The 144179-nt window shown below is 41.5% G+C and overlaps 2 protein-coding genes across 4 annotated transcripts; one reads left to right on the top strand and one right to left on the bottom strand.

Annotated features, from left to right (window-relative positions):
* Positions 1 to 21459: 21459 nt before the first annotated feature.
* Positions 21460 to 33854, bottom strand: GDAP1 (ganglioside induced differentiation associated protein 1). Its single transcript, XM_082233948.1, has 9 exons — positions 33766 to 33854; positions 30861 to 30898; positions 28521 to 28609; positions 26990 to 27260; positions 26016 to 26208; positions 24796 to 24969; positions 24334 to 24428; positions 23606 to 23720; positions 21460 to 23223 (listed from the first exon to the last, which is right to left on the bottom strand). The coding sequence occupies exons 4-9, from the start codon at positions 27104 to 27106 to the stop codon at positions 22841 to 22843; spliced, it is 1077 nt and encodes a 358-aa protein (XP_082090074.1). The 5' UTR covers positions 27107 to 27260; positions 28521 to 28609; positions 30861 to 30898; positions 33766 to 33854; the 3' UTR covers positions 21460 to 22840.
* Positions 33855 to 40988: 7134 nt separating this feature from the next.
* Positions 40989 to 102491, top strand: JPH1 (junctophilin 1). 3 transcript variants are annotated; one of them, XR_014222180.1, is made up of 7 exons: positions 40989 to 41513; positions 47430 to 48186; positions 86239 to 86357; positions 92208 to 92848; positions 96804 to 96885; positions 99912 to 100007; positions 100195 to 102491. XR_014222180.1 is itself a non-coding variant. In XM_082233833.1 (6 exons), the coding sequence occupies exons 1-5, from the start codon at positions 41135 to 41137 to the stop codon at positions 99990 to 99992; spliced, it is 1977 nt and encodes a 658-aa protein (XP_082089959.1). In that variant the 5' UTR covers positions 40990 to 41134; the 3' UTR covers positions 99993 to 100007; positions 101825 to 102491. The 3 variants fall into 3 exon arrangements, 2 of the variants coding, with proteins under 2 accessions (XP_082089959.1, XP_082089958.1); XM_082233833.1 differs by lacking the exon at positions 96804 to 96885 and having other exon boundaries at positions 40990 to 41513; positions 101825 to 102491; XM_082233832.1 differs by lacking the exon at positions 96804 to 96885 and having other exon boundaries at positions 40991 to 41513.
* Positions 102492 to 144179: the final 41688 nt, after the last annotated feature.

Raw genomic sequence — 144179 nt, 5'->3', positions numbered from 1 at the left:
TGTTTTGGAAGAAACCCTGCAGCTTAAAGTATATGTTGGAGAGATGGGATTTTAAAAATATACACTCCATAGTTTATGCATAATCACTGAAATCAAAATAGCCCAGCATATTTCTTTGGTTCACAACCTAGTTGTACAACATTGCTATTTACTGTGATTTACTGTTGCTTATGTAACCTTTATTGCCAGAGGTCAGCGATTTTCAGATGTTCTATGAAGAGGAGGCAGTCATTTCTCTTTGCCCAGGACACATGTGCCAGCTCCAACTCTTTAACATAGAAATCGCTGATATACGGCCCCAATCAATGGAACTCTTGTCTGTCTGCTGCAGATGGCATCATGGTTCCAAAGCAATTGAGGGGCCAGAAGAGTCTCCCCACCTTCCCTTGCCAGTGACATATTATTCTGCCACCTTCAATACAGTCTATTCTGCCCAATCGCTCTAACCCTAAATGAGATGTGTGTGTCATTGTCAAAATATGGGCTACTGGAGACAGTAAGAAATCATCCTTGGCCTGAGAAAATTGAGCACACACCAGTCAGCCATGTATCCCGCTATTGGAAACATCAGGTGAGTGATTAAATAGATGTGGACATATATCATGCTTTGCCAAAGGCATTCCTGCTTGGTTTCTGAGAAGGTGAGATGCATATTTTCTGCAATGCCTAGTGTGGAAGGAAAAAAATAATATGTTCAGCTGTTTTACAGATCAAAGAGCAAGACATATTTCTGGGTCAATCCCAGAAATATCTGCAAAACAGTTAACTCCAAGAATCAGTCACCCAACTACGGATTTCAAGCTATAGTGACTTCTCTCTCTCTCTCTCTCTCTCTCTCACACACACACACACACACACACACACACACACCCCTCACTGTCTCTTTCTTCTTAATATTTTGTAGGTGCAATCCAAATATAAAATAACACTTTCAAAGGCCACAGTCCAGATGGTCAAGGCAAGTGCCCTTCATTCTTGTTGAAAGTCAAGTAAGGTCAAAATAATCCCACTCCAACATCATGACCGGAGTATCAGTAGTACGAGGCTTCCCAAAAGACAATAAATTGAATGCCAAGAAGATGAGAAGCATCTTTTTTCCAGGCTTTACTAATATTTCCTCAGAATATTAGAAGAAAGGGGATTTATTGGGTCAGATTCCTGGATGACAATTAACCTCTCTAGATGTTATTGGACTTGGAAGCAGTTCTTAAATTTTCCACCTGAAACAGTGAAATTCTGGGCAGTTTTCTGCTGTTAGTCCTTAGTCCTAGTCCGCCATTCTTCTCAGGCATTCTTCTGAGGGCAGAGTGGGGTCATGTTTTCTGGACCTGCCTCCAATGTCAAATCCTTATTTTCCACCCCACCCACCCCTACACCAACCATGTATGGGGGATGTTCTAAAGGGGGGAGGCTGCTGTACATACTTAGGAACCCTGCACTATTCAGAGTAGCGCAGGGTTTTAAATTGTACAGGACTGTCTTTAGGATTTAAAACACAAATCTTTCCCAGTCCTACTTGGAGATGTTGGGGATTGAACTTGGGAATTTCTGCATGCAAAACCACTCAGCTGCAGCCCTTCCTCTTTGGAGATGAATTACCTCATAAGCAATTTCCCTTGAAATGAAGAATTGTGCAAAATAACCAATGTGACCTCCAAGTTCAGTGTTTTGATGTGTTGTATATGTTGCTTAGTAGTTTAAAGAACTTGGCAACTTACACGGCAATTTATCTATTTTATTTTATTTTGGTATGTTTTCAAAGTTGTAAATAATGTAATGGTGCTTGCTATTATCTCAGTACGGTAATTCCAAACATCATTATTATTATTATTATTATTATTATTATTATTATTATTATTATTATTTCCCCCACAATCAGGACTCAAGGTGGTTCACACACACACACAAAAGATAATAACATTACCTCTTTTATGCAACTCTCAAAACTAATACAGTTGATTTTATGAGAAACCACTCTGTTTCTCCATGATACAAGCAGGATTGTTCTAAAATGAATTCCTATACTGTATTAAAGTTGGATATTGCAGTAAGGTATATGCAACCTTACTTAGCAACAGCCGCCGCCAGAGGGAGCCCAAAGATAGAGTGACAGCAAACATTCATTCAAACAAAATCCAGCAAGGGTTAGAGTTGGTGATGAATTATGGAGCTACATAGAATTCCGCCCCATATTTGAGCTTCATTCCTGCCAATTTGGAGAAGGGTTTAAGGAGCTTGTGGTTGTCGGAAGAGTCGAGAAAGAGAATCTCAGGACTGTATTGCAGCATATCTATTATTTAGTTGAGGTTCATCCATCAAAGTGAACAGGACACTACCCCGGCAACGCCATCCAGCATGCCTGCCTTCTTCTTATAACCACTCCTCAGCTATCAGCTTTCTCCTCCTTCCTTTGTGTCCCCCTTGTAGAATTCAACAGAGGAGAGGATGGGGGCAAACCTAGTATGAGTTGGCTGTGCCTGGCTATGGCTCTACCTTCTTTTGGCCTGCCAGTTCCAGTTAGCACTAGTCACCACTACTATTATGTACATATTTCTGATATTTATATCCTGCCCTTTCTCCAATAAGGCTTTCTCCCACCATTGTTGTTGTTGTTGTTGTTTCAATTTAGATCCTGCCCTTCATCCCAAAGGAGCCCAGGACAGCAGACACAGCAACACCAAAATTTATCTTTACCCTGTGAGTTGGCTTGGACGTTAGCGCTACCTAGGGATTTGTATCCAGGTCTTTCAACACATTCAACCACTATACAGTGGTACCTCAGGTTAAGTACTTAATTCGTTCCAGAGGTCCGTTCTTAACCTGAAACTGTTCTTAACCTGAAGCACCACTTTAGCTAATGGGGCTTCCCGCTACTGCTGCTGCTGCTGTGCCACCACACAATTTCCGTTCTCATCCTGAAGCAAAGTTCTTAACCCGAGGTACTATTTCTGAGTTAGCGGAGTCTGTAACCTGAAGCATCTGTAACCCAAGATATCACTGTAGCAGGAATGGACAATCTCCCCCTAACCCGCCCCCATCAAGGAAAATCTGTCAGGGGTTGCATGTTGATTGTGAGCCTGGCTAAAAGCCAGAGCCCAAAATTTTTTTATTCCCTCTCCCTACTCACCTCTCTTTCCCCCCCACTCTTCTTCTTCCAGGAGGCTGTCAGAGAGGGGACAGTTCACTCTTAACAGAACTGACTACTTGCAGAGAACTTTTGGAATTATGCTGCAGGCCACAAAAATCCCTAGGGCTACAAACTACCTATCCTTGCACTATGCCACCAGACTGCTGTTCTTTGTGCAAAATTGCAGCTTTTAGTCAGTATGTTCCCAAGCAACAATCCATTTGTTGAAAGATATGCACATCTAAGAAAACGTACAACCCAATTCAAAGTGGTATGTGTGCACTGATGTATATGTAAACTGCTGTATGTTCAGCAAGCATCCCATTTAATCCCGGTGGATGGAACCAAACTGCCATTGCAAAGAAATAATATGTGAATGGATTGCTCTTCCAGCTGAAATGAATGGCAAAGCTATTCTGAGCAACACAGGTGTGTTTGAACTTATGGATCAGGAACAGATCACTTGACTGAATTGGAAACTTTCTGGATATCAACCATGTTTTCTACAAAATGCAACTGAGATGATTGCTACTTCAGTATCTTGAAAATGACATGCCTACTTGTCAACAGTGAGAAGGAGCTATTTAGCTATTCATCTGAGCTAGTATTGCACAGGAGTGGGAAGGCATGAGTTAAGTTAGTTTCACCCTTTGTCAGAGGCTCACTCGGAAAACAATAGTCTGTTCTTAAAGCTAATTTTGAGGCCTTGAGCCAGGAGCCACACAATAAATTTGTAAACTCCCCAAAGAGGAGATGTTGCCATTGAAATATGCTATTTTTAAACGATTTGGTCATTTTAATTTCTGCAGTGACTAAGTACCTAGATAGACAAGGAAAAACAATGTTTTCAATAGCTATCCTCATTGGCACCATATGGTTCATTTATTAGGAAAGAAAGAAACCCTCAAGTTTCAGGGTTCTAGGCCAAAATGGGTAAGAGCCCATTGGCACAGAAATCAATCCTAACTCTTTTTTATTATTACTGCCCCAGAGCATCAGGTTATAAACTGCTGTCAGCAGAAGGTTTTGGGTTGGTTACAACATTCTTCAGGGAACTGTTATAGGCCTCAAAGTCAGAGACCATCAGCCAACCAAGAGCAGCAACAATTACCTCAATAGTTCTTCCTGTTGAACCACAGCACGATTGTGATTAAACAATAATTGCAACAGTGACAGCTCAACGGGACTGCTTAGTATTCTAAAAGGTTTCCATAAATGCAGATTAATTGGATAAGGTTGTGAATTAGGAGGCCAGTAATTCAGCCTGTGTATCTTTGGTGCCTGACAGGTTCATGGAATTATTTGCAATGTTTTCAGAAAGCCCCAGGGTCAGCCCAAAGTAGTGTCTTGATTCCCAGCCTTCCAGTACCAAATACGATGCTTATTTGGGCTGATCAAATATGTTAGATATGTAGGAGTCCTATAAATATGTAGTATCAGATCCTCTGGGCATTTTGGTTTATTTATTTATTTTGTATCCCCCATAATTTTCCTCTATGGAGCTGAAGGTGGTCACATGGTTCTCCTCATTTAATCCCCACAACAGTCCTGTGAGGTGGGTTAGGCTGAGAGGAGTGACTGGCCCAAGGTCACCCAGTGTCAGGCGTCAGGGAATCTGATCCCTTCCACGGTGGCAGCCAAGGAGCAGATAAACAAGAAGAGAAGAGTTCTTACCAAGTAATTTATTCCATAATTCACAGAGAGACATGAAGGAATGCAGTCTCCCTAAGATAGTGGCATTGCTCCAAGTAAAGTCCCACCCCCTCCATCTCTCCTATTCTGTGTCACCCCTGTGTTGAGCTTTCTGCCTCTGAGCTTTCTATTCTACTACCCTCAATGCCCGCCTAGTCCTGGAAGCACTGGTGGAGGAACGGGGGGGGAGAGCCCACTGCCCCCGGCACCGTCAGGGAGGGGGGTACCATCGCGACTGCCCCCCCAGACATGCGCCGCGCACCCCACCACCATGCCGGGCACTACACCCCCACCTGCCCTCCGCCCCCAGTGCCAGAGCATGCAGCTTCGACACTGCCTGGAAGGGGGGGTCAGGAATGCTCTCCAAAGACACTGAGTCTATCCACTGTCTCTCCCCTGGTATTTCTTCTTCCTGCTGTTCCTCTCCCAATATTTCCCAGCTTCTCCCCTATGCAGCCTCTGAACCTTCTGCAAACCACTGTTTTAAATTTATACTGTCCTCCTGTTCTCAGGAAGGCTCAGGAGAAGGGGGGCAGCCCCCACCATTCCTCCTCAGTCCAGCCCCTGACACCCAGTGAGCTTTATGTTGAGTGGGGATTTGAACCCTGGTCTCCCAGTTCCTAGTCCAACACTTCAACCACTACACCACAATGACTCTCAATCTGAGCCCCAGGTTGTTGTTTTTTATCTCTTGCCTTGATCCATGAAACAAACATCTGAAGGTTTGGTGCTTTCTGCCGGCGCAAAATTAGCCCACATGTGTGTCTTTGCTCACTCAGTTGGGCCAAATTCATACATTTCTCACCTGGGGACATCCTAGTAAATTAAAGATCTGTACAGCACAATGAATCTCTCTCCCAAGGAAAAGACTTTTAAAATTAATAATATGCGGTGCTTTTTTCTTTAAAAAAATGTTTAGGGGTATTCTCATTTTCCTACTCATATTGAAATACTGCCTCTCAATGAGGCCAAACTTAGATTCACAAAATGTTTAGGGGTTTGTGTACCCCTGCGTCCCCCCAGAAAAAAAGCACTGATAATATGCAAAACACATATGTGCATTCTTCCGTAAAATATATTATAATGAGTTTGGAATTGGGCTGGACATCTTCTTGGGTTCCCTTCCAGCCTTTTTGGTTTTATAGCTGTAAGACTCTAGCCTGCAGGAAAGGGGGACTGCTAAAATAATCAAACCAGTCTGTTTGCTATGTGAATAGCCTGGCCAGGTCCATTAACTATCTGCTTTGTAATGTAAGCTAGGGCAATGAATTGCCATAGAACCAAGCCAGAGATCCTTCTAGAAATTGAGCAGAGGTGAGAGCATGTGTTCCTTCTTCCCGTCCCTGGTTGGAGACAATGCCATTGAGGTATTTCTGTGTGAAGTAGAGCACAATAAACAGCAGTATGCTGATGACACTCAGCTCTATTTCTCCTTTAGATCTGCAGGTGAGGCACTGGAAGTGCTGGACCAGTGTCTTGCCTCAGTAATGGACTGGATGAGAGCCTACAAACTGAAGCTCAATCCAGAGAAGACTGAGGCACTGTTAGTGGGTGGTTCCTCAGACAGATGGCTGGATGGTCGCCTGCTCTGGATGGGGTTACACTGCCCCTGAAGGAGCAGGTTCACAGCTTGGGGGTCCTCCTGGATCCTTTGCTGTCGCTTGAGGCTCAGGTGGCCTCAGTGGCCCAGAGTGCTTTCCATCAGCTTCGGCTGGTGGCCCAGCTACACCCCTCTCTGGACAGGGATGGCCTAACTACTGTTGTCTATGCTCTGGTAACCTCAAGGTTAGATTACTGCAATGCGGTATACAAAGGGCTGCCTCTGAAGACGGTTCAGAAATTGCAGTCAGTTATTTAAATTGACTGCAATAGCATGGTCTGTATACAGGTTGTTTAAAGTGCAGCTGGTGCAGTTTGACTCAAGGGGAGTCAGAATAATCACTACCTTGCCTTTGGACCTTTTCACCAAGATATGGTAGAGTACTATTGTTCTATATTCAGTAAAATGCCACTGGGCTATTCTACTGTGGATTTAATATCAGTGTGAGACACTTAGGTAAATTGCCCAGATAAACTGCTAACCTGGGCAAACCAGTTCTTCGTTTAATGAATAACTCAGTCAAGGTATAAATTAAGTATATGCTTTGTAACGTAAGCTAGGGAAATTGGTTGCCCCACGGAAATTAAATAGGTAGGGATCCTTCTAGAAAGTGAGCAGAAGAAAGCGTGCCTCCCACCCCCATCAACAGTGGGTTTTTCCTGAGGGTACTCATGGGTACATAGTACTGGCACCTGTTTTTTCTAGAAGAAAAGCACTGCCCACACCCTTAGCTGTAAGTGATGTCAGCAGGGTGTTTTTGTATGAATGAAAATAAAAGACCATTCCATCTCAAAACTGGGCCTGGCTTCCTTTCTGTGCATAAGAACCTAAGAGCTGAATGAAGCCAGTGGCCCATCTAATACAACAGCCTGTTCTCACAATGGCCAGGCAGATGCCCAGGACTTGAATGCAACAGCAGTCTGCTATATGAATCCAGTTCTATGGCATTAGGGAGAGGAATTCCCCTAGAATCCTAATAGGAATCTGTTGGACTATTCATGTTGTGAGCCTTCCATCTCATGCACAGCCTGTCTATATGTTGTAAGCAATGGCATCGGTTTCTCCAGAGATTCCAAGGAACCTGGGACCCCTGAAGTTTCCCACTACTTGGTGATTGGGGTGTGCAATATAAATAGAGTCATACACACACACACAGCATGCAAACATCTCACAGCATTCTAATATCTGGCTGAAGAATGGGTTGACTTGTCTCCTTTGTAGCTCTGATGAGCAGACTGGGAAGCTGCCCTCATTCAACTCACAGTGGATTGAGCCCATTGCTTTGCTCTGGAACAGTATTTACTTTTACTTAATATTGCACATGATCCTGTTGCTTTATCACATATTTCTGAGCTACAGGTCCATTGCATTCTTTTTTGGGGGGAAATGTACACACGTTTCAAGTGTGTTCTCAAAATGTCAAGTGTGTGCACTCCTAAGATAAGGACTGACTCAAGACAACTGTCAAGTGTTTGTTGATGTGTGAATGCCCCTCAACTAACCACTTCCATAGGATTACAGAGTTTGCATGACTTCAGGGTTTGCCAATGCATTTAGAATTCTGATTTGCCTACAGAGCTTGGCATTGCCTTCCAACGAGTCTGTTTAATCCTTCCCCTGTTAACTAGCCCCAGCTGTTCTTGCTGGCTCACGGAGTTATTCTTTCTGAACTTGGGGTCCTCCTACAAAGAGCTGGACCATCCCTGGAAGACAATTTGCAAATTATCATTTATCATCTCTCTGTCCAAGAAAGTGTAACTGTTGATAAGTATCAGACTGCATTTCAAATGGCACATGTTCTTGCTCTCTGCTCTGAAAGAGGGTGGGTGGTGAAACAAACATTATTTTATAAGAGTATCCTAATCAACAGGCATAGTAAAGTGCAGTGGTTAGACCTAAACCCTGGCACTTCAAGAGATCCATCACAGCAATTATTATGCGGATAGGTTTGGTGCTAGGGGAAACCCTGTGAGAAAGAGACCTCTAGTAAGTTTAGAGGTTTAAAATGTAGAACTTTCTTTTAGGTTTTAGTAGAACTTTCCTTTAGAAAGAAATCTACCCCTCTTCCGACAAATTTTTAGGTGTTGGTTATTCATTTTTATGGCATTTCTTACCGGCCCTTCACTGTAAGGTCCCAATGCAGATTAAAAAATATATAATATACTAATAGAAAAGCAGATCAATCCAAAACAAGGAAAGCCATTCCAGACAGAGGAGAACAAATTGTATTCAATAGAAGAGTTGAGTCCCATAAGGCAAAATACCTTGGTCAAAGGCCAGGGTAAAGAGGTGTGTCTTCAGCATTTTGTGAAAGCTGTACAGTGAAGATGCTGGTCACACCTCTGTGGGGAGAGAATTCCACAGTTTAGGGTCTGCCACAGAGTAAGCCCTCTCCCGGACTGCCATTCCCTGCACTTCAGAACATATAGCTTATATGGATGCAGATATGCAGCCTAATTCACCCCCTGCGTAACTGTCCAAGGGCAGGGTCTAAAGCTCTTGGATAGCTCTGCATGACTAGTGCTGGACTGGAGCCCTAAACTTTGCACAGATGTACTTCATAAACCAAAGTTTGCAAAATTTGAGTTCTAAGACATATGCACAACACATGCAAATGACCTATTTCCAGAAGCAAGCAGGCATATAAACTGTTACTGTGCTCCACACAAGCCCTTGTATGTGTTATGGAAAGCACTGTGCATATTAAAAGCTGCAGACTTTCTGTAATACCATGTTCACATGCAAACGTTTGCCTTTGGAGATAATCTACAGTTCAAAGATGAAAAATGAGCACAGAAAATATTCGCTTCCATGCTTCTGAATAGGACTTTTCTGACTGTAAAACTGGGGTTGGAAACCTGTAGTCTCCAGATGTAGTTGGACTCCAACTCCTATGAGCCCCAGCCAGCACAGCTAATGGTGAGGGATGGTGGGCGTTGGGACTCCAGCAACATCTGGAGCCCACGGATTGCCCACCCTTCCTGTAAAACAACTCAAGTAGTTGCCTTGGGGGGCAATATTGAGGGGGGGACATAAGAATATAAGAAGAGCTTGCTGGATCACGACAGTGGCCCGTCTAGTCAAGCACCCTATTCTCACAGTGAACAACCAGATGCCTGTGGGATGCCCACAAGCAAAACCTAGGGATCGTTCACACTTCTGCTTATCCCGCCATTTCCCCCCAGGGAAACCCACTCTTTCACACTGAATCGGAACAAACATCAGATAGGTTTTCCATGACATTTGTTCCAATTCAGCAGTGAAGAGAGGGTTTTCCCAATGAAAGGAGTGAGGCAAATAGAAAGCCGCTTGGACCTCTGCCTAGAAAGCATGGGACAAGTGGAAAGCCAATCAGATCCATGCCTTCTAGGCACAGGACAAGTGAATTTTGGACAACCCCCTAAAGCACAACAGCATGCTCCCGTACAGCAGTTTCCAGCAACTGATATTTAAAAGTATACTGCTTATAACAGTGGAAGTACAACATAACTATTAGGATTAGCAATCATTGATGGCCTTATCATCCATGGATTGGGCCACTGTGAGCAATGTTTATCAGAAGGACACATACCTTGAAATGTTCCAGATGGTGCCAAGAAGCAACGCTCAGCAGCAAATGTTGTGTTTCCTCATCTGCTGTGGTGCTGAGAAAGGTTCTGGGGTACACCAAATGACCCATGTGGTGTATTTCCTCGAGGTGACAAAAATTGTTGAGGTACCCCCATTTTTGAAACTGACAGTGAAAATGCTTTAGAAAGAAAAGTTCCATCTTCTCAAGATGTGGGACTATTTTTGAAGTAGGGGAAATACTTTGTCATTCAGCAAATTGCAAAATCCAGCTGATCTAATTGGTTCCGAAAATGGTGAACAACCAAGGCAAAAACTTTGCACTACAGAGATTTCTGATAGATCTGTGTTTGAAAAGGCTCCATACTGTAATCAGGCTCAGAAAAGTTGCCTAATTACCACATTTAATCATTTACAATTAATTATACCTTGTATAGTGAATTAAAGAATGGTGGAAGCTGTTGTGTGGCTTCTATCATTATGCTCCATCAGGGTCAGTGTGAGAACTGAGCTCATTTTTGGCATCCTTTCAAAAAGCCCTCCAAAATGACAGTTTGTGCGTGCAGACTTTATATCTACAAATGTATACAGTATAGAATTGTCTTCTTTAGGAAAATTCACTTTACTTTTTAGCACCCTTTTACTTTTTGATGTTAATTCTGTGCTTTTCTGAAGAGCAGTCCTATTCCCAGAGCAAACCATTTTCTGCACATGGCGTGAGCTTTTCCGGCAATGCAAATCGCTTGTGACTTGCACTCAATTTAGTTTCCTGGCTGGATCTTGCTCAATATCTAAGGGAATTATAATTTTAGATGAGGATCGTTGGAGCTGTCTGTGCGTTTATATAGAAGCGTCCAAAATAAATACTCAGGAATAGTAAATAAACAATGTCACAGAATCCCTGTTTTTCAATTGCCACTAATATAGACTCCATTTGGCAACTTGAAACAGGACTCCTCAGGTTGAGTTTCATTTGTAAGCATTTTGTCTCTGTTGTATTCATAAAAATCCATTGCCCTTCTATTTTTCTATGCCTTTTCCCATAACGATAAACAAATAATTAACAAATCTGTTTTATTAGCAGAAAAGAAGTAATCTGAGCTGATGATTTACTGGACATCCTTCCCATCTGGGGAGAGTCTAAATAAATGGATTATAAGCCATCCTATGTTGTGGAGGGAAATGTTCTCAATAATCATTGTAGTTGATGGGATTTTTTTCCACAAAACAATAACTTCATCCTGGTGGCCCAGTCCTCAAGAGTGCCATTTAGTTGGGATGTTGCTCTGCCATGCAAATTTGCTTCAGAAATGCCAGCATCACTGGCCATTACCCTCCACCCCACAAACAAACAAAAAAAAACACCTTACACAATGTTCTGGATTAGTGCTGTGCTCAACATTTCTCCTGCTTTTTTTAAAAAACAAAACCATTATCCATCAATTTATGAGAAAGGAACTTACATTTGAAGATGTAAATTTCTGCAAAAATCTTGCCCACGGGATGAAGGATTTCTGTAGCGCTCACCTTAGTTTCAAGATGGCTAAGGGGTGTTTATGAGTGCATTTCCTTTCATTCTGCATTCTGGAATTGGTAGGGAAGATCTGCCATAACCTCTACATTCAATGAAGGGATAGTATTTGAGAAAACTCATAAATACATGAATTTAGCAAGGGCTGGAAATAATACCAGCTAGCTTTCTCATGAGGCCAGCCTGGCAACATCTCACTTGAAGAAACCAAAACTTGATATGTCCTGGTTTGTTTGATAATGACAGTGCTTTTTTTCTTGGGGTACTTGAGTGTACACAGTACGGGCATCTTTCTATCTAGAAGAAAAGCACTCGATCAAAGTGCATCACTTACTATAACAACTTCATGGTGAGTACCAGCACCTTTTTGTCTAGAAGAGAAGCACTGGATAATGGTAAGCCACTGGAAAGACATCAGACTCTCTGCCCAGTAGATTTTGGAGTAGGATTACCATTGGCAACAAGGGGGGGGATGCCTTTGGCAATGGGTTAGAGACAATGGGCCAAAGAGACTGACAGGGTACTGGAAGTGGAAGGGGAGGAGTTGTTTTCTGCAACTGTTGTTGGGAAGGAGGAAGTGGGCAGAACTCCATGTGGGAACTGAAGGGCAGCAGCCATGCTGGCTGGCTGGAGCAGGCTGTTACAGAGAGACACAGGGGTGGCACTCAGGATGCCCCTGAATCCAATGCTATACTGCTGGGTAGAACATGCAACTCTTCAGTTGCAAATGCTGTGAAGTCTCTCTCCATAAAAACTCAGGTTAAATATGTGTGAACAAAGCAATATTTCAATATTTCAGCTAGTGTCCATTGTGCCTCATTTTCCCCCAAGGAAGCACAAACACCAGTTAAGTACCAAGCTCCCTTGAATCTTGCTACTGCTCAGCAGAGATTGAGGGGTGGGTGGGCAGAAACACTATATTCTCTAAAGTGGTCTGCACTCTGCAGACTTCCTGTGTGCCTGTGTTGCCAGGAAAAAAGTCGTGGCATCTCCAGCTGGGCTTTCCTGTAAGCCCAGTAACGGAAACTGACTACTATGTGTTCATTGTTTTTGTTTTTAGGTGGTATTTTTATTGACCATCTTTGCTAAGGCGGATGGGAAACATGTTTTAGCAACATCTGGAGGGCCAAAGGTTCTACATTCCTGAACTCTTATCTTCCTCTATACATAAAAATGTAAGGCTGTCATCATGCAGCCCCCATTAGATTTGTAGCGCCACATCACAATCCTGGATTTGCATGGAGAAAAACCCAAGAGGCCAAGAAAAATAAGCATCATGGTTACATGGAGTGGGAAGGGTATAAATGTAGGGTTTGTGGAGGCAAGGGCTATCAATTGCTATTAGCCATTATGGCTATTCTCGGCTTCCACAGTTGGAGGCAGAAATGCTTCCAAAATCCAGAAGCTGGAAACCACAAGAGGGGAGAGTGCTTTTGTGCTTGAATTCCCTGCTTGCAGTTTCCCCACAGGCTTCTAGTTGGCAACTGTGAAACCAAGATGGTGGACCATGGGCCACTGGCTTGATCTCACAAGCCCTTCTTGTGTTTTTATGGTCTTAATGTTGGGGAAATGGCAGCGGGGTTGGCAAGCAAATGAGCTGGGACACCACCTAGTATATCTATTTAAAAAAAAACAAACACTGGTGGCAATTGGGTAATAAAGCCTCTCATGTACAAAGAATACTCTCCGGCATTGCATGAAGTGAATTCAAAACAGGGGGTGCAAACCAGATGTATTGCTAAATGTATCCCTTGGGATTGTGTCAGGTTTTTGTTTTTTTTTAAGTCTTTTGTTTGTTTTGTTAGCTGTTAAGTACTCCATGCTGAAACTTTTGCCGAAACTTTAGCAATGTGCCATTATTTATTTTGATATTCTTCTCACAAGCATTTCCTGGAAGTTTTGAGTGGATCTCTCTACAAAGAAATCAAGGCCCTTCTCCCTGTGCATGACTACTGCTAGTACAAATTTTAAAAAAAGCTATAAACTACAGGATTTTTCTTGACAGCTGAAATCTCCCATTTATAGAGATTAGAGGTCTAGGGAAAAAAGCTAAAGTAAACTGTAGTGTTCTGCTGTCTTAAAACACACAAAACACAAAATTTATGATGCTGTTCTGGAGACAATCCTAAACATACTCCACAAACTCTTTATAAAAGGAGTCATTTTCCCAAAGAAATAACTCTGTGTTCCAAAAGTTTGGTTCAGTACATGATGCCCATGTTCAAAGCTTAAATGAGTTAAAAGCATCACAGTTCTATGCTTACCATGCAATCCCCATTTTTAAAAGAGACTATTATGTGGCTCTTGATGAATTACAAACAACTGGGCTGTTTTTAAAGGATGCTTTTTTCATGTGATGCTGTACTTTATGGTATAAATACCATCACCAGTCACATTCAGGCTTGTTGTAAGCAAATTCAGAAGGGGGGGGAAGGAAACGAAGTTGCGTGAACATGCTCCAGATCTGATTATGAAAGCAGGAGATGTTCTGTGTCTCGCTGAATGTTTTACCATCACTGAAAATTGATTAATTAGGGATGTTGGTGGCTTTGACAATTCCCCCAAAGACAGCATTCTGTCTTTCTTTTTGTCTGTTTCTGTCTGTCTGTCTGTCTGTCTGTCTGTCTGTCTCTCTCTCTCTCTCTCTCACACACACACACACACACAAAACTATATATTGTGTCCTTTTTCTTTAACTTTTAACAAAAAGGAAGAAATGTTATGGCTTTGTCCTTAAATGTTAACCTACAAGAGGGGTGAAAGTGACATGAAACAGCCCAGAACAATATTCTGACATGGCACAGGCAGGTAGAAAGTTTTGGTTCTTTAATATCTCTTTTCATTTTAGTTGTTACACTCCAATGATGCTGCGGGGGGAGGGGGAATTTGTAGAAACCACTTGAATTCAGCATGGCTGGATAAGAGTCACATCCATTACTTTGCCCACTTTTGCACCTAACCCCACACCTATCACTGGAAAGTTTCCCACATCAGGATGTTGCCCTCCAGCTCAAAACAATTCCTCACACCTGGATTAAGTGATTGATTTGTGGACTGACATCATCCCCACATAGCTTTCAAGTGACAGGCACACCTGACACCCGCAAAACTTGCCTGATGTGATATGAGCCTCATGGAGAACAGTGGGAGGACCTCCAAGAGTTGGAGCTGGATGCCCTGGGGGAGAGCCCTAGAAGGTTGGGGGAGCCAAGAGTGGGACCCCAATACTGTGGTACCTCAGTTTAAGAACAGTTTAAGCCCTATTTAAAAACTATTCGGTTTACGAACTCCACAAAACCAGACCTTTACCTCGGTCTAAGAACAGAATCTGAACAGTGGAAGGGCACCAGCAGCAGAAGGCCTCATTAGGGAAAGTGTGCCTCGATTTAAGAATGGTTTCGGTTTAAGAACAGACTTCCAGAACAGAATAAATTTGTAAACCGAGGTACATGTCTGAGCCCAAGGAGGGGAACAGTTTAACTAGAGAGTAAGGAGCTAAATACAGAGGAGGTTTGACAGTGAAGCAGTACCAGATTTATGTATAAGCTAAACAAACTATAGCTTAGGGCCCCACTTTCTTGGGGGCCCCCAAAAAATTTAAAGGGGGGAAAAACTTGGATAAAATACCTATTTTGTTATGTGCAAAAGGCTTTAGATACCTATTAGGTCCATAAATTACCATATAGCATATAGGTAAAGGGACTCCTGACCACGAGGTCCAGTCGTGGCCGACTCTGGGGTTGCAGCGCTCATCTCGCTTTACTGGCCAAAGAAGCCAATGTACAGCTTCCAGGTCATGTGGCCAGCATGACTAAGCTACTTCTGGCAAACCAGAGCAGCGCACAGAAGCACCGTTTACCTTCCCACCAGAGCGGTACCTATTTATCTACTTACACTTTGACATGCTTTCAAACTGCTAGGTTGGCAAGAGCAGGGACTGAGCAACGGGAGCTCACCCCGTCACAGGGATTTGAACCGCCAACCTTCTGATCGGCAAGCCCTAGGCTCCGTGGTTTAGATCACAGTGCCACCCACATCCCATATAGCATATATTAAACACAAAAAGCAGTAACAATTTGTTGTTGACAAAGGACAGCTGGACATATAAAGGGCCCTATTAGCTTCAGTAGCTTAGGGCCTCATCAAACCTAAATCCAGCCCTGCAGTGAAGGGTACTGCTCCTGCAATATCAGATGCCTCTAGCCAGGCACCTACTAGAGTGGAGACACTACTGCTTCCCCTGGCATTGAGGAGCCTTCCCCTTTGGGGGAGGCAACAAAGTAAGTTGGATACTGAGTCACTGCCAACCCCACCTCCATCACCCAAGGCATGAAAATGCCAACACCAGTGCGAACAAACCTCAGAGATTCAACCCACTCCAAAGAGTGCCTGTTTGCTTGCCTAGTCTGGAGACTCTACCCACTTGCCATATTAAGAGCTGTCTCCTGCCCACTCTTCAAAAGGAAGCAGGGCAAGGGAGCATGTTGGTGTTGGATCAATGTCTTAGCTTGCACTTAGCCATGAAATTCACTTGCTGTCCCCACCTTTATGCTTCCAAACGATACTGCCCTGTTATTGTTAATATGATTTTGCAGCCCTGCAGCTAAGATGGGAAGTGACTAGCCCACAAGAATTTTTAAAATGACCTTCATTTGTGGAACAAAAATGGCCGTAGGAGCAGGGAAAGAAACTTTATGGCTAGCTGGAGAGGTAGTAGCCAAAGGCAAGAAGCCCATTGCTGTTGAGATTAAGGACACAAGTTACTCTTATTTCCTCTCTTTTTTCCTATTGCTTGTTATTCTTTGTGACTGGAAGATGGCTCAGGCCTGACCAACCTGTATATATGTTCTTGATAAATTAATGTACTCTTTTAATGAATTGCCTTGATTTGACCTGCCACAAGCAAGCACTTCTATATGCCTTTATGAAGATGTGCTATATTGCTTTGGTGATTCCCTAGCCACTTCCCTGTATCTATTTTCAAAACACAAGGAGAAAGTAACATCAGCAGCTGCTTTTAAAAAGGTCCCAAAATTCTGCTAAGCTTTCCGGCAAATGTAGGCTTGGAAAACACTGCCATCTGGTGGTATTTTGTTTTTCTTCAGAGAAGACCGTAACGGTCACGATAAGTGAAATGACATTGTACACCCAAGGAATTAACTTTCACCGTTCAGAAGAGTGAACACCTTAACACAGAAGGAAATTGACTCTGGACAGATTTAGAAAGCATGAGAGAGGGCGCATGAAGTGTCCACTTTCACTACTGATAGTCAAATAGTAGATTTGCCATAGCAGATAATATTTGAATGTTGCATTTCAGAATCACATCAATATGATGTGTCATTGTGGCTGTCCAGTTCCAGAGTTTCTGCTATGCATATGTATAGCAGAATGTTACAATACAGTAAGTGCTGATTCACTGCAGTATATTAGCAAGAATGTTAAAGCAAAATTTCAGTCATTCATAAGGGCTTTTCTCCGGAAGTTAGGTCCATTGAAAATAACTAAGGTTACTTCCAACTAAAGCCAGTTAGCACTGGAGGGGAAAGATGCTACATATAAACAGTGTTGTGTGGTCAAATTAAACTATGTTTCTGCAAACAGAGCATATCCAGTTCATCAGTTTTGCCAAAATAACTGGGTCATGGAGTTAAATTATATTCATCTGTTTCTTACTGCCTCCAAATGTTTCCCAAATAAAAAAAGAAAAGAGTGTTTCTCATTATTGCGACTGAGCAGAGACTCAGAATATATTGTTAAATCATTATTTCTATGAAATAGTAACCAGAAATTTCAGCAAGTGAATTGCCATTTCGGTGTTGACAGTAATTTTAAATTGGCAGGGTGGTACCTCCCTGATTACATCTGGTACCTTGTGAGTTGATCATCAGGTTCCATAACAACTGTTACAGAGACAATGGCCCATTCAAATTAATGGGTATAGGCACTCAAGAATTTAACACTCCAATCCTATTGAATTTTAGGCAACAAATGTTTACTTAAGAAACAAGAGTTTCTCTGTGTTTGATATTTGGCTGGAATTTAGTTCCATCTGGGATTTAGTCCTGTCAAAACTAATTTCTTAATATATTTAGATGAGGTTAGGAGGGTTCAAAAAGTTCTGAGGAAAGGGATGATGCCAATAAATTTGGCATTTGAAAGAAAGAGGAAAATGCTAGATTATTGGTGAGTTCCTTTAGAACGGTTTGGAGATGTGATTGGTGAAGGGACTCCTCATGTAAAACGAAGTCCTGCTCTTTTGCAGGCATTGAAGAGTATCAGTAATATTTGTTATTGTTTTGGCCCATTTTCATACACAGTGGTACCTCGGGTTAAGTACTTAATTCATTCTTGAGGTCCGTTCTTAACCTGAAACTGTTCTTAACCTGAAGCACCACTTTAGCTAATGGGGCCTCCTGCTGCCGCCGCACCGCCGGAGCACGATTTCTGTTCTCATCCTGAAGCAAAGTTCTTAACCCGAGGTAATATTTCTGGGTTAGCGGAGTCTGTAACCTGAAGCGTATGTAACCTGAAGGGTATGTAACCCGGGGTACCACTGTATGACTATTAGAAATGCTTGCCAGTTATTGGTACAATATGAAGCAATAGGCATTGTTGTGCCTTGAACCACTGTCCACAACACAAAACTTCATTTGAGACTTCATTTGAAACTTCCGTCATTTGGTAAGGAAGATGGTGGAGATGGATTCTTCATAGAATTGTAGAGTTGGAAAGGGCCATGAGGGGTATCTGGTCCAGTTCCTTACAATGCAGGAGTCCTCTGCCCAATGAGGGGCTCAAACCCACAACCCTCAAATTAAGAGTCTTGTGCTCTACTGACTGAGCTATCATCTAGATAAGTATGTAACCTAGCATGTGGTGCCTATGTGCCCCTCCACACTGAGATTACATTGGAAAGAAGCCTCCCATTGTAACCAATAGAAGGCTTTTCTCAAGCCTAATTGCAGGACAGTGGTGGGTTGGGGGACTCACAGATGAGAATGATTAACTCTCCCCTTTGCAGCTGTGACTGCTACTCCCACTGCCAAAAATAATCCTTCGGTCGCTGCATTAGGCTTCCAAAAAGCCTTTTACTGTAGCCAAAAGAATGCTACCTCATGCCTAATTGCAATGGGGAAGAGGCTATTTTGGAGGTACTAATGGCTGCAGTGTTTGTGCAGTACCCATGACAGTTTCTCCAGATTGTAAATGGGCTCCAAAAAGGTTGGCAACTCTTGCATTATATGCTGACTTGGCTGAAAACCAGTATGGTCTTGTGTGTCAGCTCGTGTATCCATGGCCAACACTGGCAGTTTCCCACAGCTGTTGCATGATAATGGCGATGTTGATGATGATGATGATGTCAGGTCCCAGAGAAGGTTACAACAATTTAAAATACTGTATTAAATGTTTAAAAGTTTGCAAAGAATACAATCACCAAAAAAGTAGGGAAGGTCCTAAAACTACACAAGTAAACCTCAAGCACTCACAGAACAGGCTGCCCAGTTGAAAAGGCTGGGGTGCTCTCTCCTAAGTAAACCGGATCAGAAGCCCTGGTATATAGAGGGCCAAGAAATACAGGACCTTGAACAGCTCTAAGTGAGCCCTGCTGGCTGAAACTCTATCCTACTAAGGTAGTTACAGATAGGTAGCCGTGTTGGTCTGCCATAGTCAAAATAAAAAAATTCCTTCCACTAGCACCTTAAGAATCACAAAACAGAGAAACCAGTAGGAGAACACTTCAATCTCCCAGGACATTCTATACAAGATCTCAACGTAGCTGTTTTACTACAAAGGAATTTCAGAAATAGACTGGAAAGAGAAGCTGCTGAATTGCAACTCATTACCAAACTTAAAACCATGGAGAGACCTGGTCTGAACAAAGACATTGGATTCTTATCTCATTATACATGACTAAGCCATTTTTCACCTTCTCACCCCTTCCCTTTTCCTGTAAGACCTATTGCAGTCGTTAAGAGTCGTCAACAGGCTCATCTCAGCTATCTGCCAATCTCCCATTCCCACCACCCTTCTGAGTAATACCCCTCCCCACCTTCTCACTATATAGAAGGATCTGGCAACTTCTGTTTCAGTGTATCTGAAGAAGTGTGCATGCACACGAAAGCTCATACCAAGAACTAACTTAGTTGGTCTTTAAGGTGCTACTGGAAGGAATTTTTTTTATTTTGACTACTAAGGTAGATGTAGAAAGGTGTCACAGCAGTGAGATGAAGCCAATTGGAGCCTTATGTGGACTGACAAAATGTGTGGCATGGTTGCCTCTGCCCTTCTAGAGGAACCACATGGGTTGTTAAAGGATGTATAGTACTAGAATTTGTGCTTCAGTACTGTACGTGTGTGTGTGTGTGTGTGTGTGTGTGTGTGTGCCATATTGCTTTAGAACTGTGTATTAATAAAGCATTAAAAATATGTCCTGAGTCTTTCTTGGGTCAAAAATAAGAGGGCTTCGTGCTCTTGGGCTGCCTAAAAAGAAGAAGACACTGCTGGGTAACACACACTGCAAGGTCCCAGGATCATGAGCCATGACACTGCTCATCGATGGAAAGAGAACGCTATACCCAGCCTATCTCAAGCCTTTGTTTCTGCTGCTTCAGTTTCTGTGTGCCTGCAGTACAAGAAGACAAACAGTGGTCTGCCAGCAAGGACTCTTTCAGAACCCCCAAAGGATGTCACTTGACAGTGACAATCCAGCCAAACTGCAGCCCGCCCACCTAGAATGGAATAGGATATATGCCCAGCTAGCCCAAAATGAAATAAACAGCTGTCAGGATTGGGATTTTTAAAATACAGTAGCTAAATCCTATCTCCTTTTCTTATTCTAATCATTAGTGTATTCAATTGGAAAATGTTGGGATGGGATCCAAAGTTTTCTCTGTAAACTTAGTCAGACATTTCCTTGCCTGCACTACGACTTCTCAGATTTCCCTTTCCAATTGCAGCTCCCTCGGCAGCTCTTTGTCAGTCATGTGCTTATGTCCTGCTTGCAGGTTTACCAAAGGCATCTAGCTGGCCATTGTGAGACCAGCACGCTGGACAACATGGGCCATTGGCATGATCAGCAGGTTTGTCTAGGATGAGGAGCTCCAAAAAGCAGCGCATATGTAGGAAAGTCAGGTTTGATGAGTTGAAGAAACAGTTGACTAAAGTGCACGGGTTGGGTGTGTGAAACCTAAGTTAGGGTTACCAGACGTCCCCAGTTCCCGGAAACAGTCCCCGGATTTGCAAATCTGTCCCCGGACAAATTCCATCCCTGGAATGTCCCCAGATTTGCAAATCTGTCCCTGGAAAACGTGGCAGCCTCAGCAGCCTGGAGCTAGCTTGGTAGTGCAGTTGGCTCTGGCTGGCTTCAGGAGCTGCTTGCTGCTCGCTGCCATGGCACCCGCCATTTTTCCTCACCGGAGGAAGGAAAATAAGCTGGAAAAGGGAGTAGATAGCAAGGACAGGGCAAACCAAGGGACACTAAGAAACCCCAGAGCAATGATCCAGCTGATGGTTTCACAATCCAACAATCCAACTCCTCAAGTACCAGGAACCTGTGCTTATGATCCAAACTACCAGTGGATATTTCCTGACCAGCAGGGCAAGTGTGAACACTTTCCCCCTCCGGGGGAAAAGGTTGGGTATTACAAGTGGCTTCTTCTGATGTCCTTTGGAGATAAGGGCTCCTTCCTTCCTTATATTGGGAAGACCTGTGCCACAGAACAGAAGATCCTATCCCAGGGTTGGATTCAACTGAGTCCTACTCAGAGAAGACCCATTGAAATTAATCAGCTGAAGTTAGCTGTTTCCATTAACTTCAGTGGGTCTACTCTGAGTAGGATTAGCATGGGATATCAAGTCCCAATGCCAGATAGCCTTCACACTGTTTCCAGATCTAAAATATAATTACCCCACACTACTAAGACTTCATAACCAAACTGCTGGTTGGTAAACCAATTTTAATCAGAAAGCAAAATACAGTTCATTGGACACAAATCTGTTTATAAATGCATGTGTGTGTGTTTTCTGAAGATATTATATTTGTGGAGAGGACATTTTCTGAGGCACATTATGGGCTACATTCATATACAGGCACAAAAAATATGCTTACATTAAAAGAAAAGCAACACCCCTATTAATTTACACTCACAATATCCAATGCATGATGCACAGTGCTTCAGAACAGACTGATGATGCATGACACTCCTGTGCGAAGAATAATCAAGGCACAAATTCCATCAAGGTGTCTCCTCCTAATGGACAATCCACAGAGGTCCAGTGCCTAACCGTTATTTGTGCCTTGGAAACCGGTCTGCTATGTTCCCAATAACAATCTACTTTTCATGTGCTTCCCTATTGTGATTTAAATGTGTGTTGCTCTGACAAAGTACATTCAACTAACTGGTGTTTTAGGAAAATGTGTTTTAATCCAGCCATGGTGCAACATATAATTGATGTAAAGCTCTTCATTTTTAGAAGGCCCAAATTTACATAATATATAAGTGGTGGATTAGCAGAGGGCTAATCACACTGAATGATGACAAATATTGAATTGCCAAAAGACCACATAAAGTAAAATATCAAGGAATGGCTTTTAAGAGAGAGAGAGAGAGAGAGAGATGGGAGAGGGGGGTTGTGTATTATTTCCAACTGCATATTGCCATATGAGCCACAATTTGAAAAGGAAGTTATATCGGCTAGAATCTTGAGTACTGGAAGCAGAAAGAAGTCTGGAGATTATCCCATTATTTTACCCCCCTGCAGCTCCAAATGCCCTCCTGAACAGCATGAGCTGAGAGGATGAGAAGTTGACCCAAATCATGTGGAAGTTAACCCAAGTCATTACATGAGCAGAGCACCATTTGTGCAATGTGTATGGTCCTTTCCCCTCCCACAACTTTGGGTAATCCAACCTTCTTCCGGCACTATGCCCCATCCTGTGCTGCTCAGAAGAGTCCCTCAACCATTCAGAGATATTTTTTTAGCAGTAGAAAGGGAAGTCCCATTCCATAGTTTTCTGCTCCCAGTACTCCAGATCCAAGCTATTCTTTCATTTTTCTTCAAGATTTCATTTCTATAAGTACCTGTGGGACAGCAGAAATCTACTCATATGGGATAGCCAATATGGTGACCGCTGATGTGGCTGGACTACAACTCTCATCATCCCTTACTAATGGCCATGAGAGTTGACTGATGAGGGTTGTAGTCCAAACACACCCGGAGGGTACCATGTTGGCAACCCCTGTACTAATATATAACAATGTTGTGGCCCATTACATCCTTGGTGTAATTGGTGGTCCTTTCACAGTTTGGCAAGAAACATCTACAGATAACTTTGCCTTGCTCTAATGGATGACAGCACATTGGGAAACCTCCTCCGGAGACACACCAAAGCAAAATACCCGATTCCGGCTAAGAAGCCAACCAAAAGAGTGGTGCCAAAAATCCTTGGTGCCCTCTTCTTGGCCACTCGAAATGCAGTTGGAAGAACTGCAGAGATTAATATGTTGTTGACATGTCCTAAAACCTTGTGGAATGCTTTTCTCTTCAAGACACGCTCATAATAGGCTTCCAAGTTAGGCCGCTTTCCGTTCCCCCAGTTTCTCCTTGCCAATCCAATGAACTTCAGTCGATGCAATGTAACAGCAAGGGATACATCGGCCAAGCTGAAAAACTGACCGCAGAGCCAAGGCTGGTGTCCATTTTCTAATCAGAATGAAGGTTAAAAAAAAAAGTTAGGGCCTAATAAAAAGTAATAGGATGAGAAGGACCTCAGGCCTTATGTTTCTGTCACTGTTTTCTCTATTATGCTCAAATAGCCATCAGTCCCAGATTGTTCCTGGAAAAGGCATTAAATTGTTTGTTTATTTGCATTTCTAAATTTTCAGTCTTAAAGCAACAAAAGTGCTTAAACAAGAAAACACTGGGAACCTTTGACTTAACCAATTGCAGTGCTTGGAATTAAAAAGTTTCTTTTTAAAATGTGCTGATCAAATGTCTGATGTGCAGTGCCAATATATCGAATAATATGCTGCTTTAACTGAGACAGCTACACATTGACCAAGAACTAAATATGAAAATTTCCCACCTGGAGTCTCTTCATTCCTTCTTTGCAGCTCAGTCTCAACTTGATCCAAAACTTTTTCCAGCTCATCCAATATTTTCTGTAAATACTTTATGTTATCATGATCCATCAGTTTAGACTAAGGAAAATAAGTAGATTATATATTTAATCTGCAGTCCCATTTCCTGGGAATAAGCCCATTGAACATATTGAGATTTACTTCTGAGGAAGCATGCATAGTATAGTGTCATAAGCCAGGCATCTATGCATCCAGAAGTGATCAGTGGAGTGTCGTAGCTAGAATGGCACTGCTCACCTGACTTTTAAACACAGAGTGTTCTTGCTGGTTCCTGAGAGGTGGAGGGGCAAGATATGGGGAGTGCAGTGTAGGTGCAGCAACAAGAGTGTTCGTTTGGCATGATCACCAGGCAACACTCTCCTGAACTCTCCAGGCCTTGCCCCTCTCAGGAACAAGCAGCAATGCTCAGTATTTGGAAAGAAAGTGAGCAAAACTGGAACCCACTACTGGTTGCATAACAAAACCAAAACAAGTATAGAACAAACAAGCAACAGTAATAGCAAGTAGTGTGGCCACAAAAGCAGAGTTATTACAAAAAAATTCCCCTTAACCTTGACTTCTTCTGAAGATGCATACATGGTATGACAAGAAACATATCACATTAATATCACATCCAAAGAAACAGCAGCATTCTAAGTTGGGTTTTTGACTGTCAGATATTGTCCATTCTTACTTTAAGACGTTTCTGCTTCGCTATATAGGCATCTTGAAGATCTGGGTTTTCTTCTGCAAGTTTCTTTAATTCAGACTCAGTATTGCCTATTTGGCCTGAAGAAACAACAATGAGCTCATTAAAAACTAATAAACCACGTCCCTCAAAATACTTCTGTACAGCTATCTATATTAGAACATATCAGTTAGAAACTCTTTGATTTAAGAACTTGCCAAATGAGCGTTGTCTGCCTGCTCCAATATCTGACTTTAGTATATACTTTAGTATAAACACCTCTCTGTCACTGATGCAGATTTAACCCCTAAATGCACTAAAATTAATTTGATGGGAAACAGTATTTTTTAAAAAAATGGTGTTGTTATTGTCAACGGAAATAGTTTTATGATAAACACACAAAAATAGAGTTAAAGCATTCTATCTAACACTGCACAAGCAGAGTTCTCATCAGACAATGGTACATACTACGAATTCTAGTTGTGGCGTAAGCTGGGATCATAGAATCTACTGCTAATTCAGGATGTAGAATGCAGCCATGTGTATAGGCATCCATTGGCAAGGAATCCAGGAGCTCTCTGTAGTGCTGAACCCTGGGATAGTACATGCTCCCTTCTTCTGGAATCAGCCTTGGAATTTTTTCTGGGGTGAAAAATTAGATAGATAGATAGATGATAGATAGATAGATGATAGATAGATAGATAGATAGATAGATAGATATACAAAGATGATGGTGAGAACAAAATTGAAGGATCAAAGTTTAAAGTCTTAGTCACTGCAATACTGTGATTAGAGAAGGTTCAGTTGCAAACCTTCATGCTTTCAGACAACAGTAGGAGAGCACTATTGCCTCATTCAGTGGTACTGCACAAGCTTTCTTTGCAGGAGATCCCAGGTTCAATCCCTGTTGCTTCTAGTTAAAAGGATCAGGAAACAGCTGATAGGGAAATCTCCTGCCAAAGTCCCTAGGTAAAGGTAAAGGGACCCCTGACCATTAGGTCCAGTCGTGACCGACTCTGGGGTTGCAGTGCTCATCTTGCTTTATTGGCCGAGGGAGCCGGCGTATAGCTTCCAGGTCATGTGGCCAGCATGACGAAGCCGCTTCTGGCGAACCAGAGCAGCACACAGAAACACCATTTACCTTCCCACCGGAGCAGTACCTATTTATCTACTTGCACTTGGCGTGCTTTCGAACTGCTAGGTTGGCAGGAGCAGGGACCAAGCAATGGGAGCTCACCCCGTCGTGGAGATTCGAACCACCGACCTTCTGATTGGCAAGTCCTAGGCTCTGTGATTTAACCCACAGCGCTACCCACATCCATTTTGCCAAAGTCCCTAGAGAGTAGCTCTCGCCAAAGTCCCTAGAGAGCTACTATTAGTCACAGTAGACAATAATGGGCAAATGGACTATGAGAGAGATGGGAGTAATAAAATCATAACCCATGTCAAAGAGTGGCTATAATTTTTATCCCAAACCCATCCCACAAAGTTTCCTAATCCCATTTTTCAGTGTGCCACAAGGACTAAACTGCACATTATGTGACCCTCCTGGAAGCATTTGGGCATCTGTAGACAATCGGTAACATTTGGGCAATCGATTGGGCACCTGTAAACAAATCCTCATGCGGCAAGGTGTAACACACACCCAACATTTACATTACGAAAAATCACCAAAGGACTCTTCTTACCGTTCACAAAAGTTTCTTCAAGATAGTCGACAATCTGAGTTGCATCACAAATTATGTTTTCTCTGTGGACGAGTACAGGGACTTCTCCGGATGCATTTAAACGCATAAACCAAGGCTCGTTGTGTTCACTCAGTGGAAGGCTTACATCATGCTCTTCACATTTCAGTCCCTTTTCAGCAATCACCAAACGCACCTGAAAAATATATATGAACATTCTTGTTGAAGATTTACAGCTGTCTTATTAAAAATACACATTTCCTATTAATAGAGTTTGGAAATACACATGAAGAATCTGAAACTAACAGCATTATTAAAACATTATACATATAACATTAATTAATTAATTTGTTGCTGCTGCTGCTGCTGCTGCTGCTGTTTTGAAAATGAGTAACATACTATTTAATTTGGTTCAACATTGCAGGTGGATTCTGGTAGGGACATTCTCACAACATGATACCCATTAATTTCCTAAGTGCACTCTGTGGTCTCTGTAAAGAAAACCATGTATGAAGGAGCAAGCAAATATTGTTTCTCCCTTTTGCTGCTCAAATTATTTATCCTTGGAAACAGCTAACTGTTTTAAATTGAATAAAATTCTATGACAGGTAGTCAGTGTGGTCCATTCTAGATGTTGTTGGGACTACAGCTCCCATCATCCCTGACCCTTGGCCATGCTGGCTTGGGCTGGTGGGAATTGAAGTCTAATAACATCTGAAGGGCACCACATTGGCTATCCCTAGACTATGACAATTGTAAGGGCTCTGAGGCCTGTTTATGAAGCACACTGGGCTCCCCTTTCCCTACTCTCCCCTCTCCCTCCTTTTTTCTCCAAATGCATTCTTGCAGCTGCATTTAGATAAACAGAGTGTCCATCCACACCCAGCAACCACCTTTTAGGTGGGCAAAACATACCGAGGGAGCTGTCCGGGTTCTGAAATCTGACATTCTTAGAAACAGCCACACTAGCTACTCACCTTCTGGGAACTGAAGGACTGAGTCCAATGATAGAGGATCAGTTTGTCATCTGTCTTCAAATATACTTCAGCTGGAGGCATTTCCCCTGAAGCCTGGTCCTCCTTCTCTTCTGCCATTTCACCTTTTCTCTCGGCTCAACTCACCACTCCGAGATTCTACCTATGAGATTTTGCTCTCTCGTCGTTACTGAGTCTGCTCCATGGACTGAGCATGCTCACTGCTGACAGATGAAGCTGCTGTTCTGACGATGCCCTTAGACTCCCTTGGACCCTGAAATGGGAGAAATGTTGAAATTGCCATCAGTTTGAACCTAGGGAGATTTAAAAGAGGCACAGAGGGAGAACAACAACAACAGAGGGAACCTATATAAATGCAGAACACAAAGAATTGGAAGAGGGTTCTCTTGTATGTATCCTATTTTCTAATTTGCAAAAAATAAAAAATAAAAATGAAGGCAAGACATTGTGATTCCAGTCAAGAATTTAAATTTGAGGCAGCAAAAACCTGATTGCCAGACAGCCCTCCAAGAATTATTTTATTTGATTTTCACAAGTTGAGAAAGGAGGTAAGTTCCACAAAGAGAAGATTTTTAAAGAGAGCACAGGAGGCTACGCTAATCCCTTGCAATCTCAGCCTTCCATTCCTCTACTTCTACAATTTGATTAAACTCTTTCCTTGAATTTTAATGGTTCCTCATTACACTCCATGTTGATTAATTTACCTTGCTTTTGTCAAAGATGGTTGCATATAAATTTTTTCATATTTCAGCATTAGCATGCATTTAATGATGTCAAATAAAATGCTGACAGCAGGGTGGAAATTACAAATAAAAATAAATATGTTTTAGAACCTAGGGAGCATGAATTATATGTTTTATTTTCTGTCGGCTACCATAGCCAGCTTATAAAGAAAGGTGGGGAGCCCTTCAAGAATATATATAAAAAAAGAAAAAGCAATGTTAAGTAATGTTAAATAGACTATATGCAAATACAATAGGGGATGTATTGTGAGACATTGTCTACATCTGGCTACTACCAATGTTCTGAACAAGGGCAACATTCAGAAAGTGAAAATTGGTGATGTAAAATCTATAAATACAAGACCAAAATTTGATGATGGAACTCCAGATTAGCCAACTTCCTTAATAAGAGTGTCAAACTGCAATCCTGTACTGAATTAATTTGGGAGTAAGTCCTATTGAAGTCAATGAAGCTTTCTTCTGAGTAGATATGAACAGGATTGCATTGTCAGAAACAGAATTTATATTTATATGCAAGGGTATCACTAATCAGACACATTAAATCTAGATGAATAAATTATAGAAACATAGCCAGAAAAAGGAAGAGTTCTACAACAATTTAAAACAGGGATTGGGAACCCTTGTTCCTCTGGATGTTCTTGTACTACAAGTCCCATCATTCTTGACCACTGGCCATGCTAGCTGGAGCTGATGTCCAACAACCCCTGGAGAGACATAGGTTCTCCATCCCTGCCTTAAAGACAAATACATATACTGTGGCACTAACTTACTTTGAGAGGAAACAACTTCTGATGAGGTACACTCTTGTCTATTATCAAGATTCCTCGAGATTTCTTGCTGTTTCTAGAAATCGCACAGCCTGTAGGAGTGATGAACATGCATCCAGTAAACAACATGTCTCTGAATGACCACAAGAGGTCTCCATATTTCGAGAAATGGTTGAGGAAATGGAAGGGGGGGGTATCTGTGTCCTACAGAGAAGTTCAAAATGAATGAGTTTTCATTTTTCTTAACCAATTATATGCATTTTGAATCCATATATCTTTTTATCTATCTCTAACTCAGGGTGGCTTACAACAATGTAAAAAATCATAATACAATAATACATATATTAAAATGCAAGGCATACACATAGTGGCGTAGCGTGGGTTGCCAGCACCCGGGGCAAGGCAAGTAATTTGCGCCCCCTAACCCGTGGATTTGCGCCCCCTAACCCTAACCCCCAGATGTTGCGCCCGGTGCGGCCGGCCCCCCCTGCACCCCCCACGCTATGCCACTGCATACACACAAAGAGGAAAGTTTTACTTGAAACCCCCAATGTGCATATAAACTATATTACGTGAGATAATTATGAATCATGTGTATATGTGTAAAGCAACAACAACAACAACAACAAAACCCTCAACTCCAAACACATCTCTGTTCTACATGAGACTGACCAATGTGGAATCTGAAATCTGCTTGGCTCTTTTCCCATGTTTCCCTTGGGAATTTTCCAGGGGAAGAAACCCCAGCCATTTTGGAAGGTGCTTCCTGTATTCCCAGTTGTACATAATTCTATACAAAAACAAATGTCTAGAGTAATGAACAGACCGAAGTTCTGGAGCAAATTGAAGGCACCTGTGATCATGATTTCTCTTTAAGGACATAAGGGCACTGCTTTCTCCCTCAGTGCCTCATTCGTTGGCAACGAAGGTGGCAACCATTTCAATTTAATACCAGAAGTGCCGTACAAATTGGACTGTCATGTTGTGTGCTATCATATTGCACTAGGAGCGTAAGAAGTCACCATTCAGATAAGTTCTTTAAAAAGGAAAAAGACTACTTTTACTACTACTCACTGCTCCACTCAAATCATAAATGTGAAAATGTGATCTGGAAGCAGGGGAATACAAGGATGGACATGGAGAAACAACAGCAGGGCACACAAATACAATACAAAAGCCATTTAGCTGCTGTTAGAAACTTTTGTATCCCTCATGATGCATAACATGACTTAAGTAGCATAATACCGCACTCCAGTTTCCTAGTTGTCCGTATTCAAAGTTAAGACCCTACCCTTCAAGTCCTAAATATACTTAGTAGTGAGATCCACTGGGTCCCATAGGACTTTCTCGTGTGTCGTTGCCTTTAAGAGAGGGGCCAGGCAATTGCTTGGGATTTTTCCAAGCTCTCTTACACAGGTCCTGTTATATCTGCAATGTGAGAGTGGTATGTAAAACTGGACATCTTACCTACAGATCTGCTGCCTGTGTGAATTGAGCCTCAGATCTGATTACTAAGTACAAAATACGGGGATTGCTACATTTTGTTTTAATAAAGAGATTTTATTTCAAAGACTACAATTGAAAAAAGATTTATAATGAAATTACATTAATGATAAATGCATTCTGCTGTTCTTACCTTACTTTATCCTAGCCTTCTTTTTTTAAAAAAAAAAAATTTAAACATCCCAAACAACTAATGTACTCACTATGGCAAAGCTTCAAATTTAGATTGCATTTCATCTTAGAAATGCAGAAGAGCAAAAACAGAGTCATCCTATACATGTTTCCTCATGAGTCTCAACAAGTTCAGTGTAACATATTTCCTGGAAAGTGTGGTAAGGATTGCAGGCTGACTAACCAGACAAATGAATGCATGTTCTCTTAAACTAAAATATCATGATTATATCTAGATGAAAAATCATATTAGAGAAGTGACTATTGTGATTAAATTCATATAGCAACTCAGCAGAAAACATTTATGATCTCTAGGAGTCACCCTGCTCTGAAACAACTCATTTAGGGTGACAGTCTAAATTAATTCATGGATCTACTCTGTTTACATGCTCTCCCACTGAAACCCCATTGAACTGTGTAAGTGATTTTCCTGTTGCTTGTGATATTATTATGCTTATATTAAAATCACACTGTCCACAGAAGAATCAGAGCTACCTAAAAGGACAAAACACTCCACTACCCCACATTTTTTTTATTTAAAATGTAATCACCACAAATCAGCATTTTCATTTGCAAATGAAAATTAGCTAATTCAGATTAATAAAGCATTTACTGAAGACTCCTTGAATTAAAAATATCCAGTTAGAAAAAAACAGTGAAAATACAAACCCTGGACTTGTAAGTGAGAATGACGTTGACTGTGTGCCCTGTGTGAGAATGGGAGGGAGAAATTAATAGAGCAGGCAACAGCATGTGTCTGAAATAACAACGTGCATTCAGCAATGCCACAGTAGACTATTATATCAGCATAGAAAGAAGCAAAGCAGAAAATCCTCAAGAGAACATCTAGCTATTTTTCTCAAATTACATAGAGAAAAGTAAACCCAAAAGGGAAAACATTTTATCATTTGTATTGTATTGTATTGTATTGTATTGTATTGTATTGTATTACAGTGAATTTTTATACATTCTTTTATACACCAGGGAAAAGAAAGTTAGCAGGAGGAGAGAGGGAAAGCAAATCCCAGTTCATCCACTATCAGAAGAGGCATCTGCCCCCATCTTTCCCTCTGAGAAAGAATGAACTGTGTCCATAGGAGCTAACACAATAAAATATTTGAGGGGGCTGGGCCCCCACAAAATTGATGGCCATTCCGGACCCTCGAAGTGTCCCTATTCTTCAGGGACATCCCTGATTTAGAGAAGCTGTCCCAGTTTCTGATTCAATTCCAGAATGTCCCACTGTTCCTTAGGATGTCCCTATTTTCACTGGATAAAAGTTGAAGAGTATGGAGTTATCTGACCCCCCGAGCCATCTGAAGGCAATCCTATATAGGGAAGTTTTAAAAAAATGTTTTATTATGTTTTTATATATGTTGGAAGCTGCCCAGAGTGGCTTGGGCAACCCAGTAGTAAGATGTGTGGAGTTGTTGTTGTTTAGTCATTTAGTCATGTCCGACTCTTTGTGACCCCATGGACCAGAGCACGCCAGGCACTCCTGTCTTCTACTGCCTCCCGCAGTTTGGTCAAACTCATGCTGGTAGCTTTGAGAACACTGTCCAGCCATCTCGTCCTCTCTCGTCCCCTTCTCCTTGTGCCCTCCATCTTTCCCAACATCAGGGTCTTTTCCAGGGAGTCTTCTCTTCTCATGAGGTAGCCAAAGTAGATGTGTGGGGAACAAATAGTAAAATTAACATTATGAAATGGGATGTCCCTATTTTCAACAGAGAAATGTTGGAGGGTATGCCATTCCCATTCAAATGGTTTGTGTGCACTATGTCATGTGATCAATTATGTGGGGCAGGGCTTACCCGAGCCCCCACAATATTTTATTCAAGTTGGCACCCCTGGCTGTGTCCAACAATGATGACCACTTAGGCCAAAGCCCTGCTTAAGAGAGCTTCATCTGTCAGGGAGGGGATGATGGAATTATGCATCCAGTGCCTTTATTTCATTGTGTGTTGGCAGAAGAGGAGTCCTGCTGGGTCTATCTTGTCCAGCATCCTGATTTCCAGCACAGGCCAGCCAGGATACTCCCAGGAACCGGAGTAAAGATCTAAACTCTATTGTTGTCCAGATCCAAACTCTATTGTTCGACTTACACCACCTTTTTTGCTGGCTTAATTTATGCTGGGTTTCCAGGTCACATGACAGAGTTGAACAGGGTTAGAATCCAGCCTAAGTCCCCCCCACCCCCTCTGGTCCTGCCCTCACCACACTCCTCCTTCTGGATTAACACCAGTTTGGGATCCACTGGGCCCAGCTCAGCCAGCTGAGTCAGGATGGGGGAGATATGCCGGCATGTGTCTGGCTGAGCCAAGAAGTAGGGAGAACATGAGAAAACCCTGCTGGGTCAGTTCAAAGGCCACCATCCGGTTCAGTGGCCATCCATATATCTATGTGGGGCTATTTGTGATTCAGAAGCTGCTATTCAGAGGCATACTTCTGGCAGTGGAGGGAAGTCCACCCACGATTTCCTTCCATATGTAACAGTCATTAACACTGCCAAAGAGCAAAGGAGACCAAAGCAGTGTGAGAAGATGGACGAGGAGAAGAAGAAAAAGGCAAACAAGAGAGATAGCAAGGCTTATGGGCAAGAGTGCATCATGACTGCATCCAGTCAAAAACTTGAATTGCATGCCATCAGTAAGTTTTGAAATTTGTAGCTAAGAGCACATATGTTTCAAGGAAGATAAGCATGTCTTATCCTGCCCATTCTACAACAATATTGCTGAATGTCCATTTTCCAAATAGGTGAGATGAAAACATGTTTAGGCCACTCAGTGAGTCTGCAGCTGAACCAGGAATTCATTTGACATCAATAGCCAAAATGCTATTCACAAGGCTAATTTCCTCTTCCACCCCCCCCCAAAAATAAAGGCAGCCTGCCTTTTGAAAAGTTGTCAAAAACCAAATTCTTTTCTCATGTATCACTGATCTCATGTATCATTGCTCCAAAGTCAATGTAGCTATGCTCTGTAACTTTCTGATTACTGCAGGTTGTATTTTAAAAAAAAAAACAACAAAGGAAGAGTTAGTGATTGGAGGTGGTGATATTTTAAAAAGACATATATTTCATCTTTTTAGAATTTATATTTCACAGGCATTTCTCAGCCACCTGAAAAGATAGCTGGAAACATTTGTGCATGGTGGATAAATATAGTGCTCTCCGGTGCTTTTCTCCTTTTTAAAAAAAATGGTATTTGAAGAAGTGTGCATGCACATGAAAGCTCATACCAAGAACAAACTTAGTTGGTCTCTAAAGTGCTACTGGACATCTATCTATCTATATCTATCTATCTATCTATCATCTATCTATCTATCTATCTATCTATCTCTATCTCTACTGCATCAGACCAAAATGGCTACCTACCTGAATCTAAAAAAAATAAAAATGTTTAGGGGTACTCTCACCATTTTATACTTCAAATCGGGAAAAATAAAAACAGTAAATGGACAAAAGTACAAAGATTCACACGTTGTTTAGGGGCATGAGTACCCTTGCGTACCCCCAGGGGGGGAAGCACTGGTGCTCTCTCATTTGAAAGCATTTTTAAATTAGTGATAGAGATACCTGGATAATTGAGAGGGTTTTGTCTACTCCATTTTGTGTTAACACTTTGGTACTTCCACCACAGATGGTTGTGTAACACCGAAGAGAATATTAGAGGCAGAGAAAGAACCCTTTCAGTCTTCGCTTTTCATTATGCAAGGAGTTGCATGCTTCTGTCAGTGCCACAAATAACAGCAAGCTCTCACGCAGAACACACTCCCATATCTTGAAACACTGAGTCAGCTGCTGCTTTAATATATGGCCCAAGAAGTTAACACTCTCTGCTCAGGGACCATATGCCCTCCTCCCGTTTTTGCTTGATGTCAGCTTGATCAGGACAGGAATTAAGTCTCTCTTAACCACAGCTACTTTTGCAAATGTTTTATCAAAGCCTTTGAATGCCTGGCAGCCAATGGCCCCACTGGGTACTGGGAATGTGATCTGGGTCTCCGAGTGGAGGAGCAGCATGACCATATTTATGGCTGTTGCTATTCTGGGGCAAGCATGCTGCCTCCTCTCTCCTTGGCACCAGAAGCACATTGCCTGTCCCTTCGTCTTTCAACACTCACTTCTAGCAAGAGAGGATGAAGTGAAACATACAGTTTACTTGGGAGGAAAATTGCTTGCATGCATCAGTCTTTTTAATGGGGGGGGGAGGGAGAATCTTAACTGGATACCCACCCTACATATCCACTGTACACAATAACATGGTTTACTGTAGTGGCAATTTAATACGCTTCTTATATTTAGGCATTATAGATCTATAACTCTTGCAGCCTGTTCTTTACTTATAAAATACAGCTAATCTCAAGTGTTGGGTCATACAGGTTCAAGGCTGTGTTGGGTTATCATCACCTACCACATCTTGGCTTGCCGTCATATTTAGCAAACTGTATAAAGCAAGCATCAGCATGCTTGTTGGGTGCTGCAAACACTGCAAAATTCCTACAAGTGAAACACTTTTCTGTAGGTATTAGCATGCAGCACCGTTGTATATTTGCCACTGTTAATGCTCACCTGCACATCTGTTTTACTACATGTACAGGCACTGGAAAGTTGCAGTGAGCGAGAGCTTCAAAAATGAGGTTCAGATCTGTGTGATTGTCATGTCTCATGCTCTGTTTAGAGCATTATCCCTGTTGGCATTTCATTTCATTTCATTTCCTTTACAACTTCGACTTTACCACTAGATGAAATGTAGCTGATGCGTCTCAAACCCTTGGTATTTGCCAACATGTGAATATAGGCTCCAGTGGATTGAGTCAAAGAGACCAATTGTGGGTGCTGTAGAGAGAAATGAGGGACAGATGGGACTCATCAACCTGGGAAGGCAGCCCATCTAGGAGAAGGAAAACTCTGATCCTAAACCTTTCTGCCTTGTGGCTATATTCATTCATGAGAAAGGCTTGGGAAGTAAACTCTGAGGAAAAATATGTACATGCTGCCAGGTGAATCTTCTTTGGGAGAAGAAAAGGCTAAAGTGTAAGTCTTACACAAATCCAGACTGGAGTCCCTAAGACGGTTGGAAGGCGTCTTGTATGTCTCCTTCCGGCAACACCTGCAGCAAAGCTAGTGCCAAACATTTTGCTCTGCTATCCTTTGGACCACATCAGTGAGACCGAGAGGGGGATACTGTCATCTGGGCAGCCCAGGACCTCCAGACACACTGCCCAGGCTTGCACCCCAAAGAGGTCACTTTGGTGCTGCTAACACAGCAAAAACAACACAGGAGGCAGTAATTATAAGTTACTGGTCTCTGCAGACACAGCAGGCACTGTGATTCTCCAGTGGTTTGACTTCACCTCCAGAGGTGAATTCCATTGCCTCTTGAGACAGGTGAATGCCAACAAATTTGTGTGTGTGTAAGAGAGAAGGGTGTGTGAAAGTTAATGAGCTAGAAACCACGGTGCCTCATCTTCTTCAGAAACCTCCACTGAATAGTAGAAGTGCAATGAACTTGCGTCTGTGTGGATGCAGGGAGGGGCAGACTACACACTTGCCCTATATCTTGACTTACTGGTGTATATGTACAGTGGTACCTTGGGTTACAGACGCTTCAGGTTACAGACGCTTCAGGTTACAGACTCCGCTAACCCAGAAATAGTACCTCGGGTTAAGAACTTTGCTTCAGGGTGAGAAGAGAAATCACACAGTGGCGGTGGGAGGCCCTATTAGCTAAAGTGGTACCTCAGGTTAAGAACAGTTTCAGGTTAAGAACAGACCTCCAGAACGAATTAAGTTCTTAACCCGAGGTACCACTGTATATATTGCATCCTATTGTATCCTACAGGTTCGGTTCAGGTCGTTTGTGATGATATCAAATTTAGGATGCACAGACAATCCCATGTTGCAAAGGACACCTGGCAGACTTTCAAGCACAGCATTAAGCCGCCCTGCAATCATATGCACATTTATGTTCTGCTGGAGGGCTTCCCATAGGCATTCAGTTGGCTGCTGTGAGAACAGGATGCTGGACTTGACGAGCCTTTTAGTGTAATCCAGAAGGGCTCCTCTTATGTTCTTATAGGGTAGCACGGAGACAGTGTTGATTGCAGGATGCCAAACAGGCCTCATGCGCCAGAATAGAAGTGGACACACCTGCAATAAAGCGTGTCATCCCTGCCCAGGAAAATTGGCTTCACATCCAGTAAGTCCCATTGAAGCAGCAAAATATACTTCTGAGTAAGCATGCTTAGGACAGTACTATTAATAAACAATGAAACTTCCTATGCACTAAGTCCTATTGAATGCACGGGGGCTCAACCCAGAACAAGCATGCCTACTGTCAGTTCTCAATGTCAAAATACTTCTGTTCCATGTTTTCTAAAAAGCCTGTCGTGGCTGGGTCTTGGATATAATCTAACAAGAAATTAGATATTAGTGTCTGCAATGATGTATAACCATCTGCTCTCTGTGTAACCAGATGTTGTAAACAAGTGAAAATGTTGAGCATTAGCTTTCTGCATCATACAGAGAGAGAGTAAATATGATGAACTAGATGGTATAGTTCAATGCTATATATTTCTACCCAGTATTTCTTGCTAACAGGTAAGTATCCTTGAGATATTAGCCTCAATTGGCCCTAGAAAAGCTCAATGGTTATTGCCCATCTCCACTCAGGAGCTCACCTGCAGAACCAAAGAGAAAAATAAGGGTTTGGTTCTTCCCAGCATGATATATACATGTGGGCAAACTGGAGGAGAGGAAAACAATACTTAACAAAAAGCGTATGAAAACAGCGGGATAGCTGAGTGATTGACATGACGGTTGATGCAAAAGTAGAACCCTATGTAATCAATGTGTTTGAACACGGTTGGTAGAGCATCTGCCTTGCACGCAGAAAGTCCCATGTTTAACCCACGGCATCCCCATGTAGGGCTGAGAGGCATTCCTGCTTGAAACCACTGAGAGCTGCTGCCAGTCAGTGCAGACATTACTGAGCTAAATGGACAGATGGCCTGATTTTGGCATAAGGCAGCTCACTGTGTTCCTATGTAATAAAAACAAATGATACCCATTTGACTTCGCGAGTTACTTCCCAGGTTTCCACCTGTGTAATTCTCCGCTCGAAAAACTTCAAGAAATATATCTGAATAAATATGTGTGTGTGTTGTAGTTAACTAGGTTCTACTCAGAGCAGACTCACTGAAATTAATGAAATTAACTTCGTTATGTCAATTACCTGGATATAACCATGTTGTGCATAACCTTGGCAAGGCCTGCCTTTCTGAGGAAATGTCTTAAGTGCTACACTAATTATCTCTGTTTACCTTATTCAAGACTTTTGTTTTTATCATTCTACTGCATGAGGAGATGAGACTGATGCTGGCTTTCCTATTAAGTTTATGACTAAGGTAAGATTTGAACTGAAGACTTCCTCGCAGCCCACACTTCTGGCAAATAACAATGCCAGTTCACATTGTTCTACAAAATACACATGTCTTCAGCAGGGACTCTATTGTTTTTCCATTTGTGAGACTATCATTTAACCCTGGACACTGCTACTCCTCCTTGGAGAGAGGGACTGACATTTGACTGTCATTCCACTTACAGGACTGTCATTTAACTGCCATCCCACTCTGAACACTCAATCCTTCTCGTTCCCATGGCAACCTACATTCCACCGTTTCTCCAAGGCCCCCTTCCTATAGTTTTTTATTTCCATTTTCTCCCTTGCCTGTCATAGTTTTCCCTACCTTCCATTTTGGTACCCCAGTGCCTCTGTAATACCCCCTCTATTTTTCTCTGACCCCCACCCATTCCTCAAGTCAATTCATCGTTCCTTTTTGCATCAATTCATTTTTGCAGAATAAGCTCTGACTTCTGGAAAAATATTTGCAGTCCCAGAAGGAAGTACCAATGAGGTCAAGGTAGACAGACAGGTAGTTTATTTTGTTTTGGCCATAGGCCATCATCAACAGAGGTTATTTCCAGTAGTTGTAGAAAGCCTTGTTCTCCTGACTTATCTTTATTGTTCTACAGTCACTGTTCCAGCACCCAGTTGTTTGTCAAGCCCTGTTTCGTGGGAATGCAAAAAGCTGACTTTTGATTGAGACAGGAACTATAATTCATCTATTTATTACTTCCAGATCTTACCTACATATGTAATTCCCCAACTGCCACCACCGGCACCATTTTATTCTCACAGCAACCACTTAATTTTTTTAAAAAATCTCTAAACAGTTTACATGACAGTCACTTCACATAGAGAATGTTATTTTTAAATGGTCTCCACCATAAGAAACAACTGTGGATCTGTCCCATGTGTTCCTATACATTTCACAGTTTGGACTTTCTTACTGTAAAACACTTTGATAAACTTCTTACATCAACCACTTTTAAGAACGTAAGCATCTCAGGGGCGGACCTTGGTAATATGCTGCCCTGTGGGAGGCCATTTGACACCCTCCCTCCAGCCCTCACAGGGTTTGGGAAGGAGGTGCAAAGCTCTGGCAGGGTCCTAGAGCCCTCCTATCTCCTTCCCAAAGTCAGGTAAGTGCTCGCCCAGCATTGGTAAGGAGGACTCTAGGACCCTGTCAGAGCCCTGGCGCTTCCAAGCCATATATGCACCTACTGGGCTTTGAGAAGGGGCTCTCCTCGGCTGCAGGCCCTGTACAACTGCACTGCACGCACTGCCCTAAATCCGCCTCTGCCCATCTTGTTTAGCATACTGTTCTCATGTGAATCCCACAGGACATAAATGTAGATGTGATTACAGCGTCTAATGCTGTGCCAGAAAGTCCACAAATTGTTCTCTTTGGACTATCTGTATATCCTAAGTTTGTTAATAATCACAAGCATTTCATGGTTTTCCCACAGCAAAGGACTCTACTTCCTACATTGCTCCATCGGGAGAACTACCCCTTCATTCCTGCTCTCTATTTGAGAACACATTTATACCATGACTGCTAAGCTCGCTCAGGTTCAGAAGACACACTCATCCAAATGTTGCTTTAACTGCTGCACCATGCTGAGACAAAAGGACTGGGGAGAAGCCAAGTGGGTGGGGGTCCTCTTCAGGAGCCCACACCTTGGCTTGGCTTATAAGAACATGAGAATGTTGGATCAGGCTAATGAATCTTTTCTAGTTCAGCATCCTGCTTTCGCAGTGGCCAGCCAGAAGGTCGGTGGTTCGAATCCCCGCGACGGGGTGAGCTCCCGTTGCTCGGTCCCTGCTCCTGCCAACCTAGCAGTTCGGAAGCATGACAAAGTGGAAGTAGATAAATAGGTACCACTCCAGCGGGAAGATAAATGGCATTTCCGTGCGCTGTTCTGGTTCGCCAGAAGCGGCTTAGTCATGCTGGCCACATAACCCGGAAGCTGTACGCCGGCTCCCTCGGCCAATAAAGTGAGATGAGTGCCACAACCCCAGAGTCGGTCACGACTGGGCCTAATGGTCAGGGGTCCCTTTACCTTTACCTTTAAGGCCAATTGGATCACCTCTGTTTCTATATTTGTTGACGCTCTCAGAGAATTAGTGAGATGGGTAACTGATTAAATAGTCAACAAAATGAGCACAGCAGTAAGAAGAGTTTTAGCCAGCACAATCCCTGCTATGCTCATTTTCTACTTGCAAGGAGGTGTGTTGTTTGTTATTTTAAACATTGGGAACCTTCACAAATGGCATACCTCACCTATAGACTGAAGTGAGATACAGTGCATTCTGCTACCTCACCTTATTGCATCAGATACAGCGACTGGGGCACCTTCCTTTGTTGGGAAGATTGCATGTGATTACTGATAGAGGTTAAAGGTAATGGATGGTTTAAGGTAAACAGAAATCTCTCTGGAATGTATGAAAGGGAAAAACCAGGCCATTGACAGTTTGGCTCCAGGGCTGGCGAACTTCCAGCACCAGTCCCCACCACAAGATATCTTCACACAACTGGGAATTAAGCAGTAGGAGGGTTCAAAGCAACTGTGAAACCTGTCATTTTAGAAATTAGCAGGTTGCTTCAAAAGCCACACACAGACAAGTTCCCTCAGAAGAAGGGAGGAGCCTACTTAGGATCAAGCTTGCTTGTGCCTAAAAGCTTCTGAACTGAAAGCTTTCCTTTTTGAGTCTAGATGAGTGGAGAGAGGTTGCAGAGCGTGCATGGTGAAGGAAACGCGCTCTGTGCATGCTCAGAGCTCCTAGCGTATTATTACTTGATATGCTCTCAGCCAAGAGTTGTGCCCAGCATTGCAAAGCAGCTATGGGGTCGAACCCACGGAATGTTGTTTTTTAAGTGCTGAACACCTGTTCAACACTTTCCACAAGTGCATCTTCCTAGCCCACACAGGCTGCGCATCCACATACATTGAAAGCACATTGAAAGCACCTGTCTCCTCGCCTCCAAAGAATCCTGGGAACTACTAGTTTACCTCACAAAGCTACAGCTTCCTTTGCAGGATTGGGGGGGGGGGTATGTGCTTTAAATGTGGTTTAAACGTATGGTATTATGGCTCTCCCCCGCCCCCATGGTCTTGGGGTCGCTCCCTCACACCTTTGCCTGTGCTGAGGCGCCGACAACACCCCCTTCCCCCTCAAGCGGGATCCGCCTCTTTTAACCTCTTTTCCCCAGCTTCAAGAGTCCCGGAAACTGCGCGCCTGCCTCGCTCGCCTGAGGCACCTGCCCCGCCTCGCCCCCTCCCCTTCCCGCCTTTTTCCCTCTCCCGGGGCAGGAGCCGGCCGGCGGCCGGGCTTGGGTGGGGCAGGAGGGGACGGCGGAGGGGAGGAGCGCGGCTGAGGGCGGGCGCCAGCGCCGAGCCGAGGAGCGCTGCCTGGGACGGAGCGCTGGCATTTGTCGCGGGAGCCTCGGCAGGGGACGCAGCGCAGCGCCCCGAGAACAGCAGCAGCAGCGGCGGCGGAGGAGCCGAGCTCGGCCCGGGCGCGCCCCGCTCCCCCTGAATGACGGGCGGCAGGTTCGACTTCGACGATGGCGGCACCTACTGCGGCGGCTGGGAGGAGGGCAAGGCCCACGGGCACGGCATCTGCACCGGGCCCAAGGGGCAGGGCGAGTACGCGGGCTCGTGGGCGCACGGCTTCGAGGTGGTGGGCACCTACACCTGGCCCAGCGGCAACACCTACCACGGCTACTGGGCGCAGGGCAAGCGCCACGGCTTGGGCGTGGAGACGAAGGGCAAGTGGATGTACCGCGGCGAGTGGTCGCACGGCTTCAAGGGCCGCTACGGCGTGCGCCAGAGCCTCACCACCCCGGCCCGCTACGAGGGCACCTGGAGCAACGGGCTGCAGGACGGCTACGGCGTCGAGACCTACGGCGACGGAGGTGAGGGCGAGAGGCGGGCGGGCGGGCGAGCAGCGGCCGCCAGGGGGCGCGCGGAGAAGGCGCGCCACGGCTTCCACACGTGCGCGTGTCCAATCCCCGGTCGCCGGAGTGCAGCGCTGCGCTCGGCAGCTTCCCGAGTTGGTGCGCTCGCTCCCTCTTTCACTTTTATTTTTCCGCGGGTAGCAGGTGCATTCTTTGAAGCGTCCCGCTTGAGAAAGGGAACGCGCGGCGCTCTAGGTTCGAGGAGCAAAGGAGGAGGAAGAGAGCCTGCAAAAGTTTCGCCTTGCTCACCGCGAGGATTGCGCAGAGTCCAGGTTTCTCTGTAAAAAGTATCGACCCCACCACCGTGCATAGGTGGCAACCGCCGCGAAGCCGACGGCCCTTTGTAGCTTCATGCAAAAAGTGAGAGGCGGCTGACACCCTGCTGCTGCTGTTGATCTTCCGCCTTCTGGGAATGAAACAGGCGCCGATAAGGCAGTATTAGCACATTTGTACGGCTTGTCTTGCACAGGCGGTTTGCAGCGCAGACAATAGATAATGCCCCACCCCACCCCCCTTCTATCTTTTTTTGCTACAATCGCACAGTTCAGTTCATCAGATACATCCGAGTGTGGGCGCGTGTCCACCAAAGCCTATGCCACAATACATATATTGGTTAGCCTTTAAGCTGCCATAAGACTCTTTGTTGTTTTGGCTGCAGCATGCTAACCACAGATATTCCTCTGGAATTTCCAAATTGAATTAGATCCTCCCTTCAGTTCTCCTATAAGCTGATATTAAAAGAGTGAGGAAAGTCCACCCTTTCTGCCACTCTGATTGCTGTGACAGTATGTTAAGTTGCTAAGGGGGATCTAATCTGCATTAAATCATATTTGAGTAAGCACCCTGTTATCTGCTTGGGCACATAATTGCAGTAGGTGTTGTGGGATGAACTGAGTATGGGCTGCCTGACTTAAATTTAGATGGTTGCCTAGGTTGCCTTCAGACATCCTTTTCCCACCTCAGCATTTCCGTGCAATACAGTTGCTTAGGTCTCTCCTGAAAACCCTGAACGCAGTTTTTAGCTTGCTCAACATCATGAGTTTGAGGCTGCATGTACGCCACACATTTAAAGCTCACACACCCCCAAAAAAGAATCCTGGAAACTGTAGTTTGCCAATCACAGTTGCTACAATTTCCAATACCCTGAACAAACTACAGTTCTCGGGATTCTTGGAGGAGGCAGATGCATGGAGTATTTAAAATTAACTTTTACAAGGGAGGAATTAAATGTTACGGTACTGTTTTTTAGGATTGTTACTTTTCTTTACCAGCTGATAGAAATATTTCCATTATTTTACCTTTCTGGAATGCAGAACCTTTTTGCAGTTTGTTCTTCTGTGCCTGATGGCAAATTCACACAGTAGCGGTGGTGCGTTAGCCCTTGACACCATGCTCCTGAGCCTGCTACTGGGTAAACCTCATTCTGGTTTAAACAGAAGCTGCGTCAAGATAGCACTGGTACCCCAGAGTGGCAGCAGGCTAGTTATCTTTTCTAGGCCATCCTCCCTTATTTCTTCTGGGGTGTTCAATCAGTAATTACCGTAAATCTCAACAAAAACAAGGATGAAATAAAAAGCCACTTTAAAACAAATAAAATCCAACAGAACAAAACAGAAATGTGATGAAAGCTTGGGGCTGGGCAAGCTCACCAGGAGAGTGCATGCCATAGGCAGGGTGCAAAAACCAAAAGACACCTCTCTGTAATTGCCATCCAGTTAATCTTGGGTAGTGGGCAGAAGGTCCTCAGATGAAGGATAGAGGGCATAGTCATATTTGTGTGGAACAAGACCATGTTCCCATGGCATTTAGGGATTCATAGGTTGTAACCAGGACTTCAAATTGTACATGGCAATAGGCTGGCAGCTTGTGTAGATATTTAACTACTGGTGGGATGTGATCACTATTGATGTTTGCAGTCAGCAGCCTAGCAGCTGAATTCTGAAGTTCCCAATAAATCTCCAAAGGCAGCCCTATTTGCAACATGTTTTAATAGTCCAACCGAAAGTTTACCAGGGTACGGAAGCAAACTGTGAGCAGGGCATGTGCATCAAAAGAAGTTGGTGCACCAGCCATAACTGATGAGTTTGACAAGGCCGAATAGTTATATTTTGAGATCAGTGAAGATGGTTATTGTTCTGAAAGCACTTACAGCATATTTTACCATCAATATCTGAAATGTGAACTAGCCTTGCATCTAGGGGGGAAAGTTCCTAATTTCTTCTGACAGCAAAGTGAGCATAACAGGGGGCATGAAACAGGAGTTCATTTAGGTCAGTTAAGAGTACATCTTGTCCAGATAAATTGTTTCCCTGACATACTGTACTTGTGTCATATTGAGCACTGTACAAAAAACAAAAATAGGCTGGATCCTTGCCATTTACAATTACAAAACTCATCTAAAGCTGTTGAGCTGCTTTTGATTTATTCCAGCCCAAATGTATAATTGGATCAATCTATTTAAAATTTCAGCGCACTGCATACATTAATCACACAACCACCTCAAGCTATGGAAGAGGCAGGATAATAATATTTAAAGTAAATAAAACTTGGGCATGTTTATCTTGCTTGTGTTAGCAATTAATGCTGCATAACTAGTATGTAGGAAGTTTGCTGTGGTACATTATTCTGCAAAATGTGGTCGGCAACACAAAAAAGTCTTGTGTTTTAATATCCTAATCCAATTGCCCTTCATTTGGATAGAATTTGCCATAGATTTCAACAGAACTTACTTCCAGGGAAGTATAGTTAGATCAGCGGTTCTGAAACTTATTTTTATGAGCCACAGTTTCAGAATAAAAATTTCCTCATGCCACACCATTTTTAATTGATAAAAAAATACACTGGAAAACAAAAGAAAACAACTCTTAGCAGTGCTTGATTTAGAACACAACTGCTTTATAATATGATCAGGGGATATCCAGAAAGTATAAAACAATGCAGCTAGCTACAGAAGAACATGAACAATTCCCGAAATATAATTATAAACGAGGCTCTTACACACGTACCGTAAGTATATATACAAAGGTATCACTTGATGCTCTCATTTTGAAAAATTATCTATCCATATTCCGCAAATAAAAATAATTATTTTGATACTTTACTACACTACACTGAAATGTTCAAATGTTTCTTTGATTGTCCTTGAATCTTCCTGCCACATTTGCTAGCCTCTCCTGCCACACCCTTTGAGAACCACTAAGTTAGGGTATTAGCCTAACTGCCCTGTTCTCTGCATGTTTATTGGCACACAGTGGGACTTACGTAATTCAGTGAAGAAGCGAACTGCATATTGCATATTAACGCACACAACATTCCCCAGAACTTCTTCAAAAAAGAAAAGAAAAGGCTGTTTCTGGAGCAGGAAAGTGGCCACTGAGGCTGGGGAAGGGCATAAGGCTCTTCACTTGCCCATCATTTCCCTGCTCTACATCATTTCCCACATGCAGCTAGCCTACCTGGCCAGTGTGGGTTGTTTTCATCATCACTCAGAGAGAATGAGTTAGCTCTTGACTGGTGGTAGAAGAAGAACAAAAGTCCATATATTGCCAGCTTCAAAATATGACTTTTTATTTTAACATTGCAAGACAAAACCTACGTCAATTTCCTGGCAGATATCTCTAGATTTAAAGCATAAATCTGAGTGGTGCTTCAGTATATCCTTTGTGTTAAATAGAGACTAGCAACATTTTTAATGGAAAATGCACAATCCTCTGTGCAGGTTTACTTGGAAGTGAGTTTGACTATAGTAAGGTTTTCTCAGTGCAGGACTGCAGCGTCAGAGTTCTTTTGTCAAAAGACCAATTCCTAATTCTCATCCAACTGGCCATGCAATTTTATTTGCAAGGCTGGATTGTATAGTGATCTGCGGGGTGGGATGTTGTGTGCTTTAAAATCTAAAGTTCGTGTGTTAGATGTCATTAATGAGAAGTACCAAACATGCCTTTCTGTCATGTTTGTGGGTGGCCGCTTTTTCTCAGCTGTTGGAAGAACAATATGTGAGAATAAAAAGTAAATATTAACTATGAAAGATAAATATTTTACTCCTAAGGAATACATTTGCTAAAACATCAAATGTTTATTTCAAATGGGTTTTTGTAGTTTGTTGAAATTGTTTTAAACAAAAGAGAACCCTAATCTGCATCTTGCTTGTTTTAGTATTTGTAATTCATATATTTTATACACTATATACATTATAATCTTTAAACTATGGGTTGTATCCAACTAAGGTATGGATATTGAAATCAATTGACTTATCTGCATTATTAGTTATTTCAGTGTGTCTGCTTTGAGTATGAGTGTTCAGATCTGGGTACTGGAATGTTTCTTAAAATATTTTTCAGGTGACACAAATTTTATTTTTTTCTGCACCTAGGATATGCAATAAAATATGTGTGCTGTATTCCTAGAGCCTGCTGTATATTAAATAATAACTTAAAGAATTGAAATACAAAAATGTATAGCAAAAACATTTTAAATCTAGGCTGAAACTTTTTTGATAAATGTTGTTGCATTGATTGATGGTTTAAAAAAATGGGAATGATAAATCAGCACTGTCAACAGAAAATGAAATAGGAAACCATATGTAAAAAATGTACGTCAAGATATGCATAAGCTAATTGTATGACCACTCAAAATCACAGTCAGAGAGGCTTCATTGCTCCAAGAAAGTGTCCGACAATACATGTTATTCCCAAATTATCGAAAGTTTGGGATGAGTAAGGCTGCAATTGTATGCATGCTCACATGAGAGTAAATCTTTTAAAATCGATGGGCACGAGTGAACAAGTTCAGCATTGTCTTTCACATATCATTGAAGGCAATAGAACATGTTAGTTGCAACTAACTTAAATCCCAGTGCTTTAAATTAGTTGAATTTAAGGGCATTGGGGTTTAGATGCAAGAAGCTTACTCAGTGGCCTTGGGCATGAAGCTCACTGAGTAAATGTAATTACTTACTTGCGTTACACCATGATGCTGTTAACAGCAATGGCGATCCTGTGGCCCATGGTTCAAATTAGGCCTGCCAGGCCTCCAGATTTGGCCTGTGAGGCTCTTTGGGGCAAGCCATGTGTTAGGTGTGGAGATCTGTTATCACTGATCTTAAAACTTAGTACTGCAGTGCTAAGATGAGAGATAAGCCCCTGCTCTTTGACAGTAAAAAGCAGCAGGCAAAGGCTTATCTCTTATTGCTGTGGTCCCATAGCCAAATAGGGTTGTTATGAGTGCATAACAAGTTAATGGCTCATATACATTGCGACCAACATTCACTGAGTTCTATAAAAAGTGCCTTTGTACATGATGGATGCAATTATGATAAATTTGATACCTCATTATCATTTGCCAACATCCAGTAAGATAATTTAGGGTAGCCCGTGGATTTCTAACCTGGTGACATGTCTCATCAAGAACAGGAAAACTGGTAGGCCTTGCTATACCATAGAGTTCAGCCTCTGATGCTACCAGTGAACTCAAGGTCAAACCATTCCAGGGTTCCAGACTGGGGACAAAACAGAGTGAATACTATCTTCTGGTGGGCATGCTGAAATGAATGTCCAACCAGTTGAATTATCTCGGGTTTGTGTTTGTGCTTATCACATAGGAAATAATTTTAAATACTTTGATCAGCAGATTCCATGCCACATTAGAATAAGCATTTGAAGCAATGTATATGATATATATAGGTCATGGATCAGTTCCTAATTTGTTTAGGCTTTTTGTTATTTTCTATTTAAATCACTGGGGGGGGGGGAGCCTTTTCAGGCTGTGCTTATATAGTGGTGAAAATACGCAAGATAAATTTCCAGCACTGCTGACAAACTAAAATCGTTAGATGTTTATTCATTTTCCTTGTTTTTTTCTTATTTCTTTGGAAAGGTACATACCAGGGACAGTGGACAGGAGGGATGAGGCATGGCTATGGCATGCGGCAAAGTGTCCCCTATGGCATGGCAACTGTGATCCGTTCTCCCCTCCGGACATCTCTAGCGTCACTGCGTAGTGAGCAGAGCAATGGCACTATTCTACATGATATTACTTTGGACAGCCCTGCTGGAACAAGAGGAGGGTTTGTGTTGAATTTTCACAGTGATCTTGAAGGAATTGGTGGTAAGAAGAAAGGAGGCTTGTTCAGAAGAGGATCCCTTCTTGGTAGTATAAAACTTAGAAAATCCGAATCAAAATCGTCAATTTCTAGCAAACGCAGCTCTGTCAGGAGCGATGCTGCTATAAGTAGGATTAGCTCTAGCGATGCCAATTCTACCATTAGTTTTGGAGATGGGGATTGTGATTACTGCCCAGCGGAAGACCACGTTGATGCCACCACAACAGAAACGTACATGGGCGAATGGAAGAATGACAAGCGCAGCGGATTCGGTATAAGTGAGCGCTCAAATGGTATGAAATACGAAGGGGAGTGGCTAAATAATAAGAGGCATGGATATGGATGTACCATGTTTCCAGATGGCACCAAGGAAGAGGGAAAGTATAAAAACAATGTTTTGGTCCGTGGAATAAGGAAGCAGCTTATACCCATAAGAAACACAAAAACTAAAGAAAAGGTGGAGCGTGCCCTCGAGGGTGCCCAGCGGGCATCTGCCATGGCAAGAACTAAAGTGGAAATTGCAACCTCAAGGTAAGTCATTTCAAAGCATTTTATTCCTTGCTCCAGTGACACAAACCAGAAACACTTTGTTAGCTAATAATCATATTGGTCAAAATGGTGCATGTGAAGGTTTCAATTACATTTTTTACAGTGGAATTGCATGGTGTGACCCTTGGAAGATAACTCGGTTCAACAGTTTTGAGGAGGCACTGGAATGAAACAGGCTTATTGGATTGAACTAGATTGTTGTGCATTATAAGCATTTATTTTAGGGTGTCTTGAGTGGAAAAATCCAGTTAGGAACCATATATGCATTCCCCATCCAATAATTCTCAAATATTCTTGGAAATATTTCTAGCTACTTGCCCTGTAACGACCTCTGAATGCAAAGTGTATCTCATCTTGATCAGATACCATAGCATCCTCTAAGGATTCTCCATATGGGCAAGGCCCATAACTTCTGAAGGAGACCCCATCATGACAAAAGTAGTGGGGAATTGGTTTGACATTTGGATTAGTTTGCTTCGCTGTTTCAGGAAGTATGTGGGACGTAGGTATTTGCCATAGATGTGACCTGACAAAAGTATCTCTTGAAAGCCATATTGATTTGTTACATGAGTGTTCTATAAATGCAACATTGTATTGGTTTTTAATCTTTTATTTTGTAAGCAGCTGCTTTGGAAGCATTAATGCTGAATGAAAAAGAAATGTATTTGTGCACAAATTAATACAAAGCTTCCTGAGTATTTATTTCAATACAAATTGTTTTTGAGGGCTAATTCAGGCTTCTCGCTAGTTGCAGCTGCCACCTGCTGGTTTTATTTATTTATTTCATTTTCCAATAGCTTTCCAATTCCTTTCTCTCTTTCAAATTCCCTTATGTAGGACAATATTTCCATGATTGTAGAACCTATTAATGGAAGATAAACATTTCAAACCATAATCCTACAAAGCTCTAACAGTATTCTCAATTGTAAATTAATTCTTTGGTTAGGAACATGGAATTGATGAGTTCTAGAAAAACCCGTTTTGCAAGAATGGTAAGGATAGATTGCTGGAAAATGATACGGATTGCACTATCCAAAACATATATTCATAATATTATGTGAAATTATATGGTGGGGAATATTATAGAGTACTTGCATTGCAGTCTTAGCAAGAAAATATTCTATAACTGAATTTGAAAGGATGTATTTGTATTGCACTATTTTAAAATATGACCTTGTACAATTGACCCCTGACATTTAGAGTAAATCATCCTGCTTGTAGGTAATAAATCTTAAGTGGTACATTCACTGTACATGCAGCAATGAGTTTGCGGTTTTTTTAAGTAAGAGCTAGGCAGAAGGTTCATATTTGAATTATGTGATGAAAAGCAATTTTTAACAAATCTTAACCAGCAAGTGCATATAGAACTCTGGTTTAAAAGGCTGCACCTTGAAAGGAAATGTACACGATTATGCAATTTGCCCTCCAAGGAATGTTGGTACTTGATTCCCTAAAGAAGTAAGGAAGAACTTGGCAAGCATTATCAGCTAGCAAAGTGTTGCATCAATAGCTTAGTCTAAAATGTGTTCAAGGAACCATCTTATTAGACTTCAGATTAACAGCTCAAACCACCTTTTTAGTTTTCTCTTAGTAATGTATAATTTGAAAAATGGCCTGCTCTTCCATTGCCTTTGTAAAGTTTGCATTTTTTAAAAGAGGAATTCAGTTTTTGTTGAAAGTTTTTAAAATTTTTGTCACCAAGGATTTGTGATGAAGGCCACATTTGCAAGTAACACTAATGTATGGTTTATCAAGCTGCACTGTGGATGAATTCAGTGCTGTCCCATGTAGCCTGAGCAGCCCCACTTCACTCCTCCCTTCGTGATAAATAAACCACAAAGAGGCTAGCTTGTGGTTGCATCAGAACCCAAAGTGTGGTAACTATGATCACTAGCCAGCTTGAAGTCATGGGTTTGGAAGTTACACTAAGCTACCCTCTGCAAGGATTGTTTACCTGCTCGTGGAAGGGAAGAGCAAAGTGTGGCTGCATGCACAGTATGGCTTAACAAATCATGTTTTTACATCTTAGTTTTGTGTACAAATGCAACCATTACTAGTTTTATATGTCCTGAATCAGGTCGTTGATTCAGCTAGACCACTGCTGTCTGCTTTGACTCACATCCACACTCCTGGGTCTCAGTTAGTCTATGCTCAGTTAGTCTATGCCAGTGTTTTTCAACCACTGTTCCGTGGCACACTAGTGTGCTGCGAGATGTTGCCTGGTGTGCCATGGGAAAAATTGAAAAATTCGAAAGATTTTTTTAAAAAAAAAATGTCAAATTTTCGCCCACTAGGCGGGCGCCGGACTGTGTCCACCCTATTTTCCATCCATCCTGGGTGGGGATCAGATCGGATGGGATCGGATGAGAGTGGACAGGCGGTCCGCTCTCATCCAATTCCCCATAGAGAGCAGCGGGGCTGTGACATCTCCCTCTCCGCACACAGTGGTGGTGTGCCTCGTGATTTTTTTCATGAAACAAGTGTGCCTTTGCCCCAAAAAGGTTGAAAAACACTGGTCTATGCTAGTCCTGCCACAAATGCATCTCTTTCAAGTGGATAGGTCAGGAGTTGGAACTGTGGACTTCTGTATGCAAAGCATGTGCTCTATCACTGAGTGATGGTTTCTTCTTCCCAAAGACGTAAAAGGTCCCCCTATGGACTTACTTTTGAAAAGACTAGATATACAGAAGCAGTATTCAGTGGAGCAGCAATCCTTGAATGTATTCCATACCTCTGGTGTGAGACAGCTTCTTTAGTGCTAATCATGGGTTGACTTGAAACAGAATGATTAAATATGACTATTGAAAAGTTGAACTGAGGGCCAAACTAGATGTTGCACTGTGTCTAGTTTTTGACAGGTAGCTGTGTGTGTGTTTTAAAAAGCTGCATGCTGAGAGTTTGGCCAAAGGAATGGCAGGGGTGCTGATTAACCCTTTCACACCTAGCTGTTGTTTTGCTTGAAATTGCTTGTGGAAGAAAAGATATGGAAGCTGCTTTTATATCTATCAGTCACTTTTCTATTATGTCTGGAAAAGTAGCTTGGGGAGAGTTTGTTTCTGACTGGGTAAAAGGGCAAGTGAAGGTGTTAGTAAGAGTAATAATCTTAGTAATAGGAAGATAAGAAGTAATCAATTGCTTCATTAAAAAAGTAATACTAGGGCACTTTTCCATAGCCTATGAATATGCATTAGTTCGGGAGTTGCCAGTATGGAGCCCTTCAAATGCTATGCGTAGGAACACTCCTCAGCCCTTGCCAATGGTCAAGGATGATAAAAGGTTTGCAGGCCTTACATTATGGCTTTGCAGATTTTGGAATGTAAATGTGTATACTTTCAGCTCTTGTCTCCTTCATTACGTATTTGCTGAGTGTTACAGTGATAGGCATATTACACAAGCTGGTAAAAATAACTTTACTGGGCATCTTGGCCCAGTAAAGTCCATGTAAGTTTGAAACATGACTACAATATGAAATTTAATACTGGGGTTTAACAGGATTTTTTAAAAAAATCTTTCTCTGATTGGAGTATTGCATATACAGGCAGGTGTAGAGTACAGCCAGACAGAAGACATTCTGAACCCAATTCACTAGGGGTAATAGTGGAGGATGAAGGGTGCTTTATGCAATAATTATTTTTATTTCTTTAACTGTCGTCGGCATGGATACTCTAGCCTTGCAGTAACAGTTCTTGCTCACACAGAGACCAGGGGTTGGTGTGACATTAATGACGGAAAAAGACCCCCAGTTCTTAGCAGTTGGGGATATGTGAGCTGTGTGTTCACAGTCTTGTGGCAGTGCAAAAATTCTTACTGCTCTGTTAGGTCTTGGTGCCAGCTCACATATTAAGCAGAAGTCCAAGATTGCCACAGAGTGAACACTCAACAGGAAGCTGCAGCCAGTCACAGGTCTCTGACAACTGCATTTATATAGCAAGTGTTTGCCTTGTTCACACAGAACATAATTAGGTAGAAACGTAAAAATGTCTTAGGTGTACATCTATAAGATACAGTGTGCAGATTTGCCCCGTGAACATGACATGCGAAATCATCAGTTTACAACTTATGTGGCAGTAGATTCTAGTCAGCTAGTATATAATATTTTTGCAAAGAGAATATATAATATTTATTTGGAAGCCCAGATCTGTAACTTCGAGACCCTGCAGCAAGTTGATGTCGATCTTGTTACCATATAGCTAAGAGAGACCACAGCACCACCCACGTCCAAACCTCTGAGCCTCGTGGGCCTGCCGATCAGAATGTTGGCAGTTCAGAATCTGCGCAACGGGGTGAGCTCCCATTGCTCTGTCAGGGCATCTGCCAACCTAGCAGTTCGGAAAAAAGCATACCAGTGCAAGTAGATAAATAGGTACCACTTCAGCAGAAAGGTAAATGGCGTTTCCATGTGTTCTGGCGCTTGTCACGGTGTCCTGTTGCACCAGAAGTGATTTAGTCATGCTGGCCACATGACCTGGAAAGCTGTCTGTGGACAAACGCCGGCTCCCTCGGTCTGAAGCGAGATGAGCGCCACACCCCATAGTCACCTTTAACTGGACTTAACCATCCAGGCGTCCTTTACCTTTACTTTCTACCTTATAGCTAAGGGACAAGTAGTATATGTAAAAAGTGAACCAGGATGAAATATTTAGTGGTAAAAACAGGATATATTAAGGATCACATGATTCCTTATATCCTGGTCTGATCACTGATTTTTTGGGGGGAGGAGGGATCTTGGTTAGCAGTCCCTCATTGCTCAGATGCATGACTCATAACTGCAAGAAGCTGTCTATTCAGTGTAGTGGGCGCAAGCTATAGAACTCTCTTCCAGCTGAGGGGAGACAGGCACCCTCTCTGTTGAACTTCAGGTGCACGACTAAGACTTTCTTCTTCCAACAGGCATTTTTTTAAGAAGGTGCTTAGTTTTATTATAAATTATGTTGTTATGTTTTGTGACAATATGTAGCAAAAACCATTATACAAGGATGTTTGCATCCTTGCTTCTCATGCCAAAAAAAGGGGGGGGGAGGAAATGGCATATGAAGAAGGGAGAGAGACAGCATAACAAAACTCTGTAATACCGTGAATGAGTTAAAAGGAGAGGGGAAATCATCATTTATTTTGCCATTTCAGAAACGTAAAAACAAGGCCCACCTCTCTTGATGATTAAGTATTGCATTTCTTTTATATGTAATTTTTATCATTAAAATAGTTTGCCAAGTTTTCCTTTAGCAATCAGTTAAGGTAGTGGGATCTTTATTTGTCCCCTTTTTGTGCAATACAGTGGTGCCTCGCAAGACGAAATTAATTCGTTCCGCAAGTCTCTTCGTCTTGCGAGTTTTTCGTCTTGCGATGCACGGTTTCCCATAGGAATGCATTGAAAATCAATTAATGCGTTCCTAGGGAAACCGCCTTCAGACCAGGTCCGGGGACAGTCTGTCCCCAGACCTCTTCTGAAGGCTGGGGGGGGACAAGGGCTTTTCTTCCCACCCCCAGCATTTTAAAATAAACCCGGGACAGCGGAGGACTTCTCCGCTGTCCGGGCGATCTTAAAATGCTGGCGGGCGGCATTTTAAAATCGCCCCGGGACAGCGGAGGACTTCTCCGCTGTCCGGGGCGATTTAAAAGCCCCTGGGAAGGCAGGCAGGGGGGGGCAAAGACTTTCGCCCCCCGCCCGCCTTCAGAAGGTGTCCCCGCCCCGCCGCCAGGCTTCGGAGGAGGTCCGAGGACAGTGGGGAAGACGCGCTGCGCTTCCCCGCTGTCCCTGAGATTTCCCTATGGGCTGTCGTCTTGCGAAGCAAGCCCATAGGGAAATTCGTTTTGCGAAGCGCCTCCAAAATGGAAAACCCTTTCGTCTAGCGGGTTTTCCATCTTGCGAGGCGTTCGTCTTGCGGGGTACCACTGTATACTGTTTTGCTGTTGTTAGTAGTAGCAATCAGTTGTATATCAGTATTAATGACTTAAGGATGAAGCATCAAAAGGAGAGTTGTTTTAGGGTTTCTTGGGAGATCATAGCCTGTACATATTCATATAGTATTCAGTACAGTGGTACCTTGGGTTGAGTACTTAATTCATTCTGGAGGTCCGTACTTAACCTGAAACTGTTCTTAACCTGAAGCACCACTTTAGCTAATGGGGCCTCCTGCTGCTGCTGCGCCGCTGGAGCATGATTTCTGTTCTCATCCTGAAGCAAAGTTCTTAACCTGAAGCACTATTTCTGGGTTAGCGGAGTCTGTAACCTGAAGTGTATGTAACCTGAGGTACCACTGTACTTCTGTTCTTTTTTAAACATCTTTTTTGATTCTTAGATATCTTTACAGCAGGATAAAAATATCCTAAATTATGGTTAGTATATTAGTATTCCTTAATATATATATATAATTACTGCACGTTTTATGGCTCTTTGACATCTAAGATTTTAAATAAATGTGAACTTTTTATTTCAGAGGTAGTAAACCATGGACGCTAGCTTTCATTAAAAAGATCCTTCTCTGTGGTGACACATATGGTACCTGTAAGGCTGGAGAGAGAGAGAAATATTCCACCAAGCAGTGGAAGCAGAAAGTGCAGAGAAAACATATTGTCTGAACCCAGAATGTTACACTCATTTGCATGTTGGATAGAGTTGCACTTTGTGTTTTAATGTAACGGTAGTAGGTATAAAGTAATGAGCAGAAATATGACTAGGCCACTTCTGCCTCCTTGTCAGCTAGAGCCTTCTCACTCAGTAAGAGTGCTGGTGCTAGTTTGCCCCGAACATAACTGACCCCTGGTAGAGCAAGGCTCGGAGAGCTGGTGTTTTTCTCTTTGTGAAGGAGAGAAGATTGAAGGGCTGAACTAGTCTCCTGTTGAATACTACAATTAGGGGGATTATTAGATTTTAGCAGCTGAAACACTACTGGCTGAATTCACTATTGTTGAAATCCACCTAGGAGGGGAAGTTTGGAGCCACCCTTGGACTTTGCTTAGCAATTCCTTTTAGCTTGGATCTTGCAGAGCCACAGAAACCACCCTCTCTTGCCACCTGCTGAGGTCTCCTCTTGAGACACACCCTACTTACCGTACTACTTCTACCTCCCTGCTGCTTTATGGAATGATCTCCCCTTGGTGATTAGGCAGGCATCAGTTGTTGAGTGCTTACAGCATGCTATTTGCTCAGGCATTCCCAGGCCATTAGTGCCAGCTTTAGCACCCCAATGTTAATATTTTACTAGCATGTTTTTATGGATGATGATTTGTTATATTGTTATATAACAATATTTCTTACATTGTTTTGGTTGTAAATTACGTTGGTATTGTCTGGAGTGAAGGCGGTATGGAAATAGTTTTGTAAGTAAATAAATGTAAGTTTGTCAACTTTTTTTTCATTTTTAGAAAAGAGGCCTTGTTCCTTCACTTTTGTACAGATCCTATATTAGGCAATTAATAACTAGTTCAGCCTTTGGCAATCTGGTGCCCTGCAGATGTTTCAGACTACAACTCCCATCAGCCCCAGTGGGCACATGCTGATGCAAGTTGTAGTCCAAATTAGGAGGGCACCAGATTAGTGAAATCTGAACAAATTCATTTAGCACAGCCCTTAACCTTGATGGTTGGCTAAAATGAAAAGAAAATAGGTTTGAATCAAGCCATATTTATTTTAAGCATCCCCCTACACAGCTTTTAATATAAAATTCCTAAGGCAACTAACATATTTTAAACCAGTAACAGTGGTTTAAAGCAATATAATGCTTGAGACATTTAAAACCCCTTAAGTGTCAACGACAGGAGCCAGGATGAGGTCAGTGATAACTCACATGGTGTCAGTTGTTAACTCTTTAGTCAAAAAAACAAACAGCTCAGGAGGCCAGGTCTAGTGAGCACAGCAACTCTTCCCAGTAGCTCTGCTTCCCAGTGCTCTTTAAGACTCCTCCCCTGGTTCCTTCCCCAGCAATCTGAGACTCCTCCATCTTGCTTGTCTTTGCTCCACCCTCTTCATACCTCTTTGGGTTCTAGTAGACCAGGGGGGAGGAGAGCTGGTCACTGCAGGAGTGGGAGACAGACTGACTTCTTTACCAGCCTGACTCTTCTCTGCCTCTTGGGCCCCCTCCTCTCCAGCCTCTTCTTCTATCTCTGATTCTTGACTGCTTTCTGCCACAGAGTCTTCCTGCTCAATAAACCCCGTTACCTTTTCAGCTTCCAACAGCTCCTCCCAGTCTTCTCCCTCTGACCACTCATTGTCATCCCACCACCAATCCCCTGGCTCTGAGCCGTCTTCCCTTTGGGGTTCTCCAACTAGTACCTGCCACCACTACTCCAGCCAGTCCATGACACATGGAGCCAAGTAATTAGATAAGGATGGGAGCACCATGAGTCAGTCCTCTAGAACACAGGTGCATATTGAAGCAAGACATCTGTCAAATGTACATGTCTTAGACCAGGTGTGTCTAAATTGTGAGCTTCCAAATGAATCCCCTCATCCCCTAAAATTGGCAATTCTGACCGGGGTTGTTGGGGGTTGGAGTCCAACAAAATCTGAAAGGCTTCTGCCTCTCCACTATTACCCATTTGTGGTTCTCATAATTAAAACAAATGGGTTGTATTAAATGTGGTGTTAAGTAGATCATTGCATCAGCACAAGGATTTCTTCTTGCACAATTGAAACATCTCCCTATCTCCTCCCACGTATGTCCCTTAAATCTGTTTTGGGGGTTCCTTCAACCCTCCAGAATAGATTTGGGGGCAGCACAGGAATTTATGTTGTGCTAGTGGTAATCCTTGCATTAGTGCAACCTTTTACTTTCTTCTTGAAAGCAAGCTGTTAGTCAGAACAGACAAAATGTACTCATTTCTAGATGTTTCAGTTAATTACGTTAGCAGTTGCAGTTAACATATGAGCCAAAATTGGTTCCAATGCTCGGAATGTCATCTGCAAAGCAGAATCAAAGTTATGGACCTGAACCCCGATTTTCTGGTCAACTCCACTACCAGCCAACTATACTTCAGTCTTGTGTGGAGTGAGCTTCAGTTTGTTGGCCCTCTTTCAGAACTTTACTGACTTGGACACCTGTTCAGAACATCTTCCTCACTTGAATTTGATGTAAATGAGAAATAGAGCTAAACATCATCAGCATACTGATGGAACTTCAAATCCCCAAACGACCTCTCCCAGTGGTTTTATGTAGCTGTTAAACAGCAGGGGAGCCAAGGTGGAAACCTGCTGAACCTCGCAGCATTAATGCCATCAGGCAGAGCAGCTGTCGTGCAGCACCATCATCTGGAAACTATCATTCAGGTAGGAGCGGAGCCACTGAAATGGAGTGCCTTCAATTATTTGCCCCTCCATTCTCAGATGTTTGGATGTGGTGTGCTAACATTGCAGACGTATCAAAAACTGTATTTTCAGTTGCCTTGGGCAATAGCATTGAAGCTGATTGTTTGAAGGAGGTTTGTAAAAAGGACTGGGCAATTTAACTGCTGATCTACCTGCATTTTGGCACACCTGATTTCTAAGCCACTTGCAGATTATATCAAGCTGTAGTCACAGTAACAGACTTACCTCTACTTCCTAGCTGCCATGTATACTTCTGAGCTATATTGCAGGTTTTGGCTACAATGCATCCAGGTCTTAAGAATATCATCCATTCCCCAATTTCAGGATAGTTTAATTTTAAAGAGCTACCAAGAATTAAAATGGTGTTGCTTGTTAACAAATTTCTGTTTGTGAACTTAGATTTGTAACAAGCATTCTACTTGAGATTCAGTCACCAATAAACATTAGCAACACCCTGCCAGCCGTGTGGAATTATGTGCAGGGCAGACAACTTTCCACTCTGGATTAAGCTGACGCTACGAGTCTCACTTTACGCAAGAACTAAACTGGGCACTTGTAAGACTAGTGCCTAGCAAATCTTTAAAATGCTTTACTTATTATAGATGCAATATGAATTTTGTGTTTAGGAGGAATAGGATTCAGCTGATGCCGATGGTATTAATATATGTTCGCTTGCTTTTGTACCGATCTGATAGAACCTTTGAGCACAATGCTTGTAAGATATGAAAATGCCAAAGTTTACCCACTTTGACTGGTGGGACTGAGAGCAAATGCTATATTTTATTGATTTGTTGTAACTTACTTTTAGATGTCATATGCCCTAAAAGCTGGGCTAGAATTCCTTTAACTATTGCTTGTTTATTTTAATATGGACATATTGAATGAGTCAGAAAACTGTTTGACAACCAGTGCAATTGATTATCCTAGTAACTGCATTTTGTACCAACTGCAATTTCTAATCGGCCTTTAAAGGCAGCCCTAGGTAGATAGCATTGCAATAGCCGAATCTGCTATAACAAGTACATGAGTAGCTCAGACCAGGTAGGGTCATATACTTAACCAGTGTAAACTCATTTGATTGAGCTGCATGCTGTATAATTGAATTTGTGGTTCTATTGATTGCTGCCTGTTTGCCAGTAAGATCCAGTGGAAAAATGGTAGAATTTCATTCCAGTCCTAGAACAGTTACAGTCGAACTGGTTGACCTTGGGTAGAATTAGTTCCCTTTTCTTCAACAGGAATAACAGTGGCATACTTAATGGAGAATAATACATTGATACCATAAGCCTAAGCAATAGAGTTTCTGAATAAAACAGAAACGTGATGTAAAGTGCAAGCACCTTTTGTTTTATTTTTAGTCTGACTTTTCAGTCACATCTCAGTTCATAGAGTTTACAGAATCAGGTCATTGACTTTGCACTGCCCTGGTTCCTTTAATGTAAGTGAAAACAGCTGATTAATCTCATCTCCAAAATTGTATATAAAGATATTGAAAACAGTAGGTACTGTTGCTAATGGTGTGGGGGGGAGGGAATGGTAAGCTCACACTTTTGACTGAGAGAGCTTAGCTATTTGGATATTTACTGCTATATATTCCTTCCGCCTCTTCCATTTGCCATCCAGAACTAAACCACTGTGTTATAGGACTGTGAGAGACTGCTGTGCCCTCAAGTATATTTGTGCAGTTCCCATTGATTTCTGTGGAAGTTGGTCATGCATATGTCAGGACAAAATTAGATTGATTTGAGCTGCAACAGCAGAACAAACAAAAACAGAAAACATGTTCACATTATGGAAGTCAAGGAATTTGCTGGTTGAAATGCACATTTTCATAAATAAAACTGACTGCTTGCTAGATATTTTGTAGCTGTGCAACTCAGGCCCACATTCCTCTTCCTTCTTTTATAAGTTTTTATTTTAAATCCCAACCCCCATTTTAAGCTTTGACAAACTGTCTATTTCATTCAGAATCCTGTTAAAGTCAAAGGGATATGAGTGAGTACATTGCTCAGCGCATTGATTAGTCTCTTTGACTGGTTTGAATTCTTTCTCATTAAGGGGGTCAAAGATGTTAAACAAAGGGATATGTCTGTTTTAAACTCAGTGTTCAAGGTGACATTTTCACTATTTGAATATTGGCTGTCCAGAGGTCACTAGGCTTTATTGTTCCACCACATTTATATGGGGTGTTTTCTGGGGACTAAAGTATTGTTTTGATTATGAGATGAATGTCATTATATTCAGAGATGAGTAGACTCTATGATCTCCTGGAAACTAGGGCACCACTGGAGTAGAAAGGAGCTGCATCACCAGAGTAATAAAGAGCTGATCATTAACTTTATTTTCGGGGGGGGGGCAACTTCATTACCCAGAGAGCACAACAACTACATCTACATAACAAAGAAAATGCACAGCATAGGAAAGACATGCTATTCATATAATGTGGATTTTGTAATCAAAGTGTCATGCGAACATGTACAACATGCTACCAAAGCTTCCATCACATCACCTACTTCAGGGATAGGAAACCTGCGATCCTCTAGCTTTTGTTGGACTAAAACTCCTATTATCCCTGACTAGCTGGTTAATCTGCTTGAAGCTGATGAGAACCAAACAACATCTAGAGGGCCACAAGTCCCCCCTCCCTGTCCCACTGGGTCATAATTAAAAACACCCCAACCACTTTTAAAAAGTTCACTGGACAATATTGTAAGAATGTTAGCAGAGGAAAATTTCTTCTTCACCACTAATTGCTGCAGCATAGACTCTGTAATGAGCTCTTATTTGTGCAGACAGACTCTCCACAAGACTTTCGTCACTTCCACTCTAGCAGTCTGTCAACTTCCTGTATTGTCCTCAGCTCAAATGTGTATCAAGGAGCCAGATGGACTATGCTCAGCGGAAAAGGATGCTTAGGAATGATCATGTCAACTATGAGGGTCATCCTTGCAATTCACATAGTGACTAGGGATTTGACAGGCGCTTAATAAGCCTTACCAGCAAAAAATCTCATCAATGTCTTCCAGCCCTGCAGAGTAGAATAGTTACTATAGACCCAAACTTCAACAAGAAGTGATCCAACCATGACCTTAAGAAACAACAACAAAAACCCTTCTTAGACCATCATCTTCTTGCCTGGTAGGGGAAAAAAACACAGATCAAGAATATGTCATGAAAGCTATGAAGTTTTGAGTCATCCTGGAAGTGGTGGTCTTGAATATGGATGGTGAGTTTCTCCATAATAGTCATATTGGAAGTTTTCAACACCAATCCAGAGAGCACCTCCATCAGCTTAGCCAGAGAAACTGGTGGACAGTGATGTGAGACATAGTTCAACAGAATCAATACTTGTTGTAATAATCTTTTGTAAATCTTTTTGAGTAATCTGCCTGAAGAGTGGTATATAAATACCTTAAATAAATAAATGAAATCCCTAATCTGTTTTGTGCACTGATCAAAAGATACACTCCAGCTCTCCATATGATAGATGGTACTTGCCACTTGCCACTAACTACATTTTCGAACTTAAGAAATGGGTGATAAATTTAACTAAGAAAGCAAGTGACTGTTACAGCAATTTGCAGTACTTAATACATGAATAATGTACATAAAAAAATAGGAGCACAATTTTCTTTTTCTTATTGCATAAACGGTCTTGAAGGATTCTTATTAAAGACCCAGTGTCTTTAATTGGCTTCCCATGAGATAAACAAACAAACTTGGAACTTTGGCTATATTTACATAGTTGCAAAGTTCCAAGTTTGTTGTTTGTTTATCTCAGGGTCAGCAAACTTTTTCAGCAGGAGGCCGGTCCACTGTCCCTCAGACCTTGTGGGGGGCCAGACTATTTGGGGGGGGGAGGGGGGAAGGGAAATGAACGGATTCCTATGCCCCACAAATAACCCAGAGATGCATTTTAAATAAAAGTACACATTCTACTCAAGTAAAAACATGCTGATTCCTGAACCATCCATGGGCCAGATTTAGAAGGTGATTGGGCCGGATCTGGCCCCCAGGCCTTAGTTTGCCTACCCATGGTTTAGCTTATAGGAAGCCAATTTGCCTCATAAGTACCACAAATGATGTTGTTGTTGTTGTTGTTGTTGTTCACAGCTGAAAATATGAAAACAGCCAGTGAAACAGCTACAGAAGGCAAACACATTTATTATGCAAACTCATCCTTAACAATTGGCACCTCCATCCTACCGATTCACACAGCGCTTTTGAGACATAAGCCAATAATAGTCAATGTAGTTATGGAAGCATCCTGTATAAAATAACATATTACCATAATTACACTGTGCAATCAGAATATGTATGTGCATTATTATTGCTTTCCGCTTTTGCTATGCTGATAGCTGCATTGATTTGATGGGATTACATAGCACTCCAGTGTGGATGAAATACAAACAGCAATGGGTTGCTACTTGTTTGTCAGATGTATTAAGAGCACCATCATGCTTTATCACAAAGAAGATTATGTTAGAAAAAGTGAACTCTGGATTAGCATGTAACAGAATCAAAGCAATTAGCTATTTAATGGGATACTGATAATTCTAGATATAGCAACCCAAAATTCCAAGTAAGGAGTGTTTAATTCCCGTGCTAATTAAAATAAAAGATGAACACATGAGGTCATACGAAAGAACACTGGGTGATTTCCAGTGTTAGCCATACTGAAAGTAAACCCACTAAACACAACATATTTGCTAATCTGAGAATGTCTTAGTTGAATATCATTCAAAACTTATCAAACTTCCTGCTAATTAAAGCCATTCTCACACAGACACATTGTTTAACTATTGTGCAATGAGATACATCTTCCTGGCATTTATCCCCTTCCAAGCCCCTATTTGGTAAAGTTCCTGTGGCTGCAGTGAGCACATGTATGGCAAACAAAGCAAGGTGTGTGTGTTTGAAAAGTGAAGACAGCAAAGCTCACAGGCTTCTGTGAACATACATTTGCACCAATGACAACCTTAGAAACTCCTTTACTAAATACAGGTGGACTCTTATTTTGATGGTGAGTTTAATTTTCCTTCTGGTTCCTGTACAAACTGCAAATAAGGTTAATTATTGCATGACCGCAAGAAAAGACTTTGCAAAACTCTGCAAAAGAATTAACTAGATATTTGTATATACTAGGTATTTATATTTAACTTTTTTTAAAAAGCAATGATAAACATCCCTCTATTTCATCTGTTTCCCACCCCAACCCCCAGTAAAGAAATTTCCCAGTTACCATAAACTCTCAATAAACTTCACAATGTATTGAAGTAAGCCAATTATAGGGAGGGAAATGGAGGGGAAAGAGAGTGGGGAAGGAAAGCATGGTGTTGGGAAAGGCCTGAGTGACAAAGTATGAACCAACCCAGACCCTACACTCATCGTCTGAGTCCGCCCTTATTGTGCCTCCTCCACAAGAGGTCCGGAGGGTGACAACATGAGAGCAGGCCTTTTCTACAGTGGCTCCCCACTTGTGGAATGCTCTCCCCAGGGAGCCTTGCCTGGCGCCTTCATGACATATCTTTAGGCACCAGGCAGAAACACCCCTCTTCTCCCAGGCCTTTGGCTAATTAAACAATCATAGATGCCTTTTGAACTGGAGGCGGGGTACTGTTTTGTTTGTTACTGGTATGCATTTTTGTGCTTTTATATTGCAAACCACCCTGTGATCCTCGGGTAAAGGGCTATATAGAAATTTTAATAAATAGTAATAAAAATATATGAGACAGATGAAAGCAGTCCATTTCATAGTTACATGTAATGGGGGGAAATCAATTTCCACCTTGTGGGGAACCTTTTTTATCCTATGAGCTGCATTCACATATGGGAAGCCTTCTGAAGACTGCAAGAGGCAAAAGCGGGTGGAGCAATGGGTGTGACTCTTACCTTGGTACAATAAATAGGCCATGGAAAAGCCAGAGGTTTCTCTGCACGTAGCCACACACCAGCCAAGTGACAAAGAAGCATTATCACAGTTCAAGAACACATTTCAGCCAGCAAAAGCATTCAAAGGCAGCACAGAGCAGGGCTGTTTAAGGGTGTGGCCTGGGGAGAGATCTGAAGGCCAGAGGGCTGCATCTGGCCCCCAGACCTCAGGTTTCCCATCCCAAAGGAGTAGCCAATGTGGCATCCTCCAGGTATTGCTGTATGGAACTCCCATCACCCCTGGCCATTGGCCTTGCGATTACGGCAGATGAGATTTGGAGTGCAACAGCATCTGGATGACACCACCCTGGCTATCTGTGATGCAGATGTTCAGGAGTAAATGGTGTATTTGTTCTGTAATCTCCACCACTTGTATCCAGAGGGGCTCCTCCCCTCTTTTAACTGACAAAACCAATACAGTGGTACCTCAGGTTACATACGCTTCAGGTTACAGACTCCACTAACCCAGAAATAGTACCTTGGGTTAAGAACTTTGCTTCAGGATGAGAACAGAAATCGTGCTCTGGCAGTGTGGCAGCAGCAGGAGGCCCCATTAGCTAAAGTGGTGCTTCAGGTTAAGAACTGTTTCAGGTTAAGAAGGGACCTCTGGAACGAATTAAGTACTTAACCCGAGGTACCACTGTACATCTTCAGTCCATTGGTATGCCCTTGGGAGGGTTTCTGTCTTCTGGTGCTGAAATATCAAATGCTTAGCTACAAGCTAAGGAGTTCATACGCCTCCCACAAATGGAACAGCTTATGTGTACATTACTGCTCTCTGGTGGGTCAGCAGAGAAGTCTGTCTAAATAAGGAAATGAATGAAATTCACTTATCAGCATTCAGCAGGAATATAGCCCACTGGCAACTGATACAGTAACCCATCTGGATGTGAGGGCGACCTGGCTGTGACATCTGTCACCCCATCGATTGCCAGGGTTGATTCGGCTGATCCGGCTGGCTAGGCTCCATGTGCATCCCTCCCAAAGCTGCGCGCTCGGTAGAAGAGGACAACCATCCCAGATAGAAGGAGTGTACCGTTCTTCGGTCAAGGGTATACGATAGCTGCGCTCCCCTGCTAGAACCTCCAAACAAGTAACCCATCTTTCTGCTGCTATCACCAGCTGACTTACTTATGCCTCATGTACATTTATAATCTAACTGTGTTTCTGGGTTGGGTGTAAAACATTTATATTCTATATTCTAACTTCTAACTAAAATGTTAGTATTCCTGCCCTGCAGGGGCTGTACTAGATGGCGTTTGGGGTCCCTTCCATCCCTACAATTGTATGATTCTGTCTCAGGTTTACCTTATATATTTATCCTGAAAATCTGGCAGAACTGGATTGTTACATATCTCAACTGTATGGCTGCCAGTACCAGCTAAATCAGAATACACTCTGTTCTAATATCCATAGTGCACACTGCTATAATACAAAGCAAGTCAGTGATGGCAGTAATCTGATGCCCTTACTTCATTCCCAGGAATCTTGTTGTCTAGCCAGCAGCTTCCAATGAAATCAGTGACAGAGCTTCTGTAAGGCCTCCTTTGTTCTGTTAACATTAAGAATGTTTTTGTTTCAGATTGCTGTTTAGTGTCAGAGTTCGTTCCACTACCCCATCTTATTTGCGTGAATGTTCTATTTAATGCAAGAGTTAGGCCAGAGCATCTTCTTTCTCCTCCTATTCACCAAGGTGGTCAGTTCCAATGCTTAATAATTTGTTTATATTTTAAATTGTAATAGGGTGGTTTTTAGTCATAAGGTTCTCAAGGTAGCTCACTGATTATACCAAATTCCATTGTGTTGCTTCTGGTGTTTGTTTTGTTTTTCTTCTATGCTGTCTCTCTCCTTGACGTATAATCAAGAGCTTAAAGGTTATCATACATGCTGTGGAGCGCTGATGATTTGAAACTTGCTGCTATGTTTAAGACACAGGCATATACCGGTATGTGTATAATATATAGCATTTGCATTTATTCATTTTTGCTTGGTTCTTAATTTTTGTTCTGTTTTTATTATTGTTAGCTATCCTGGAGATCTTTTCTACAGAAAAGGATAGTACAAAAAATGCACAAATAAAATACACCCACAATATTCATGTGTACAATACACTTCGCTGTGTTTCACCATCACAACAATCTAGGAGTGGTCATTCTTTTCCCTATTTCACTAAAGCCAGAACAGTGACTAAGACAGGACCACTAGATTAATGCATCCATGTGTGGGTTGAAATTAATTGTGCCCTAAACATACAAGTGTCTAGCTATGCTTCATAATTTCTTGGATGATGAAACCTTGGACTGGAACTATTGTTGTTAGTATTTTGATTGTTTACCTACCTTTTACCATTAGGTCCCAGGGTGGGTTACAACAATTAAAAATGCAAAATAGCAGAGCTAGTAAAGAAACTGGCAGGTGTGATTTCAGCTATTCTGGGCTCAGCCACTTTTGCCATTCATTTTCTAGGCACAGATCTGTGCTTTCCTAGTCAGTGTCCAAGGGTTGGTTGGTTGGTTGGTTGGTTGGTTGGTTGGTTGGTTGGTTTGCCCCAGCACTTTCACCACAAAAACATGTTCTTTAACACTGAATCAGAACAAATGAAAATTTGTATTTTCTGCAGACTGCCACTTGCTTTGATTCAGCAGTAAAGAACAGGGTCTTGTGGGGAAAGCACCGGAGCAAAGAAAACTTAAAAGTGCTCTGACACATACCGGAAAAGCATGGATATGTGCCTAGAAAGGGTTAGGCAAAAGGTAAGTGTGAATGAGCCCAAGATCTAACATTTATGAAAATTCTTGGAGAATAGGTGAAGTGCCACAAGACTGGAGGGAAGCAATTTTTTCCCCATCCTCAGAAGGCTGCAGGAAAGAGTATCAAAGCAGCTGCTGATCACTCAATCTAGAACACACTTAAGCAGTCAGTAGTATGCCTTTTTATTGTTAGTTTTGCAGGGTGAGGATGCTGGGATTACAAAAAAAAGGCACTTAGTGTTTTGATAAAGTTAATTAGCCTGGTCAAGCAGATTTATTATATTTTGACAAGGTCATCCATGATATTCTTGTTGGCAAGCTGGCAGAATGTGGGGAATTATTATTATTTTGGGACTATACCCAAAGAATGCTAATGAATGGCTCTTTTTTAAGCTGGGCTTCACATGATGTCAAGTAATTAAGTTCAAGCCATAGCATTTGCAGCTTGAATTAAGCTATGTCTGCAAGTGAAGAATTAGAAATGCTTCCAGGTCTTCCTTAGTGACTGCAGCTTGAACTTTCCCACGCTTGACGTTGTTTGATATCAGGTGTGAGAAAGATGGGTTTGGGTCTCACAAAACTGCCTGGTGGGTCAAACACCTAGGGCTGACACCTAATCAGCACCACAAGCTAAATGTTCTCCACAACTCCTTTAACATCTGCTCTTGAGGTCAGCTTGCAACACAGAGCTATCTATAGGATTGTTACCTTAAGTTATTCTAATATGGCAGCAAAAAATCTGTTTGATGTTCCCACCATCCCTGACCATGACTGGGGTGATGGGAGTTGAAGTCCAACAACATCTAGAGGGCCACAGGTTCCCCATCCCTGCTAAATGCACACATTCTTGTGAGTAATGCTGTGGTCATGGTGTTTCTAGCTGCATTTATACATCATGATCAGCCATGGTTTACCATGACAGGAACAAGCCTCCGCAAGCAATAGATTTGCATTCTCCTTCCTCTCATGCTTGTTCAGTGCAGCCATGAGGAGTTCACTTCCATTTTTGTTTATGCAGACCTTATTGATACAGCTTGGACAATCTTAGCTACGATTTGTTTGAAACAAGCCAGCTTCAAACCATGGGTTATGAAACTAGCTTCTTTAAGTTTAACTATGGTTAAAGGTTCAGATAAACTGACAATTCACATGTAACACTGAGCCAAACCATTGTTTAGCACAAACCAGCAGGTTTCTAACAGAGAAATAATCACTGCTTATAAGACTATGCACAATTGAGGAGGACAGAGATGGAGAATGTTTTTAGTGGCTCAGAAACAGACATTAACTGATGTATGGATGTGAAGAATCTCAACTTTACAAGTGAAGTGAATTTATTCCACTCCATCTCTTCCCCAAAAGATACCTTAACAAGCTATATCTTCCAATCCTTGGCAAGTTTTTTTTCCGTTTTGACATACAAATAAAGTATTTTTGAAATGAATTGTGGACATCATACTGATAAGCAGGATTTTTATTCTCTACTGCTTCACAATGTTCAATACATTGCTTATGTAAGTGCTGTGAATACCTCTTAAGACAACTGATGCGTACAGTGAGCTCTGCGATTTACGTGACCAGCACACAATACCATCAGCGTAAATGCAGACTTAGTTCTAGCATGGCACTAAGTTAGATTTAATATATCCCAAATGTCAGAGCTGGATTTTAAAGTAATTCTGCTTTCCCTGTAATACATATTGAGGATTTTCAGTATCCAGAGGCATCATCAGATGAAAAAAAACAAATATTTAGCTAGGCAATATCTAGAAGGGTTGCCTCCAAGGCTTGCTGAGAGAAAAACACCATAGTTGAAGATTCTGTAAGCTTATTGCCTAGAGAGTTTAAATTATTTTAGCCGGAGCTCAGCTGTGACATTTGGGCTATGTTAATTGAAGCGTAGCACCATGCTAGAATCTGGCCTGCATTCATACAGACTGTGTTGTGAATTCAGTAGGACTTCTGCTACAAACGTTTATGTGATCAGTTACTCAGCCGTGGTCCTCTGCTCCGAATATGAATCCATTGTTTCAGATCAGCATAGGTTTTGATCTGGAACAGTTGCCTTGGGGCAACTGCCATTTTGCTATCCAAAAACAACTTCAAATGCTTTTCCATTGCCATTAATCGAATGGCAAGCCTTAAGTCTCATGAACATAGTCTTAAATCGGATAAGCGTAATCTTTTTTTGTGTTGATATGTGGGTTGCTCTTTTGTGCTGAGCTGTGGTTTGCTGTATAGTTAGTGCAGTGTTGTTGTATATGCAACTACATAGGAAGCTGCCATGCCTTACTTCCCTTGCCTGGTATTGTCTCTTCTGACTGGCAGTGTCTGTCCAGGATCTCTGACAGGTGTTTTCCCATCACCTGTTACATTAATTGGAGGTGTGATGGACTGGCCCTGGGACCTTCGATGTGCAAAGCATATGCTCCATTCACTGAGCTGTAGTTGATACACTGTGAATTAGGTCAATACAGAGGGTTGCTTATATAGGCCCTTTGATAAACCACAGTCTCATCATGCTGGGTGAATTTAAATGTTTGCCAGCCATCAGGAAAACAATTTATATCCCTCATAAATATTTGAAGCTTAAAGATGGTGCAAGAGTGCTTATCAATTTAATTTTGAAATAATTTGGGGTTTTTTTGCATTTGTAACGAGGCTAATGAGGGGTTTAAACAAAATCTTAGAAGTTGCTTACATACTGCAGCATCTTTTCTTTTTAATATACAGCTGTTTTAAAATTAAATAAATCTAAATGCAACTTTGCAAGCTGTTCTGCAATTACACCAAAATTATCAAGCTGCTGGGTAATTAAAGCGATTTCAAATATGCCTTGCTGTGCAGTGTCTTGTATAATTATGTTGCTCATCAAGCATGAATGTACATCTATGTGTGTTTGTGTGTGTGTGTGTGTGTGTGTGTGTGTGCACGCGCACACACACGCACACACGCCTTTATACATTGTAAATGTATTTTCACATTTTCTGCAGGCTTCATTATACCAACTGCATAAATGCAGGAAGAGACCATGGCAGGGGAGATTATTTAATAATCTGGGTTGGGGAAGGCATTTTGATAGTATCTATTTATTTCAGTTATATAATTCATTGTTACAATCTGTTAACAATACTCCCATGGCAGAGAACATGAATCTAGATGAACAATGTGTTCCATTTGTGTTTTTGAAATGAATGATAAAATGTAAAATAGAGAATACTTTTACATTAACTGCCAATGTGTCATGTATGTATATGTATGTGCATGCACCCAAAAGATTTCTGCAGTGTTACAGATAGCAGTAACTAGCTTGGTCTTCTGTGTGAATAAACTAAGAGCAACTATTTTGAATGACTAAGCAGAGTAAATCTAGCCTTGCAAATAATTGTGGGAGCTGCACTATCATCCCATGGCTAGTGTATAGTGGCTGGGGGGCATGGGGCTGGGGGAGATATTGGGTAGCTTGCTACATGTTCGCTGCCACCATCCACCAAAGGCCTTTAAAATAACACATTTGCCCTGATGTATTGCTGACTGACAGCAGATTATCTCCCATTCGACCACAACCTATGAAAAGGACTTTCCACCACATCCAGTCCAATGAGTTCTCTGTCCATTTGGCAGATAGTGGAGGCAGCAGGTTTTTATAACAACAACAACAACAACAACAACAATTTATTATTTATACCCCGCCCATCTGGCTGAGTTTCCCCAGCCACTCTGGGCGGCTTCCAATCAAGTGTTAAAAACAGTACAGAAAGATGAGGTCTTTCTACACATCACCTCTATGAAGGCACTACTCACAGATACCAGCCCAAGCAGCATGGGTTTTGTAGCAGAGGCAACGCAGCAATCACTAAGTACCTCTCTAGGATGACTCAAGTAAAGCAGCTTGCAGAACAAGTTGGGAGAAGAGGTATAATGGAAATCAAGATTTATTCCATGCTTTATTTAGACCCACCCCCTCCACCTGCAGCAGGTTTTTAGAGCCCCACTTCCTATTCCTGATTCCTTTATTGTGATTTGATATATCTACTGTTAATTTTTTCTTGGGAATGCTGTGCAATTGCATCCATTTATTTCAATGAAGCTTGCATAGCATAAATTCCATAAATTTGTGCCCTGTTGTGAAATAATTGATGCTTCTACTTACATATTCAAAAACTGTTTTTCTTGGGTGTTGCAAATTTGTTTTGTTTTTTCGTTGCTTCTTTCCTGTTAAGAAAGTTCTGATCATTTCCTTTATAAAGATGTGCTTCAGATTTTTTTCTGGAATTGGTATTCCTACCCTACCTATTTGAAATTAGCCTCTCCCACTTCTGTTGTTGCTGTTCCTGTGCTGTTGTTTTAAAAGACTGAGTGCATAACATTTATTCATATATTTAAAAGATTGTTCTGATGTTATTTAATGGAGGTACCCATACGGTTCTCTGTGTACTTCTCAACTTTGAAGACACATTAAAAACATTCATCTCCCTATGGGGGTAAAAAATTAAAGCTTGGTAATTCAGAATTGTGTGATCCCAGCTATAATTAAATGCGCTCATAAGAACATAGAGTCATACCAGGAGATTTTTCAGTCTAGATTTTCAGTTCCCAGTTTTGCCAACATTAAAAATATTTTTTCATTTGCTGATTAAGCAATATAAAGCAACAGTGTGCCTTTCAGATGTTTTCCATAACTGTCAGTTACATCTGCAATTCATTTTAGCCAGTTTATTTGGATTTAAGGCATTTCTGTTTGTTGGTTTAAAAAAACCTGCATTTGTTACATATGTTATTTTGACTACAAAATTACGAATTTGAATTCAGCTACAACATTGCCACACAGAAGGTTGTTGAAAAAGCTTCAGTCAAGCACATAACCTACAGGAAAACTCGGTTTATCATCCTATAGAAAATAGCAAGTTTGGGCAGCATTGGAGAAACTTTTTTCATCAGCGCAAGGATATCTGCTTGTGCAACAGAACTCCACCCCTCCTCTCTCTGCACATATCCTGTGCCATCCCAAATCTGCTCCAGAGGGTTGAGGGAACTACCAAAACATATATGGGGAGGCACGGGGAAGGATAGTGGGAGAAGTTTCCTTGTGCAAGCAGAAATCCTTGCACTCTCAGAGCGAGTTAGTTGGATACTGCCGCTTATTTTTAATTGGAAGAACTCTGAGAGTTTACCTTTCCCATCATGGTATTTGCCTGAATAGCAACTCAGGGATATGCATGTTTGTCCTTGCAATAATACCCATATCTTTTCTCTCACCTACATGCCAAGGTGAATAGTTATTTAAGATCCCTAAATCTAGGATAAAAACAAAGCTGTTTAGATGGGCAAGGAGAGATATCTAGTGCTTCTCCCCACTTTCTCTCTTAAGAGATAGATGGTTGCTATGGTGATTGCTGCTCCCATCTCATCAGCTATAACCTGGTTTTCCACATCAACTGAATCACTGCAAGCAAAACATTATCTTTATTCAATCATTAGATATAATATTGTTATATTACTTGTCTTAAGCATCAACATATTCACTTTAAATATTAGCTTGCCTAGCATATATGCATATATAGCACACTTTTATTCAAATAATCCCAGGTTTATATAGAAAATCTTACACTAGAGCATTTAAAGAAGAGTTTATGGGTAGGAAGATCAAACCATTAGCTGTAACTTAAAATACACAAAATATAATCCCCGACAGACAATATTGTGTAGGGGAAACTACACAAGAAGCATTTTTCCCATTACTTCTGGTTCAGCTCTACCATTTTAGGAAGAATTATATATGCACACACAGAGACACACATAAAAATCTAGAATTTTCAATTCAAATTTCATTGGTTGCATTTCTGGGATTTGTAAAGTGCATTGAATTGTTGTATGAAAATAAATAACACTGCATGCCAGTCATCATCTGTGTTCTACAGCTTGAAGTCATTTCCATCAACTTAATCTTCCCTCTTGAACTGGAGTACTCCTTATCACAGATTCCACTCTTTGCTTCCAGCAGTATTTCAGAAGAGTTCAAAAAAGGTTGGAATTCACTCCAGTGCACTGACGGTGACTTAATAACAAGACATTCAAATTACAAGTTATCTCTTAGTGGTGGTGTGTTTCTCTCAAAGTTATTTCCTAGCAAGGCAGTGTATATCACTTGTCATTCAATAAGACAAAAAAATATTTTTAAAGGTAGGTGACTCTGACCTTCATGGGTTGATGCTATTTTCCTTCTTAAATATTTAAGCTGGGTTGGTACCATTACATCTGAATTACCATAATTGGGTGGATCTGCCCTTAGCTGCCAAACTGACTGGTTGATTCTGTTTCAGACTTGTAATGTGTGTGGCCTCTCCTTTCTGGTGTGGCCAGTTGCTACTATGAGCCAAATTAGGCAAATACATACTGTAGTTTAAATATATGCAGGCAATATGCATGCTAACTGGGTGTATTTGACTGTCTGTGTCATCTGTGGCTAATTTTTTTAATAAACTGCAGAACATGTGATTGGAAGTGTATATTAAAAGATGCTGCAGTCTTAGAGAGTCAATCACTTTGTTTTGCTTACGTTTATACATTAGAAATTGAATTAGAAGTTAAAGAAAAAAGAGTAAACCATTCGGCTTAAGTTAAAATGAAATGATGCTTCAGGTTAATATGGAAAGGTCATAACACATCTCTACAAAAACACATCATGTGTAATAATGATGCTGATGATAATGAATATTTTTGGAAATGTATGAATATCAAAGCAAGCAAGATTTGATGCATTCTGAACCCAAACAAGGAACTAGTAAGTGCACATTATTTCTTTTTGCATGCATGGTATGTTTCTGTAATTTTAATTTCAATTTTCTAACCATAAGCTATTTAGATATGCTACTTAATTACTGAAATTATTTCACCTGTGACTTCATAAATACATTGGGTTTTTTATATCATGAAACTTCTGGAAAGTATGATCCTGTGACTGAAATATTTCAGGATTGTGCTTTGCATTGTAGATTAACTACTGACTGGTTTGTAAATGATTTCTTGCCTTGCTAAAAGGACCAAACCCTGTAATATAAATTTGTTGTTGTTGTTTAGTTGTTTAGTAATTTCTGATTCTTTGTGACCCCATGGACCAGAGCACGCCAGGCACTCCTGTCTTCCACTGCCTCCTGCAGTTTGGTCAAACTCATGCTGGTAGCTTCGAGAACACTGTCCAACCATCCCGTCCGCTGTCGTCCCCTTCTTCTTGTGCCCTCAATCTTTCCCAACATCAGGGTCTTTTCCATTAGTGTAGTGCTATTGTGCCGTCTAATGCCAGCCTTGATTGAAACTAGTGCCACAAACCAGTGGCATTGAACAAACTTACTGTGGAAATATGTTCTGATCCTGATCCTTCAGTTGTCTCTTTGCTTTCTCTTGTATGCAGTAGAACCACCTAGAGTTAGGGTTATTACCTTTTCTCCTGGCAGAACTCTCTTGCTTTCTCAAGTGCCAGCCAGAAAATGATTAGCCAGCATAAAGATGCAATGTCTACATCCACTGTCAGAGGCAGTATAGAGGCATACCAGTAGCAGGGGTTCTCAAGAGAAGAGAATGCTGTTGCCTTCAGGGACCTGCTTTCAGGCTTCCCATCAGCATCTGGTCACTGTGAGAACAGTGGAACAGTGGAACAGTAGAACCACTGTGAGAACAGCTGGAATTCCACCAAAAGGGATGCAGACAATAAGGTAGTGATGATAAACTGGACCCAATTCACGAGCTGAATCCTTACCTACTATGGATGCTTTAGTGGAGGTGCCTGCATTGCAGGTGATGGGACTAGATGACCCTCACGGTCCCTTCCATCTCTATGATTCTATGAAGAGCAGATTAGAATTTTTATAAATAAGTAATACTGTCAAAAGGCCATCTTTTAGCTGAATATTTCTTAGCTGAGTAATATTTCATAGGCTATATGGCTCGTCCTTTGCACAAACATAAATAGAAAATTATTCAGTGTTGTTCCAACAAAATTCTCTTGGTGTGCTTTGATTCTAAAGAAAGGTATTTTGAATATCCATAATGTTTGATCTTTTGGGCTGTTCGTTGACTGAATTACCATAGCTCAATTCTGCCATCTGGCCATTGCAGGGAGGGGGGAGATCTCCAAAGGATTTGGAGGTTGATTGGATATTATTGCATAGGCTTCCATTTCAGATTAATTGTGACAAGTTGCAGTTAATCTAAAGCAGGCTTCCTCAACCTTGGCCCTCCAGATGTTTTGAAACTACAATTCCCATCATCCCTGACCACTGGTCCTGCTAGCTAGGGATCATGGGCATTGTAGGCCAAGAACATCTGGAGGACCAAGGTTGAGGAAGCCTGATCTAAAGCACAAGTGGAAGCTTCTGATTGCCTCACATCTGCACCAGAAGAGGAAGGGGCATACTAGCCACAGACTCAATAGAGCTTTTTCCTATAACGCTGAACTGGGGATTACCAACATGTTGCCCATGAAGCTGCAGGGCCCCCTCCTATACAGAAATTATACATGAAACAAGAACTGTATCGTAGCCAATAGAATTGGTTGCCATGTGTATGTTTTGTAAGGTTGCAGTGTATGTTTGGTGCCCTCAACAGCTTTTCCCATTGGTAAATGTGTCCATGGGTCCATAAAACTTTACAGTCCCTGTCAACTATTACATCTAAGTAAGGCCAATATCTCAATAGACTACTGTGATGGAAAGTGGAGCTTTCATGTTTATGAACATTAAGATAAGGAGCATTAGGATTTAATACATTTTAAAACTGAGTGAGGTTCAGATGCAAAACACTCCCATTAAGTGTAAGCATAGGGTTATTAGAAGCTGCAAGCATTTAGCAGATAAATTACAGCAATAAATAAATCACTAATTAAGTCTGTACTTTTCACTCTTTGTGAATAAAAACCTTGGATTGAAAAGGAACTTCTAGTATTATGTTTATTTTATTTGTTAAAGTTTTCTTTCAAACACTCTTGAGTTTGTGGCAGGTCACGAGATTAAGTATAGTTGCTTTTTCCTTTAACCAAGAGGCAACTGCCCTGCTTACTCAAGAGGTGCATATTACAAAATTGGAAACAGAGTTCCTATTATCTGTCTTTCCATTTCTGTCTCTGGGCCATAGTCCTGGCTATCTGATTTACCATATTTTTCTGTGTATAACACACACACACACACACACCATGTATAAGATGCCCCCTAAAAATTTAGAAAATGGGGGGGGGGAGATTGCCCACTGTTGCTGAGCTTTTGGGGGTGAGGGTGAGCTTCTTTTAGGGGGGATTGCCGAATATTACTCACCTGCCTGGCCGACACTCGCGCATGGAGCAAAAAGCCTCCTAACGTCTGTCCCCTCACCAGCAGAAGCAGCCTCTTGCCCGCCTAATTGCTGCAGCAACACCCAATCAACGCCACCCCTTGCCAAAGACACCAGTAACACGCTGCGGAACATCTCCGGTTCACGCCATCATCCAATCCCAAGTCTCCCCTATGCACCACCCATGTATAAAACGACCCCATATTTTAGACATAGTTTTTCAGTAAAAACAAACAAACAGCCTTATACACAGAAAAGTACAGTAGTTTGCTTTTTTGTTTTTTATCCAGTGTATTCTTAATATTGCTGCATTATCCAGCCATGGCTTTATTCAATAATTTGTGATTGTTTAGTTGGAGTTTAGTTAGAAACTGATTTATAGTTATAGACATTTTTATTTTTTGCAATGGTGGAGACTTACGGTAATTTCAGTTCTGCATTTCTTTAGGGCAGGGTTGCATGTAAATGCCTTTGGTCTCTAGGTTAATAACTTTTAGTCAGTCGATTATATGCATTTTAATAGATTGAATAATTGATTTAAATTTATGAATGAGTTTACACCTGAGTAAAACCAATAGGTCTGAAACACAAATCATATTTCTTTGCTTTTTAATTATAGAGGTACGCTGTCCTGCTAAAGTAAACAATCTTACCTGTGTTTATCACAGCCTGAAACAATAAACTTAACCAGATGTCTTATTCCCTTTTCTGTTTGTTATTTCTTGCTCTGGGTGGTCAGCCATGGTTTAGTCTCTATTTTAGAGCCAGTACTGTATATGGTTAACCAATTTGGGCAGAACAACTTTGGGTCTCTGTGCTGAAAAAAATTAATTACACAACAGCTTTGCTTTTAGTTATACTTTGCTTCTTTACCTTGTCAAGATGTTGATGTCATCCCCATAAAGGAAAATGTTTAACTTCTGTGGCATTTCACATTTGCAAAAGTGCTTCTTAATTGAGATATTTTTCATTTGTTTTATGTTCCTCCCACCCCATCCTTCCTCCTTGAGCATTCATGACTATTATTATTTTCATGAAACATTTGAGTGTAATTTTTTTTACACATACTGTCTCTACTTTGCTGGATTAACCCACTGAACAAAAAAAATATATATTATGAATGTTTTGTTTTACTTTTGCAAATAAGTGGAGGGGGAAATGGTCCACACCAAGCTTTCTCTATCCTTGTTAAGTGTACCCCTTGCTATAATTCCAAAACATTGTTGCCCATATTGGATCTCTTGTTCTAGCTCTGCTCTGTAAACCACTGTTGTTCATTTTAATACTATGATGTGTTCATAGTAGTGGAGTAAAGATCCATTTTTTCAGGATCAAACTATTCCCCATTGGCCTCTCAATCTTTCAACATGGTGTTTCATTTAAAGCCATCAGGCCTCTATGGGCTTTTATCCTTTCCAGGAATCAAATTAGCTGACCTTTTTTAGATATCCTAATCACCTCATGAAAATCTTTCAGGCTCAAGCCTATTAAACATGAATGCCTTCCAGAGTCAACACTGTGCAGCAATCTCAATATTCATCTTTTCCCTTTTTAGGATCTAAATCTGAGCAACTTCATAGAATCATAGAATTGTAAGAGTTGGAAGGGACCCAGAGAAGCATCTAGTCCAAACCCCTGTAATCTCTCCACTCTATGAAAAAAGGTGAATTCTAATGTAAGGAGTCACTAGAAAGAAGACTTAAAATAAAACTGCCAATGTCGTAAATGCCTTATACACAGTCTTAGATGTATAACTGGAATATTGTGTATACTTCTGGTTGACGCATCTCCAAAATGATATTTTAGTGTTGAGAAAGGAATAGAAAAGGCAGCCAAAATACATGGAACAGTTTTGACTATGAGAAAAAGTTACAATGTCAGAGGCATTTTAGTTTAGGGAAAAGACAAGTGACGTTCAAAGGAAATGATAGAGCTGAATAGAATTATGCATAGCGTTGAGAACATGGACAAAAGAAACTACTGTACTGTACTGTGCTTCTTTACATAGCCCATAGTTAAAGTATGGGATTTGCTCCCACAAGCTGTAATGATGGCCACCAACCTATAAGGCTTCAAAAGCAAGTAAGAAAGGAGGTTCTCCCATACTCATAGGGTTGTCTGCTGCAAGAAACAGGATGATGGGCTTTGGCTTTATCCTCCAGGGCTCATCTTAAGAGATGCAACTGATCTGCTTACTAGAGAGGCCTCAACTTGAAGATGAAAACTATACACCTACCAGCTAGCAATGCTGATGATCTATGCAGTGTCTGTTCAAACATCATGTGGAAAGCAAGTTCTCCTTGGAACTTGTGGAAAGGAGAAGAATATGCCTGTTGAAATGGAGCCTTCCACATCTGGCAGACTTACTAATGCCTCCATCAAATATGCTAACTGAGAAGGATTCCATTTCAACCAGAAGCCTAGAGCATTCCTGGTCAGCAAATCTACTCATGAGGAAGAAGCCCAAGATTAGGGCAGGCAAGGAAATATAACTTGTCCCTGCTCTTGCCAGAATAATTGACATGTCTTGCCTGCACTCTTGAATTTCTGTGCCTGTCACTTCTGTAACATCCTACAGTATTTGGTTCAGTTAGTTAGTATATGAGACTGACCTCAAAGGCTGTATGGTATCTTTCTATCTCCTCTTATATAATCTTTTGAGGATCTTTGCCCCCTTTGTGCAACCTGAACTGTTTCCTTTTCTGTCAGACACTGGGTTGAATTCAGTGTTCTGCTGTTTTGATTTGACACTGCTGTCAGTGTCAGCATTTTGGCTTGTTAGACAGAATGATCCTCCTTCTCCTCCCCTCACAGTTCTAGGTGTTCTCTTGATCCCCTTAAGACAATTGTGGGGGGCACAGCTGGAGGATTGGGGAGAAGCCCCACTGCACAAGCAGAAGTCCTTTCTAAGTCCTTAGTAAGGTCCTTACATGGGCTTTTGCTGATGGGATTCATTCGGTGAACACCATCCTCTGCTTTGGATTAAAATGGAAGTATATACTTTACTGAAAAAGCTTTGGCTTATTTCAGGCTTACAAAACACAGTCCAGGTTTGGATGATACAACTAGTCATAGTATTACTTGTTTGAGCTATGTGGACGCTGACCAGGGGACAGAGGATGACACACAGGGACCTGTGCAGAAGAGGGAAGGATTTAAGATATGGCTTATCATTACATGTAAACACGGCCACAGTTAATGCATAAGAAACATCTGCAGAGACAGAACTGAGTCATGAAATCATTTTATGATTAACAGGTAAAAGGTAAAGGTAAATGACCTCTGGACAGTTAAGCCCAGTTAAAGGCGACTGAGGTATGGCGCTCACCTCGCTTTCAGGCCGAGGGAACCTGTGTTTGTCCACAGACAGCTTTCCGGATCATGTGGCCAGCATGACTAAACCACTTCTGCTGCAACAGAACACTGTGACGGAAACCAGACCGCATGGAAATGCCATTTCCCTTCCCACTTCAGCAGTACCTATTTATCTACTTTCACTGGCGTGCTTTCAAACTGCCAAATTGGCAGGAGCTGGAACAGAGCAACAGGAGCTCACCCCATTGCCAGGATTCGAACTGCCAACCTTCCAATCAGCAAGCCCAAGAGGCTCAGGAGCCACTGCTCTGTGCTGTTGCATCCTAATAGAGAAGTAGATTCTTTAAAACTGATGGTATAATGAATGTATTACTCTGTAGAGAGCTCTGACTCTTTGACCTAAAGTAGATATTCATTTCTGAACAATTGTGGGCTCTCTACTTAGAAAATAATGCTAATGTGATGATAGGCTGGGTCACTTTGTACCTGGGAGTTTCTAAAACACATTAATCATTCAGCCATTTGATGTAGGTTGATCAGTCCACTGGCATAACTAGGTATAGGTCATGTGGTGGTCATGTTTTAAAATTCAGTGAAGCGTTTCAATGAAAGTGTACAGGACAGAGCTAAGTACTCGCTTAACTCGGAACGTTAGAGCTTGCTTTAAAGGGTCTACTTGAAATGTATTTGGATTTGTGACAAATTTTCCATTTGCTTAATGGTAGCTAGTTTGCAGTGTGTTGCAGTTTTACTTCACTTGCTGAAGAAAAAAACATTTCCATCATCCTATCCAAACATGATGTCTTTTCAGATCGGTGGAAATTATGTGCTTGTAAACAAAGGCTGATCATGGGAAATAACACTTTAAAATATTGATATTCAGCGTTTGATACCAAAGGCTTGAGTCATTTATCTCAACTTGGAAAGCATGCTTTATTAGTAGAACTTTATTATAGGGAACAAACTGGACATTTTGGAGCAGTGAACACCTGTTAAAAACAAATGAGCAGACCTACAATTCCTGTATACAAAGGCTTTTAATATACTTGTTATGATCAGGAGTATATTGAAGTATTGTAATATTTTTTGCAATTCAATCACCAAGACATAGGTATCAATGTTTATGTTTGGGAAAGGGCACAGGCTTAATCTTGCACCTGCAGGTAGAGTTGGGAATGTCCTGTGACTGAAATCCTGGAGAACTGCTGCCAGTCTGCATAGACAGAACTGAGCTAGATAGATCAGTGCTCTGACTCCATATAAGGCAACTTCCTATATTCCTGGTAGGCAGGTAAGTATAGGTTAGACTGGAAATTGTCTATAGGTGTTCATGGGGGATCATATGCCCATGAAGGTAGAATTCGTTAGGCTGTGATTCTTCACATCTTTTATAAAAGTTATATTTTGCTTTAAGTGTCAGGTAACTATAGGAAATGTTGATAGATGATAGATATAGGTAAGTAGGTAGGTAGGTAGATGATAGACAGATAGACAGACAGATAGATAGACAGATAGATAGACAGATAGATTTGAAGTTGTATTGTTGCATGTCACTAGGCTCCTTAAATTCCACTAAGTTAAAGAACTCAGTACATATCCTGTAGAGGTGTAATAAATAGATGCATAAAATGTAAACACTAACCCCCCAATCTTCTTTGTTTTAAGATTAAGTGCTTGTGAATTATGTGAAGATTCCTGCAGTAGTAAAATTCCAGCTAAGTGTATAATTAAATTGGCTTACATTTTGTTGTGCGCACCATGGTGCGTATGTATGTTTACTCATATTGTAGTAAACCACGCTCAATAGTTTGCTCTCAAACCCATTACACAATCGGAAACAAGAGAAGAGAAATGCATTCTTAGGATACTGCAGGCTTTTTTAAAATGTGAAGATAGTGGATGAGTTCCAGTGTTGCTCCATTCATAGACGCATAACTCTCTTTCTCTGACTGAAAGCTTACACCGTGAACAGTGGATACCACTCAGTAGCAACAACTTTTAATAAAAGTTTTATTTAAGGCTGTTGGTAAGCTAACATTTGGTGAACTGAACAGCTACCTTGCCACTCACTAATCATATGCCTTATTTCCCACAAATTCCTTCTCGGCTTGTTGCTTTGCAGTGCAGCCCACCCTGTTTCCACAAGTTCTGTATTTCTTTCTCCAACCAACTCTTCCTTCCCTCTTCCCTGAATCTCGTACAGTGGTACCTCGGGTTACAAACGCTTCAGGTTACATACGCTTCAGGTTACAGACTCCGCTAACCCAGAAATAGTACTTCAGGTTAAGAACTTTGCTTCAGGATGAGAACAGAAATCGTGCTCCGGTGGCACGGCAGCAGCAGGAAACCCCATTAGCTAAAGTGGTGCTTCAGGTTAAGAACAGTTTCAGGTTACGAAGGGACCTCCAGAACGAATTAAGTAGTAACCAGAGGTACCACTGTACTTGGAGGTAGACTTTGCAGTCACTTAAGCCTGCTGCCAGCAGTCTATACTTGCTGCTCTCTCCTTTCCTTCTCCCTGTTTGCAAAAAACCCATGCCAACAACAGAAGTAGCATGTGATTCTGTAGTTAAAAGAATTATCACTTTGACACTGGTCAGTCTTTCTCTTAATTCTTTCACTGGAACTTGCCTCCTGGTATCAAAAGATGGGAGAAGAGCTATGACATCATGGCTCTGCAATACTGTGAACAATTTAGGGGTGGGGGGCATGCGTGCACAGGGCCAAGCAACAGCTTGAAGGAACAACTCCAACCCCACCTAGTCTTTACAATTGATTCCAATGGATTAAGGTGAACTTTTTTAAGCTATATCTTTCTAATGACATATTTGATCTTGCAAACAAAAGCAGCAAACAGAATTGTGAGACTTCTCTTTCTGCCTTGTTATAATCTTATAAAGAAGTACATAAAATTGCCACCAAGGAAAGGAAACCTGGACTAGGAGAAACTGATTCTGCAGTAGCATTGATGAAGGCAGTTAATGGAAAAATTGATAATTTTTGTTGTCTAACTGGCTTTCTGCCCTCCAAGTAAGTATTGGGCCTTTATAGGATAAGGCAATTTAATTATTGTTACAGGATTCCATTATCATAATGGTATTTTACCTTAGGCCATTTATATATTGTTCATTGTTAATGTTATTTGTTTTATATTTTTTGGCACATTTGGAACCTTGATGAGACTCAAGTATACTGGAAGCAATATATTTATGTTCTGGTCATTTGGAGTTGGGTAATGCTTTTTACTATATCTTTAATTTTGATATTTATCTGTGTAGTGTTGCAGAATATATGTCATTTTCAATTATATATTTTATATGTCTTAACTTATCAAAGTTTATACTCTTGAGTGTTAAAGGGTTGGAGCAACCAAATTATGAGAATATGGGTTTCAGATTTTATTAGAAAGGATAGCCCTCACATTATTTTTCTAAAAGAGATACATAGATGTAATCCACATTCACAAGACTGTTTTGATTTCTCAAACCTGGTGTATGTATGGCTTCACTCGTCTGTGCTGTTAAGTAAAGGGACTTGGCCAGCATTGAATTCTGGGTACGTATTTTAACCCCCCAACAAAGGCATTCAGAATCTTAATTCATACCTGGAAAATTCATTCCAGGTTCTCTTAGTGAAATGTGGGAAATAGCTCAACATACTCAAAACTATCAATTTTAATATATTTTAATTCCGGAGCTATTTTAAAAAGTGAAAACTGAAAAGGTTCTTTTTATAAGACGAGTAGATATACCCATAACAGTGATGACAGAAGCAGCACATTCTTATTCCATCTGTCAGTACTTTCTGTACAAAGATGTGACGCACAAGAGTTCTGATAAATGTCCCACTGTGTAGGAGTCTGCACTTACCAGAAGGATGATCTGTTCAACAGAACACAGCTTCAGTAATCCCCTGCTTGGTGTTGCTAGACTTAGAAGAAAAGGCCTGGCATTGGACCTAGAACCATATTGTCCAAATTCTTTACTCTCTAAATCACTTCTCTCCCAGGAGCTTGTTTAGGCTCAGGATGGCTCAGTCGGTATAGCATGAGACTCTTAATCTCAGGATTGTGGGTTTGATCCTGGGTTGGGCAAAAGCTTCTTGCATTGCAAGGGGATGAACTAGATAACCCTTGTGGCCCCTTCCAACTGTACAATTCTAGGGTTCCATGGTTCTGTGAAAGAGCAACCAGGCCATAACTGCAGCTCTGTGCATGGAGAAATAAGGGTCACCTTACCTTTCTCCTTACATCATCCAGCAAAGTCTGAGGCAAAATTGGTGCTTTTCACTGTTTACCAGCCATGCGTACACCTGTTCTCAAGTCAGTATAGACTGGTGCAAGTGGTTCTCTGCAAGCAAAAATTTCCTTTCTTTCAACAGAGAAAGAGATAATTTTTTGAACTCTAGCATGAGTATGGAAAAATCCAGTGAAGGTGAAGGGAAATCATCCAGAATAATACATATATTATATTGTTATGTAACAGTTTGAGTAAAAATCACCTGTAAAACATTGAAAATACCAGTCTATTCTAATAATAATATTATAATAATTTATTATTTATACCCCACCCATCTGGCTGGGCTTCCCCAGCCACTCTGGGCAGCTTCCAACCAAATATTAAAACACAGTTATGCATCAAACATTAAAAGCTTCCCTAAACATGGCTGCCTTCAGATGTCTTCTAAAAGTTTGGTAGTTGTTGTTCTCTTTGACATCTGGTGGGACGGCGTTCCACTACCGAGAAGGCCTTCTGCCTGGTTCCCTGTTCCCTGTAACTTGGCTTCTCGCAGTGAGGGGACCACCAGAAGGCCCTCGGTGCTGGACTTCAGTGTCCAGGTAGAACGATGGGGGTGGAGACGCTCCTTCAGATATACTGGACACATTAATACTTTATATATAATAATAGACACCCAGGGTTGAATTCAGTTAAGTCATTGCTCTTGTAGAATGACTTCCACTTGCATAAGGGAACTTCTCCTCCCCAAATTTTGTTAGCATAAGAAGCCCTCTGATGAGGCGGGTGAAAGGAGGGACTCTAACTTCCAAATGTTTTATTTATAAATGTTACATGCATGCAGAGTAAATTGCATGTGTGTACAAATGGTTTTATTTAACAGTGGTAAATCCTTAATGTGTGAAGCAGCTCTTGAATAAAAGTAAGTACAAAATAACTCAAAACAGAGACAAAAAAAACCCTGTGTATAGCAGAAGCAGCTGAGATTCAGAATCGGAATAGAGAAAGGAAGTCTTACGGAAAGAATGGCATAAATTATAACAAACCTCAAATGCCACTCTCTACTTGCTGGTTTGGCAGAGAGTGAGAGGACAAATGTCAGGAAGAATGGGTGAGAGCCAAGTGCTATGGGAGGCCATAGAGGGAAAAGAGAAAAGCAGAAGGCAGGGGCCCAAGCATAGGGTGAACAGCAGGTCAGGGCAGAAAAGAGGGACTGCCAGAGCTTGAGAGTTTTAGCATGTGTTGAATTGGAATAAATGTCAATGATAGTTAGAAGAACAGTAGAAAAAGATAAAGAGTGAAGATAAATGGGAAATGGTGCGATAACTTATTGAAGCTAAGTTTAAACATAAAAATCAAGACAAGATTTGTCTTTAAGGCTGTTCCCTTGCTTGCATATGTGATGACATACTGCTTCGGTATATGTATTGTGTATGTATTGTTGACAGAAAAGGTTGATTACACACAAGTGCGAGACATGAAAATGTACTGGAAAATGAAGTGAAGATAGTTTGCTACGTGGATGGGAAATAAGGAACTTTTGTATTTGTGGGCAGGATGGGAATAACAATGTATCTTCTTTTTCACGCTGAAGGAGGTCTGTTTTTACCTTCTGAGAGATTTGTATTTTGACCAGCTTTTCATCCATTTACAATATTTATTCAGTCAAGTTTTCAAAAGCTTTCATACCTGGAACAGTCTAATGTTGTTCCTTCCAGACATTTTGGACTCCCATCATTGTGGCTATTGGCCACGCTAGCTAAGGCTGATGGGACTTGTAGTCCAAAAGATATGGAGGGCACCCCAGTAGGCTAAGCCTACTTTATACTATATGGGTTACAGCTAGGAAGCCCATTGATGAGCTGGGCTTCTGGACTCTGCCCAAAGAGAAAAGAGGACCCTCCACACATCTTCTAGTTGGGGCTCTGGTGGTTTCTCCTTCATACCACACTCTCAAGGTACTTATCACAATCTCATTTGCAGACATGGAGATGTACCCACACAAATATGTATACTAAAACACCTTTCAGGCACTCTGCTCCAAAAATTATTGCATGGAGGGAGGGAGAGCAGAATCACATCCCTGTCTGCAATGTCTTTAATGCACAGGAAAGTAAAGGTCAGAAGAAGGGACCATGCTCTGTACGTGTAAGTGCTTCTGTAATTTAGAAGTCTCATTGTGCAGAGTTCTCCATCAAATAGACTATCCTCTTCAAACCTCTCACTCTGTCCACACACAGACACATAGATGAAGGGGCTGGGTGGGATATGAGGCAAGCTGGCATGATGGTGTGCTCGCTCGCTCTCACTCTCCAAGAGAGCTGCAATTCCTAGCATCCTAACAAACTGCAGTTCCCAGGATTCCTTTAAATGGACTCACATGGAGAAGAACGGAAGAAGGCAAATTATTTTTACATTTTGTGATTTATTCACATGCTTCTTGGGAAAATAATATACTGTTATATATTCTCATACTGTCTGCCTCTCACCTTTTATACTTTACCTGTGACACATGTTACCAGTACAATTCCTCCTGTTATTCTTCCTTGATCTTTGGACCAACTGTTATCAATGTGATTGAGGTAACAACAAATGCAAGCAAGGGCAAATAAAGTTTCAGATGTGCACCCATCTTTTCTTATGTTACTTTTTCGGCTGCTTTTGTTCTTCAAACTGATGAATGGTTTGTGTCAAATGCTCTGGGGGGTGGGCGGAATCCAGGGGGTAGTAGCCATGTTAGCTTATTGTAGTAAAAACAACACAGTGGTCCACATGAACTTTCAGCATAGTAAATTTGTTAGCAAAAACAACAATATTGTGGTATTTTAAGCACTCTGCAACCTTTACATTGCTCTGCTTTTTTCCTGTAGTGGCAATATGCCTTGTGTGGCATATTGCATATTGCCTGTAAAATTGGTGTGTTGAATTTTATATGGTAGCTATCAGTGACTACTAGCCACAATGACTATGGCTTATTTCCACTGTTGGCAGCAATAGGCTTCTGAATACCAGTTGCCAGGAATCACAAGTTGCTTTGCTTTTGGGCTTCCCAGGGGCATGTGGTTGCCCCCTGGGAGAATGATGCTGGACTAGATGGGCTTTTTTCATATTTATATGAATTACTTGTATTGATACAAAGGACAGCTGTGCTCATACACATTTTTAATGCCTTCTACAGAACTGCGCACGCAAGGGCTAAAGCTGATGCTGCAGATCAAGCCAGCCAATCTGCTCGTCAGGAGTGTGACATCGCCAGAGCAGTTGCCAGAGAACTTTCCCCGGGTTTCTACCAGCCAGGTAACATGGGAATTGAGTGTGTTTGCAGAGGAATGATGTTTTCTGCATCATTTTAAACAGATGGATGGGGGGTGCAGGGAGAAGACAACCCAAAATTCCCATTGTACCAGTTGATTTTTGTTGCACAAGCAAGTGGACATTATTGAACCCTATGTCACAGCTTCCACAACGTTGCAGTGCTCTGGGTTTTGTGATTTGCAGAAGGCATGAGGATTTACAGAAATAAACAATCTCCCATTCCCACCACCCTTCTGAGTAATACCCCTCCCCACCTTCTCACTATATAGAAGGATCTGGCAACTTCTGTTTCAGTGTATCTGAAGAAGTGTGCATGCACACGAAAGCTCATACCAAGAACTAACTTAGTTGGTCTTTAAGGTGCTACTGGAAGGAATTTTTTTTAGAAATAAACATATTAAGGCACTGCTCAACAATCCCTGCAAAAGTGATGCTGCAGTAGGTACAAAATATAACCATTTCTTCACTGGCCCACATACTGATCCCAGTGACATGGCAGGAGGCTCTTTAACCAGCAGGAGTGAATCAAAGATTTGTGTCGTGAAACCGGAACATGGCTTAAAGAAGTACAGTACTGTGATAAAAAAATGTTCTTATCCATGTCTTCCCCTGAAAACCAAAGAGTGGCTTAATAGTTCCGTTTCAAAGGCTAACATGGAAAGGAAAGAAATGACATGTTTTACAGAATATCTACCTGAAAGGTTCATGTGACCTTTGGCATATATTCTTGGGTCCTGATTCATATTCAGCTCCTTAATCCAGATATTAAGCAAGATACTTACCGTGTCCTCAGAGGACTGTTCTGTCTAAGTTTATGCATGTTTGAGGTGTTGCATTATCTGAAAGAGAACAAGCTAAAACAGTGTAAGGTTTCCATATCTGTTCCATCATGAAATCATTTTAAAAAGGACATTATTTAAGACCCATATTTTTGAGCAATATCATTTTCATACTAGGGTAATGCAGCATGAGGCTGAGAGATAGTTTGTCTAAGGCCAGTGAGTTTATAATTGACCTGAGACTTGAACTGGAGCCCTCATTCTGAATGCTACACCAGCTGCCTGAATGTATATCGGCATTTCTACACAAGAAGATATATGAGCCTGTAGTAATGCCACTGTAAAGCTCTTGTAATTTAAAGCCCTTGCTATGTTACTTATTTATAGATAGACGCTTACTTTCTTCATGTTTGAAATTTGAAATATGTTTTCACCTTTTCTAGAGCCAGCTAAGATCCACTCTGATATAATAATATGTAGCTTAAAACATTTCTGATGTAACATATGCATAAGTGATGTTGCCTGTTTAACAGACTCTTATTTACCAAAAACAAAAACAAAAACCAAACACCCAGCCTTAAGTACTTGGCAAATAAAAAAGTTTTTAAAAATTGGAATTCTAAATGTTTCAGAAGAAAGAAAAGAATTTCAAAGTTGTTATTCACAGATAACCATGTCCCAGTTGTTTCTGTTTCCTAAGTCAGGTTGTAGTAGCTCCAAAGCTTGCTGATAGGTCCTACAAAAATTCAGTGATGCATCAGATAGCCTCAGTCCTCCCTGCCCGTCATAGACCTTAGGACAAAACTAGATGAGACAGTGGAAATGTGTGAGCATATGCTGACAGATTGGTGCTATGGGAGTGAAGCTGCTAGAAGGAATAGTAGTTTTGGTCATGGAACCTTGCCATATTGCCTAGTTTAGACCTTGGGCAGCTGAATGCTAATAAGCTAGAGCCAGAAACCAGAACGTACATCTTCCACGTAGGCAAGCATAGTCCAAGCCTTCGTATTTTTTCCCAAGTCAGGGAGACACAGTAGGTTTGCTGGATGGCTTGAGCTGCCCTGAAGCCTAAATACACATCACACCTTACCCATCAACCTGCTCTTCATTTGTGACATCAGCACAAAAATCTGACAGTTCCCATTTCTAGCCATGGCAGCTCTCTGCACTTCCTGACTGTAGCTAGGCAACAGTCTCTTGTTGTGTCAAATTGTCCTGAAAGACAATATTGTGGGGAAATGTAATTTTACCCTTTTCTTGACTAGAAATGCTTAGCATGAAAAACAAGCAATCTGTCCTTTAATGAGTACACATCTGCCCATAGGAACTCCAAAGACTGTGGGTCTTTTTATGGAAAGAAAAGAAACTGAAGACAGCTAGCATCTTGCCTTATTTGAGCGTCTTTTTTCCCTTGAATGCAAGTGAGCGCAATCCACTTAAAGAGCCCATATATACTGAAAGCAAAACAGTCTCCCCAGTTTTCAAATCTTTTTTCTTTTGCTTGATGTGTGTTAAGTACCAACATCAGTTAGCTCATTGGCTGAAAATATTACCTATGAAACAAATGTGTCAGTTCTTACACTAAAACTGAATATAAGGAATGTCTGCCAGATATTATGAGTAAAAAAAGATTTATTGGTCTAATTTTTACAGCTATACAACTGTTTGTTGCTTATGCCATCCTTGTAGTAGTTTGTCATATTTTTACTGTTGTAATCTTTTTACTGAATGTCAGAAAATGTTGCATAACTAAAGTGAGCAAGAGGGAGTTACTTATTTTTGTTACTCAGCTATTTGAATCATTAGAAAAAATATATAAACTTCATCTGTGCTATGTGATAATAAATATACAGGCATATCAGGTGTATTCTAGGGGCAAGATATGGAATCGACACAGTAGCAAAGAGCTCACTGAGTTGCCACAGTAAGCTAGCTAGGGTTGCCATATTTCAAGAAGTGAAAATCTGTTGACCTTTACTTAGGAGAAAATCCTGGATGAAACGCCACTTTTTGGAAATTCCCCCCAGATGTCACTTCCGCCATTGAAATCCCACTAATGTCCGGGGAAATCCGAACATACCACAACACTAATCTAGCCATAAAAATGTCAATGCATGTGAACTAAATGTGGGGAGGAGTGACTGCACACAAAGGTTTTCCAGTTCAATCCTCAGCACAGTGTGGCTGTCAGTCAGTACTGAGACAATACTGAGCTACATGGGCTAACCGTGATTTGATACAAGGTCCTATTCTCCAATGGTTTGTGTACATTGAGGCTCCTAATGTCTCACTGTCCTTTAATACACAATGCCATGGGCATGTTCAGTTTCTTGAAAACACTGTCTGATAATTGCATTCACAAAATATGTCTCTCCGGCTTCCCATGAAAAATAATGTGCCCTTTGAAAGAGTGCAGTTTTAAACAACATTAATTCTCTTCTTGGATTCTGAGCCTTTCAAGGAACAGCGCATTCTAGTTTTCTTTAGTCTTTTCTATGAAACTCTGGAGGCAAGTTGTGTGTTTTTTCAAAAGCTACATCTCTAGGGAAAGCATTAAGCATCGTAACATGCAATTGAAAACAAGTTGCCAGCACTTCTGCATGGAGCATTGCCAGACACATTCATTGTCTTTATTATAAATATATATTTATAGCTGCCATAAATATTTGTCCTAACTAGGAACCTTGCTTACAAACTCTGTCTGTGAAGAGGGTTTTCGTGTTATATTACCGTAATTTGTTTTAAGAACACCATTTTAACTGTGATTCCCCGAATTTTCTTTTGCATAGTTAGGATTTATTTCTGTATTTGTTTTTCTCTATATGCTTTTAGGTTATGTGATGAGACAGAGCTGGTATACAGTTATAGTGCCTTTGCATTCTTTCAGCATTCTTTCCTGTTTATGGGAATTATCTCCCCAGGAAGCCTGTCTGGCACCTACAATAATGTATTTTTGGCACTGAAAGGTGATTTTTCATTTTAGCAGGCCTTTTTTATTTGATGAGCAACTCTTCTGCTGCAGTAGTTTTTAATCTGTTGTTTTATTGATGTTATTGTGTGTTCATTGGGGGGAGGGGTGAACTCTCTGTAAATAATCACTGAGAAGTGATATATAAACATATGAAAATGTAACCTAACCTTTAGGACCAGGTGAGTGTGGCCATAGCTCAGTGGTAGAGCACGTGCTTTGTTTGCAGCAGGTTTAAGATTCAATCCTCAGCCTCTCCAGGTAGGAATGAGAGTGTCTCCTTCCTGAATCCCCCTGGAGAACTGCTGCCAGTCAGTGTTGACAGTACTGGGCTAGATGGACCTGGGAGTCTGACTCAGGATAAGGCAGCCTCCAATTTCCTATGACTAATAAATATAAACAAATAAATATTAAATGAATCACTGAGGATTTCATTCATGGTATGTCCTGCAGAGGATCCTAAGGTCCATGAATAATAACAGCTTAAAGGTCCCAAGCCCTGAGGAAGCCAGACTATCCTCCATCAGGGCCAGGGCTTTTTCAGTGATGGCTCCGACCTATGTTCCACAACTGCTGAATTTCAGGGCTATGTGATGGAAATTATTATACTGTTCATAAGTCTTTAGGTCTGGAGACTAATTCTGCAGCTTTCCACTCTAAAATTATGCTGGTTGTTTAAGATAGGGCTTCTAGAAACTTTTGAAGAATCAGGCTATGGTAGATGCATAGGAAATGAAAAATATGAATTTTTGTTGTTATTGTTTATTGAGAATGCATGGCAGAATTTGTATTTGTTTAAAAACCAAAATAAAAATGTGTTTTTAAAAAAGAATGCATGGCAGACATATATAGCAAAGGGCTGATATAAAAATTGAAATTCGATTGTGGTTTTCACCAAGCGTCAGTGATAAGGCGAAAAGCCCAAAGAGGGATAGAGAAGTACAAATGGCACCAGAAAAGTCTCCTTTGGAGAAAGGGTTCACTTAGGTCCCTTTTCTTGCAAGCTGGTGGTAGAAAATTGGAGTAAATGTTGCTCAGTCTGAGTTAAAACTGCCAAAAAGCAAAAGAGAAAGAGATAATAATCAAATGGAAGGAAGAAACTTGATCAAGCGTAATACTGTGAAACAAACTTAGAGGTGATAGGAGTCAGCAAATTAGATGAGAGACGTGATCCTACGCCCATTGAAGTGAACTGGCAAACACTGCAGGCTCAGCCCATGTATTTGAAATGTGATACAGCCACAAAAGTGCTAATGCTATTTTAGGCTGTGTATGCAAACGCAAGACATGGAGAAGCAAGGTGATAGCCCTCTTCTTTGCCTGCATCTACTGGCTCTGCATGGGTTACTTGGTACTTCAGTACTGGAAAGATGCAGACAAGAAGGAAATTCAAAGAAATATTAATGCCAGAAATGAAGCTGCTTGACCCTAGAAGCTGCTTCAGGAAGAACTGACTTTGAAACTTGCACATGTTACCATAAACAATGCTTTCAAGTGGTGAAAACTTGCAGTGTAAAAACAGTGGGCATTTTGCCACAGTTCTGTTTCAGGTTGCCCTCAACTCACTCTCATGCTTTAATTTTGATATACATGGGCTTACTTTTTGAAATCAGGATGTAGAAAAGAAAGTGTCATATCAGAACTTGTGTCCACATTTCTTTTTCTGGGGTGGAAATGGGAGCAGAGTCCTAGGTTTCTCTGATGTCTTGCCACTGATTTGATTTCAAAATGCAATTTCTGATGAAAAGTTTCCAAGTGCATTTGTTGACAGAGAACACAAAACAAGGAAGCAGCAGCGTTTAAAAGCTGCATCTGTAAATACAGTACTAATGAAAGTTTTTCCTATGTTTTAGCTGAAAGAAGGGCATAAAAAGAAAACCACTAGTATTTATGATTTTATTTCTTAAAAAAATAAAATAAAATTGTAAAAGCGATTAATCCAAAAGTAAAATATCCCACAACAGCGAAAGAGAGTAAAAACTATAAGTCTGTTAGACTTATATTTGCTATTGATCTCCTTATTTTTGTTTCAGTAGCTTGATACAAGTGCTCAAGTTTAATTGCTTTTGTCACTGTTAAATTTAGGTCCTGATTATATCAAGCAGCGATTTCAAGAAGGTGCAGATGTTAAGGAAAACCCTGAAGAAAAAGCTCAGGAAAAAGCACCTACACCAAAAGAATCTCCTCACTTTTATCGAAAAGGCACTACACCTCCTGGGACCCCGGAAGAGAGCCCAAGGCAAAGCCCCCTCCCCTCTGCTGAGCCTTCCCCTGCAAAACAAGGCAAAAAGCAAAACTCCTCCTCTGAGGTCAGACTAATCCAAGAAAAAAAGAATTTACCTAGTGAAAATGTGACACCTGTGGTCAACAAACCTCTTTATTCAAAAGCACCTGTGAAGGAGGATATGATGGTAAAGCCCCAGCCAAAGTTGTCACCCCGCAACAATCCTACCCACACAGAGAATGGGGAGTTGCATGATCATTACCACGGCTATTACGTGAAAGCGAATCCAGCAAGGTACCCATTTGAGCTCGGGGAAGACGAGGACCATGCCAACCCATCATCTTCAGCACTTGCACTAGTAGCATCAGCTCAGAAGCCAAGCCCCAACAAATCTGGGATTCAGTTAGATGCCAAAGAATCATTAAAGAAGCCTGAATCTGTTGCACCAAAGAATCCCGCAAATAATGACTTCTATTCTTCAGTGGAGAGAGAAGTCAGTATGGTAGGTACTGAGCACTGAGAGTTCAAGTCTGGGCATAGGCCAGAAACCATGTAAGATATTTCTATTTAGATGAGTTGGCCTCTGAGTGGCCAGGCATATTCAGTGTATTTGGTGGTGTTTGCCTGCTATGTTTTCAGTTTAGTTTACATCTCCATGAGAATTCTCTCACCTTCAAGGGTACAAATGAGAAGCAGTTAATTTGAAGCCTAACTAGAACCCTTTCTGGATTCCTGTTCTTTAGGACTGGACTCTGCAATCCTAACTGAGCACAAACCTTTTCCACGTGGAAATAAGGTATTAAAAAACACTCCTCGCATTCAAGGTGCCCCATGCATTTAGCTCCTGCCAGCCTAGCAGTTCAAAAGCAGTAGATAAATAGGTACCGCTCTGGCTGGAAGGTAAACGGCGTTTCCATGCGCTGCTCTGGTTTCGCCAGAAGCAGCTTCGTCATGCTGGCCACATGACCCGGAAGCTATACACCGGCTCCCTCGGCCAATAAAACGAGATGAGCGCCACAACCCCAGAGTCAGCCACGACTGGACTTAACGGTCAGGGGTCCCTTTACCTTTATGGAAGTTGAAAAGGTACTCAGGATAAATCAGTTTCGCAGCAAGGACATTTACAAAATTAACAACATCAATCAGTTTGATCTCAGTGCTCACATTTTTCTTAACGTTCACATCAAATTAATATCTATGTAAAATATGCTCATAAAATATTTGGCAGGGATGAAAGCAAGCAGTGTGTACGGAATTCTCCCTTTCTTTCACCACACTTCAATAATACTGATAAAGTCAATGGTGACTCTTTCACCAAAAGGCTTTTACTTTTCGTACACACATTAACCCTATTCAGGCATCCCAAAGTCTGCATGGGGTCTTAAACTGTAGAAGGGGGTCAGAGCACACATGCAGGCCCCATGTTCACACAGCTTGGCTTCACTGAAGCCTGAAGAGGGCTTCTAAGTTCTGAATGTGCTTTAGAAGTCTTCCTAAGATGGAAGAACCTACAATATTAAGGTCACTGGGCGGCTTCTAAGTACCCCATTCAGATATTCTTGCAAATTCCTGCTCTAACAGCACACCTGATACCTGCAGACTGGTTGCGGTTTAATGTAATCCCCCTTTTGATTGCTGCAAGCCTAAATAGGCTAGCAGGATCAGCACAGGTTGCTCAGTGACAGTACTGGCAACCCCACCACCACCATTTTTAAACCTGGTGAACTAGTAAGTATTTCTTTTTTCCTTTGCCACTACTGTGTCTGCAATACTTAGGACTCACTGGAGGTCTGCCATCTGCAAATGTCCTAAAAACACTGAGTTACTTCTTCATATTACTAACATGTCCTTCAGACATTGCAGCAGCAGCAGCACGAAAGCTCCTTATCCATGACTCCATCACACACTGCCACTAATGGGTCTGCCCATGGGCTGTAAGGCTTATCACATGGGTTTGTCCCATGCAGTTGCCACCTGGTTAAAATTAAGGGTGACAGCTGGATGGGAAGGATCTGTGTGTGGTTGACCCCACTCACATAGTGACAAGCTTTTGAATGCTTTGGCAGCAGTGTGGAATAAAGTCACAGATAAGAGGCTTCTTGAGGAAGGGCACCTAATGCAACATGGACTGCTGAACAAATACTAATTTTATCATCACTGATAAACATGGCCATATTGGCAATTCAACACCATTTTTATGGGCAACTTGGGGAGGGAGGAATCTGCTTCACACTTTAAATTGGAATTACATTAGCTGGTGCTATGCCAGTGTTTCACTGGCATTGTTTGCATTCAGCACTGGGGATTGGCTTCATTTTACTAAATAGTTTTCTTTAACAGCAAATTTTGCTCATAAATCAAAACTAGAGATTGTTTCCCCAATCAAGATTTACTGGCTATCATTTTAGGGATGTTATCCAGTGAAAACAACTTCTGTTTTCATGAACAAAGATTCATTGGGTTTTTCACACACTCACACCCTTGCTGACTACCTTGGTTTATTCATACATTGCTATGTTTATGCTGTAAATGAGATTATAAATTTCTTGTCTTTCACAGAACTGCTAAGAAAGCTTCTCATGTTATATTTTTATATGTACCCATCAAATATTTCACATCTTTAAAATACAATGTGTGAAGTGAAGAAATGTATGTTTGTAAGCATGCATGGGTGCTTTAGAAAAGAATCTGAGATAGACTGTAGCTCCCTTACGGTGCATCCTTTTGTAGCAAACATGGGGTTTGTACTGTGCAACAATTTAGGAAACTTTTATTTCAGGATGTAGGAGAATAATCCAAAGGCTATAATCTTATCAGAGATGATTGACTCCTTCACTTTCCTAAAATTTTGGATTAACTTTTTGAACGTGCAAAGAAATCTGTGGCTAAAGTGAATTCAGGAGTTGTCCTCCTAGGACGGCAGATCGTGTAAAACTGGTTTTCAGGGCACAGTAAAAGGACACCAAACCAAACTACAGCTAATATTTAGAAGCATAAGAGGGAAAGAAAAACAGAAATATTAACTTAATGGTCATTTCACAGATGATTGTTTTCTTACATGTTAGTTGCCTTACACAGGCTTTGCCCTAAAGGGCAGTCTAGAAATATTTAAAATAATTTGCTGCAACTTTTGTGTAGATAAAAAATACACATAAATACAGAAGTGATACAAGTTTAACATGATGATGGTGAAACGTGGCCTTAGTTACTGAGTTAGCAAAAACATTGACAGTTCTTCTGCTCTTTGAGTTCTGTTCCAGAGAGTCTCCCAAATATCCAGATAAGAATGCAATTGATTCTTTGTCAAGTGAATGAATTTCCTTGATTGTTGGTTTGGATTTTGCCAAGTGAAATACCTGTCCTCCACCAATATAGGGATTGATGCTGTGTGTTTTTGATTCCACACGCACACACAACCCACCCCAGCCCAAAGGGTGTGCTTATGATTACCCCTTCAACCCTCACACACTTTGCCCAGAAATTTTATATATATATATATATATATATATATATATATATATATCGCAGATTGTATTTCTGCAATGATTAATAATGAAAAAAACAATAAGTATAAACAGGATGATAGAAAATTTAACAGTTTATTAGAATGTTATAGTAAAGTATTAATATTATAACAAAAATATGTACATCAGGCTTATATTTTAATGTTCACAAAATGCAAGAAAATCTCATTTTTGGTTACTAGTTATTATAGATTCGCATGAAGCTGTAAGACGATGACTGTGCCTTCGGTATGCAGTTTTGCTGTGTCACAGAGGGCAAAAAAATGAGAGAAAGTCTAAAAATAAAACAATTATTGGTGGTTAATGAGTAACATTAGCGCCTCAGTGAGACAGAAGTTAAAATGAACACACATTTTAGCAGTACCCAGTTAAGTTAGAATGTTGATGATGGTAGCTGACTGAATTATATTGGAATAAATGTCATCATATTTTTTTAAAAAAAATCAAGAACAAAAACAAGTATCAGGGAACTCTGCAGAAAGTCACTGCTAGCAAAACTAGTTCAGAGAGAATGGGCAAGTGGACTTTTAGCAAATTCCACCACCATCCCTACGTCCAGAGCACAGTTGCGGGTGGGGGAGGCTGCCAAGAACATTAGAGGAAAGGTTAGTGCCTTTATGCAAGAAGGGTATTCTTCTTTTGCACGGACACCATTGGAACAATTGAATGTGTGCTACAAATGAGGTAGCTCAGTTTGTTTTTTACTTATTTCAAAGCAAGAGATAACCTCTCTGTCCTCAGGAGATCTCCTGTGTAGCTTCCAGTTATTTTGAGCATCAAAAGTATTTCCAAAATGATTTGTGTGCTACCAAGGTCTAGTTGGCACAGACGTTTTGTATAATGTTGCTTGCAGATTTCCCTTTTGTCTTCAGTACTATTTCAACCCTTGGGGGGCGGGGGGAATTACCTTCCTTATTCTACCTCTTCTCCCAGCCTTTTCAGAAACAGAGAACCTCCAGTGAATCATTCCGCAGAAATGAGAACCGCAAAGCTATTGGAGATACTATCTGATGAGGTTTGAGAGCTTAATCAGAAGTGCTAGAAAATGTTTTGAATAAGTCTTGGAGTACTGAAATGATTTTTTGTTTATATGACAATATATTGGTAAACTACTACGTATGTTTATAAGGGATACACTGATTCTAAAACAAAAAAAATTAGAACTATGTGAATAAATCACATCGTTGGGTTACAGGGCTACCTTATATCAAGCCAAGCAGCTGGTCTACAGAGCCCAATACTGTCTGTTTTCATAGGTAGAGGCTTTCCAAGTTTGGAGCCGGATATCTTTCTTGTCCTGGTACATGATGTTCTTTTAGCCAAAGAAAACGGAGACTGGCCATGGGATCAATGAGCAACAGCCCTCCCCTTCACTGTGCTCCATAAATAAGGGAAATCTGCATGAAAAATAAGAACTACTATTAGTTATAATAGTAGACTAATCAAAAACTAACATTAGCTTTTTATAGTTGATCGTCTTTTTCTTTTAATATGCTGCCTCCTAACAGTGAGCCAATATGTCACTGTATTATACCGCGGTGTGCTGTTTTTTTTGGTTTTTGCTTTTAAATACTTCTTTATTTTACATGCTTCCCTTTTTTATGCCTTAAGCTTACTGTTATATAAGAGTTGTACGGACAATTCCGGGCATGCATAACGCTTTTCTGTTACAGCTTCTTTCTAACACCTGTTCAAATCAGTCATGGAAAGCAGAGACTAATTTTGCCTTTTTCTATTTTAAGCGCTTGTAGAAAGCTGTGAAGCCTTATTTATGGCGCTTCACCCTAAAGCATTTTGAAGTCTCACTATAAATGTTTTAAAAGCCAGAAATAAAAGTCACATTTTTAATTCCATGGGTGGAGCAAAGTTCTCTGGACTTTCTTTGATCAATCCAAAATGCCTAAGCAATTCAGAGCGGGGGTTTTGGCATTGCTCAAGGTTCCCCGTCCCATTCTCTCATTCTCACTCCTTGAAACTCTCCATTTATCTTTCTTCATAATCCAGCAAAGCATAACCTTTTTATTTGAGCTTAATCCATAAATTTAGTTCCATGGTAACATTTAAGGCTGCATTCACATGGTAGTTAATTTCATTTCCCTAACTGTTGATTTCCATATTACGTTTGAGCTTTCACATGATATAAAAGATGCTTCTGGAATTCTAGTGGAATATAGTTCAAGTTTAGGATCATTTGGCTGTTAATTGGCTCCAGATACAATGCATTTGTGGCCCCATTAACGCAGAAAATCACAGGCATAAAGTGACAAAATTTTGGGTAGCATAGTCATATATCACTTCCCTGCTGTTTTATGGGTAAGTCGTGAGGGAACAGAAGCATACATGATATTTATTTATTTACTTACTTACTTACTTACTTACTTACTTACTTACTTACATACATACATACCCCGCCCATCTGGCTGGGTTTCCGCAGCCACTCTGGGCGGCTCCCAACAAAATATTAAAAATACAATTAAAACATCAAACATTAAAAACTTCCCTAAACAGGTGCAGAAAGAGTGGAAGAGTTGTGAAGTTGTCTCCAATGGTGTTTGTTGTTGTGCCACACCACACCCACTGCTGTGAATGGAATTTAGCTTGACGTGCCAGTATATTGGTCAAAAGGCCACGGTTCCATAATGCAACAGATACTGCGGCATGAAAGGAATGCTAGAAAAGGAGAAAGTGCTAGTCAGGAAAACTAATTCAATATCCCCTGAATCTGAATGCACCCTAATAATGCTAGGATCATATTGGGATTGAAATGTGCCTTTGAAGGTTGCTCTGAGATTATGCATATGGTGTAGCAGAGGCTGCTCTCCTCAGTTTAGAGCTGAGGTATTAACTGCCACGGCAGTAATGTGTGGCATCATCCCAAACGCAGCCTGTTGTGGAGAGTTTCTGGGCCACCATCAGCCACCTTCCGGAATCAGTAGTTGGTGGTATGGGAGTTTTTCATGTTAGGCCCCAGATCAATGTGCTACACATTGCAGGCACAGAGGACTAAGTCATCCTAAGGATGCCATTTCCAATACCTTCTACATAATGTGCTGCTCCAGCTGTTTGAAAGGTGAAGAAACAGCACTTCTTCATGATCCACTTGAGGAGATTAGGATAACAGATGACTATATGCTCCTTTTTTGTGTTAAAGGAAAACCCACATATTTTAAATTGTGAGAAGTCAACAAGAATTTTTTTTAAAAAAAGAAGAAGAAGCAATTTTATACATTTCATGGGCCAAGCATGACCTGCTTATAATAATCTTTTCACTTTCACTGAAACCATTAAAATGATGTCTGTATTACAGGCAGAGGGGATGGTTAAGTTGGTTGTGCTTTCTTACCATTTTTACATCTATTAACAGCAAAACATCTCAAAGTGAATTGTTCCTCTGCAGAGGATTTGTATAATCTGGCTCAGATGAGGGAGGGGAGAATGTGTGACTGACATTGCAAGGGCTAACATTTCAATATAGTTCTTTTGCTAATCTTTGTTTGCTTTTGCAAATGTCAGCGAATTTTGTTTTGTTTTTTCCACTTGCCACGAAGGCAGAAAAACCTTCCTTCAAAATATATTATTTATAATATTTGTACAGCAAATAGATATCAAGGTGAAATGGGGTTGAAGCCTTCCACTTTTTTTTTTCAATCTTCACCTGCACTTCTAAGAACCTATGCACTGTTTGAAGCCCTTAGTGTTGCTCTGTTTTCCACCGCATAACTAGATTTCTAGGGAGGGAAACTGCTCAATCCATATGATAATCACACTTTTATTTACTTTCTCCTATTTTAGAAGATGTTACATAGTTGGGTGTCTCAAGAAATCACACTAAAGATGTGTTGAATCAGGAACAAAATTTATTGCTTCCAAAATAACATTTCAAGAGGGCATAGTAAAACCACAAAGAAGAAAGAGTCACATCTTGTGTTTTTGCTATTATGACACAATTTAGAAGCAGAATAATGTTCAAGGTTACGGTTGATCTAGTCATTATCTTATTTTTTGTGAATGTAATCAAACTCCATTTTATTTCATTTTCAGGGTCCTAATTCAATCATGATTGTCCTGGTAATGCTGTTGAATATTGGTTTAGCCATTCTTTTTGTCCATTTTCTAACTTGATTGGAATTAGGAAAGGTAAGAATGGTCTCATGTTTCACCTGAAATTCTCTCCTGCCCCCAAATCTCAGTTCTAATCCTTCCCATTTCAAATGACAAAGCTTTACTATTTGCAAAGTTTAATGTTCTTGGCACTTTAATTTTAGCTATGCCTGAATGTGATTCAACATAGTTACTTAATGATATAACTGTTTTGATCCTTCAGTGAAGTCATGACAACTAGTGGCGTAAGCCCACAATTCTCGGCAGTTGTGTCATCAGCCTTTTAAATGGCACGAGTCATGTTCAGACACAGGGAAGGAGGCATGGAATTAGGATGGGACACAAGAGAGATGAAACTTGGAAAACTCAGCCAGGGGCCTGAGCAGCAGTTCCTCTGCTGAGGATTTATGGCTTTGAGGTCCTCTGAAAGCTCAAGCAAGCAAGCAAGGTGGAAAAAAAACCCCTCACACACGAGCGTGCACACACACAAGCTTGCGTTGGTTACTCCATCTGTTCCAGCAAAGAGTGTGACTAAACTGGAAATGTACAGAGCTGCACTTTTGATGATGGAAGCTAACAGCTGCCTTACTATTTTGCCGTCTGATGTTTTTGGTGGGGGAGATGGGAAAAGCGACTGCCAGAGGAATGTGGTCAGAGGATTCTGTTGCTGTGGAAGCGATTCCAGTATTCACTCCTATCTCATTAGAAGAAATAGTTAGCAGCATCACTCACCAGTCTTATTCCATTACCTGCTGCTTTTAAAATCTCCTTGCAGTTTTCTGGGAGATTGTGTTTCATTTGCTCATGCATGATTCTGTTAATTTACTATTTATTTAAAATCATTGTACAGCCATAATGTAATAATGTAGACCAGCCTGGAAAATTTCAGTAGTTTTCACCTGCTTCAGAAAAACAAAGCCTGTAGCATATGTGCAGTATAGATATTTTCTTAGAAGGCTCAGTTTCTTCACAATTTTTTTTTTTACCTAAGCTGGTAAAATCATCTTCCTCGAAGGCTTAGCAGGCAATATGCAACAGTGTTTTAAGCCATCATTTATATCTTCCTAGTGACAGTGGCAAGCAGAGTTGTTTTTTTATGCTGTGAAATTTATCGGGATGTATCGGCGTACTGGATGAGCAAGGTAGAATATTTTGATAAGTGTGCCACTCAGCAGTTTGGATCTTAACTCAATATTGCAAAATTTTGCTGGCATTTACAGTCTTGCCTGATTGCACAATAGAAACTGTTCATTAACATAATAAATAATTATTTTTAAAGTTCAGGCTTCATGTTGAATACATTCAGGTAGAGCATTTAAGTCTGTTAACAATGACTGATTATCAGTTTGATGCCTTTTAATGTTGTTAAAATGAGTCTGTAATATTACCTCAGCCAGTTAAAACTTAAGCCTCAAACTTTCATTTGGATTCTTTGTCTTAACTAGATTTACAGTCCTGTGTTTGATGATGTGATCCATTTCCCCCCCCCTCCCTGCTGTAGTTACTGTATTCCATATTACTCAAAAGCATGCTTGTTTACTTATAGGAAAATTGTACGTGGAGTGGTCATTTTGAAAGTCAGCATTTTAATTAGAAATAAAAAGTAAAGGGTTTGGGTTTGGGTTTATCTGAGAGAAAAGAATACTTTTCAGGAGTTTTATCCTATTTGTAAATTATAATTATAATTATTGTTGTTGTTACTATTATTATTTGCATGGTTTAATAGTGAGTTTTCTTCATAACTACATTAGTAATTGTAAGAGGCAGCCCATAAAATGGAAATGAATAAGGGATGGTTTTTATAGCCTGGAACAGCTCAACACAGGGCAGTAATACAGTGGCATTTTTTGCAGAAGTGGGTTTGAGAATCCTGTGTTTTGACCAGTGTGGAAATCGCGAAGAAAGCAGAAAGGCAGCAAATGAAACGTTTAACAACTTGTGTTTGTATGTTTGTTAAGGAAGGAAAACTTGTTTTACTTTTAAATTTAGAAAACTACTTCTTAATTGAGATTCAGGTTTTTAAAATTGTAACAAGCCTTGATGTCCTGTATAAACACACTTTCTTATCTACAGTTCACCCCAGTTAAGTTATTGCTTAAAATAATTTTGTAACTGACATTTAAATTTTATTACATGTTTATTTAAAAAAAAACATGGCTTTTGAAAATGTTTATAAATTTAAGCATGCTATTTCCATTTATAAATATGTATGATTTATAAGCTTTTTTAAAAAATGAAGCTCCAATCAAAAATTGTTGGTATTTTTCTAAAATGTGCACAGCTGTATTTTACATAAAAGGCTATTTATAGATGGTTGTATACTGTACACTACATTTTGGACAGCTCATTGATCTGCCAATGTACTTAATGATATGTCACTTTGTCTATTTAAAATTTCTTGCTGTGAATGAACTCTTTATCTAATGAGCTTCTTTATTTATAATTCTGGAACACAAAATGGATAATGTACAGTTTTCTTAACTGTATTTGCTCTAATAAAAAGAAATTGTTACTAATGTGTATATGGGTTTTCTCTTTATATATATTTGAAAGCCTGTGGTCCGTCCGTCCCCCCAACTTAATGAATGTGAAATTGATTAGCAAACGATAGGTATCATTTACAAATGAAAATCTCTTGTCTTACCTGCTGTCCTTTCCCTTGCCTCATACAGATTAAATGCTTTATATAGTTTCCAGTTCAATCGTATGAATAATGCTTCTTTAAAGTGAATGAGTGAAAGGCCAGAGTTAACATTATAAAATTGTTCATTTATTAAATACAAAGCACCCCACAGTCCTCATTTCAGAGGTATTATGTGGGCTAAAACCAAGTACCATAGTAACTCACCAAAATTACTCATCCTAGCTATATCTTTACCCTATAAGCACATGTAAAGTTACAGATCACATCATAAACTATAGAAAACTTCCTTTAATTCAATGTCATTTTCTTAAATGTGCCATTGGAATTATTTCTACAGAATAGCCCCTTTCTAAACTATATTTCCATTTCTTATCTAGAGGCACAAAAAGAGTGAGAGCATTACAGTAAGCCATATAATTGTTAAAAGCACACTAGTCAAACGTTTTATTTGGCTATAGTACTCATGGCTGTAATGAAATTTCAGGTCTTTCCAGCATGCGTTTGGAATGAAATGCAGTCCTAATACTGTGAATATATCAGTTTACAAGGAGATTCAACCAGGGACAAGCAAAGGATTTACCTTGCCTGAAATATGATTATGCAAAATTTGTTTTACAATTATAAACCCTTTTATGTTTTATTAAGCTTCTCAATATCCACTGGGTGTTTGAAACAGAAATTGTTAATATGTCCTATTTAAATTGTGTTAAATGGTGAGTTTGCCCCAGTAACACTCTTGACATGCTGAGAAAATGAAAAGTTTTCTTACTTATTTAATTAGGTAATTTTCATGCCTGCTGACAAATTGCATAGATGCACACTAGCTATCCAACAATCAAAGCACAATCAAACAGGATTCGTCATTTTTTAAAAAGTATTCAAGCCAGTTTTCCCTTCACTTGAAACATTTGCTAACAGATGTTCTTCATTCCCATTCTTATTCTAGAGACAAAGAGGATGTTAAATCGGAGAACAAAATTATTGTGGTACTTGGAACAAAGTTGTAATTGAAACAGCTAATAATAATGCTGAAAACTGCCAAAAGCAGGCACGATCTTCAGCCTGCTTTACTGAACTGGCACTTGCAATATACATCACTGTGAAGATATTTCTGTGTGCACATATATATGACATGCATAAATGTTATTTGGGGGAAATGAGTGTTTATGGTAGAAGATAATGAAGCTGTATAATGTCTGATTCCGATGGTAGCCTGAATTCATTGTAACATGCCTGGAGGTTTCTTGTTGTACAGAGACATCTTAGGATGGGGGTGTAACTGGTGAAAGTGGTCACTGAATCCTTAATATATAGACTATATGAGAACAATGGTAACAAGTCATCAATTAGTACAACAATGCATTCAACTAAAATAGATGGTGCAATGTAACTGAAATATACACAGAGGATTTTAGCATTCTGGGACTTCTGTTTTCAACAGTCTGTGAAATGGTGAATAACAAGTAAGCAACATGTTACAGGCAGTGTTTCAATTTCACAAGACTTTAACCCTTCTTCACTATATAATCAGTTTCTTACCAAGGTAAAACAGTGCTTGGAAACTAGGAGCATAGAAAGTTGCCATAATAAACCTTAGTCATTATTGTTTATACCAGCATCAGCCAGATGTTCAACTTCAGGTCCACTGCTTCCTGTCTATTGGCCATGATGGCTGGGATTGATAGGAGTTGTAGTCCAACAACATATGAGGGCACCACATTAGTTTTGTCTACACTGACTGGTAGCAGTTCTGCAGGGTTTTAAGCAGGAGTCTCTCACAGCCATGCTTGCAGAAGCCAGGGATTGAACCTGGGACCGTGTAGCCTTCCCTTACAATCTTGTGCCAATATATTTCATGACGCAAAAAGAAAGTCAAATGTAATTGGGCTTGTGAACTATACTACACGATTTCCTTCTAGGATCAGAATGCAAAAGTACATACTGCTGAACATGGATCCTCTGGGAATTCTTGTCTTACTGTGACCTGATGGTGCAATCATTATTTTAGCACTTGATATATAGGCCCGCAATCTCCTGGGTGAAGAAGAAGCATGTGCTGCAAATTTCTCTTGCTGTTTATAAATTCCGCCTTCATACCTTGAGCTAGGTCACTGGAACTATAGGAAGTTGCAGATTGCACTAAATGCCTCCTGATTCTTTATCCTCCATATTTGAAGTTCAGCCCCCTTCACAGAAATATAGCCTTTCAGAACGAGGTGCCAAGCTTCAGAAAAGCTAGGGGTTTACACAGTGCAGGGAAGATTTTACAGTTGCAGCAACTGTGACCCATTTAGCATATCCAGAAGCCCCTGTGCAATTGTAACCAAGAATATGCAAGGTTGTCCAGCTGGGATTGTATCAAAGTATCATATGCACCTGAAGCATATACTTCATTTGCACAATCATGGCAAACTTAAACAATCCTTGATAAGTCTATCAATGGCTTACTAGCCAGACTGGCTTTCTTTGAACTGTTGTTAGAGGCAATATGTCTCTGAATACTAGTTGCTGGGAATCTCAAGTGAAGAGAGCACTGTTGCATTCAACAGTGGACTTCCCATAGGCATCTGATTGGCCACTGCGAGAAAAGAATGCTGGACTAGATGGTCCTTTGGTGTGTTTTTAATCATAGTGGTTCCATGTACAACCTTCACATAAACCTGTGGCAGCCCCTAGACACTCTCAGACACAATTATGTGGTGAATCACTATCTATATGAACTAGGACCTATGAGTTCTAGAAAATACACTAGTATAAAGGCCTTGCTGGTATATCCACAAGGCATTTTATGAGGCTCCCTGCCTGCCTGTATGTATGTATGTATGTATGTATGTACCAATGGGAGTCATTTGTGGGAGATCAATGGCTTGAAATAATCAACATTCTCCAATTTAACAAAATAACTTTTCCAACTGGTCACCTGGAAGTAACTGTTGCTTGCAATAAGCATGTAGCAAAGTGGTTCTTTGCAAACATGTGGTAATAGTGGGCTAGATTTAGCTGCTTGATATAATATACTAATTTCATACACAGCTATTTTTGCCTTTCCAAATGCCATCAGAACCTCTTTCTGGATAGCTAGGTGAAACATGCTAGCCATTAGAGTCTAAAAAAGAGTTTGCCAAAGTACACGTCATTCTTTGTTGGGCTGTGGTCAGGATGTGAAGCAGAGTTAATGGGATGGCCCCAAGATGTGTTCACGTCAGATAACAAGACCTGGTGCTCTGGAGATGCCTTGCAACCTGAATTGACAAGCAGTCCCCCCAAAAAAACTACACATTAATAATACACTGTAGCCAGTGGTTGAATAATATTTCCTCTTTTCACCCAACCCCAAAATCATTCCTCCAGTGCTAAAAGTTTAATATGCTAGGTTGGGACTATTCACATAACCATGTAGCTAGGTTACCTAGGCTGAAACCACATGCCAATTTCACAATGCAGTCTACAAAACTAATGGATTGGCTGTTTTGTGGGTTTAGCTGCAAGCTCATCATATGGTGAAGCTATCATGTAACCCTCTCATCAGAGGCACAAATCAGTCTCTAGGGGCAGATTCTAGACATGCTAACTAATCATGTGGCTTGGCCCCACATCTTTAAATATGTAGGAGACATCCTTGGCTCATCCCATTACCTAGTTAGAAAGAGGCATACTTTTATCATTACATTTGTCAGGAACTGAACCTTTATACCAGTGGTTTCCAAACTTTTTTGAGTTCCATAAACTCAACTCCAGGGCCCCCTACCCCACCCTGTAAATATCACTATTCAGGAACCACTAAGGAGGATGATAACACAGCAAAATTCAAAACAGTAACAATTAATTGCTCATTCATTCAGAATCCAATTGAAACTGTTTAGTTCAATGAAATTGATAAACTTGACTCAGCAATATCAGCTTTTCAAAGTCTGATAGTCATTTACCTCCAGCACCTTCACCCACCCCCAGGGGGTAGTACCAACCATTTTGGGGGAAACCGCTGTAAAGCAAAAACCACCAGATTCCCTAAGATTTTGCTTTGCAGTTACGAGACTGAGAAAGTTTCCTTCTCTGTGAAAGACCTTGAGAACCGAATTGGCCTGCATAGTGATGCTGGTCATGTTTTCCTTTGTCTTTAAAACACACACACACACACACCAGTTTCTTTGCTTTTCTGTGTGTATCTAGCAAGTTACCGCTGTGGTTATTAAACTAAGGCCATGATGTGAGCACTGCATAAGAAGGTCAATTAATCACAAATACACATAGCTAAGATGGTTTATATTGATTGACTGCATAAACCACTGCAAGGAAAAGGTTTTCCACTCATGAGATTTTCCTGCTACTAATATAATGGGGGTTGGGTGTCTGAATGAAGAGATAAGACCATATTCTGAATAGCAGCTTCCTAAATTCATAACTGCAAATGTCAAATAGAAACAATACATAAATCGCATCAGAAGACACACAGATATGTAGCTGTTCAGGTTGTTGTTTTTACCAAACATACCTGCTTCTTACGACTAACAGTGAGTTGAATGCAGAATTATGTAAAGTTTAGTAGTGACCACAAGCAGTTCTGTAGTAAAAAGCCATAGCAACTGAAATTTCTTTCTCCATTCTCCAATCTACACATTACTCTTATTGTTCATTTTTCTCCTTTCCACATGAATGACTTCCTGATGATGATTCATAGCTATAGAGTTTATTTGGCGCTGGAAGGCGCCAAATGGCCATTTATCCTGGGGATCCAGAACTGTCAGATACTATCTGTAAGAAGCTAGGCCATCAAGTGAGGCTTATTATTGTGTTGTTTTGAGAGAGCGCAAGGAGTACTATACATGCTCCAGGAACACTAGCTGGTTCTTGCCTGATAGTGGACCAAATTAGGGGAAATTGGTATGTAATATGCAGTAGATAGACTGTATGAAGTTCTAGGCTTCATACAGAATTTTTAGCCATACGCAATTTTGAAAGAAAATATTTCCACACACACACGGTACCGTTTTTGTAATACCAATCCCACATTTTTTCACATTGTGACCAGTAATTTTGATGTACTAAGGAGCTCTTCCACTCATTGTAAGTTCTCTCGTCCCCAGATTTGTAAACCAGCAAAAGCTGTGACCTAAAGCAGCAGAGTGGAAAAATCAGTTTTAGGTATGTACGTACATCCTGACAAACACTTTTTGCCTACCTAAATTAACAGCTCCCAAATTGCAAAATCCACAATTGAAAAGTTACACCAAGGTGTTTTTTCCCTGCTTGCCAGATTTTTTTTTTTTTAATCTACTTTTCCCTAACCACCCTATAGGCATCTAAATGTTTATTTGTCTTATGTTTAGAGTTATTTCCAAAGCATTGATCTAAGTCTTAATGGGAATATCAGAATTTGCAACAAGAGGGAAAGTGCTGTAGCAGTGCAAGATCAACAGTGGCTCTTTTGTTTTTAAGGCATCTTTTAAGGGGAAAAGGGTAGGGCATATCTCTCACTACAAACTAATTTCCCCTGAAGCATCCTGGGAATTGTAGTGCTGGTGAGATGAAGTGTTGAAGTTTTTTCTTTTCTTTTAGAAATGCCTGACACCCACCTACGCATACATAAACATAACTACAGTTCATTTGGAAAAAGGAATGACTAATTTATAGTTTAGGTGTGCCATAATCACTGAGGCGCCCCAGCAACTTTGTTTTTGTGCTTCTAACAATTAAACCAGTTAGTGCTCTGGAAACTAATCTTGGATCCTCTTAATTAACTATAATCTATATTCATTAGTAGACACATGCTTTCACTTTAAGCCCAGACATTCTACTGCAAATAAGAATTTCTTTTAATAACTACTCATAACTACTCTGCTCCATTGCACTGCCTGAAGGAAAAAGTGAGGGGATTGTGGTGGTCCTGGCATGCCAGACAAAGTATTGTACTCTGGTGAGGCCTTGGACCTCATCATTGCATCATGAGATTTTGAGCACAGCCTGAAGGCACTTGAAGCCAGAACCAGGAATGTGAGCTATATCAGCCCATCTGCCGCTTATGCACATCAGGAGTTGCCAGGCTTCTGCAAATTAGAAGCAAACAACCCACTAGCCCAGAGAAGCAAAATGGACTGGAAATCATCATCATCTCTGACAGGCCATTTGCTGGTCAGTTTTCACTGTATCTGGGGTAGTCTTCCTCCTGGATGCAGCTGAGGTCCATAAGCTTCAATTAGCTGCATGCGGCTATTTCAGTTCATTTCTTTTATTACTATTTGTTTATACCCTTGGCAGAAGGGGTTGTTACAGATGCAGAAGAGCAGAGGGGAGGAGCAAGGGAGCCAGAGGATCTCAGCAAGAGGGAGAGAGGCAAAGCATTCATGGATTATGCTGTGGAGCCGACACGCATGACCCTGTGTTTTCTTTTTCCTTTTGATCTTCTTGTCCCCGATCCAGACAGAAGACGGAGAGCTGCCAGGTGAACTGTCTATTTTTATTTTGGCTTACTTGCACTTCAGGCGGCTCGGTTGTTTTCATGACTTGGGGAAACTCTCAGGGTCTGTCTTTCAGGACTCTTACTCTAAACCACGCCCAAAGCTAAGGCGGGTTACTCATGCTCAACAGTAGCTTGCAAAGACTCAAGACATATGGAAGGAGGAAGGAGGAGTCTGGTGAGCTATCATCAGGCCATTGCATCATGGTCTTGCCAACTGTCTGCCCAGTGCTAATATGCTAGAGGTATTCTTCGGGGGAAAGAACTACCTGTGATTAAGAAGAATAAAGCTGCTGTCCAAAATGGCAGCCCCACATCAAGTTTTCCCTTCCCTTCCATGATGTGCAGTATGGCTTACTGCATGACCCCAGATCGGCTTTTCCATGCAGCAGCCCATGGTATGAGACAAGGGCAGAGAAATGCACAGTGTAATTACATTGCTATGCAAACAAAAGTTGTACTAGACACTGGCTACATTCACCCCGTACATTGAAAGTGCTAGGATACCATAACAGGCATGGCTTCCTCCAAAGAATTGTGGGAGCTGTGGTTTGTTAGAGTTGCTCCGAGTTGTTAGGAGGCCCCTATTCCCTTCACTTCACTGTATGGAAGTGAGAGCTGGACCATAAAAAAGGCGGATCGCCGAAGAATCGATACTTTTGAATTATGGTGTTGGAGGAGACTCTGGAGAGTCCCATGGACTGCAAGAAGATCAAACCTATCCATTCTTAAGGAAATCAGCTCTGAGTGCTCACTGGAAGGACAGATCCTGAAGCTAAGACTCCAATACTTTGGCCACCTCATGAGAAGAGAAGACTCCCTGGAAAAGACCCTGATATTGGGAAAGATGGAGGGCACCAGGAGAAGGGGACAACAGAGGACGAGATGGTTGGACAGTGTTCTCGAAGCTACCAGCATGAGTTTGACCAAACTGCGGGAGGCAGTGGAAGACAGGAGTGCCTGGCGTGCTCTGGTCCATGGGGTCACAAAGAGTCGGACATGACTAAACGACTAAACAACAATTCCCCTCACAATTCTCATAGTTCCTTATGAAAAGGAATTGATTGTTAAATCACCCCGGGAACTGTAGCTCTTAGAGAGAAACAGTGGTCTCCTAGCAGCTGTCCACATCCTTAACAAACTACAGCTCCCATAATGCTTTGAAGGAAGCCATGGCTGTTTAAAGTGGTATCATCACACTTTATGTATGTGGTGTGAATGTGGCCATGACTGGGGGGCGGGGACAACTTGATTCAGAAACCTTTGCTAATCTGAGTGGATGGCTTCCCTCCTTGGACATTGCCTGCAGTTCTGTGCTGCTCTTTTTCTAGCCTTTGTGGCTTTTACTTTATTATTTTAAGTGTAGATTGTGTTTGTTTTAATGGTTATGTTTCTGTAACTCCCTCTCAAGCCTTTTGGTGAAAGGTGAGCTGTACATGATCTATGAATAAAGCTGGCTCCTGCCCAATGTATTGGACTACAACTCCCAGTAACTGGCTGTGCTGGCTGGGAGCTTTAGTTCAAGCATGTGGAAAGCACCAGGTTGATGAAGACTGCAATCTGGGACTACTGATTTTGACAGCAGCCCTGCATTTGTCATAGCATGTGCAGTTCTTCACAGAGTGCAGATTCATGTTTAACAACCTGAATAACATGGTCTGGTGTTGCCAGACCTGAAAAACACCCAAGGATACATCTTTTTCTTAGCGCATTTCATAGGCAGCAGACTGGAAAATCATACTGTGAGAGATGGTGATGATCAAGTGAATATTATATGGTGAGATATGCAGCAGAGGGTGTTTTCATATTCAGAAGGTGTGTCCTGTATGCAGCTTCATTTCTTTGTCTTATCTTTATGTGGGGACACAATCTGTTTGGAATCTGCTTGTTAGTTAATGCCATTAAACTAGAAAACAAAGATGCTATTGTATCAGTCTGTGTACACCACTTTTCTCTGTACTTTCTCTCTTTCTCTGCTCCTCACCACCCCCTTCCCCTATTAAGACAGGGATGGAAAACCTGCATCATTGGATTGCAGCTCCCATCAGCCCTAGAAAACATAGCCAAGGATGATGGAAGATGTAGGCCAACATCTGGAGGGCCATAGGCTATCCATCCCACCTTAAGACATAGATGCCAGTGGCTTATACCAAGAGTTCTGTGTCACAGAAGCTAAAGATCAGCTCACACTTCCACCGTAGGGACCTCCATCCCATCAGAAGCATCTCCGCTGGACTTTCTTTTCATTGTTTGGTGCCACTTACAGGAGTGTGACATTGGCTAGGTGAAAAGCAGTGCACAAGGCACCAGTCCCAGTCTGACAGGTCTTGGTGTACCTGGATGTGCTTTTCATTTACAAGGGCAGATGCTGCATTTGGCTTCCACTCTTTGGGGATAGGTTTAATTACATATGGGAAACACTTCCATGACAAAGAAAATACAGATGATTTCGTTTTTGCTATTGACCAATCTAATACCTAGTATTCCAACAACATCTGGAGGGCCACCGGTTCCTCATTCTTGGCTAAGAGCCATCCCCTACTAGGCATCACTTTATGTGCTTCAACCTGGCTTCCCACATTACTGGAAGTCATTGGCATCACTGACCTCTTGCCATATTGGACTATGCAGGTGAGAGCTAATGTAGCCAGGAGCTAACTTCAAACCATGCTAGACCCACCTCAGATAATGTATCCAGAACCTGCCTGATGCTTTTCCAGAAAACATGCCTACCCTTTTAAAACCTAGAGTTGTGTTCAATGTTGGGGGCAAAACAACACTCTTAATTCTACTGTTCATTTTTTCCACATATTTTTCACATCTGCACTTCAATTGATATGCTACATTGACTAGGACAGCATTCTCTTGCCTGGTGGTCTCTAGATTTCCTGTTATTGTTGTTGTTGGAACATTTATGTCCTACCTTTTCTCCAAGGTGGCATACATGGTTCTCCCTCTCCCCATTGTATCCTCACAACAATCCTGTGAGGTAGGAAAGTGACTTGCTCAAGGTCATCCAGCAAACCTCATGGCTGAGTGTCGATTTGAACCTGTCTCCCAAGCCTTAGTCCAATACTCTAACCACTACACCACCTTGGTCCTCTTTTTGAACTACAAAAGGGGTTTTTTTTTAAACTACAAGTCCCATCAGCACCAGCCAGCATGGCCAATGGTCAGGCACAGTGGGAGTTTGTAGTCTACCAGCATCTGATACTGTTCAACAACATTTGGAGGACACCAGGTTGACTAGCCTTGGATATGGATTCAATTTCTAAATGTCTGCCTTCTGCTTTTCCATTCCATACTGTCTATATTCAAAACCAATGTATCCCAGAATTATTTATGCCAGTTGTGAAATATATCATCAGTTCAACTCACAGATCTTGCCATCGCATCTTATTAGGAGCATGAGAATTAAAGAAGCTTTTCCCACATTACTGCTTTAAAGCCTTTTGTTTATGTTTCCATTGCCCTTCGCCACTTACTGTATATCTGGAGGAATTGCAGCTCCTAGCTAAGTGAAGAGGAGTAATATTGGAAAAAGAGTTCTTGACCTTTAGCTCAAGAGGACAGTGTGCAGGCTTGTGGACATAAAGAGCAACACTCCACTAGTACTGTATCCACGTTGATGTTTGAATTAAACTCACTCCATGGATGTGTGCATGTAGAGCACTTGACAGCCTACAGGGGGCGGTGATGCATGCACAGATTGGTGCATGCGCAAGCACATCAATTCATCACAGTTGCAAGCTCCTGAAACCTTAGGTACATGCCACAAATACTTTGCATGCCATAGTGGGAGTCAGTTGTTGTGTCTCTGCTCACAAGTTATTTTTGATAATCCAGACATGCTTCCATCAAAGCTCAGTTGACACAGCATGTTGCGTTGGTAGGAATGGCTAAAAAAACCAACGCAAGGCTCTCATTAAAAAGTTGCCACATGCAAGACAGAAACAGTAACAAGGGGCAGCTTTGTTCTTAAAAGTTTGCACATTTTGCCAGAAGACTGAAAGCCCAATGCAATTTGGTGGCACCTCTCAGGATCGAAGCTGTTTAGAGGGAAGGTCTGAAGAACATATAAATTGTCATTATATTCCAATGATATTACAGCACTATATTACAGCTGGTGGCTGTTATCCATTCTTTTGTACAAACTAAGTAGCAATTCAGAAATTGGTTCTTTGCAGGGCTTCCAGAAACCTGTGACTTGCAATCTGCTGCAGCATCATTCTGATCCTATTACAGCACAGAGGAGAAGATGGTGAAATGCAAACAGGGGACACAGAAAGGGCTGAACTACTCAATGCCTTCTTTGCCTCAGTCTTCTCCGATAAAGAAAACAATGCCCGACCTGAAGAATTTGGAGCAAATGATTCAGCAAAGGAAACACAGCCCAGAATAACTAAGGAGATAGTACAAGAATATTTGGCTAGTTTAGATGTATTCAAGTCTCCAGGGCCAGATGAACTGCATCCAAGAGTATTAAAAGAACTGGCAGATGTGATCTCAGAACCACTGGCAGTCATCTTTGAGAATTCCTGGAGAACAGGCGAAGTCCCGGCAGACTGGAGGAGGGCAAATGTTGTCCCTATTTTCAAAAAGGGGAAAAGAGAGGACCCAAATAATTACCGCCCAGTCAGTCTGACATCAATACCAGGGAAGATTCTGGAGCAGATCATTAAGCAAACAGTCTGTGAGCACCTAGAAAGGAATGCTGTGATCACCAATAGTCAGCATGGATTTCTGAAAAATAAGTCATGTCAGACTAACCTGATCTCGTTTTTTGACAGAATTACAAGCCTGGTAGATGAAGGGAACGCAGTGGATGTAGCCTACCTTGATTTCAGCAAGGCATTTGACAAGGTGCCCCATGATATTCTTGTAAAGAAGCTGGTAAAATGCGGTCTTGACTATGCTACCACTCAGTGGATTTGTAACTGGCTGGCTGACCGAACCCAAAGGGTGCTCATCAATGGTTCCTCTTCATCCTGGAAAAGAGTGACTAGTGGGGTGCCACAGGGTTCTGTCTTGGGCCCGGTCTTATTCAACATCTTTATCAACGACTTGGATGATGGACTCAAGGGCATCCTGATCAAATTTGCAGATGACACCAAACTGGGAGGGGTGGCTAACACCCCAGAGGACAGGATCACACTTCAAAACGACCTTGACAGATTAGAGAACTGGGCAAAAATAAACAAGATGAATTTTAACAGGGAGAAATGTAAAGTATTGCACTTGGGCAAAAAAAATGAGAGGCACAAATACAAGATGGGGGACACCTGGCTTGAGAGCAGTACATGTGAAAAGGATCTAGGAGTCTTGGTTGACCACAAACTTGACATGAGCCAACAGTGTGACGCGGCAGCTAAAAAAGCCAATGCAATTCTGGGCTGCATCAATAGGAGTATAGCATCTAGATCAAGGGAAGTAATACTGCCACTGTATTCTGCTCTGGTCAGACCACACCTGGAGTACTGTGTCCAGTTCTGGGCACCACAATTCAAGAAGGACACTGACAAACTGGAACGTGTCCAGAGGAGGGCAACCAAAATGGTCAAAGGCCTGGAAACGATGCCTTATGAGGAACGGCTAAGGGAGCTGGGCATGTTTAGCCTGGAGAAGAGGAGGTTAAGGGGTGATATGATAGCCATGTTCAAATATATAAAAGGATGTCACATAGAGGAGGGAGAAAGGTTGTTTTCTGCTGCTCCGGAGAAGCGGACACGGAGCAATGGATCCAAACTACAAGAAAGAAGATTCCACCTAAACATTAGGAAGAACTTCCTGACAGTAAGAGCTGTTCGACAGTGGAATTTGCTGCCAAGGCGTGTGGTGGAGTCTCCTACTTTGGAGGTCTTTAAGCAGAGGCTTGACAACCATATGTCAGGAGTGCTCTGATGGTGTTTCCTGCTTGGCAGGGGGTTGGACTCGATGGCCCTTGTGGTCTCTTCCAACTCTATGATTCTATGATTCTATGATTCTATGATTCTATTACGACTAGAATATAGGAATCTAAACTCTGTACATACATTTTCAGTTGCTCTTCTGCATTGTTCTCTGCATTGGCATTTTTTATTTGCTTAACATAATCATTCTAAAATAGAAAACGGCATAATCACTGAGGCCACAGAACTTGTTGGTTAAAAGTAAATATTTCTGCCATGCTTCCCAGAAGCCTCTCGCTTTCATTGTTCTCCGCCTGAACTGGAAATAGCAGCACTATTTCAGAATATTAGAAATGCTCTCCATTGGTTTCAATAGGACAATCAAGTACAGGCTTAAATATCACCTACTGACACCAGTGGGTTGTAAAAATGCTTAACTTTGGGTCACATTCTAAAGCTGAAATCCTAACTCCACTTACCTGGGGATAATCACCATTCAATAGGAGTTGCTCCTGAGCAGACATAGTTCGGACTGTGGTGTAAAGCGACACTCCTGTATGCATTTACCTGGGAGTAAGCCCCAGTGGACTGAGTAGAACTTGTTGCCAACCAGACAAGCATAAGGTTGCACAATAATATATTTTTTGTGTGCTCCTCAGCAGCCAGGAAAGGTGTGAAACACCCACACCAGATTCTCAAATAGGCTTCAAGGTCCCCAGGATTTCATTTCCATTTTCCTCATTAGCAATTTGAAAGTAATACATGATAGACTTCCAGTCTGTCCTTTGGTGCTCAACACTTCTTTCATCTCTAAGCCTCTCCTCCATTAAGAAAACTCCCTGATATTTTACAAAATGTACAGGTTGTTTAAGGACATGTGAATGCTAGGCATTATTTCTCCTTGACTTCACAGGACCTGCTCTTGTCAGGCTCATATGACATCAAGCTGAATACCAATCCAAAAAGCTCAAGTAGAATAAAGTTGAGGCATCTCATTTCCACCCACTGATAAATTTACAGGCGCCATTAGGAATACAGCAGAAGATCATCAGCCAGAAGCACACATCAGCATCCTAATTGCTTCATAATAGATTAAAAGGCATAATTTTTTCATTACACTCGCTCCAGTGCATTAGGGTAGACGTTCTTTTAAAAATTATTTCAAAGTAGCATAAATCATGGCTCAAGAGAAAATAATATCTGCCTAGGACTAGTCCTAGTCTTGTGGGGAAAGGTACAAGATATCAATTCAAAACCATATTAATGATAATGTTGCTGAGTATTCAGTTCGCTTTTAATTAATTTTAATTCGCATAACTCTTCATACGAGTCCATTCATACAGAAAGAAAATGATTCTTCTAAGGTTGACATCTTCTGTGGGAGCTGAGAATAAACCATGGTTTAAAATGAGTGGGCAACCACATTCTCTTGGGAATAGTCCGTCAGGCACCACATATCAACTCTGGATGGAGCTGAAACCAGGCATGGATATAGGTGGAACCTGGTAAGTGGAATCATCCCTTCTCCTCCCATTCTTCCTCTTCTTCCCTGCCCACCAAGTGAGGAATAAATATTTCTTTGGGAAATTAACCGGGGGGCTGCATAGATCTCAAGACACAACATCCAGCAACCTCAGTTTGTCCATAGCTACCACCCACCTGTCTGCCTTCTTATAACTATTGTGCTACCTTGGTACTCGAACGGCTTGGCTCCCGAATGCCGCAAACCCAGAAGTAAGTATTCTGGTTTGTGAATGTTTTTCAGAAGCTGAATGTCCCACACTGCTTACGCGGCTTCCTTTGCAGGAAGTTGCTGCTGCCAATTGGAAGCTGCGTCTTGGTTTTTGAACATTTTCGGGAGTCGAACAGACTCCAGGAATGGATTAAGTTCGAGAACCAAGGTACCACTGTGATCCGGATGGTGGTCACCTTCCTCCTCCTCAGTCACAGTGCTGCTGTTGCAGAATTTAGCAAGGAGAAGGACAGGGACAAAACTAGAATTAGTCACCTCTGCCAGTCATTGCCTCTGTCTGTCTTGGCCTGTCAATCATAAAATTGTAAGGACCCAAAGGCTCATCTAGTCCAACCCTTGCTAAAGAACCACAGCTAAAGAATTCTTAACACATGGCCATCCAATCTCTGCTTAAAAACTTTGTGTGAATGAGAGTCCCCCAGATCTAGCTTCACCTACTATTGGCCTTCTCTGTTTCTTCCACCCTACCAGTTCCAGTGGGCACCAGCCGCCAGTGAAAACAAAGGAGACTTGGTTATATGAAATCTGCATGCTTAGATGTTCATATGTGTTTGCATCCCCTTTGGTTAAACAGGAAAGGGAAATAAGTTCAGTATTTTGGTTCCCTAAAGGAATGAACAGTAGAACCAAACAACAGTGAGATTGATCAGTGACTATAGACGTCTCAACATCTGATCAACTATAGTCACCCACTGGACCTCATTATTGGTTAGTTTTACTAGTCACCTCCTCTCGTAAACATTGACATTGGCTTTGTTGCTGTTTCCATAATCAAAAGAGATACAAACATACCTTAGCACTGTGCAACCCGTTCACCCAAGTTTCCATTCTTTTCAAGTTGTGTCTGACATCAGTCTTGTTATTTATAGTTTTATATGCAGCAAAATATTTATTCCAAGCTCCAGTGAGGGTGGTTATTGTAAATGCCAGTGGATTATTTACGAGGCATAGCTAATTATTTCTATAAATGCCTCTTTTAAATAGGTAGGATTATTTGGGTATTAAGATCCTTTTGAAGTTCCTTGGTATTTTTTTCCCTAAGGAGCGAAGCTATGAAGAAGTGTGTGTAGCTAATGATATGAAAGCACATCTTTACGTGTGGTTTTGTTTAATTGTAGTATTAACAATACTTGGATAAAATGAATACATCAGATAATACTGAATTACATTTTAATTTAGATGGAAGTATACAACAATCCCCCATGATCAGTCTCTGAATATATTTTGATAATGAACAACAGAATAATCAAAGACATAAAATAATTAAAAACTCGTTTTAAAAAGAACTATTTTAAAAACATACAAATATATCTTATAATGCTGGGATGTGATTCATTTGCTTCACTATTAGCAACAGCAGCCATATAATCAGGTTCAACTAAAATAGTGTTGTGAGATGGGGGTGGGTGAGAAGGAGAAGGTTAATAGGTTGAGAATGACTGTCAATGCTCCTTAATAAGGAGTGGCAAAATTGCCAGGCATATCTTCTGTTAGGGGAATTACAGATGAATATCCCCAGAAGCCAAGGAGATAGTTGAGGAGCATGACTTACCCTGCTGCTTTAACTCCAGCCAGACTGGTGGTGGGGCAAGCCAGATGTGAGGAGAACAAATAAGTATATTCAGAAGTCAGGCTAGTGTTTTTGGAGAACACACACTAAACCTTTAAAGCAGATTCAAAGCACATTCTTTTCCTCAAAGAATTATGGGGACCGTAGTTCGCCACTCACGGAGTTACAATTCCCAGCACACCCAACAAACCACAGTGCTCAGAATTCTCTGAGGAAGAAAATGCACTTCGAATGTGCTTTAAAGGTATATTATGTACACAGCCACTGAGAAAGTGACAAGAAGAGAGCAGGCTATGGGGTGTACCTTCTGACGGACTGCTTCTTTCTGAAAATCTGATGTGCGTAAGTAGATCTGTTTGAATGCTTAAGCTGGCTGTCTCCCCCTATGATCAAGCTATATATTTGTAAACAAACTCAAAAATTATGAAACGTCATCAGCCTCCAGTGCCCTCCTTCCAAAAGGAAACCAAATCAACAGAAGCATTATGCCTTGGAATTGCCACACCAATCAAAGTGGATCAAGTGTAACACTATAAAATGAGTGCAGCTGCTTCTCTCCCCAATTAAAGTGCCTGTTTTTATCCATCAGTTGCCACCAAACAGAATGTTAAAAATTAGGTGGGTAAGTACTGCTGTGTTTAGCTTATTTATTTATGATCTTCAAACCTACCCTTTAAAAACCTCTAAGCAGCTTACAAAAATACAACATAAAAACAAAGAAACTGTATCATAAAAATAGATACCACATAAAAAACCAGAACAGCAGTACTGTAAAATCAGATAAAAACAGGAATTCAGTAATAACAAAGTTACGGGTCTGGGGAAAGATATGTATCATTACAACATGTCTGAAAGCAAATGATGGATAATGGAAGGGAATAGTATTCACCCATTTGGGGTCAGCGCCCTGTGAGGTGCAGCAACCCAGAAGAGCTAAGTCAGGAGAATCTGTGGCCAGCCCTCCAGATATTGTTGGATTCCAAGCCCCATCAATCCTTGACAACACTGCCATATCTATAGAGTCATAGATCCCTCACCCCTGATCTAAATGACCTTACAGGTGTATAGAGGAGGAGACTATATTTCTGTATATCAGGTGGCCCTTATCTTGTGAGGTCTTCGGGTGAAGGGCAGTATATAAATTTAATGAATAATAAAGGTAATGATAACAGTTCTACCTGAATAGCCAACAGGGTGACCAGACACAAAGTAGTAGCTTGCTATAATCTTGAACAACTGAAAATAATTGAGACCTTTAGCCCTCAGCTGCACAGCTACCAAAGGCTTAATAACCTGAGCACCATCTTCCTTTCCCCTGGTCCCATTCATCTCCCTTTCAACATTGACCTATTCCATATACAGTGGTACCTCGGGTTACATACACTTCAAGTTACAGACTCCGCTAACGCAGAAATAGTACCTCGTGTTAAGAACTTTGCTTCAGGATGAGAACAGAAATCGTGCTCCGGTAGCGTGGTGGCAGCGGGAGGCCCCATTAGCTAATGTGGTGCTTCAGGTTAAGAACAGTTTCAGGTTAAGAACGGACCTCCAGAACGAATTAAGTTCTTAACACGAGGTACCACTGTACCCTTCTTTACTAAATATGAAGATAAAATATGCCACACTCTGGTGGTTATTAATCTCTTTTTAATGCATGGAGTACAATGGCCTTATCTGGTTTTCTTTGTGTCTCATTTATATAATTAGAACATATTTTCCTATTTTGTATCTCCCATTGTGCAGACACAGTTTGAGTCCCCCCCCCAAAAAAAAAGTTGTTACCAGACACTCATTTAGATATATCATTCCTCTCAAAGCCCATTGAGCTTCAGACATTTCTTTTACAGTCAGTGAATATTTTTAATGAATTGCAGTCTGCCTAAATTAAAATGTAGCACATGTGTAAAAGGACGTCAGTGGTACCATCAAAGATATATTCAGTATACTATGACATTTCTGTCTCTGAGAGAAGTTCTGTTAGCTGGCTCAGGAATTCCTGTTTGGAATGGGTATTCGCAAAGTGAGAAAGCAGGCATTAATCATATCATCTGTACGCAGACTGAGATCCTACCTGCCTACAGACTGTCTCACCAGAGTGGTGGATGCTCTGGTTATCTCCCGCTTGGACTACTGCAATGCGCTCTATGTAGGACTACCTTTGAAGGTGACCCAGAAACTGCAACTAATCCAGAATGCGGCAGCTAGACTGGTGATGGGGAGTGGCCGCCAAGACCCTATACACTGGTCCTGAAAGACCTACGTTGGCTCCCAGTATGTTTCCAAGCACAATTCAAAGTGTTGGTGCTGACCTTTAAAGCCCTAAACGGCCTCAGTCCAGTATGCCTGAAGGAGCGTCTCCACCCCATCATTCAGCCCGAACACTGAGATCCAGTGCTGAGGGCTTTCTGGTGGTTCCCTCACTGTGAGAATGAGGTTACAGGGAACCAGGCAGAGGGCCTTCTCGGTAGTGGCCTCCACCCTGTGGAGCGCCCTCGCATCAGATGTCAAGAAAGTAAACAACTATCTGACTTTTAGAAGACATCTGAAGGCAGCCCTGTTTAGGGAAGTTTTTAATGTTTGATATTTTGTCGCTTTTATTATTATTAGTAGTAGTAGTAGTAGTATTCTGTTGGGAGCTGCCCAGGGTGGTTGGAGAGGCCCAGCCAGATGGGTAGGGTATAAATGATGTTTGTTTGTTTGTTTGTTTGTTTGTTTGTTTGTTTGTTTGTTTGTTTTATTACTACTACTACATAAGAGCCATACTGGAGCAGACCAAAGGCCCATCTATCTCAGCATCCTGCTCTCACAGGATTTGTGACAGGGGCTTACAAAAAGTTGGTGCTGATGAGTGAGAGAATACTGAAGCAGAAGAAAATCATCTTGCACAGAACGAACCAGCTTGCCTCGTAAAGAACTTTCTTGGCAGGTTTGCAGCTTTTGGCAGCGGGACGTATTAGACAATGAAGAAGTAAATTGGCAGCCTTCAAGGAGGAAATTACCCTGAAAGGCAAAATCCAGGTGGAAATTCACACGGCCCTTGACCGCTGCTCCCCTTACATTTCCAAAACAAGTGTTCACTTTTTTCACTCTTCTGCACTTGGCGTCAGCATGATGGCACACACACCCTCCTGTAACACATCATCAGATAGCATTTCACAGTATGCCAGCATACCGGAGCATAATATCTCTGCAAGCCTAAGATCTTTGAAGATTTATGACTCTGTTTTCCAAGCATCAGAATGTAGCTTTGCTCCTTGCTTAAAAAGTGATGCCAGCATGAAAATTATATCTGCCCATGAAGCTTGGAGAGGGGGGGCAGGAATACTGTTCCATCATGCTAGAATTTTCTATAATAAAAGCCTCATTCTTCTAACAATACGGTAATGTGATGGATGCTATATACTATATTGGCCCAAATATAAGACGCACCTGCAAATAAGCCACACCTTTAAGACTGAAGGAGGGAAAAGAAAAAAAGACAATACCTGGGCTGCTTCCTGGGGGGGGGGGAGACGCACTGCTCTGCCGGTGGCCTTCCCCCTTCCCCCTTCTTTCCGGCGGCTTGAGGGAGGCTTGGGAGCGGCGAGCGGACTGCACACTGTTGTCCCACACTCCCGGGCTGCTCTTGGGGGGGAGGCCATCAGCAAAGCGGTGTGACTCCCTCCCCCCAAGAGCAGCCCAGGAGCATGGAGCAATGGCATGCAGCCTGCCCACTGCTCCTAAGCATCCTCCAAGCCGTTGGGGGAAAGGGAAGGTCAGGAATACAGTGGTACCTCTGGCTACGTACTTAATTCGTTCCGGAGGTCCGTTCTTAACCTGAAACTGTTCTTAACCTGAAGCACCACTTTAGCTAATGGGGCCTCCCGCTGCTGCCGCGCGATTTCTGTTCTCATCCTGAAGCAAAGTTCTTAACCTGAGGTAATATTTCTGGGTTAGTGGAGTCTGTAACCTGAAGCTTCTGTAACCTGAAGCGTATATAACCCGAGGTACCACTGCATAAACCACACTTTAACTTTTCGCTGTGAGAATTTGGAGAAAAGGTGCCACTTATATTCGGGCCAATACAGTAAGTCGGGTATGCAGCTTGGGAGTACTTCTGGACCCATTGCTGTTGCTTGAGGCTCAGACGGCCTTGGTGGCATATAATGCTGAACTATAGACATGCCCCCGGCTAATAAATGTGAGATGGGCGCACAAACCCCACAGTCTGTCAAGACTGGCCCGTTCGGGCAGGGGTACCTTTACCTTTATACATAGACATACACACACCTCTATCTCAATCCTAATCCTAAATGGTCTAATACAGATGACACTATTCGAAACATTCGAAACATCACTATTCTGTGATGGTCTTATTGGAGCCCTGAAGAAAAATGACCATAAGAGACTCACAAAAGTGGCCAAAGAAGGACTATATAATAAGATATATTTGGTCTTTATACTTCTCTCCTCTTCTTTTTACCAAATTGTCTGGATTCTGATTTATCCATGATCTCATACCCATCCTGCGTTTGGGGGGGAAATAGTGTTTTGTGTTTTTGGGTTTTTTTTTGTATGTATGCATTTTCTTTTTTTATATTTAGGGACCTTAATAAAAATAATTTTATATTTTATATTAGGTCTTTCCTAGCCCCTTTATAGAAACTGCCATGCAAGAGAGACCCACCCACCCACCCACCAGAGTTATTAGGGCAGCACCTATCGTTCATTGGGGTTTTATTTTGTCTGCCTTCTAGTGAATTGGGAGGGAAAAGATTAAACCTTGCATAAGCACAACAGCTGTACATGCAGCCTCCCTTTGTTTGAGCACTGCCTGCACGCTTCTGTGAGGTCTGATTCAAGTTTGATGTGGCCCAGTGTGCCTGAACCCCCCCAGTGATGTTCTCAGCTCCTTCCACAGCTAAGATTTTCAGGGAGAAGTGCAAAGGTCATGCATAGGCCATCATGCATGTTTATTTTGAGTATCTAGAAAACTGCAACTAGCCATGGGAGACATGTCTGGCACCAGCCTTTGCTCTTCCAGCGTTTCCTATGTTGCATTATAGTTTGAAGGGGCCCCAAGAGCTGGAGGATATCCGCAGGGGAATGAACACATTCACTGCTTCGGGAGGTAGCATTTTATCCTGCCCTTTATGTTTTATTTACTACGCACCAGATGATGTATTAATCTAAACGCTTTGATTTTCAACCATGCAAGGATGCACAAGGAAAAGAAAAGGTAGAACGACTATTGTGGTTGACTGCCGAGACTAGTGTTTTTGGTGGTGCTATAGGATATAAAAGGTAACATTTTAAAGACTTCTAAAGCTCCATTGTGATCAAGTACAATTAATTTAAGCAGTGTCAACTGGAATTAGAGACTATGCTTTCTGAAGAGCTGCAAAACCCTATCTCCTAATTGCTATGTGCCACAGCAGCTGAAAGGCATACCTTGTGCTTTTTAAAACAATAATATATACTTTTGTCATTCCTACAATAATACATAATGACACCCAATTGCTAAACCAATTGTTCAGTGCAGCAATTTCTTGACTTTTTGGGCTTGTCCATTCATTCAGCAGTTGCACACTTGACTCCCTTCCTGGTAACAGTGGGTGGTTATCCTCAAGTTATACAGGTTACTACAACATGTTGTGTTGCTTAAAGCTACAGTGTTATGGAAGGAACAATACATTTTCCCAGTTCATTTGTTTCAGGGGAATTTGACTGTATTTTACTCATATGATAACTGGGGGATACCTGTGGGTACCTTCCAAACCAATGACCCTGTGTCTATGAGGTTAAAATTTAGAAGGCATAAAGCTGCTGAACCAGCCAAACCAATTCCTTTGTTAAGGTGTTAGTCTTATTTGGCTAGTACAGCCATTTGCACGTCCAAAGAGGTTGCACAGTTGCTGTGGAGATAAATGGGTGAGATATCTTCCGTCTCACCTAGCTAGATGCCACAACATTCTAGGTTGGAAAACAATAAGGAAAGAGGGCATCTGTGTGTGTGCGCACGTGTGTGTGCTTTGTGCTGAACCCAAAGCTGTGACTTGGGGTTTCCATGGAAACCTAATGGGGAGGCAATGGGGAGAGTGTTTGTGCTGTGAACCCCTGCATCCTATGCTCAGGCTGTATGTATGTGTAAGAAAACATTGTATAGTATATTAGCAATAATACTAATAATAGCAATAATAATAATAATGACACCACAGTCTCCACTGGCATTCATTCCAAGGAAGTTGAATCCTGGACAAACACTGGAACCCCTGGAGTCTTTTGCTGCTCAGAGATTGAGGTGCATGCAGCAATAATATTTAATATTATAGAAGCAGAGATAGTGATGGACAAATAGTGATAATGGGTGTGGATGGGTGGGTATACACACACACATTTGTTTCCAGTTCTTGGGAAATAAGTAGGTTGATTTGTAACTCATATATATTTTAAAAATAAACCTAACACACACAGAAATCCAGGGCTGCATTCTGTCTTGAGCTACATTTTTGAGCTCGCGTGTGGTATATCATTTAATTTTTTCTCCCCTCATTAATGCCAACATATATTCCCCTCTCCCAGAAAGGGAATATCTGGAGATATTCATTATCCATGTTGCTTCCCACAGATTTATTTAAAGTAGGCTACAAATTGCCTCCAGGCTTGCAACATCAGATTACAGGGGCTATCGGTTTGCATTAGTCACAATAACAGGCATTCCTACGACTATGAGGCTTGCAGGGCACTGGTTAAGAATTGATGCTACCCAACTGTTTCGTTTTAATTCCTATTCTCTGCACAGGAATCTCAGCCAAAACAACTTGAATTGGGCTGCATGATGAGTAGACCGCCTGCCTTAAAGAAAACTGAACATTCTAGCTTTCTTACAAATGCCAAATTACATATGCCAGTCCTGAATCTATAAGTCTGGGGTGCCAAAAGGGTAGGAGGAATTTCTACTCCTGTGGACACATATTTATAGATGTTTTAAACCAGAGAACATTAGTGCACTATACAAATAGGACCGTGCAGTTTTAAACACGGGGTGGGTGGCAACTCCCACTAACCTCCCTAAATTTCTTGTCTCTGTTTGTATAGAGGCTGTACAAACCATTTTTCATATGACTGCATTCCCTTGTGACATCATCCTTTCACCCTCCAGGTGTCCTTTCTTTTGGATCAATAACCACAGAAATCCACAAAGGCTTCTCTTCAGATTCTAGGCATGCTGGTTTGAGTAGTATTCTTTGCTGGCTTTGCTCTTTTTCTACCCATTAAGCTACATATTCATTCTGATTGCACATTGCTTGTCAAGAAAATGCCAGTGATTCTATTGAATTCCACTACATTTGAAGTATCTTGTAAGATGGAGCTCCCAGGCTTGAACATTTACTCAGACAAGTGGGTTATATCTACCAAGTCAATATGACATCTAGAAAGTCGGAGAGTCAGGCATTAGGCCAATTTACAATGCAGTCCAATGCCTGTTAATTCTACAGCAAATACACTGTTCAGTGAGGTTTACACTCAGCTAAGTGCATAGATTGTACTGTAAGGATTACAGCAAAATCCTATGCATTGACAGGTGGGTGGCCTTATGGATCTGTCATAGTGGTTCACAGGTGTGGGGAGCACAGGATCCAACTTGCTGGTTAGATTTTTTTCCTCACACCTACTCTAACCACTGCAGTGGGACCTCAGGTTAAGAACTTAATTGGTTACAGAGGTCCGTTCTTAACCTGAAACTGTTCTTAACCTGAAGCACCACTTTAGCTAATGGGGCCTCCTGCTGCCGCCGGAGCACGATTTCTGTTCTCATCCTGAAGCAAAGTTCTTAACCCAAGGTACTATTTCTGGGTTAGCACAGTCTGTAACCTGAAGAATCTGTAACCTGAAGCGTATGTAACCCGAGGTACCACTGTACATGGCTTTAGGGCTGGGCGATATATCTATACACCATCCCAAATCGGTTTGAAGTTAACATTGTGGTAATGGTTTCATAATAAGTAGTACCTTGGTTTTTGAATGTAATCTGTTCTGGAAGACCATTCAACTTCCGAAATGTTAAAAAACCAAAGCATTTTCTTACAGAAAGCTCAATACGGAAGCCATGTGGCATATTCAACTTCCGAAAAGCTTTAAAAAAATGAAGCAAGTTACTTCCGGGTTTTTTGAAAACCAAAATCCCACTATATGCAACATAATGATATATCACAAAAACTATATGTGTTTGTGCTGTGTAAAAAATCATGATGTGGGGAAAATCGTGAAGCCGATCATTGCTTCTCTCATGATTCATTCCACCCCTGTTGTTCTGTACATACCATTGGAGGTTGGATTTTATAAACCTCAGGTCATATTAGACTTTGCAACTCTATAGCCCCCAGTCACAAAGTCTCCTGTACATGTTCGACTTAGCATTATATCCAAACCGGGCCTCTTGGTCTGTTTCTCCTGGAGAAACCAGAGGCAGTAAGCTATACCTCAAAGCTTGGATGCAGCTCATGGTTTGACTAGCGCAAGATAAACCATGATCCTGGGTTCAGACATAATGCTAAATGAATCAATGGCCTAGTTTACAGCAGTACAGCCAGAGAAGATGAAAAGTAGCTGTAATATTTTCTAGGGAAACCAACATATTTGCTCATTTACACTAAGGCTATGTATTTGTTAGGATCTCTGCCGGATTCCTACTCATGTGTAGGACCTCTTGACAGTATTCACCATACATTTAAAGCACCTGACCTTCCCCAAAGTGTTCTGGGAACCCTGGCTTATCCTTCACAGAACTACAATTCCCAGCTCCCTTTAAAAAAAACTACAGTTCCCAGGATTTTTTGTTGGGGAGGGTCACGTACTTTCAGTGCATGGTGTGTATACAGCCAAAGCCATGGTTAGGCTAAGGGGAGAGGGAAGTGTTTACTGGTTTGTGGTTTTCGTTCTTTTTTATCCTTATGTATTTCGTGCTTTTATATTGTATTTTATGTTGTGAACTGCCCTGATATATATGGATGAATACAAATGTACTAAAATAAATAAATTACACAAGAAGCAGGTCATAGGCTCTCTTTCAATGCCATGCTGAACATGCAGGTGTCAGGGAAGCCTGGGGCTGGTGGCTTTCCTTCCACGCATTTAGCCTAGACACCTTTCCTTTGTGATATCTAAAATGTCTGTCTTTGGCAAAAGAACAACAACACCCCCCTCCTTGCTCCTCTACAATTTTCATTTACAGAGCTTGCAAAATCTCGATCGCTGAGATAGCTCGGAGTCGGTAATAGACGCTACAGAACACCCTGACTAAAGAAAAGGACTTGATTACAAACCAAATTTGAAGCAGGATGTTGGATGAAAACTGAGCTCAGAATGCTACATTCACTCCTGGCTGTTTGCCCCATTGCTCTTTATAGTCAGCAAGCCGGCATGGAAGCATTTGACTGGATGCTGACTGCATAAAACTCGGGGCTTGCTTCTCCATTAAGTTTCTGCCTGGAGAATTCTTACCCTGTGATATCATTCCATGAGATTTCAGTTCCCTGCTTTGGCCAAGCAAGTGCTACATTCTTTTGCCCAGCCGGAGGGAAACGTGATGCCCACAGAGCCCACACACTGCACTGCTGACATCACCCACGTAGATGGCAGCTGGGGCAGTCCAGAAGGATCAGGGCAGAAAGGATCACCACTGCATGTTCTTGGCTGAGGCTGGGAGTTAAAAAACCTTCTCGCTTCAGGAAAGCTTAGATTTAAACATGTCACTTCCCCTTTGTTGTTGTTGTTTAGTCGTATAGTCGTGTCCGACTCTTCGTGACCCCATGGACCAGAGCACGCCAGGCACTCCTGCCTTCCGCTGCCTCCCGCAGCTTGGTCAAACTCATGCTGGTAGCTTCGAGAACACTGTCCAACCATCTCGTCCTCTCTCGTCCCCTTCTCCTTGTGCCCTCCATCTTTCCCAACATCAGGATCTTTTCCAGGGAATCTTCTCTTCTCATGAGGTGGCCAAAGTATTGGAACCTCAGCTTCACGATCTGTCCTTCCAGTGAGCACTCTGGGCTGATACGACCATTTGAATTTCAACCCTTGGGGATCTGCCCCACTTGACCATTTTACCCTTGGCGAACTGTGGCTCAAGTTCAAACTTGCTGTGCCCGCAAAATTAGGCACTGGGATTACAAATAGTGATGCAACCTCCATGTGCTTTGCGGATGCAGCCCAATAAATGTTTAGGATGGAGGTGCTGCTCGGTAGTAGCATCTTTTGAACTGTTCTGACACCCACGGCAAATATTTATCCATGTAAAGAGGTGGCAACTTTTCATAATAAGTACTTCTCTTCAAAAAAAAAGGTCGCCTATAATGGCTAAACCCCAAGATTATGAGGAATGGAAGGGCCATGGCTGAATTGTAGGGCATCTGCTCTGCATGCAGAGGGTCCCAACTTCAATCCCCAGCATCTTCAGGTAGACCCAGGAAGAGCTTCTGCCTAGAAACCAGGAGAGCCGCTGCCAGTCAGTGTAGACAATATTGAGCTAGATAGAATCATAGAATTGTTAGAAGGGACCCCTATGGGACCTAATCCAACCCCCTGCAATGCAGGAATCTCAACTAAAGCATCCATGACAGTTGGCCATCCAACCTCTACTTACAAACCTCCAGAGCCAGTGTGGTGTAGTGGTTAAGAGCGGTAGACTCGTAATCTGGTGAACCAGGTTCACTTCTCCGCTCCCCACACTTCTTTGAAGTCTCTCAGCCCCACTCACTTCACAGAGTGTTTGATGGGGGAGGAGGGAAAGGAGATTGTTAGCCGCTTTGAGACTCCTTCAGGTAGTGATAAAGCAGTATATCAAATCTAAACTCTCCATGAAAGGAGAGTTAACCATCTTCCAAGGGAGGCCATTTCACAGCTGAACAACTCCTACATTCAGAATGTTCTTCCTGATGTTTAGTCCAAAACTCCTTTCTTGTAACTTGAATCCATTGGTACAGGTCCTACCCTAGATAGCAGGAGGAAACATGCTTGCTCCATCTTCTATGTGACGGCCCTTGACATATTTGAAGACGACTATCACATCTCCTCTGAGATGGAACAATGGTTTGACTCAGTATAAGACTAGGTTCCTATGTTCTTATGTCCTACAAAATGAAATAGGCTTGTAGACTAAATTAGTAGTGGCCAGGGGGTCAGTGCAACTGGGGCTGTGTTGCTCTGCTTCCCAACATCATGCTTTGCTGCCAGTTACGCGGGAGCAAGGGGCAAGGTATCAGGGAGCTTGGCATGATGCAGTGCATCAGCAGTGGTGAATTGGCTCTGCCACTGCACCGGACGATGCCAAGCTCTCCCTATTGGCTTGCCCCACCTCTTCTCCCTCTCGATAACCAGCAGCTACATTAAGCATTGAGAAGTCAGCAGAGCAATGCAACTCCACCCACTCTAACGCCACTGGCCGCTACTGAGCTAAATGAAAGAAACCTGTAAATACAGTTCTTTTAAAAGATTTGTCATTGATCCCCCCCTCTGCAACTATTCCAGTGCCATGCAGAATGCCTTTATGTTGCCTGAATTGTACGGAGCCAACAAAATCCCTTGGCTGAAGCAGAATTGCCTCTCCTTAAGATTCCTTCGCCTGGGTGGGGCACCCAGCCCACATGCTCATAGTTATCACTGCAAGCAGCAAATTAGCCCAGCAGACATGCTGTCCTCTCACTTGGCAATGAAATCCCTGCTAAGAATACACTTTGCTGGCTTGAGCTTAATAAATCTCTGGACGTCTGGGTGTTCAAAAGAGCCCCCAGAATTTGGTTCATGTAAAACTCTAAAAGTGGTCATAGAACCATGCTGATGTTTTCAATCAGAAATCCCCATGTAAAATAAAAATTGTTACCTAAAGATGAGGATTTGAATTTATCCCCTGCTCTGAACTTCATGACAAAACTCTCAAAGCTTAAGTGATCTAAACTAAGGGTACTAAACCAGAACCTTAGCAGCAGAAGAAGAAAAGACATGAACCTTATACTAGAAGAAGGTAGGAGGAAGATTCAGACTAGGGTCTGTTGAGCTACAGAGGCACTCAGAATGCATGTCTTGCCTTGAATCCTTTGCTAATATTTCTGCAGTAATGTGGATCTGTTCTCCCCCCAGATTGCAGGGCCCCACTGATATAAAACTTCTCCCCAACAATGGGGTGTTCTGCATACACACACAGTTGTGTACCATGTTGAAGTCTCAGGCAGCTCTTTTTGCCCTGTTTGTTTGTTTGTTTGTTTGTTTGTTTGTTTTGCTTTTGCATCACTTTATTCTTCTTTCCACCTGAACATCGTCTGTTCCCTGTGGGAACAGCTCCTTAATTAACCCTTACTTTATCTCACAACCATCAGATGTAAATTAATAGTCCCTTGGGAGGTCATCTTTCCAAGGTTAATCAGCACAGCAACCACCTGTTATTGCCTATCAGATTTAAATCTGCAGAGTGCTGAGTTGCTTGGTAATGTACGTCACTTGAAGAGTCATCTATACGGCAAAGGGTGGCTTGGATTTTTGGACTTGAATGGTGCAAAATACATTTGGGTTAAAAAAAGATCTATAAGTAAAATCCCTTGTCCGAAGCAGAATTATAAACATAATAAGTTGATAATGCCACTTAATTCTCTTAGACCCTGCATGATCTAAGCTCATATAAGAAGCATGATTACTCTAAATTATACCAAGCCCACACTGCTTCCAGGAGTTGAGTGATATGTTAAAAAACAAGCAAATAGGAAACCCCCAAGCCAACTGTGTATAAAACAAGTGACTTTCTTCATTTTTCTTTTCTGAACAAGTTGTTTCACTTTATATGTTCATTTGTTTAAAGGAACATTTATAACAGCCAGCATTTTTACAATGAAGTATAAAATAAAATCACTGAAAAATCATAAAATTATAATATAATTTTATATTATAATATAATATAATTATAATATAAAATACATAACAAATTATTAACACTAAATCAAATTAATTCTGTAAAAATGCTAGTGAAACAAAAATATTTTAAGCAGGTCAGAAAATATCATTATGGCCATGTAGCTAAATGACAAATGTTGATTTTGATCACTTTCCCTTCCAGCAGCCCTTATAAGAAAAAAGGGTTAGAATCAGTGCTTTTTTTCTTTAAAAAAGTGTTTAGGGGTACTCTCATTTTAGGGATGCAGGTGGTGCTGTGGGTTAAACTACAGAGCCTAGGACTTGCTGATCAGAAGGTCGGCGGTTCGAATCCCTGCGACGGGGTGAGCTCCCATTGCTCGGTCCCTGCTCCTGCCAACCTAGCAGTTCGAAAGCACATCAAAGTGCAAGTTGATAAATAGGTACCGCTCCGGCGGGAAGGTAAATGGCGTTTCCGTGCGCTGCTCTGGTTTCTCCAGAAGAGGCTTAGTCATGCTGGCCACATGACCAGAAAGCTGTACACCGGCTCCCTCGGCCAATAAAGTGAGATGAGCGCCGCAACCCCAGAGTCGGTCACGACTGGACCTAATGGTCAGGGGCCCCTTTACCTTTACTCTCATTTTGACACAACATCACCATTTTATAGTTCAAATCAGGGGAAATAAATACAGTAAATGGACAAAAGTACAAAGATTCAAAAATGTTTAGGGGTATGCGTACCCCTGTCCCCCCCCGGGGGGGGAACTGGTTTGAATACATATGGCAGGTATGTATCAAAGCTTCAGTTTACCAATATGGAAGCTTCCGTTTACCAGATCTAAAATTATATCATGATGCATTTAAACTTAAATAGCCGATCCATATTGTTAGACTTGATCAAGGAATCCCTTGGAAGTCTCCCTGGGGATTCTCTCAATAAGAGCCTTCCCTTTTCTACCACTCATGCGCTTTGTCATTTAAAAACCAGAAAATCCATTCCTTCAGACTTCTTCAGTTCATATAACACAGTAGGTGATGTCTTATTAACTTTGGAGTGGGACTGCACTGCAGCACAAGACTCGGTGGAAAGCTTTTTAATCAAATCACTCCAATCACCATAGGATGCTGCTTTCTATCAGGTCAGAAGATTGCCTCTTATGTCAGTCCTACTCACAGCAGACCCAGTGAAATCAACAAACAAGACTAACTTAGATCCATTGATATCAGTGGATCCACTGATCCAATGAGACAAATCAGATTCTTTATCTATCAAGACTAGTAGTGTCTACAATGACTGCAGCTCTCTAGGGTCTCAGGCACACAGATAAATTTCCATCACCTCTTACCTGACCCTCTTAAGTGGAGGTACCAGGAAGTGAACCTTTAGCTTTCTAAAGGCATAGGATGTGTACATCTCCCAAGCTATGGTTTCTCCCCCCATCGTTCAGAGCACTATTGCTAGGAAGGAAAGAAGGAGGATTATTGGTTTGTTTTCATTTTCATTTACTGTATTATGTCTTTTGTGTTCTCATTTTGTATTTTAATGTTGCGAACTATCCTGTGATCTTTGGATGAAGGGCAATATACAAATTTACATCATCATCATCAATAATTGCATCTGTGGGGCTGCTTCTCAGTCAACAAGGTTAAGGTAAGGTTTATTCATACATGACATGACATCAGAGCGCTTCCTTTGTTCCTAATTATTTTATTACAGTTCATAGAAAACCATGCAAATGTTTTTTTTTTTTTAATTACAACCTATGCTTCTGATTAGCACAGTGCAATATGTGACAGGATCTGAGGAAAATAAACTTCCTCAGTCAGGCTAAAGCAAGAGTTATTTTGAGACAGGCAGGATGTTGGAGCCAGACTGAAACATCTTGAAAAATGTCCTATTATTTCCTATTTGCTCTGCGGTGGAAAATAAGGGAGCTCAAATTAAACCCATCCTGCATTTTCAAACTCTAAGATAATTTATCAGCATCTTTTTTTTTTCCTAAAATGAGTTTTTAAATTCTAGAGTATTCTTCTAGACTAGAGTATTATTTTCTTTCTTTCTCTTTAAAAGAAACTTCACTTTCCAACAGTGGCGTAGCGTGGGTTGTCAGCACCCGGGGCAAGGCAAGTAATTTGCGCCCCCTAACCCGTGGATTTGCGCCCCCTAACCCTAACCCCCAGATGTTGCGCCCGGTGCGGTCGGCCCCCCCTGCACCCCCCACGCTACGCCACTGCTTTCCAAAATCAGTGTCAGCCTGGTTGAAGCTCAGAAAGCTCTATGGATGCTCAGTTCAAATTCCACCTCTGCTGTGGAGCTATTGGGCATGTTGTTCTCTTGCTTTGCCATCAAATTAAAATTGCCATTATACCAACCTGCTTCACAGGGTTGGCAAAGCCAGTGCTTTTTTTCTAGGCGTAAGCTGTACTGGCACCTCCCCCCCAAAAAAATGTTAAAAGTGTGGCTCTTACTGTAACAATTTCATGGTGAGTACTGGCTGCTCCCCCCCAACCCCCCCCCCCACAATTATACTGTAAAACACTGTGTAAATGGAAAGTGCCAAAGGATTATAATTTGTACATTTTCCCTTGATGTTGTATGCATTTCTTGAGAGTTAGACAATTTCTCAACTGAAGATATCAGCATACAGTGGTACCTCGGGTTACATACGCTTCAGGTTACATACGTTTCAGGTTACACACTCTGCTAATCCAGAAATAGTGCTTCAGGTTAAGAACTTTGCTTCAGGATGAGAACAGAAATCGGGCTCCGGCGGCGCGGCAGCAGCAGGAGGGCCCATTAGCTAACGTGGTGTTTCAGGTTAAGAACATTTTCAGGTTAAGAACGGACGTCCAGAACGAATTAAGTACTTAACCCGAGGTACCACTGTATATTTAAGGAAAGCAGGTTATGTTAACAGGCTCTTAAAACTACTTTCACGTATGTGAGAGCCAATGTGGTGTAGTGGTTAGAGTGGCAGGCTAGCAATGAGGAAAGCCAAGTTCAAATCCTCTCTTAGACATGAAGTTCACTAAATAACCTGGATGCCCCACTGAGCTACTTAGAAATGTGGGCAATAAATGAGGGTTGTTGTTTTTTACAAGTTGTTGGGCAGATGGGACATTTGCCCCTCTTCTTTTTGTCTGGCTTGATAATAACTGATCTTAATGATGTGAGGCAACAGTCTGATATCATTGCTCTCCCCAAAAAATCAGGAAGTTTTCTAAGACTTGAGTGACATTTATGCATTAACCCTGAAATGCTTGGTCCAAAGTGATTCTATGACTTCAAGCAAACTAAAACCGCATTACATATGCCAAGCATAGGTGCAGGATGCCATAAGAGGTGCTTATAAAGTTAATCTCTAGTGTGGAAATTGGAAACTCAGCACCATAGTGATGTCAACCTCCAACTCTGGAATTCTCTCCTGCTGGGTTTTCTTTGCTGCTTTGGGAACATGGTGCATGAAGCTGCCCTCAGGCATTTTGTGCTTAGCCAAGGATGGCAAATCTAGTAGATGGGGAGAAAAATCCATGTACGATGGCATACAAGGATCCCCAGAGAATCTCATAGAAGAGTGTAAGCCCCCGGCAACAAAATATATGTCTGAAAATGCTTGGCCTTATGTCCGGAGATGGCCTGGATCTATTCTGTGCAATTCTGAAAGGATTTTGGAAACTAGCAATTATTTTGAAGTAGGGCAGGAACTCAGTGCCAAGTTTCCCAGGCATATATATTCTACTGAATTTTACTCAGAATAGAACCACTGAAACTAATGAACTTTGGCTTTTACTTTCAACAGGTCTACTCTGAGTAAAACTTAGTTCAATACCTCCCATTGTGCTTGAATAGTAGCCATTGGTTTGTTGCAATTTTAAGTGGAATTCAACTATAGTAGAGCTTTTCCATACTTAGACCATACTTTTCACACCATACTTTTCGAGCAGTTTGATATGGCCAGCAGCAGAGGAAGCCTCTCGAGGCACCTGGAGAGGGGTGCCCAGGGGCGGGGCCCATGCAACGCCCATAAGGACGGCTGCCCGCTGCCTCCCCCCCCCCAGCTGTAGGGTGGCTGAGGCCCCATGGCACGCCCGGCCCCTATGGGTGTCGCACATCCTGTCCTGCCCCTATGGGCATCCCTATCGGTGTGGCAGTGATCCACCCGGGGGGTGGATTTTGTCACACACACCCTGAGGGAAGACACCCAGGGCGCACAACCCCCACCGCACCCCCCTTTCCCCACCACTGGATGTGGCTTCCCCCACAAAGAATCTTGGGAAATGTAGTTTGTTTAGGGTTTAGAGAGTTGTTAGGAGACCCATGTCCCACTCACAGTGCTACAAATCTGAGCAGTTTACCAACCAAGCCCTCTTAATGGGGAACTCTAGGATTCATAGCTCAGGGGATGGAACAGGTGTCTCTTCACAACTCTCAGCACTCATAACCAATCTACAGCTCCCAGAATTCTTTGAGGGAAGCCATGACTGTTTAAAGTGGTATCAAAGTGCTTTAAATGCTTGGTGTGAATGAGGCCTGTATCTTCATATGTAGATGGCAACAGAGTATATAAGCATTCGAAGGCAAATACAAATATATTCCTTGTCACACAAACTATAGCCTTGCAACTCTGTACCCATGAAAATATACTGTAGTTACAAACGAGGATATTGCCATGAGCATAAAGGCAGGGCTGGGACCACAATCAGTATGTGTGGGAAGTTTGCTGTACACTTTCCAAGTATGTCCCCTGCTGGTTAGACTCACGAGGGGCCAAATGTCTATCTCCCAGTCTGTGGCCTGATATTATGTCTCCCTTTTGTCCTTCAGTTGAACTCCTAGGCATTATCTACTGCATGTGCCAAGCTCTCTCCCTTGATCACTACACACCACCAATTCATCTACCCAGCAGCCAGTGTGCTCAGAAAGACACGCTCCTGCCAAAAGCTTTTAGGTGGAAAGCAATGTGTGTCCAAATCGAAGAATTATTCAGAGCAGAGGGACACCAAAAAGGAGACAATCCCTGCTTCGGATCAGAAGCGATGAGGGCAGCATCTTTGAAGTTGGCTGGTGCCAGCTACAGACTGGCTGGAGACAAGAGAAACTTATCTCAACTCTGGACATGAAAGACATCATGTTCACTCACTCTCTTCCCCGTCCCCACTCAGCTGCCTCATTTAGGAATGTACCTAGTGATTTCTTTGGACACAGCTCAGCTCATATGATAGTTAATTCTGGGTGCAAAGCAGCTTTTGAGATATAAAAGATCAATGAGCAAATTATCGATCCTGTCAGAGCTCTTTAGAGCTAATTACAACACACTCCGGCTCCTGACTGTTCACCACAGAAACATATTAAGATCACTAAGCTGTAATAAGGTCACACAGTAATTCAACTCACATCTTTCCTTGTGGCTAATTAAATTAATGCGACTCCTACTAATAATAGTGATAGTAGTAGTAGTAATATCATCATCATCATCATCATCATCATCATAATACACTTTCATCATCTTCTTTTACAGGCTAGTCCTTTTAAAATAATAATATTTTTTATTTTTATAAAAATTGAGAGGAAGGGGGATAATCATACAAAATGTCTGCCACTTGATATAAACAGAGCTCATTCAGGGAATGTATCCAGTTCATGTCCCTGAACTGTGTGGCAGAGATTTCCTTGCAGCTTGCTCAGATGGTTTGCTCAGTGCCTCAGGCAGGCCGATGCAGCTGGCACTACAGCTTGTGAAGGCTTTGGCTGCCTTACAAGTGTCAGATTTTTCTCACAGACAAATTGTACTTGAGTAGTGCTGCCAATGTAAAAGGCGTGCTCAGGAGGACCTCCAGCAGTGTTAGACCAGTATATCTGGCTTCTCTTCGTTTTAGCACCCCTTTTAAAATGGAAAAATTGCATTAACCACAGTCCTCATGCAGGAGCTCTTGTTCTCTGCTCAAACGTTTGCCTCAGTGTCCTAAAGAACTGGTGACGTAAAGGATCATATTCCACCCATGTGTCTTTTTTTAACCTTATGAGAACCCAGCACTGCAGCGCAATGTGTTGAGGAGGGCTTTAGTAACCACCTGCACCAGCTGTTGGTATTTGCTGAAAACTGTATTGCCTCTCATGTCAAGGTGGATCTGAATACAGGCATGTGTAACTTCCACATGTATTAATCTGGAGGATCAGCAGGATTCAGACACAACATGTTTATAATAAAAGGATAAAGAGGATTGCGTATATTCTGTGTTTGCACTAAGAAAAATAATGTTTTGCTCCGAAGACGCTCCAATGTTGAAACTGCTTCCTATACTGGTCCCCTTTGAACTGTGGGATATTTACAGTGCAGTCAAAGCAGCAGTGCATGTTTGCTGGATAGGCACATGATAGGAGCCGAAGCTCAAAGAGTTTTCCTCTAAATTTGCTAGAGAGAAATCAGAGCCACTCCCATTGTACCCTGACAGGGGGAGGGTGTAGCCATATATAATCTCCTCACCTGGCTGGGCAGTTGCTCTTTGCTCTTTGACCTCATTCCAGCTCAGACTCCATTTTAAACTGGACTAAAGTATGTATTTGCAACTGGATTACCATTTTAAGCCTGCCAGAACAAAAGACTGTATCTGTTACTCTTCAACAAGAATTCTGAGTGAGTAAATGTTATTTTTAACTTTTACAAGACTGTTTGTGTTAGTATTGTTTTGAGGGGGAGAAAGGTGGGATACCAGGAGAATCCAGTCTGCCTTAAAGCATCCTGGATTACAAACTAAAAGGCTAAAACTAGACTATCTAAGCTTCCCTTTTAAGCAGCAATGGTGTGCACTATGCTGAAATAAGAAATAAGGCCTGTCTGTTTCTCCTCAGATCATAAGCTGTTTTTGTCCAGTTTGCTCAGTAAAATCTTAATGGCATTTTACTTTCTGCAGTCAGGCTCCATTTGTATTTTGCTAACTTAGGGTTGCACTATAAATGCAAAGTACACCTAAGTGAAGATGCAGATAATAATGTTCTTTGTCTCAAGAGTGCAGTTATCATGTTAGAGCCTGGATGTTTAAAGTACTTAATCACACAGTGGCTTACTGTCAGAAGTCCTTTTTATCTACAAACATAGGAAGCTGCCTTATACTGAGTCAGTCCATTAGCCCATCTAGCTCAGCATTGTCTACACTGACTGGCAGTGGCTCTTCATGGGGTTTCAGGGAGGGTTCTCTCCCAGCCTTACCTAGAGATGCCAGGATTGAACCTAGGGCCTTTTGCAAGCAGACCAGATCCTCTGCCACGGAGTGTAGCTGGCAATAGAATCACAAACAATAGAGTGGGTAGAGCTACCCACCCTGGAAGAATGGCAGATGAAAGTGATGGACTACATGACACTGGCCGAGATGACTGGCAGAATCCGTGATCAGGGAAAAGAGACGGCAGAAGAGGAATGGAAGAAATCTAAAATTTACCTTAAGGACTACTATAAACTTGATGAATGATAGAATGTCGAGATTTCCAGAAAGAAAGGGTTACAGTGATATAAGATTAGATTAAAGAAAAGATTAAGTTGACAGAGATTGGAAAGAAACATTTAGAAGTTGTTAAAAAATTATGGACATTGGGATGCAGAAAGGGGAGGTATGGGGAAGTCCGAGAAGAGAGGGTTATGAAAAATTGTTATGAAATTATACGTGTTTGTATGTCTTTTTATGTGTGTGTTTGTCTTAAAAAACTTTGTAAAACCAATAAAAATCTTATAAAAAAAAAGAATTACAAACAATAGAAGGCCATTTTGGGCCATCTTCCTGGGCTACCATATATACTTCAGAACAGGTATCAGAATATAGTTTCTGTGGAACCTTTGTGGCTTGCTGCATCCATCACATCAGGCTGCATGTTCAGTTTTAAGGTGAAACATACAGCAGTGAACAGGAAGAGCTAGCAGTTGCATTGTCTGAGAAAGAGCCTTACCTTTAGATTATTTAAATGCTGCTCCAGTGCTGTGTATATGTTCTGTGCTTTGGAAAAGATTCCTGTAACTTCCCTTGATGTCAGAGTGTGACTGTGATGGTTCAAAAGCCTTTGCCCTGTTACTGTTTAGCGGTATCTGCTTGGTGACGGGTTCTGAAAGGAGAGTGAGTGTTGGTTGCATTTAGTATTTATAGACCAGGCCTGGATCAGGTAAATTCATTTTGACTGGTTTGAGAAACAACAGGCCCCCATTGGCTGAAGTTCTAGTCAGTGAAGAAAAGGCAGTTAATGGTCAGTGGGGGAGAAAAACACATCAGTTGGAGAAATTGCTTGAATATGGAGGTGTGAGAAAAGCTGAGGCCTGGTTATTAAGTTCTTCCTTTCTGGTGATGAAGCTGAGTTTCCTGCATTTGGAGAAACCGTGGGGTTCAGCACATCCAGAGTGCAATGGATGAGCCTCACCTGGAGAAGCCTCTCTCTGGAGATCAGGAGGGATCCTGGCAGCTGTGTTAGGCTAAGAGGTTGCCCTATATTAAGGTCTAAGCAGAAGAATGTTACACAAGCAAGTTTTGAAAACTAGTGAAGCTGTCCAAGCAGCCAGAAGTGCAACAGGTGGAGCTTTGGTGTCAGAGGAAGATTACACCCAGCAGCTGGATGGGGTTGTAAGTGAATTTGGCTGAAGTGGAGGTTTAGGGAATTTGGCCTGAGGTAAAAACCTTTTAGAGGCTGATGTCAGCAACCCTGTCTCTTGAGACCTTACAAACTGCAATTAAGCACGTTTAAGGCTCCAAAGTAAATATCACTGCTTTCTTTCGAACATAATATCCTTTAATAAACAATCTTATTTAATAGTTCCTTCTGTCTCCAGTGTTGGTGTCAATTTCACACCTAAGCCTACTATATCAAACTACTAGGGGGTTTTAAAAGCATTTCTAAGGGAGTGCGTGGCCATGGAAAAGGTCACATTATGGAAATCTTGAGTTAGCATGGTGGGGTGCACCAAAGACCCTGAAATATAAAAACCAAAGAAGCACAAACATGCAAAACATGTTTATAATCATGGCATGATGCCAAACTAGAGTGACACCTTTCATGTCTCATTTCCATGACGGTCCTTATCATAAGAAGAGCGTTCAGGATCAGGCCCATGGCCCATCTAGTCCAGCCTCCTTTTCTCACTGTGGCCAACCAGATGCCTGTGGGAAACAAGGGCGCTTTTCCCCTCCTGTGGTTTGCAGCAACTGGTATTCAGAAGCATTACTGCCTCCAACTGTGGAGGGAGAACATAGCCTTCAATAGCCCTCTCTTAAATGAATTTGCTAATCCTCTTTTAAAGACATCTAGGTTGGTGGCCATCAGTCCCTTGTGTGAGGTTGGGGGGGGGCACACATGTTTTTGCAGACTTTCCAGGAAAGAGTGGCAATGAGAGAGAAAAGGTGGGGAAGCAAAAGAAAGTCCCGAGAATTCTAGGAGATAGGCCAAATTTCACAAAGCCAGAGGGTGAGGGGTGGGATCTGTACAGTTAGTAAAAGAAAATGCTGTCGTTTGGTATGGTTTTCATAATCTCAGGACCTCAAAATTTCATGTTTCATTTACCTCCTGGATTTAGAAATGGTGAGAAGTGACAGAACGAATTCTGTTCTTCTAATTAAAACCTCTTCTGTCTCTTTCCAATCGGTTCCTCTGGCAACACAGATCACAGGCTTCAGGATGACAGGATAGCAGGCGGCGTCTTTTCACGCAGATCAGGGACTAGAGTAGGATGGGCATTTGCTTGATTTTTCCCCCTTAACTAGCAAAAAGATGGTACAAAATTTTGTTCAGTTTTTGCAATAAATGTAACCTATAGAATTATTACAAAATGATTACAAGTACAGAAGAATTAGTGTTGGCTGTCAACAAATATTATGTTACAATGTGGAATGTTTGAGCCCTTTGATTTATGTAAATCATATTTGAAGATGTGTGAAACTTATTTTGCTATTAATTAATAAAAGGCCATTAAGATGTGTGTGTTTTTTAAGTGCTAACACCCCCCTCTTTTACCCTTTTATTTATTTGTTGTTTACAAGTGCATGCTAATTCTTTCATTCAAAACCTGCAAGGATTGAGAGCAATCTCCTGTGCTTAGCATAACTTGTAGCACAATTTTTACTAAGCCTATAGTAAACTCAATGGGACTTATTTTTAGTGTACAGGTAAAGGATTGTGATGTCAATTATTTGCATTACTTCAATTGTAGCCCTCCCCCCCCCAAATGGTTTGGCAGAAGGCAAAGGATGTTATGCGTATGGCATTGTTGTAGGGGGCAGGGGGATAGGAAGATCTTAGAAGGGATCCTGTTAATAAGTTAAGCATCTTGCTGAGCCAAAAACCAAATCTGGATCATGAGTGATTATGTGCACAGTATTTAAAAGATGAGGTTTTATAAACCAGTTGCTCAGAAACAAATATACTTAATGTTAAAACTGCACCATGTTTATTTTCATTAACAGGAAAAGCGTTAAGAATTAAAGATTTCAAGCAGGAACCTTAGTTGATTTGTGGCAGATTCAAAGAAATTCAGGCTCCTAACTGGTTCAAAGATGTAATCTTTTAGTAGAAGCAGCTTCTCCATACTATCTGCTGCTTATCCTACCCGAGATTTCTCAGTTGTCACTTAGAGTAAGCATGTGTGCCTTCCCCTCCCTGTTTTCTGTTCTCCCTATGTGATAAAATAATTTGTGTTTAATCTACAGTAAAGTTCTGTCCACATGTCTGGGGCAAAAATCGGGAGGTGGGTCAGGTTTATATATGCAGGCCACTCCCCCCCAACATGTCCCTTGTCTGCTGACTCTACTCTAGACCTTCCTGTGTTCAACAAAAAGGTCTGAAGAGGATTTTAAGTGCATTAGGTGAATGTGCTCAGACGCCTCTCAGTGGCTGGGAACGCTGCTAATACAAGGTTTCCAGCTACAGAGCTGATTCCTCTCCTCCTCCTCCTCCTCCTCCTCCTCCTCCTCCTCCTCCTCTTCCCCTGCACATCTCCAAATTCTGCTCCAGAAGGGCCCCCCTCCCAACTCCCCAGAGCTGCTTTTGAGAATGTGCAGGGCACAGTGCCGGTGGAGCTGCAGTGTTGCACAGAGTCCTATGGAACTCCACCCTGAGTGCATGTTAACATTTCCCAGCTGATGAAAGAGAACAGGAAAGCTGGAAGCACAATGAAATCTATGCCTGACAGAAATCTCCAGCTTGTGGACTATGGCAGTTGCTGCTAACCAGCTTTGCAGCTACTTTCCGCGCCTCTTCTCTTTAGTTTTCTTCCTGTAATTCACAAGCAAACAGAAGATGCATTCAGCAGCCTTTAATATTACTCCCCTTTGAATGACTGAAAATCTATTTTCATTGACTGGACAGCAGGCAGAAATGGTGATTCTGCAGCTGTCTCTTAGGACAATATGTAAAGTATGTTTGGCATGCTGGATGCCTTGTTGTCTAGCTATCCAATAGAGAATTCCCTAGAACAGGATGTCAAATATAAGCCTATAAGGACACCCCGCTTAAACCGGCCTGTCATATATAACAGTGCAGCCCTTTTGTTTTGCTTTTCCTTCCTGTGGCAGGAGAAGAGGGTTACTCTTCTTGCCATGGAAAGCCATTATTAAGATGGATGCAAGGTGCTGAACCGGAAAGGCAGGAAGTCCACTTCTAGATTTCCTGTGGTGAACGGGAACAAGGACAAAAATCTAGGCTAGAGTGGCCTGGAGGAGAGGGTTTCTAGGGGTCACAGAGACTTAAAAATGGGTCATGGCATGGTCTGCCATCAAAAGACCCAAGTAACTCATGGGAGTTTATAGGAGGAGCCACTGAATGTGATTTTCTCCATTTCACAGATCCTTAGATTTAGTTGTTTATGCTGAGCTGCTACTCAATAAATGAAGCAAATGAGTGATTCAGTATGAGCTTCATAACTTCATAATGTGAATACAGCATGCAATCAAGTACTGAATAGGTTTGATTTTATTTATAGCTGTTCTAAACGTATGGCGGGGGGGGGGGATACCAAAGTTTGCATGACCTCCAGATCTTCAGGAGCGAAATGGATAAAAGTTAGCTTTAGGATTGAGGGTGACTCCTCTGTTCATCTAACTGATGTTTAAAATTCATGCTACTCATTAATAAAACAGCAGAAAATCTTGATCACACATCTCTGTGACATCTAAACCTTTAAATATGTGTAGAATTCAACACAGTGCATATAGATGTATATATTTCTCAAAAAACAGTATTTCATTTGAATCACACACATATTTAAGGGTCAATCTAAATGCAACAGAAGTGATGCATGATGAATATCTTTTACGGCTTTCGCTTTACTGATGTTCAGAATTTATGCCACTAATTAGTACAACAAAAATGTTGATATCTCCTCTGTCACATCTAGATTGACCCTTAAATGTGCATGTAAATATGACTTTACACATATTTAAGGTTTAAAGTTATCTGTATAAGCACTGGAGCGCTGGCAGATCTCCAAACTGGTAATCACGTCTTTTTTCTAATTTATAAGCAATTATGAGTCTCTCATTTGATCTCATGCTAGTTTACTGTGTAGATAAGCCATCCTGGAAATTTTTCATGCAGATTCATTCTGAATCAGACTGGACACGGGCTAGAGCTCAATGTTGAGCCTACCAAGTGCCTTCGCGACGGCAAAGAGGACCTTCTTCACCGCCTCTATTGCATCTGCAGAAAACAACAGCAGGAGACTCTTTCAGGTGGTTCGCAGTCTATCAGAACCACCTTCATCACTGGGGCCTGGTAGGGACCCCAAGATCTCCTGCAATGCTTTTGCAAAGTTTTTTTTTTTGCAGATAAAGTCTCTCAGATTTGGAAGGAGGTAGACTCCACCGTGGAAGCAGGGCCGGGGTGGGAGAGTGCTGGAGTCCTGTCTAGTCATGTTACATGGGATCAATTCCAATCTGTTGCCTCCAAGGATGTGGACAGGCTGCTTGGACGAGTGAAACCGACCACCTGTCTCCTTGATCCTTGCCCATCCTGGCTAATAAAAGCGAGCCGGGAAGGGTGGGTGATGGGCTCTGTGG

Source organism: Podarcis vaucheri (assembly GCF_965113315.1).
Source record: "Podarcis vaucheri genome assembly, chromosome: 8".
NCBI classification, from domain to species: domain Eukaryota; kingdom Metazoa; phylum Chordata; class Lepidosauria; order Squamata; family Lacertidae; genus Podarcis; species Podarcis vaucheri.
Note: the sequence above shows the minus strand (reverse complement) of the source record. Positions and strands in the feature narration are given on the sequence as shown.

What these genes read in the sequence shown, in the direction of transcription:
- GDAP1 (XM_082233948.1), bottom strand. Translation starts at nt 27,106, where the DNA reads ATGGCAGAAGAGAAGGAGGACCAGGCTTCAGGGGAAATGCCTCCAGCT. An exon ending in CGAAGCAGAAACGTCTTAAA is followed by an intron (nt 23,721 to 24,333) that starts GTAAGAATGGAC and finishes TATTTTCCTTAG; the next exon opens with TCTAAACTGATGGATCATGA. An exon ending in AAGGAATGAAGAGACTCCAG is followed by an intron (nt 23,224 to 23,605) that starts GTGGGAAATTTT and finishes CATTCTGATTAG; the next exon opens with AAAATGGACACCAGCCTTGG.
- JPH1 (XM_082233833.1), top strand. Translation starts at nt 41,135, where the DNA reads ATGACGGGCGGCAGGTTCGACTTCGACGATGGCGGCACCTACTGCGGC. An exon ending in GTGGAAATTGCAACCTCAAG is followed by an intron (nt 48,187 to 86,238) that starts GTAAGTCATTTC and finishes TGCCTTCTACAG; the next exon opens with AACTGCGCACGCAAGGGCTA. An exon ending in TGGAGAGAGAAGTCAGTATG is followed by an intron (nt 92,849 to 99,911) that starts GTAGGTACTGAG and finishes TTTCATTTTCAG; the next exon opens with GGTCCTAATTCAATCATGAT.